This window comes from Athene noctua, chromosome 1, assembly GCF_965140245.1.
Source record: "Athene noctua chromosome 1, bAthNoc1.hap1.1, whole genome shotgun sequence".
NCBI classification, from domain to species: domain Eukaryota; kingdom Metazoa; phylum Chordata; class Aves; order Strigiformes; family Strigidae; genus Athene; species Athene noctua.
The window spans coordinates 258290930-258435108 of NC_134037.1; the positions used below are offsets into that span (position 1 = coordinate 258290930).

The 144179-nt window shown below is 40.1% G+C and overlaps 2 protein-coding genes across 17 annotated transcripts in view; one reads left to right on the top strand and one right to left on the bottom strand.

The window, feature by feature from the left end:
* Positions 1 to 3815: 3815 nt before the first annotated feature.
* Positions 3816 to 74569, bottom strand: PICALM (phosphatidylinositol binding clathrin assembly protein). 9 transcript variants are annotated; one of them, XM_074918166.1, is made up of 24 exons: positions 74266 to 74569; positions 45137 to 45279; positions 42853 to 42928; positions 41516 to 41618; positions 38328 to 38421; positions 37717 to 37828; positions 36309 to 36415; positions 35087 to 35128; positions 34297 to 34382; positions 32922 to 33045; positions 32440 to 32576; positions 30015 to 30115; positions 25048 to 25197; positions 23497 to 23580; positions 23070 to 23150; positions 20385 to 20492; positions 19337 to 19468; positions 19217 to 19247; positions 18302 to 18401; positions 16760 to 16783; positions 14704 to 14763; positions 12307 to 12411; positions 6159 to 6261; positions 3816 to 5186 (listed from the first exon to the last, which is right to left on the bottom strand). In XM_074918166.1, exons 1-23 carry the CDS (start codon positions 74393 to 74395, stop codon positions 6169 to 6171), a joined length of 2223 nt encoding a protein of 740 aa, XP_074774267.1. In that variant the 5' UTR covers positions 74396 to 74569; the 3' UTR covers positions 3816 to 5186; positions 6159 to 6168. The 9 variants fall into 9 exon arrangements, with proteins under 9 accessions (XP_074774267.1, XP_074774304.1, XP_074774295.1 ...); XM_074918203.1 differs by lacking the exon at positions 23497 to 23580 and having other exon boundaries at positions 23070 to 23129; XM_074918194.1 differs by lacking the exon at positions 23497 to 23580.
* Positions 74570 to 127057: 52488 nt separating this feature from the next.
* Positions 127058 to 144179, top strand: part of EED (embryonic ectoderm development) — an 18196-nt gene continuing 1074 nt past the window's right edge. The window contains exons 1-11 of one of the 8 annotated variants that reach the window (XM_074918250.1): positions 127058 to 127186; positions 130013 to 130165; positions 135495 to 135587; positions 137472 to 137537; positions 138248 to 138373; positions 138490 to 138571; positions 140150 to 140241; positions 141157 to 141290; positions 142328 to 142433; positions 143205 to 143363; positions 143812 to 143885. In XM_074918250.1, the coding sequence (XP_074774351.1) occupies positions 127058 to 127186; positions 130013 to 130165; positions 135495 to 135587; positions 137472 to 137537; positions 138248 to 138373; positions 138490 to 138571; positions 140150 to 140241; positions 141157 to 141290; positions 142328 to 142433; positions 143205 to 143363; positions 143812 to 143885 (1214 nt within the window). The remainder of the gene's footprint in view (positions 127187 to 130012; positions 130166 to 135494; positions 135588 to 137471; positions 137538 to 138247; positions 138374 to 138489; positions 138572 to 140149; positions 140242 to 141156; positions 141291 to 142327; positions 142434 to 143204; positions 143364 to 143811; positions 143886 to 144179) is intronic. The other 7 variants (XM_074918258.1, XM_074918265.1, XM_074918295.1 and 4 more) reach the window with 7 other exon arrangements.

The following is a 144179-nucleotide window of genomic DNA, read 5'->3' on the forward strand; positions in this document are numbered from 1 at the left end:
GCACAAGCCAGGAGCAACAGCCTGTAGCAAAACATATTTAGTGAAGTGTCCCAAATCCCCTTGATTTCTATAGGATTAGCATTAAGGCCAGTGTGAGGCTTTTATGCAGAGAAAGCTAGGTCTTCAGCATATGAGGCATCTGGGTTTGATAATTTTGCTTCTGGCAAAATCTCTCAGCAATGAACAACATGTTGTAAAACAGAGGGTTGATCCATCCACTTTCTGGCAGCACGGCTAATGCTTCCAACTCAAACAATGGGAGCCAGGGTTCACCACTCCAGTTAGGACAAAACTTAAATTCCCAGCGTTATGAAATACCTTTTCTTTACCGTGTTTTTGTTGTGCAAGACAACTACAGGACACTAGGTTACATGATGCAGGAAAGCTTCTGTGTGTCCCCACAACTATAATCCAAGCAAAGCCTTGGTTGAGCTGGAGTTATGTATTTAACTGGCACACAACTCAAAAGAAACTTGCAGTTCCAACAGGAAAAAAAAAAACCTCACAAGTGTTCACTGAAAATTCAGTTTAAGAAATATGATCATTACCCAAGTTGCATGTAAGTGTGTGGTAATAAAGGCTATTTTAATAGAACTGAAGTCCATTTGCTGGAACCGAGAAACATCAATCCGTCAAATGCCTAAAAAGCACAATGGCGTGGGGTGTCCTGCTAGCCTGGATCCACTCAAGTGATTAAAGGAGCTGCTTACCTCAGCACACTGCTGGTTTGAACCCTCTCTGAGCTATTTCCCTCTAGAGTCAAGCAATTGGATTATATTGCTTTATAGTCTGGCTGTGCAAGTCTGATCGCTCCCCAGCCTGAGCTGCGGGGAATGTAGGTTACTTAAAAACCAGACCCAAAGTTGAGAGGTTTGCAGCCCTCGATGCAGCTGGGTTATATAACAAGGCAATCTTTCCACAGGTTCAGACCTGTGTGTTTCGGGAAATGAGGGTAGGAGACTTGTTCTGCAGCATTTGTTCTTGTTTGGCTGCTTTCTGAGAGAGAAGTTATTAAACACTCTGCTTCTGTGGGCTAGGAGGAGTTTGCCAGAATAAGGTCAAGGCAGAAGCTAATGGACTGAAAAGTTACACTACAGTGACAAGCAGGGAACAGAGAATCTTATGGTATTAGCGTCTTAAGCCACTGATGTTTTGCAGCTGGATTTTCCTCTGAAAAAGACTTTCCCTTGAATTTTGAGTCCACTGTAGAAATAAGGATGTTTCTCTGTAACACGACGCTTCAGAGCTCATGTTCTGCAGACTACCACAAACACCGTGTTGTTCTAGGACAGGACAGGGTAAGGAGATGCCAACAACCGTTGCCGTCTGTGGCCCATCAAACATCTCCACTGAGCCATGGAAAACTGGGATTGGACACGGTGCTGGATCTTTCCCTCACTTTTAGTGATTGAAGTGCAGCAAGAGGCTAAAATTGTATCAAATAATACTTTTCTAGAAAAACAGTACTTGGGCAATGGCTGTAGCTCGCATGGGGAAGCTCAGCAGTTGCCACCATGAGCAAAGCAGAGAGGACAGGAGCTCTGCTCGCCTCCTGTACCACAGCTGCCGGGTACCCAGAGCAGTATCACAGAATCGTCTAGGTTGGAAAGGACCTTGAAGATCATCCAGTCCAACCATTAACCTCACACTGACAGTTCCCAACTACACCAGATCCCTCAGCGCTATGTCGACCCGACTCTTAAACCCCTCCAGGGATGGGGACTCCACCACCTCCCTGGGCAGCACATTCCAATGCCCAACAACCCCTTCTGCAAAGAAATGCTTCCTAATATCCAGTCTAAACCTTCCCTGGTGCAACCTGAGGCCATTCCCTCTTGTCCTATCGCTTATTACTTGGTTCAAGAGGCTCATCCCCAGAATATGCTGCATCCAACACATTTTCAGGACTGTTACCAGCTCACACAACACTAACTTTTAAGTTGATTGTTTGTTCCAAGGCTTTTTGATCTTTGCCTCAGGAAATTTCATCAGCAGAGAAACAAGAAAAGAAGTAAATGTGTTTTACTCACCCCACAGCCTGATTTATTATCCTGGGCAAGTCATGTCCCACAAGTGAAGTGGATATAGTATTTACTCAGCCTTCAGCTACAAAAGGGTGCAAGTGGGCAGCAGTGACGTTACACCTCCAGGGGAACCTGTGCAAGGTTCTCCTCTTCACCCATTCTGATCTACGCAGGACAAAGGGACTGACCAGCCAAGTCCTTTCATTCTCCAGTTTGAACATGGAAAACATCAGTAACTCAATGATTTTTCTGGTTGGGCAAATTCAGCAAAAGACATCAAAGACTCTTTCTGCTCTCTCCACTGCAATGGGAGTGAGTTGCAAGGGTCAAGCCAAAAGATCACCCGTAGGCCAAGGAAAAAGCTCTTACTCAGTTTACGTAGGCTCCCATTAACATTGCTTTTTCTTCTGTATTCAGCACATTTCTTCACTACCTCTCACATTATCTTGTCAATCTTCTGCTCCCACCAGCATTTCCTATCTTTCCCAGTGCTTTCTGGCACCTAAATTCTCATTTTTCTGCCACAATCTTTATCTCAATTATGTCATGGCCTTCAAGTTGCAATTCATTTATATCACTGCAAAATTTATACCAGGCTCTGAACACAGACACTTTTTGTCTAATCAAAGATGCAGGGTTTGACCCTGTCCCTCCTTCCTGCTGAAGGGCTGTCTGGCAGCTGGGACAGGCTGGGACTTATTCCAGGAGCCGGTTGAACGGACCATCTGATGTCATGTACAGTCACCCAAAGACAGTTTTTAAACATTTTCTGAGGTATTGTCAGGGTCAATTTACTGCACAGAACAGTTCAGTTTGTAGGTTTGAAACAAAGAACAGAAGCAGCAGGAGAATTTAGATTTGTCTTCAGATGGGGATTCTACATTTGGGCTTTTAGAAAACGTATGAAGTTACAAGCTGTTCAGATTTTTGTTCTGGCAAGAGTAACTGTCTCCAGAGGTAAACCCAGTTTTAATAATATAATACTCTAATTTAAAAATAAAGACAGCATGGTGATTGTGATGCACTAGTTTCCTTGACAAAACTCTAAAAGGAGCCACATTTAGACAATTCACATTTGATATTCCGAATACAAGCAAAATCTAGTTGTACAGTCCCCCATTGAAAGCCTCAGTTGTAAGAATGTAAAAGATTTAAGTGAACTGTATACAAAATCCCCAGATCTAGGTATGTACATTATATACTCTACAAATAACAGCTTCAGCTCTTTTTTTTTATTATTCTTCATGATTTTCAAAAGAAATTTTAGATCTCATTTAATGATGTACAGCCTTCAGGACAAGCCTCGGGTAGTTGAAAAGAGGAAAATTCCACTTCTGCCAAATCTCCCTGTGATGAAAACTAGTGTCTGACTGCAGATGGTCTCAGCAAAGTGCTCAAAGCTTCTTCAGCATCACCTTCTGCTGGAAGATTAGGGAAGATACCTAAATAATATGGGGGTATGTGTGTATATATTTATGCTTCTTGCTCACTTATAAACTATACCAGTTTATTGCCATGAATATTTTGAAGAAGTGTAAGATTGTGAAGTATATTAAGTAAGGAATCTGGCTCTTAACGAGACAACTCATTATTTCTAGTGGGTCTAAGGCTGCCTACTATGGCACCACGGGGAAGACGCTGTATAGATCACCTCATTCAGATTCATAGTGCTGCACCTCCTGTAATACAATATGCAGATATGAAATACATTTGGTATTTTATTAAGTAAACAAAGCAATTATCAGTGCACATTTTCAGCAGCAAAAAGAAAAGAAGCACCTCAGACGTTCATACCGTAACAAAAGTTCTGTGGAAGCTGCATTTTATTTGAAAATCCACCCATTTTTGCTAACATACATTTTAATATTTTAAACAAAAATAGAATCTGCAGAGACAATGCAGCAAGTATGCTTAATTCATGTACAGAATTGCTTTCATATCATCGACTATCCCTCTGAAGGCCCCACTCCACCCAGAAGTTATGATGTATTTACACAAAGCACCGATCAACAGTGCTACTTTAATTCTTCGTTAACTAAATACCCACTAGACATATGTAAGGAAGCTATTTTCCCTTTTTTTACTCTGAAAAGGTAAGTGATCATAAACATGGCACTAGCCAAATGAAAAGGCTTTTCACCCCCCCAACACACACCACCTCAATTTATTTTATTTTTTTACAGAAAAGAAGGAAAGTCTTAAGGTGAAAGCAATTCCTCACATTCATTTTGGAAAGGCCTTATAATGTCAAATGTAAAAATAATGACATGCCAAGCACAAAGCAATAAAGTTCCTTCCCAATGCACTAATGCTGAATTAAAAATGTAGTGCTTCTTCTAGTCAGTTAACTGTTCCCTTGCAAAATCCTAGGCACAGAATTGACTATAAGGATTAATGCATTTTACAGCTCTTCCCTAATTCCCATATATACTGAGAATTCATTAGATTCAGACCTTTAAAATATTTAGTGCTCTGTATGTCAGCTGAAAAGCATTCTGAATCAGATTCATTCTTTGTGGATAAAAATCAGACATACTGTATACACCCATACTCATTTTCATAAGGAGGTTTTTTTGATACAATATTAATGTTAAATTGATAATCATAAATAAATACAAACAATAATACATAAGGAATGTCTACTGCAAACTGAATATATAATTTTTAAAAAAAGTTAATTTCCATTACTGCTGTGCCTACGGTTTGTGAGGACTGAAGAAAAGGTAACTGCAGAATTAAGAGTTAGGATTTGACCCTCCCCTGCCCAAAGTCTTGTCTCGAGTTACGGTAAAGGACACGTCTCCATTCCAGACACCATTTCCAAACACCAATCTGAATTTCCAGATTAAAGGCTTCTCTTCGTACGTTACCGATTAGGGATTAGAAGCTGAAAGTATCGACGTGTTAGTCACCAGGACAAAAAATAGATCTTAAGTCTTAATTCATTGCAATTCTTGGCTTTTTATTGTATATTGATGTTTTCTTACAGAGATGTCCCAGGTTCCTTCATTGGTCTTCATCATTTCACTGCATCATTTAATGGAAGAGGAGAGTTTGAGAGACTGAAGTTCATTTTTTCCTGGAAGTGGGGGTTTACTGGTGAGCACATTTTTTTGGAAACGTTCCTTTCTCTTCCGTCTAACACAGTTACATAAACTGAATCTGGAAAGATTAAAAACCCTCGTGTTAACATCCACCAGAAGTAGGATTTCACCATAAACCTGTGTTTTCCTCAAAAATTTCTATTCTTCAAATGCCCAAGCTACCCCAAGATCAGAAGTTTTAAACAGAAATAAAAATTTTACAAAAATCAGGGCCAGAAAATAACCAAAAGCCATCAGGATGTTTTTTCCAACTACACCAGCCTTTGGAAGACCTCTTTGCATTAAGCTGGCTCGTCCAACAATAAAACCCTCTCCTTATCCATGCGATATTGTCACCAGTGGCCGTGTAACACAGATCAACATCACTATGAAGAGAACTCAAGGTCATTGTTCAGGCTGAACCAGAGGAAGTGCACAAAGAAGAGCAGAAGGCTGGGTGTAATAAACCCTAATCTTTCTTTGCACAAGGTATCCTTGAATACAGTTTCACACATTTTAGTATTTAATTCACAGCTGTCCCTGATTGGTAAAAGAACAGAACTCCTCCAGTGCACATCTGTACCAAAGTTTAACCCCTGCACCCGTGGAACGAGTAACTCCTCCTGCACAAAGCGAAGTCTTTGGCTGAGTAATCTGGTGAAGAGCACGAGCAGACTGCCAGCAGCAGTCAGGTGTTTGCTGCTAACCACGAACCCTAAACATTTTCCCGATGAAATGGTAAATAACAGGTACCAGTTCCTTCCCCCTGACTGGAGCCAAGAACCACGTGTGCTGGCTCTTGCAGTTTAGAAGGGAACTGTTAAACTTTATTTCCAATGGACTGAAGCAAAAATGACTTGATTGGGCCTATAAGCCATTTCAGTTAAGTACATTGAGTTTCCGAGTCACTTCCACAATGCTTCCAACTCAACATGACTTGTTTTTATTTTCTTCAGAAACAGTTCTAGTCATGTTAATAAAACTTGAATTAGAACTTTAATTTTGTTTTATATCACAAAAAACAGCATCTCCCCAGAATAATGGACAATACCTAAGTTGTTCTACAAGAAATCCTGGAGAGAGAGCTCTGCAAAGGGATCCTTTCCTGAGGCTCTGTGAGGACTCTGACTGGAAGGGCTGGATGCTGCAGACAGCTAGTAGGAAAGACGACAGAGAAAGGGAAAGAAAAAGAAAAAAGGTCTCAGAATGACAGAATATGAAAGCTGAACGTGTAATGAAAGGACAAGGGGAGGCTAAGAGGCAAACTTGGCAGAAATCAACTACTAGAACAAGGCGTTTGGTCATATGGAAAACAGAAAGCCTCTTCAATGGTTGGTGTAATGCAGAAACAAGCTGGACATGACCCTCCATAAAGGAAACTTCAATTGGCATTTGCCAAATAAGCAGATAACCTCGTACTTTCACAGCAGTTTTCTTCAAAAGAAGATACAAAACATTAAGCCTGGCACTCCTGTGGAACAGGTTAGCACTCTCCCCGCTTCACTGGCAAACTACACCCTGGCAGGGAGAGATGAGACTGAGGGTCTGGCCAGAGCATGGCAGCTTTCCAGGTGCCTTCTCCAGAAGAAACGGCTCTCAGCATCTTTTCCTCTCAAAATCAGATGTGTATAGAAAGAAGCTGGAGAGCTGACAATGGATAACTGTCAATGTGGGGCCTAGAAGGAGGACACGGGATAGTCCTGGGGGTAGAAAAAAATAAATAGATGGAGTTTGTCAACCACTGACGTTTTAGGTGAGACATTAAGATTGAGACCAGCAGTCTATACTAACAAAAATCAAATCCTACAGCCATGTATTTAAAGCACCACACTACAAATTCAGCCATATAAACACAATTTACTCTAATATTGGCATTCCAGCTGCTGCTGGTGGAAGGGACCAATAATCTGCTATTTGTGGAGGGGTTTTTTTAGCCCTTTTCCTTCTTTGTTGGTGCTTTCCCAGTTATAAATGGTGCTTTAATAAATTCTGTTTGCTCTCCTCCCTCAGAGCTTGCATGTTTTTGCAGTTACAGATAAAAGTCAGCTTTCCCCATTTCAGATTCCACCACTTTAACAGTTTACTCAGAGTCACTAATCACCAGTGCATATTTGCACTTCATACCCATTGCAAAAAGCATCGTATGAAGACGTGTTTTCTTTGGAAATACTGAATGCCTGCCAACCCACGCATGACAGGGAACACGCTTATGGGAACTGCTTGCAGAAGTGCCCAGCATGTAAATATTGTCATTGCAAATTTAAATTTTTCACGTTAATCTCTACCTCAGAAACCACGTGAGGAGGAGGAGGAGTTCTGTCAGGATCAGTACTCTCTATCTGGGTTGGAATCTTCATCTCCCTCCCAAAACCGCACTCCCAGTGGGGCACCCGGATCCAGTCCCCATAAACAGATTATGGAGGAGTCATGAGACAGAATGGGAAGTGCTTGAGAAGCAGCTTCAGGATGTCAGAAATTCCCCCTTTAAACTTGGTTCTTCCCTTTGGAAAGCCATAGCTCAATACACCCCACCGCTCTCCAGGATTTGAGCTAGACTAATGATCAAGTCCACCTGAGTCGTAACCTCGGCGAGGCAGGCCTGCTGCGACTGGATTGCATGAGGCATTCTGCTTCTTCAGTCAAGTGGCTTGAAGTGACAGATTAAAACTTCTGTTAAATTCAGTTGGCAAATCTCCAATTGGTATCAAGTCCAAAGTAATGTCCCAGTTTGAAAGCAGTGTGGAAGACTGGTAGGTTTAGAGCTCTGTCATTTGTGCGACATCAGCATGTAACCAGAAACAGAGGTGAAATTTCAGGAAGCCTTTTCGGGTTAAATACTGGGAAAAATCTTGACAATGCTACTTCTTAGATGCCACAGCCAAATTCAGACAAGATGGTACCTTACAGTAAAAACATATTTTAACTAGATACCTCTAATTATTAAAAAAGGCCTAAAAAACCCTGTGGAAAATATAGGTAGCCAGTTTCCTACATTGCAACTATCCAGAATACTGCTTATAAATGTATCTGAAAACCAGAACCTACTTTAGCAATTTCTAAGGAGAAGCATTTAAAACAGCAGCACTGGTCATCAGTTTCACTAATGTGTCTACAAGTGTGGATTCAGCCTCCCTACTGCCCGGTGCTCGTGTGATCTGAAATGCAGCATACTGTGCTGGATCAGACCCAAAGCTTAGGCTCCAACATCAGTCGTCACTTCTCACTTCTTCCAACAAAGACAAAAACTCCCTGGAGTCACAGTAACACAGAACAAGCCATCCACAAGCGAGAGTTGTGCTGATTCCCATCATTAGCTAGATACTGGTTTCTCATTAAATCTGTCAGGCTGTTTTAGCATATATATTAGGATTAATGTGCCAAAAGCAGCACCTGTAAAGTCTACTTTCTGGCATCTGTCCTGAACTTCATACCCTGTTCTTCCAGTTCCAGAAAAATCAAACCACAACTCAAACCCAATAACCTCCACAAAACCAGCTTCCTCATTTGCATATTTACCTATTCTTCAACATCACCAGGTGATCACTCCTACGACTTCTTCTGTACAATTCAGTGACGTTAACAACTGCAGTGTTACAATTCACTTAGATCCTGGCAGCACGCCGAGTAATTTCTTTATTCTATTTTAAATCTTAAAATTTTCACTACCCAGCTGCTTCCCTTCCTAAGGCTGTATCTTCTGGGGGTAATCAGACCAGAATATGTAACACTTGCAGGCATACCGCTGATTTGTCACTATTGTACCATTTTATATTAGCCAACACAATAATGTTTTTGGTGGTGGTGAACATTCAAGCACTGCTGCTGTGCACTGCGACACTCAGGTCTTACAAAGGGTACTTATATTCCAGTTAGCTGTACATCATTCAAATGTGGTTTGTCTGAAATTTTCTGCATTTGCTGTACTGTATCACATCTGCCATCACTCTGGCTACTCTTTAACCTTGTTTGGACCATTGATTCAGCTTGCCCTTCCCTCTCACACACGTTCTCCCCCTGCCCCCGCCAGCTACAATTTAATCAAACAACTATGACCATTCTCACTGTTCCGGGTGGCACAATGTAACATCTTGCAGTAAGGAAATCTGCTGGTTTAGAACAGCTTTCATCATGATTTCTCAAGCGTGAAATACCCTAATGCAAGATAAGGGATTTGAAAAAAAGAGGTACACACCAGTTTCTTTTAAAACTACAAGTATCTTCTGCACCTAGATTTTCAAAGAAGCAACTGTTCTAGTCTCATTATCAACTGTTTAAAATTATTTTGCCCTTAAAAAAATAAGACTACCCTTGCTTCTGATCACAACAGGTAGAAATAAAGTTACATGCATGTAAACAGAACACTTGAAAGCAAGGCGTAGAGGTGTAGAGGAAAAGTATTAAGACAAATCCTTAGGACTATCAAGTTAGGAACACCATCAAGTTATAAAGAAACTGGACCACATTGGGATGCTTATTTTACCAGTCTGTACAGAAAGCAGGAGGAGTTCCCAACACACAACTTGTCAATATAATTTTTCAGCAACTTTGCAACTGTCATTATGCTTTTAAGTACCTTCAAGTTTCTTTACTGCAGACAGCAGCCAAGATCTTTCAGCAGACTAGAGGTAAGTGATATAATCTGGTGCTTTACACGTAAACATGAAAAACAATTTAGTTTTTGGCAGTGATGTTACCATGGGCAAAATCTGTATTGGAATAATGGTGTTCAGAGTGATCCAGGTGGGATGTAGGTAATTTGAATAGTGTGCCTTCCAGATAACCATTATGTGTTAAGATTTGTTTACTTACCCCAAGAACACATTTTATTTCTTTATCTTCCTATTTCTATTTCTGGCACAACGGGAGTATTGACTAAATCTAAACAGACAAGTATGTTCTCCGACCCACCCCAAGACTGAGCATAGAGTAAATTTAGTGTAATAATATTGTAATTCCCCTCCGTGGCCAGACATTAGCAAACGCCACCTCTGTTGTACGTGGGGAAGCAGCTCTCACATGCAGCCTTTGTTTCATTTAAATTGCTTTATTTAGTCAGACTTCTGAAAACACCTGCAAGCAACACAGACTGTGTGTCTCAGGGAAAACCCTTCCCGGCCACACAGCAAATGCTGATTCAGAGGCTGCGTTTTCCATCAAATTAATTCTCACAGGAGCCAAACATGTTGTCAGAGAAGCACCATAAATACAGCCCTACACACCTCACTTGTGACCAATTGCTCTTTCTCCTGTTATGACAGCCAGCGGGGATTCAACCTAGACCAAGCCCCGCAATGTCAAATGAAGCTGAAAGGCTCACCTGGCTATTCAGACCTACCTACCCGTTTATAACTGAATTGGGCAGGTAGGCAAATTATTTTTTTTTTAAAGGGACATTTTGGGAATTGCAGAAAAAAAAGGTCTTATCCTTGAGGATCCTTTAACTTAAAGAAGCATCAAACCCACATTTTTTCCTATTGAAACAGTACAAAACTCACCTGAAAAATACCAAATCACTTGTCTTAAGTGACAGTGAATATGCAAAGCAGCTCTCAGAAGTCCAAAAGTCAGTCAATTGAAAATTGCATTTCTAAAGAAAGCTAAAAGCATCCCTTTCAAAGAAAGCCTTTAAAATAAAATTCAAAAAATCTCTCCACAAAGCTCTATTTTAAGGAAGATAATGAACACACTGCCCACTGTGAGCACACAGCACAGCCTCTCCTGCTAAAGGATCAGATTCAGGCCCTGAAAAAAGTTTGGGGCTTTCTCCTTCTAACCTACTGCTAAGTTCTTTTTCCCTCCACACTCCAGTCCCATAACATACCTATACTCCCCACGCATACACCAACATACACCTGAGTGAAGTTATACATGCATGTTTTTAAATAGTCACCTAAAACCAGAGCTTTTCATAGCAAGATCAAAATACAGCCCTGAGATATTACATTTTTCTAAATGAGTTAAGATGTACAGCGTGAACTTTGACAAAGAAACATTTGACTGGTAAGTAAAACCACATTGTTAATACTGGAGTTCCAATCTGCCACCTAAACTTGGCTCAGCCTCTAACTACAGTTCACAAACACAACAAAGTCTTAATAACTTCAGTATTTTCTGAAAATAATATGAAGGTGTTCAAGGTTGTCCTTCCCCCATCCCCTCCATTTATTTTAAAAATGTTTCTCTGCAAAACCTATCTTCAGGTGGCTATTGGGTTAAAAGAGTGGGTTCAGATAAACTTCCCAGCGTTTGCAAAACAAACAATAAAAGGTACTATTCAACTCCAGTATTGATAAAGTCGGTTGTTCTTAGTGTTCAGAGTAACCTTTCAGCACACTCTCTTGTTCCAGTATGTTAGGGAATGAATCTATACACAACATATCACAAGAAGCAGAAAAGCAGGCAATTTAAGGAACACTCCATTTAACATAACGCTGTACTGAACAAGGAAAGGCCTGACAGATTGGTATCGCTACTGAGCACCTCACTGTGCTGGAAATACTGCCTTCTGCTGAAACATGCAGGGATACAGAGACCTTTAGAGAACACAATGGTGAAAACTGCCACGAACATGCCATGTGCCTCCCCACAGAGTGGTTAGTACTAACAACCAGGTGTTGGGATGAAGTTTTACCAGGTTTGATACCATGTTCTTTTCAATCCCATCTATAACATACACAGACTGAAAAGCCTACATGCACCCTGTCTGTCTCCTGCTAAACGCTCTCATAAAAGCATGCAGCTTATCCTTAAAAAAAGAAGTTTACAGCTACTGCCAGGCTTGGTTACTTTATAATCTAATACTTCTAGTGGAACAGGTCAAAGAACAGTGCCACATATACTGCTGGAACAGCACAATCTCAAAGCCACACTTGGAGGTAAAGCAACAGAGAACACAAAAACTTTGTGGAAAAAGCCTGTCTTCAGCAAACAGCACAGACATTAACTATTCTTGTCCTTTGACTGGGGTGTTGAGGATAATCTCAGACACATTCCCAGAACAATGATGCCTTAAAACACTGTTCTCTCTGCTTCAGTAAAACAAACTTGATGCTGCCAACCTCGATATAAGAAGCAACCCTTACATGAACTACAGGCTTGTGCAATACACTTGTCCCACACAAGAATATATTAAAATACTTTTAAAGAAAGTGACCCAGCTATAATCTGTTCCTAGCACCAATGATTTTGAATATACACACCTGTGCTCCCGGTACAGGGCCAAAAGGGTTTGGTGGTCTCATGACTGGCTGACTGTATATTAAAGTTGGCTGTGTCATTACTGGTATGCCTCCCATCTGCGATGGCTAAGAAAATCCAGACAACATCAAATCACACATAGGATCAATACATAGCAAATATTTAAGGGGAGAAATTTAAATGGTAAATGGGTGAAAAGTCTTGGTTATATTTGATACATGCAATCGTGTAAGATCTTTCTACAATATTCTGAAAAAAGGTAATACTTAAGTGTAATAGGTCAAAGAACAGTGCCACATATACTTAGGAAAAAGTTGTAATAGCACAATCTCACTAGAAAGGAACATTAGAGCTGTTTCAAGGAATACTCTCAATAACAACTGAGCCCATTTAATCTCTTGCTGCAAAGATCCAATACAATAAAATACTTGTTTAAGCGCAAGCATTTGTGCTGGTCCCCTTGCTCCCAAAACCGAGGTGTGACAGCACTTCCCTGTCTGCCTTCGAAAGTACAAGAACATTTTTACAGCTATAAATGCAGAGCTGACAAGAGTTCAAGAAAAACTGAAAACTATAAGCATGATTAATGTTGTCATTATGCAATCAAAGTCTAAAGTGTGACTGGCTAAGCCAAATTAAGAATTTAACATATATGAATGGTCTTAGAAATGATTTTGTTGAAGTAGACACCCATCTCTAGTGCTGCTTTTGGCCCTCCCCTCAGGCTCAGGCTGATACCCAGCAGCAGTTCTACTGAAGCTATCTCCATGCCAAGCAGCTTCTTCTTGACTAATCCTGGTGGTACTCCCATCACACCAACTACCTGCCTGGGCAGTGACATGAACCCATTCAAAAAGCTTTCCCTGATGAAAACACCCCACAAAAAAACCCCCCCAAAAAACCCAAACTGCTGGCACAAGGAAGACACAGGAACCAGCAGTCAGGGAATTGTAAAGGTATTAATGAAACTGCCTGTCCCAGTATGTCCTCACCAAGGCAATGCCTGCTACTAGACTGCTGCTTAGAAACAGTCATGCTCAAAACTATGGTACCTACTACAGCTTTTAGGAAAAATTAAATGCAAGAGCTGTGAAATTGGCCAACATCCCAGAGATTCCTAGCAGTAAACACCCTGAGTAAAGTTTGACTGAGTCAGGAAGGTTTTCAGGATGTGTTACAAAGCTTACTCGGTCATTCTGTAATGGCCCACCTTGCCCAGCTGCTCAGGCGTTGCACGCTTTTGCACAAGGAACAGCAGCTCACGATAACAGAGCTAAGGCTCCTGTTAATTACAGTTTCCATTTTACATTGGCATTTAAACCCCGCAACGAAAGCTGCTTTATGAAACAAGCAAGATTACTTTCTATACACTATATATAGTTAACCATATGTATATAGTGCATAGGAAGTTATACATACAGTATAGTGTACATGTTACCTTCCCCAGCTGCTGAATCAAAATAACTAAGAAAATACTTCCAGTACAGTCAGTGCAAAGTTGCACAGATCAAGTTTGAATCAACACTAAAGATGGTTTAACCACAACTTTGCACAGAACATACTACAGTTGTTCATGGATGCAAAATAGGGAACATGATACCGTCCCAAGAGACCCTCAGGAACATAGCTGACCACTTTGCAGTTCACTTACTGAGCATATACAAATAACAAATCATTAATTTGATTATATGATTAAATATTTATCTTATTTTCATTATACTAATCTGTGAGTCCTTTAATAGAATAATTGTTCTAAGTTCTCCCCTTTTATTCACCCAGCAAAGCTGTCCTACATAAACACCATATCAATACAGAAGAGTAAAAGGCACATAATTTCAGAAATATTTTAGAATTTGAAACAAGATCAAAAATTTGAACAAGTTTTCAGAGCAACAAGCAGCAAGGTCAGGTTTATGTCAAAAGCCTTACAGTACTGCTGTGTCACCAAGAGATTCAATTCTCAGTTGACTCCAGGGCACATGGCAGTGTCACAGACTTGCAGTTTTGTAGCACTGATAATTAGATACACTCGATGAGGTTGGGAGCAAGTATTTAAGGAAGGTTTCACTTCACCGATGAAACATTCCTGTTGTGAATGTAGCTATCTATACTCATATGATACACTTATCTATACTCCATGATATACTCATAGCCCACCAAGAATGTCTTAATTATAAAAAGTTTATGAAAAACAAAATGAAGGAAGAAAAGGCAGTTGTAATTTTGAACAATAACCACTGAAGTAATTCAGAAAACCAGGACTTAAATTGGTGAAGAATAAACCGATATGAGCTGAAATGCAGTCTTCAGTAAAATGGTTCAGAAAAACAACTGCTACCAAGCTACAAGCAATGAAATGATATACAGCATCTGACTTGAGTGACAGGAGTTCCACTCACCATGCCATAGCCCATCATTCCCGTTGGCGTTGTGGCAGGATATGCCATTACAGGTGGTGCCTGGTGTGAAAAACAGTGGTGAACTGAGAGGAGAAGAGATCAGCTGCACACTGGTAAGACATTGCTTTCTAAGGGTCAACTGCAGCACTTAGCTTACTATGAATATAGCAAAGAATAAATAGGATTTGCAATCTTGTGTTAAGACTGTATCCAAATTATTTCAGATAGAATAGAATACCTAAGCTAAAGTTTCTAGGCAATCTCATTATGTATTTGCTTTTAATCTGTTACAATTCTGGCTGACTAAACTGCAAGCTACCATTCTCTCAGCATTCTGTTTGAAGAATACAGTATGAGACACAGAAGTTTGAGAGAAAAATATTCAGGAAGCAGAAGCATTTTTTTTTTAATCCTATGAAGTATATACTTATATTTCAGTATCAGAAGTAATGGTGCACGAGGAGTCTTAAGAGAGAATTTTAAAGACTGAAAGACCAAATGACCGTTGCTTCTGCTGACACTACAGGAGTTCTCTTCTGTCTAGCCAGGACATACACACTATGGGGATTTTCCTACCATGCTGCAATCTAAGTTCACCTCTAACATGAATATCCAACATGCGTTCCCTCTCACTCACCCACTTAGTACAGTGAATTTGAACAGGTTAAAATCCCTCTTAGCACCTTGCAATACATTTATATTACCCTTAACCTAATTTGACTTTTATGAAGTTACAGTAAGATTGCTGTCAACAGACAAAACCTGGGATGAAGCTATGTGTTGTAAACAACTTGGCAACATATACATAGAAAAACAGCTGATAACTCTTAGAAAAACGCATTAAAGACAGTTCTCCAGATCCTAACCATATTCTTTGTTCAACAGTTTCATTATCCACTTTCTAAATTATTAACTCTTACAAAGACAAAAAAAATGTTTTTTCCCCCTCTGATTATAAATGGATGCTTAGAAATATTCAGATATCTTGCTGTCTATCCATTCCACCTCCTTCTACCCTCTCCTTTAAGAAAAAACAGTCTCATTTTCATGCTATTGCTGTGGGGATTACCGTTCATGACAACTTAAATACTGTATGCATTTCTTAGTATACAGATTATTGAAAATAGGGAAGTGACAAAAAATTAATAATACTGAATTAGAGTAGATAAATTGTAACATCAGCAAAGATGCTTCTGAATTCAGTTTTAAGGTATCAGCTGCCTTTTCATAGATAGTAGCCAGTTTTAGTGGCATTTTAATTGCCATCAGATTTCCCTGATTGAGAATTAACTAGACCATGTACTATCCATATACTTCACACAGCTGACTAAACTATCCCGAAAATTACTTTTTTTTTTTTGCTGTGCTTATGTATCCACACACACAAACATGCTGACTAAATTGATTTTTGAGTGCTCAAGTATGGACCTACCATCCTTTAGTTAGAGTTACCCTGCAATAAAAACAGAATACAGGGAAAGACCAATATCACCATTGGCATAAAGAAAAAAAATACTTTGAAATGAAAGACTGCATTCCTCAGACAGCAAGCACAGGTTACTGCTTGCCCTTTGTAAACTGTCAGCATGGATTTTTATTTTTTCATATGAGCATTAATGACATATTGGTCTCTCCCCAACTAAAAAAAAAAATATTGAAATCATGGTCTACCGTAAACGTGGATAAAGTGCCAAGTATAACAGAAGCCCGTGAGGTTTCATGCAGTTATTCAAACACAAACATTTTTATCTTCATTCAAAGTTCACCAAGTGCATTAAAGGCAGCACAGACACACACCCCAGCTCTCCGGCAGCAAATGGTACAGTTTAAAGCAAGGAAAAATAATCTTGGTATTTCCCATGCCATCATTCGAGTCAAGAGCCTGCAGACCACCTATGAAGTTTGTGTATGCTAGGAAAAGCTCAATTTTTGGCACACCAGAGATTTTAAAATGAGAAATGTGTAAATAGCAAGAAGGTTATGAGATTCTGCAACAGCAGTGGTTAATATCAGCATGCCAGTCGATTGCAAAAAGGCTGTGGGTTGTTTCACTTACGTATTGTGGAAAATGCATGCCATTCTGTATTTCCCAGGGAGAACAATTACATAATGCAATAACACTGGATTAGAAGCAAATACTTACACAATGGAATATACACAGATAGCTTTTTAGTTCACAAATACATTAAATGTTTACCCCAACACATTCTTGTGATTCAAGTCATTTACTGAGACAGCATACACCTGTGACACTGTCATTGTTATTAGGATTGTAATTGTGTTGCACAGTCCATTTATTTGGTATATGCCTTTTTCCCAAAGACAAGAAAGCCTTATTTTCAAAAGCATATTTATTTAGCAAGCAGCAGCAACTCCACAATAAATAGACCAGCAGAGGAAGATAAACTTTTTTCCCCTCAATTATTTTTGTTTCAAGATTTTTATGTTAATAGAACAGTTTCACAGGAAGTGTCTCAACAGTATCTCTAAATAAAAGCTGTTAAGCGTAATGACTTATCGCAAGAAGATGTATATACATATATACAAGACATGAGTTATTAAACAGATTCAAGCACACAAGTAAACTCAAACCACCAGTCATTAAAGCAGGTGAGTAGTTACGGTTTCTTCAATATCTACACACCCTCCGGTAAGGTCCACAGACACTTCTCCCTACATAAACGTAGCAAGTTGATAAGGGAGACCCAGCAGGGAAGAAGGTGGTGGATCCAGAGGAACAAGCTCTCTCTTTCCAAATCCACAACGCTGCATTATTACACTGCAGATTCAACCTCCCCCAGTGAGTTCTAGTCAGATGCAATAAATCCTCAAGGGTGGCCTGTTACCTGTTCTGTCCATGCACACTTCTCCAGGTCACTGGTGAAAGGTTGAGTAGAATTCACACGCAAAAATGTTCTGTTAGCATTGTGAAAACTACTCAAACTCTCAACCTCAGGGGGTTTTTTTTGGCATGTAATTAAGAACCCCCACTCTACATTCTACCCCAAAATTCCTGCCAATACTACCTGCTACAGTAGACACTATGAAGTTGATCCCTAAAATTGATATGCATTAAAAACAAATTGCACACATCAGGGCAGGAAAGCAGTGGTTACCTACATTAAGAAAGCTATAGCCCACATCACTGCAGACACCTCTAAGTATCAAGAGGATTAATCTCTTGGCCCGTTCTCACACCAGAGCAGGCTGAGCTGTAGTGTTAGACATACTTGATGTATCAGCACACCTGAAGAACTGACTTTTTACACTTCCACTTTTCTATACTGCAAAGTGCTCCCCCCACACCACTGGGATCCAGTTTTGTATCAGTTGAGTGAAACACCAAGGCTGCTATCTTGCCATGAGAGAGGCTGGTCAAACACTACTGAAGTTTATGCTAAAGCTCCACATGTCACACCCCGAACTTTTTACTAGAACCATGCAGCTAAGAAGAACAAATCCAATCTCAAAGTGACCACTCCTTCAATTTTCTAGTACCTTTTACTTCAATTACAGATCACTCAAATTCCTCTGTTCTACATCTCCCTGCATATCTAACTTGCAGGGAACCAACTATTTAAAATGAGTATTTGCTTACCAATGTTGGAGCATTCCATGCAGTTGTAGGTGCAATCTTGGGTTGCCAGTTGGAACCACCTGTTAGTTTCTTTTCACCTGGCTGAGTCCAGTTTACATCACTTTAAATAAATTTTTTTTAAGAATTGTTAGAAAACATTGGATTTTGTTACAAAACACTCTCAACACTGTTTTCTCTTGGCAATGTGGCTTCTTTTGTCAGGAAAGAAACTCTTTTAGGAAAGGAGTTAATAAAAAGTCTTGTGACAGCTTAGCTAGGAAAATTAAGGTAAAATGTTCAACATGAGCCACCTCAGTTTTATCTAATCTGAGTCAAGTTCCCCAGCACAGGTAAATCAATCTAGCTGACTTTCCTTGGGTCAAGATAGTTTAGGTTAGGAGCAACTGCATTCTAGATTTCTGAATGATTTCAGAGTTGACACAGATGGTCCCAATAAGCCTGAAATTTGCTAATCACATGCTCAACTTTGCTGCTAGAGCCTATTCTAGAATATGCCATGCTTCAAAATTCACTTGTCTAAAGGTCAACCACAAGTCAGATGATGTAGTTACACAATCTTTAATACAGCTCTGCACACACTCAGGTCACACAAAGTATTTAAGGTGTGCTAAGATTACCTGCACCTACAAAGAAACATTTTGATGAACTCACTTCTTAAGTATATACAAAGCCTGAAAGGAAGCCATAACAGGAGGACATCTTGCCTGCTCTCACCACTGTCAGTACCATTCAGCCTACAGTCACCTTCCAACAGCTCTCACAGTTCATTATACCTCGTATGAGAAACAAAGTACAGTCCCAAATGCGCTCTGAAGGTTAATACTGTGTTGTTACACACAGGTTTGAACCTATACTCTCATGTAATTCTACTCTCAAGAAAATTAAAATGTTCAAGTCTTGATTAAGCATACTCACTTTTTAGTGGTTCCATTTCCAATGCCCAAATCTGTCACAAAGTAGAAAGACATACTATTGAAATCCTATTCGTTTATAAGAATTAAGGAAGTATTTATACGGTAGTGGTTCAATACTTACTGCCTACAAGATTGGCTAAAGATGAATCCAGGTCATCTGACACTAATTTGTTAGGTGGTACTTTGGCAACTGGAAGACTCTGGTTTTGAGAGGCCACTGTTGGTTTTAGGAGACCACCTAGTTCATCAAAGCCTTGGAATGATAAACATAAGAGAAGTGATTTGAATCACCGGCTTCTCAGGAATGTTGACATTCAATTAAATACATAGCAATTTCAACACAACAGCTAAAATACAAAATTTAACCTAGTGACACTACACTATACAAGAAGGATTAAACTTATTATGCCTTTTGATAAAGGAAGAAATACTACAGAAAGGACATTTCACTAGTTTAACCTACATGACCTCAATTTGACATGGAATGGATTCATGATGACTACAAAGCAATCAGAGTGTAAAACAAAATAAAGAATAAGTATCTAAAGTATGTCAATCTTATAAAAACAAATGTGTATTTGCTTTTAGTGAATAACTGGTTTATCCAAAAATAATCCAATATCAAGAGTTCAATCTCAAAAGACCAGAAAATATTTGCCTCCTAGATGTTCTAAAGAGAAGAAAGAGTACTACGACTACAACACAAACTAACTGTGTATGTTTTGATAATTTATCATTTTCTGAAATAATCTTAACATAAAAAGAGTAACAGGTAGGCAAAGAAGTGCTAAAAATGTGTCACACAGATACATGAAATTAAGATGCAACTTTAAATCTGTCAACCACACTCTACAAACAGAGACTTAATTTCAGTTGACAGCATGTAAAAGTGAAGGCTGCTCACTGTATGAAGTTTTAATGCACAAAAAAGTGAAGGAAATAAATAAACATTACAGCAGGGTACACACAGGAACAGTGTGTAAGGACAAATTATTCGATTAATAAAGAAAAACTGGACAAAGAATGCTGCTATTGACTTTTTAAAGTCAGCTTTCTTTTCTTCAGCTGGAATGCTTGTCACAGCAGTATGAGTAAATACAGAATAAGAGATTTATACCTCAAGAATAAAAAAAGTGAAAGGACATACATCTTCTATTTTAGTGTCTTACCACCAGAATCTAGGACAACATTAGAAGATTTGTTCCCAAAGACAGACTCAAAGTCAACATTAAGGCCTGCTGATGGCTGTGGTTGAGCAACAGGAGACGGAGTGAACCCTGTGGGGAAAAAGCAAGAAGTTGAATGTTTTTATACAGCATTTCCCATGAATCCATCTTCTTTAAGCAAGACGAACCAAATAATATGTAGATTAAGGACCACAGAAAGACTAGGAATCCCTCAAAGGTCCAGATTACACCCTGACACTGAGAAACATTTAAGAGAAAGAGCTGGAAGCAGTTTATTTGGAGTTTGTTTGAAGTTACTCCTCCAAAGAAGGCTTTTATCTCACAAACCAGACAGAGGGGCCATAAGACATTCCTCCTTCCTGCAGCTGCTAAATCTCTGGACTAACTATTCACATCTTCCTTATTCTTTTACCAAATACTTACAATAAAATTCTTGAGGAAATAATCACCATGCTTCTCCAGGGAAAGAAACTGGCTGGGTACAGAATCTGTTTCAAGATTACTTGCCTGAAGATTACTCCCTCCATGTTTCGTATTAGTTGTCTTACTTCTCATATACAGCTGGAGTAAGAGCCAAAGCATCCCACACTCTTAATACTAACGATTTTTACAGCACTTAGTTATTTTTGGACACACCTTTTGCAGGCAACCATGTTTTGCAGGTAATTTTCTAGTAATTATGGCAACGTCAGGGGAGTTAAAGCCAAGTTTCAACTCCTATTTCTGTCTGAACTTACTCCATTTGTCTCCTATGTATTTGTAAAGCAGTGTTCTCCAAACACGCAATTTTTTTCAATACTGTGAAAATTTATTGCAGTACAAAGCATTGTGTATGATGTTCAGCAGTACTGATAGTTCAGTAATATGAAAGTCAATACTGATTTGTTTCTAGAATTGTACTTTTTGATGTTATGTATGATTATGCACACAAGCGTGCATGTGCATCATCTTGATATTCGGGCAATTACAGAAATAATTTTTACTTTGTATGAAAAGGACCAAAGAAAATGCAATGCCAACTTGACAACTAGCTCTTCCCACTTCTAAAAGAAAATTTTGATGATATGGAGAAATAAAAGGATCACAAATACATCAGCAGTAAAACATTGTAGTGAGCACAAATAACTGACCAAGAATACTTCTTCAATTTCATTCAGCTTGCTGCGACAGCATCTCATTTCAATCTTAACATGCTCCTAAAATGTCACATTTCACCTAAAAAATGAATAACTATAGGAGACTATCCTTGAACATAAACTTCACAGAAATACGGATTACTTGTTCCTTCCCATTTGTCTTAAAGGAACATACAACTCATAACTCAAAAGCATCGATCTTTAAGAACTTGAGCAATGTGCTTTTCATTAAACCAAGGAAAACAGCATACTGCAAAACATGTGAAGCAGTAATGTGGAAAAAAGATAGGGAGTAAATAACAAAACAAAATGAGTATCTTTATGACAAGTATACTGTCAGGTATAACAAGCCATTTCAGAGACTCTGCATTGCAGATAGGAATTCTTTTGATGGGATGTCATGCAACTCTTAAAACCATGCCTGCACCAATAGAAAACCTGACTTACAACAGCTCATATTTTTCTTTAGAAAATGGCCTTAACTGAAACAAGCAGAGTTTCCTGCTCTTGCATTTTAGGAAGTTCCAAGTTGTATGAAGCTAACAAGATGAGACAAACCAGAAAACAAAACAATACACAGGACTACTCTGAGTCAGCCTCTGAAAAAGATTAAATCCTACACCCAGTATCAACCACCAGCCCAGGGCATTTTGTCTAACATGGATGTTTTGAAAGGTGCAAAGGTCAGTATTTTAAATGGAGTTCCTTGAGGGAATAAACCAACAAGACTTGATGGAAACTAATCAACCTGCTTTTTGGATATGGAACAAAGGGAACAGAGTCGTGAGTAGTAATCTAACCTTTCGTTGAATGAATTCAGCTAATTTCTATTCAAAGACACTAAACCAAAATGTGACTTTACGGTGCTTTTAAGAACTAACTCTTCCACAAACCGTTTACTGAAGGTATTCCTAAACCTTGCATTACAACAATGTTAACACTCCCTGTTCCACCTGGTTTAGACACATTATCAACTGTCATGGTCGACAGCCTGTTTGGCAACTTTCAGGATGGTATTCCAGAAGCAGCATCGGTACTGCTCACTATACAGCCATTACACAGCTGCACAAATGATTAGCCAGTAATTTAATGCAGCAAATACTTCTTTCTCATGCTATGTTGCAAAGCTTTGTACTAGTTTAGTGCACCGTTTAAGAGTAATATATAAACAAAAATGCCGTAAGCAGCAAAAACATCCCAATCCCTTCATTTTAAAAGCAATGAGGCAGAGTAAGATGAGAAAATACTTATAACATGCAAGTTTTTTGCGTGGTATGTAGCAACATGTAAACTACAAGAGATCCTGAAATGGGGAGATACTCATTTCATGTTTAGACTGAGTAAGCCTTAGTAAAGCACAAACTGAAAAAATACACACCATCTGTGACAACACACCTAGCACAAGCACATGAATAAAAGTTGGAGCCACTATAATAATGCAGTTCTGTAGCCAATAACATACCTACTACTTCTAGGTACACGCCACATTCAAATTTCTGTGTTTGTGGTAAGGCTGTATCCCATTACCTACCTCCAAATAGACCAGCTACAGAAGAAGGCTCATTGCGGAAATGAGAAGCGTTAGGGTAAGCTTGAGGACCACAAAAAGAATCTGATAAGGCGTGTCACACAAGAGAGAAAGCCAGGAAAGGAGAAGAGGGAGAGTTACAGAAAGAGAACCAAGATACACCATTTATCTGCTATTCAAAACTTGAATTTCAGGTCAGTCTATAAATCCACATATACTCTAATAACATAGAACTAATGGAATGAAATCAACACACATCAGACACATGATTAGAAACAAGTTTACATCGTCTATAACACAAAAGGGGAAAGCACAGTTTCAAACTTACAGCTATATTAGGTTAAATACTTTTTTTTTTTCCCCAGCAAATGCCATGTTTTACACCCTGAAAAGCAATTAGTGTAAAAGCTTCAAGGCATTTTTCTTATACCTGAAGTATAAGGATACAGCCCAATAGCAGATTCATATTTGGTTGCCACAAAGGGATTTAGTTCAGTAAATGGATTGTAATGATCTAAAGAACCAGAAAAAGTTATTTTAAATCCACATTCACATTATTGTAGCACCTTGCTTGTGGTACAGCTAAAATTGCACATTTACGTTTCACATATCGATCTGTCAGGAGGTCACACTTTGGTTCTAGGTATCTTTAGAGAATGAGACATTAGGAGAGAAGGCAGTGTATCAATGCCATCCATCTCCAATGACTTCAGGGCTGACAGGTGATGAACACTACACAAACCAGCGAGCGCCCCAAAAACCCATCAGGCTCCTTGTTCACAGCCCTGCACTGCTGTAATTTTGTGCATGACTGCAGAACAAATTACACAGAGGAAATCAATCTGATAGAATAACAACCTACTAAAAAAGGCTGTATTTCAAATGATCATTCTACATTCACATGAACCATACATTTTTGGAAGTGTAGGAAAGACCGATTAGAAGCCTAGGCCAGGTTACTACGCAGTAGTACCAGCCCAAAGTATTTGTACACTACTGCCTTAGCTAACTAATCCTCCTGGAGAGTTGTGAAGTTCACAGCAAGAGATCTTGTGCTTGATCCTGCATACTTTCTCTCTTTACTATCCCAAGATAAGCTAGGAAACTAGTTCTCTAAGGTGACAAAGTGTAGATGGTATGAATATCTCTAAAGAGATCCCTTTGTTTTATCTGTGTTAACAAGTATCAGAGATATCAGAGATCTCTGTTATAAAGAGTCTGGATTCTTCTGGGATCTATTCTAGTGGAGTTCAAACTGCAAAAAGAAAGCCTGTGGTATAGCACAACTGTCTTTAAACCTAGCTTTGCTTAAGAACAGAATTGACATGTAATTAATTGATTTTTAGTCCATGAAAGCTAACTTAATTCTTCATATTGAAAAGTAATTGAATTGCTATGTAGCTGCACCAACAGAAATCTTAGAAGGATTTCTCATTGTGACAGCCATGCTGAATCACCTCCAAAGCAAGATTTCAACAGTTTTAAAATGGCGAGTCATTAGTTTATTGCCTAGTAAGTAAACAGTGAGTAAAGCATGCACCAGAATGTGCATGGCTTCACCAGTTTTGTTAATAACACGACTTGGGAAAAAACACCCCAAAAAATTGGATTAAGTTCCCATGTTTAAAAAGAACATTCCAACCTGAGGAACCAAGCAGCAGCATTTGCTCTTCATTCTCAGGCATATGTAGTATTTTACCTTAAAATTCCTAATAAGAGACTTTGTGTAAAACTGTACTCAAACACCTGCTTTAACTATAACTAAGTTCCTTTACATCAGGTAGAATCCGATCTAGGTAGCCAAGCAAAGAGTTTAACACCATTTTCATGGCATAATTACTAAATCAAGTTTTAACATAGCACAAAATCAGCCCAAATGATCAGCTTTTAGTTTCTGAAAGGTCCCGCAAATATACTTTAGAAACTGAAATAATGTTATAATTTTTAGGAAATAGGAAATTATTTTAAAATGGTACTTTACCAACAAACATTTCATGTGTGGGTGTCCTACTGGTGAAAGTAGATACATCAGAAGACACAGACAGATGAGCAGCATCGTTAGTTTTTGTAAGGAAAGGATTTAGGTTTGGAATGGCATCATCAACACTATCAACAGTAGCAGAAAAAGGATCTGTTCAATTCCAGAGAGCAAGAGAAAGAAGAAAAGGGAGATTGATTTAGTTACATGCTGCTTCCTAAGTACTGAAGAGCAAGAGTTGAGTCCAGGGAGTATAGTTTTCTCCTGCCATCTCTAAACTTGGGATGACATAGCTAATTGTTTAATTGTCAAATGGTCCAGAATTATCTGTTCTCTGCTCAAGAAAAAGACTACAGGTGTCAGATAAAATTTTATTACTTTTTTTTTAAATTAATACCATCTTGGTCCTAAAGTATGCTTCTTACTGTGTTTTATACTGAAAATGTTATTCCTCTTGAAACACAATCACTTTTTGCTTCACTCAGTCATGTCCTGATACTTTCAACAAATTCTCTGGAGCAGAGACTGCCTCTTAGCATAACAGAGCCACAGGTGCTAAGCAAGGATTCAATGCAATACCATCCTGAGGATAGTTATAAAACCCCAAACAAACAAAATTAACAGAGCTGTACTTTTCCTCCTTCTTCAAACAGTGTTTACTTTTTTTACTGGGAATCATCCAATTTTCAAGAGCTATGAACACACCAAGGTAGCATACAGAACAAAAGCACATTCCCGACTACCTGAAGCATCAGAAGCAACAAGCTTGTGGATATGCCATTAGCTGCAAGCAAGCAAAAACCTTCTCTGCTTTGAAGGACAACAGCCAGTGAGCAGAGATGAGGAAAATGTTCCTTATTAAAAAACTGTCAAACTGCACTGGGGAATGAAGAAAACATGGATCTACGTGAGTCACTTCCCGAGGCATATAAGAGAGTTTCAAGGTTTCCTGAGGATGGATACTATTGCCAAGATAAAATACTCCTGTACTCCAGGATCCAACAGATACACAGGACAGGAAAGGCAGCTACAATACTCGCTGACAGAAGGAGCTGTGGTTTAACCGTCTGGCTTCAAAGCACATGAAACCCTTGATGGAAAACTCAAGAACTCACTAGTGAGATCAGCAAGAGTTGCACCTAGCACTATTTGTTTTATTACAGTGCCTAGAACTGCAACTTAATCTTCTAGGCAAAACCACTACAAAGAAATGTGTGAATAATTATAGGGGGGATTTCTTGAGTACTTCAGTTCTGGCCTTTTTTTAAAAAGACATCCCCAACTTAGTTACAGATTTATCCACAACTCTTGTAAATACTACTGTGATGTGTGCAGCAGCTTCAAAGCATAAGCTACTTTCCCTGAATCTCATCTCCTGATTCTAAACTATAAGTTTCACACAGCTTGATATCATGTAGATTTCAGTCACATTCAAGTCCTAAAAAAAATATGAAAAGTTAAAACCATAACTGCTTTATTCTTTGCAGGCATAATACACAGTTTGATTTCCCGCAAGCTCAAGATACCTCACTCAGTTACGACCTACTTCTCTCCCAAATTGCCTGGATAGGTTGCAAGAATGAGTGAAGTACCTTAAAAAGCCTTTTCCTAAATCACTGTCAGCAAAATGACAGTGTCAAACACTGAATAAAGGATAAGCAGAATAAGCTAGTAAGTATTTGCAATATGTAACAGCAACACAAAACTTTGTATTGTCTTATATATGTTTTAGTCATATTACCACCAAACACTTTGTGGATGTGCCAATCAGCCAGTCACCTGAAAGTTGCTTTCAGGTACTGCTTAAAACTAGACTGCTCTGAATGCTACTATAGAAGCTGTAGAACAGACCTGACAAGGAAATAGGTCAGATTATCTTTTAATCAGCTCCTGCTTGTTTTTTCTGTTGCCTCTTCATATTTTTCTGATTCTATCGGTTGTCCTTGTAATTGGAAAAAATCCTAACAGATAGGTCAAACATTATTTCCACATGGATACATCCATTTTGCTTCTGAAGTTTAGGCACAAATTGATAGCTGGCAAAGACAGACACAGCTGGAATGGTCCTGGAAGAATAAACAGCTCAGATAAAACAATATGAAAAAAGCTAAGAAGGACAAAAAGTTTTAAACTGTATTTGTCTGAAACTATTGTCTACTGGAATTATTTTTACACATGCACTCAACAGAAAAATTACTACATACTACTTTCTGTTCCCAAATCCCAAGGCTGTATATGGAGTTTCATGTGTTTTGACTAGTAAGACAATGCAATACAACTTTAGATTATCAAGATTCTCTCACAAGTGTCACCTGTTCTCAGACTCTTCATTCATCTGCCTCATTCTAATTCTAGCCAGTGTGTTCAATCTTGTCCAAGTCTCAAAACTTGGCAATGCTTGTGACAAAGGTAACTGAAAATTAATTGGGTTTAGGTAATTTATATCCTCGCATATTTAGATTTTTAAAATTACTGTCTCCCCCGACAGCAAAACCTCAGCCTTTCTAAAGCCCAATTTCATCCCTGAATACACACGGCATCTGTTTGTGTCAATGGAATCACTCTGCACCTTCAGGCTATCATTAGGCATTAGTGATTCAGGTGCTTTTAAGTATTTTGCAAACTTCTACCTTTAAGTTAACCAACTACAAGTATTTTACCTGAGAAACGATGACGAAGGGTTTTCGGTGACATCCCTTAATAGTTTGGAAAAAAAAAACCAACAAACCACCAACCAAACCACACAGTTACAGAACCCATTCTCTGGGGATTTTTAACCTTGCTAGCTTTAAGTTTTTTGGAAGCACAAGACAAAAGGCAGCCACTCAAATATAATGCCTTTGTAACAATTTATCCTTTTATTATGCCTAAGAGCTGCTGCACAAAATTTTTAACAGTAACTCTTCTCAAAGTCACCATATACACCAAATACAAACATCATGTCAGAAAATTACCTAAGGGAGGGATGCCGTGCAGTGGTTAGAGCACAGGACTGGAAATAGTTCAGGTTCCATTCTTGGCTCTGCCACTGACTTGCCGTATGACTTCAGACAAGTCAGTTAATTGCTCAGATTTCCCCATCTGCAAAATGTGGAAAGCACTTCTTATCTACCTCACCTGTGTGAAATGAGTGTTCATGTCTGTAAAAGCTGAAGAGATTTTTTTTTCTGATGAAAGATAGCACAAAAAATGGTGATCCCAGAATTTTAGCCTAAAATTTTAGCAGACAATCCTAAATCTTCACAGTTAATTAGATCTTAGAAGTATTTAGAAATGTGCCAATAGTAAGCAGATATATCAATGACAGTAACTGAAGATTCTTACCAGGAGTAACACAACATCAAACACACACAGACTTTCAGGCTCAATTTTCGGGTTAATAAAGAAATGCTAGATTGTGATGTGACCTTTGAGAGGAAGGTAATTTCGCCTTTTCTCTCTCACCCATGAAACAAATAGGACAAACTGAAACAGAAGATATTTTGCACAAAGCAAACAAAATGACCCAAAACATTTTTCTCCATTGCTAAACTCTAAGCCTATTAAACACTGAAATCTGTATGCATAACTTGATATGCTCCTCTCACTTCATTTTTCTCAAAAGATTCTCTGCTCAAAGCTAAAGGACAAGAAAGCTACTTTTACTTATTTTTGAAGTTACCACATATTAGTATTGCCTCTGTCAAAACTGTGTGTTATTTCCCTACAAACAAATGTGAGAAGGTACACAAAATGGAAAGTACAGAGCAAAAAGTAAACAGGAAAGTAGTACACATCACTGCTTATTATGAAGATATATTAGATAACTGGAAAGATGTTTAACAAAAGCTCATGAAAAGACATAGTGAAGTAACACTTCAGAACAGGATTATTTCAATGCCCACAAAACTTTCTGAAGCAGCAACTGCCCATTTTTCACATCATAAAAGAAAACATTTTTGCAAGCATCTGATTTATAAAAAAATAATCTGGAAATGGCCACATAGTTCAGAGGTCTACTATTTTATTAAGTGCCATTTATGTAGAAAACAAACATCTTTCTAGAAGATTTTTGTTTCTCCACCAGTATAACCAACAGTGCAAGGAGGCTATATGACCTACATCAGAAGTGTTCCGGAACACTGCAAAGCAGTAAAGAGAAAGTGGCTTTGAGTAAATGACTAAACACACTAACACTCAAACTAATCTGGAAGTACTATTCATGACTTCCTAGAACACTCTCGCTTGCCTCCTTGGTTCAAACACTTGCCTGTATCAGTAAGATAATCTAATATCTCATTCAATCCATTCCAGCAACTGGGCAGAATGACAATTCGGGTGTTCTGAAGTAAATTTCAGGGGGAAGAGTTGCTTACAAATTTTGTGCCTCCACTTAAAGAGATCCAATAACAGCTTTTTGTTACTCTGCTTTTGTAGTTAAATTAAATACAGCAAAGAATTTGTGAAGAGGTGCTTAATTTTGTTTTCAATAACTCTGGCTTTGATGCACAGTTGTCACAACTGCCTCCTTTCAGGCCTCATAGAAGTTCTGCTCTATTGTCATCTGCAAATTTGATTTAACATTAAACAAAATGTAAAATGTTTATTTAAAAAATTCTGTATTCAAGTTCCCATATATGCAACATGGGCTATCCAGCAGACATCTTCACAGAACTGACTTCTCAGAGCTAAGTTTCTGTAACCTGTTACATGATTCTTGAAGACAGCAGTTATGAAGCTGACAGAGCTGGTCAACAACTAAAGTGACTTTGCTACTAAGAATTCTCATATCAAAATTCTTTGTAATCACCACATACTGCTACATTATTTTAATCCATACCCAGATTTGACTTTCCACTCCCTTCATCCACTTGTAGCTTGTCTTTGCAAGATGTCTGTCTTTAAGGAAGAAACAGTCCACAGACTAGGGGAAACAATTACAGGAACATGGCCATGGCAATTAGAACCTTAATCTGATTCAGAATTCTTACCTCCCCAGGTACTTCCCACTGGTGGAGCAGCAGATATAGGATGTACAGACGGATGAAAAGTTGGCTGCAAATCAAGCAGATCATTTGGCAGCTTTGAAGTGCTACAAAGATAAATTAATACAACGGTTTGAACTACATCACAGTTTTCAAAACAAGGGAAATGCTATCAACTGTCAACAGCAAGGAAAGCTTTGTTACAAATTGGTTGTTATCAAACGGATAGAATGAAGCCGAAATCAGGAAGTCTGGTGAACTCCACATTTTCAGTTCTGTAGAAAAGTGTTAATGCAGCAAGCTAAGTTCTGTGTTATGCCAAGCGACTTTTGTCAAAGCTGTCAAAGACAGAAAGACAAGGAGTCATCTTCCAACCCAGGGCTAGAGCATGTTCTGTTCAGCAATCTTCAGCAGCTTTTAAAATAACCTTATGAAAGCCCTACAGTATGACAAAAGCAGACTGACAATGAACTGTAATGGGCTGCGCCACCAAAATATTACATCTAAATTCCACAACTCATATCTTTCCACTATCAATCACTGCTGAGAAACTGGCTTACCATCTATGAGCTATTAAAGAACTTTGGGGAAAGCAAAATGTAAGAAGCCTTGAAACACTTTATCACACACCAGTTGTGTGAATGAAAAACTCATTTAAATGCACATTTAGACTACTCAAAACCAAATTGAGACCCAAGAACATCACATGGAAATGAAGAGTGAAGTCTTAAATACTACTGCTGCAGTAATTTTGAGTGTCAAACAGAAACAGTAAAATTCATCCTCTTGCAGAGAGTTCGTTTAATACTTTAAATTAGTCTCAGGAATAAAAAAGAAAAAGAGTACTGGCGTTCACCCAGAACTTTTTAGCACATGAAATAAAGCACAATTTGCACGTATGGCTGTTACTATGGACAGAGGCTAAATCACTGTGGCATCCAAGCATCTTTTGAAAGGAGACCGGCACAAGAGTTTAAAGCCTAGTAGCGACATCCTAGATCTCTGTATATTCTCCTGCTGACTCAATCACTTGCATCATTCAGATTTTACTATTTCATTTCAACAGTGATTGAAGTCACATTTTGCCACTACTGCTCCTATTAAAAAGCAGCATGGTCTGGCATAGCCCTGTAATGTGAGCAGCAGAGCCAAGATAACATTCAAGGTAAAGCTTGTCCAAGTTAATGGTAGGGATTAATCAGACACATTGCATCTAACAGCAAGCAACTGAACTTATGACCCAACATATCCCCTTCACAGCAGCTCCTGCTGTAAAATCTGTTCTTTGCTCACAGCATTCATACTGCCAGCAACTGAATTTAAACATGAAGACGAAGTAGCATTTGGTTTTTTAAGAAGAAAATGCTCTTGTCTTCACTATGTAGCAATTCTGGCTGTTTGAAGAAGCTTTATCAGATGCTTCTGGTTTAGACCTCTTAAGAAACAAGATCAGATATTCATGTTACTAGTTCAAAGCATATGCTCATTTCAAATCTGCCTCTAAAAATCAATTCAAAATTTCTTTTTTTCAAGAAAGTCTTTCCATTACTAACACTGGCAGCTTCTCTAGTTCCTTATTTCCCACATACTTGGTATCAAGTAATTTCTCAGCTTTCTAATGGGGAAAGTAGGCTGTCAAAGTTCTGACTGCTTTAAAGAACGGGCGATTCTTATGTGAGCTCTAACAGAATAACTGAGCAATTCTTTATGTTTAGGATCACACTCAAAGCAAAAATATGCTGTCAAAGAGCTATTTCCTTCTATGCTGATAAAAGCACTGTACCTTCTGCTGCTTGATTTGACAGGTATTTTACAGAATGAAGATCACACACTTACTCATACCAACAGTTCCTGCTAGTCAAAGATCAGGATTAGCGTGCAGTGAGTACTCTTGCACTATCTTTGTAAGCCCTTGCAGACAGATATGTACCAGATAAAACTCAAGAAAGCAAAACCTGCCTCTTCTTTCAAACCCTATTTCAGGTTTTCCTTTTTCTGAAAATCTACCAAGAACACTGGTTATCACTCTGCTTTTAAAGATCTAGAAATGCAATATTAAGTTCAGTATCATCTTTATGACCTCCCAAACCAAATTTTTATTTGACTTTTCCCAAATTAACTTCTGAAGTGCTTTGGGGGACAAAAAAAAAAGTGAGTTTTACAGTTCCAACTGTCTGGCTCACTGACTAAGAACAGCTACAAAGGCTGTCAGCAGCTGGTTTGTATCAAACTATTCTGCAAATGAACAATGAAAACACTTATGTTATTTATGGCAATAGGTTATTTTCCCATCAACCTCACCCAAAATCTAATTTCTTATGACATGACTAACGTACACCCAACCAACCTTCACGCAATGCACAGTGCAGCAGTAGTTCAGAGGAAGCCCTAGCTCCAGTGCATCTCAGCGAAGCACCCCCATTAAGCATACCTGTTTGAAGAGCTAGGGGTAGAAAAAATATCAATGGCTGGTGTAGTCATTATGCTTCCTGCTGCAGTTGACACAGGAGAAGCTGCAGTTGTTAAAGAGGTATGAGGTTTCTTTGCAAGTTCTTTTAGACGTTGTTCCTGTTGGGAAAGTGAGCTGGCGTAAGAAATCCAGAAACAACATTTGTGTATACGACTTTGGAGATAAGTAAAGCAGGACTAAAGAATTATTTTTATTTATTCCACACACTTCTGTCACCTACTTAAAAGAGTCAGTGGTGCCATAAATCCTTCAGAAACTATCTTAACAAACCCTCCACAAGTTGTATGGTATATGTACATAAGATTCTACTTTCAGTACTTTGCCAACAGTACATGTTCAGTAATTAATAACTGTTTTTTCTTCTTTGCTCCTTTAAGAATCTTAGTAAGCTATCAGCAAGAACACAGGAAAAATGTTTTCAATTAAAAATTCTGTATGCCTACCTTTAAAGCTTTTAAGCGAGCCTGTTCTTCCTCTAACGCGGCTTGTTTTTCCCTTTCATCAACTTTTGTGAGGGACAGGCCAGTGCTTGCAAGGGAAGAGACTGCATTGGAAAGGGTGGTAGCCCTGAAGTAATTGGACAGCAAAAAAGTTGGCTGTTAATAGGTGACACGTGATAGGATCATCTAAAGAACACTTTGCTTGTATCCACCCAGTCTCCTTCTGAACTCTTTGTAACATTGGTTCTATCTTACACTGTACAACACGAAGTGATACGTTTACATAAGAAACACCGTATGAACTACAAAATGGAAACACCTAGAAATCATGCTATCTAATCTTAAACACTGGATTTTGATTTTTCCCCCTTTAATGCTTCCCCTCCAGAGTGCATCACAGAATTCATGTTTGAAGCCTTTGCTCTTTCCCTGTTTGCCTAAGATGGTATTTGTAGATACAGGAGAATCTCCAGTAATCTGGGCTCCAATTCAAATTATTATTAATTTAACAGGTTTAGTTAAGAAACTATCAAAGCACCTAGATTATCCCAGAGGAAAAGCTTGCAATTTATCATCATGTTTAAAAGTGTGCAAAAGACTTAAAAGAAATACGTAACTTATAAAGCAAGCTTAATCTATTTCAAAAGAAATATTCTGAGTAGCAGCTAACAAAATGGTGCTAAACCCCAATATTGTCACTACCATAAAAAAGAACATATAAAATATTACTGTCTTTTTTTTTGAACATGCAATAAAGAAATGCTATTTAATTTTGTAAGTCTTCCCACCAGTACTAAGCTTTTTAAAATTTAAACAATGAAGTTAGTTGCCTAGAAGACTTATCTAGATTGCACTTAGTGTTTGTGTTTTATAGCAAGCACTCAAAATCAGTGAATGCCTTTACCATATACATTATGGCTTTTATCCTCAATTGCTTTAAGAATACACTCTTAATATAAGTACTTTTGGAAACATTTCCTTTTTTTGACAAAAAAACAAGAATAAAGTTGAGATCCAAAAGTCTAAGGACATTAATAAATGTTGCATACCTTACAGAAGTTTAACCATTAACAAAAAATAAACATTTGCAGGAAGTAAATGAAAGACAACTTAGTTTCTCTTCAGAAGATCAATATTAGATGTTAAAATTATAATATCGGGACTCTACAGCAAGGAGCTACAAGCACTTGGATTTTAGTTCTCTTGACCTGAAAGAAGCTGTCTTAAGTACTCAGCAAAAAATATAACTTGCTGGTCTATCATTGCTAACACAATGTCTTCAACATAGCCTACACAAATCTTAGTTAATAATGAAATAAAAAATAATGGATTTAACATTCGATTCAAGAATTGTTTAAAAGGACAAGGGCATAAGCACCTGCTTGCAGCTGTGGAATCTTTGATTTTCTTTCCTTCTAGAGAAGCTAAATGTTGTTCCAAAGCATCAAGAAGGCTACTTGGTGCCTGCAAAGAGAGACATTCGGGAACAATTGAAGAATCTAAGGCAAAGCAAAATGACTTTCAGAGGATGAAACTGTAGGGCAACTGGTACAACAGCTCAGAATACTTATACCACATCTTGGCATCCTGTATGTATTTAACTACTTAAAATATCAGGTGATGTACTCCCCTCACTACATTACTCTGTCATAATGACTCACCAGTAGGTACTGAAATATGTCAAGAGATGTTAAAATTAACAGCTAGGAAACAGCAAGCAGACAAATTGGAAGCAGTCGGTATTTCAAAAGACACTAAGAAGGAAATCGTACCTGAAGTAATTTCTATGTGCAGACTCTGCAAGCCTTCCCAATGATTTAAATGGGCATACAGCTGACAACAGGCTTGCTAAAAAACACAGCTGCATAATGTCACGTAAAAGTTTCACTATGTGAACTCACAGATATAAACTGCGTCTTCAAGCATGATAGAACTAAGGTGGTCTTAAAATTCAATTAGAGTATGACAGAAGAGATCTGTAATATTTAATAGGATCACTGGATACAAAAGCCAGGCTCTGACAGAGGTTGGATTTAATAACAAACTTGGAAATAACCTGGTCACAATGTATGCAAGAAAGCACAAGTGAATGCCATAATGCCAAGTTTTTCTGATTATGCAACCCCAAAACAGACATGTACTGGCAAACACATAATAGGTTTATCTACCTGTGAGAGGTCTGGTATGTCTCCTCTGTCGATTCCAACTTGCTGTAATAAAAAAAATGAGCTTTAGAACCTGCTTGCTTTCCTTAAAGGCAGAGATGCTCAAAACCCAAACAACATTAAGATGAAGTCATGTAAAAAGCACAAACATTTTAAATCTCCACAGTCTGAACTCTATAATGGTTGCCTATTCTGTTAAACATATACAAATTTGAAGTAGGTGTGTTGAAGAGATATTTTAACAGATACGACCTTAGAAATAAAACAGAATAAGAATTCAGAATTTTAAGGCTAGAGAAGTTTGCCTATCCCATAATTTGTGGTAAATTCTCAGACCTACTGATACAGAGCATGTATTTGCTAAAGCAAAGCACCTCATAAGTTTTGTAAAGGAGCTGTTTTCTAAAATGCACATCAAACTGAAGATGTAACAATATATATCCTGCTGCAGAACAATAGAAAGATTAATACTCTCAACTTCAGATGTTATAGCTGAAGATAGCAGAAGGAAGTATCTCTGATAAAGATATTCTGTCAGGACAGACAGCAAGACAAGCTTTACAGCTTAATTTTTTGTCAAGAGAGATACAAATAATGAAGGAAAGCAACACGAGAACAGGAACACATCTCAACTGGGGAATTGCATAATATTAGGACAGCAATGCATCAATGGTTCATAAACAAGAATGCAGACTAAATTTTTTAAAAAACACAAAACAAAACATATTGCAAGGTAACTGCTTTTTCATCTATAAACACACCTACAGCCAAGGCATCTTTTAAAAAAAATAATCACAAGTTCATCTACTGGTCTCAATTTCTTATTTGTGAAGCTATAACTTCATTTAAAACTTATGGCAAAAATGTGGCTTTCATACTACAATACAGCTAGAACCATAGAAAGCAGAAGATCACCATGAAATTACTCGATTTGTTTAAAGCAAGGCTATTCAAAGAAAGCTCACAATTATTATGTAACTCAAGAAATATTAAAAAACATATTTATACACCCTCCTTAAGTAAAAGATAAACCAGTGTGTATTTTGTAGTCAGATTTTTCGATACAGTCCTCAAATGAACTAATCACCAAGGTCAAGACTGACAAGATGACCCTTGATGGGACTGCAATTAGGCTGGAAGGAAGAAATGTATCTGCTTTATGAGAAAATAAGCTCTTTATAAGCTGTTTCAAATAAAGGGCAAAGTTTGGCTGACTAAGGTTTACCTCTGCAACTTTAAGGAACTCTGAGATCCGTGTCATTCTAGTGAGGAACTTCTTATATATATCAAGGCCTTCTTTGCATTGGTTCTTTTTCATATCAAAGTATTTTTCTATAAACAGTAAGAACACTTGCATTAAGAAAACGAGCATTCTCCAAAGGATATACAAAGTAAAAGCATATAAAACAAGACAAACAGAAAATGCCTGCAGACCTGTTTTATTATGTTAACTGCAGAAGTCACTATGCCTAACTTGCACCAAATGACAAAAGCTCTGCTCAACATGAGCTAATGATCACATGCATGCAATTACACCTTACCTTGCAGGTACTAGATCTCACAAAAGCATAACCACCCTGAAGAGGACAATCAAGTTTATTAATAGGTCACCCAAAGAAATGTAAATGTATCCTCTTGCGGAGAAAAAAAAGCAATTTTACAATCTGGCAGTCAAACCTCTACTCTATTCCAGTGGCCACATATCACTCAAGATTTTGATATTCTCTGCCAGACTGATGGCTCTTGTTTTAGTGTAGTCTAAAATGAGGTGCAACCAATCACAGAATATCGGTGCTGAGAGGGTCCCACCCTCCTTGAAATAGCATTTTCAAGGCCTGTTTCTATGCTAAGTTTCACCCAAAACATGAGTGAACGCAACTACATACTAGTAGTTCTTACTGAGGGAAAAGTAGTAGACGGGGCTTCAGACAGGAAACATGTCTGTCATTTGCTGACTTATTCTGGATTCTGCTTTTCATTTTGCAAGCACTGGGTAATAACAGCAATCATGTAGCTTGATCCAATCATAGAATACAACGAAACCAAGCAAATCAATGGATTACTTTCAACTTAATTATTTTACCAAATTTAGGCTCCCCTGCATCTTCGGTGTGTGCAAGTGAAGGGGCCTGAAGCCTCAATTTCTAATTTCCCTTAAAATATAAGATACACTCTAGAAACGTAACCCAACCAACCATTAAAACCAACCAACATTAATGTTTTGATAGTCAAGCAATCACAGATGCTGTCACTGCAAATTTGTAACTGACCATAGCTTATTCCACTTAAAAGAAATAAAACCTGATCTTGTTTCTTAAAGAAAAAAAAAATATCATGGTTCAGGTTTACTGCACAGTTCAACAAGACAAAAAACCCAAACCAAAACAACACAGTGCAAGAGAAATAAAAGTGAATTGGCTTTGCTTTCAGAAGTTTACCCATCCCTGTATACAATGCAATGGAAAATGCAATTTGACAGAAAAACCTTGGAAATAAATCTGACTTGGAAATAACAGTAAAATTTTGACGTTTTACAGTAAGATTGTTTCAGCTTCTCAAAAAAGAGCAGCTCTTTATGACTTTACTGAGCTCCCTCCCCGAAGTTTAACATTGCAGAAAGCACTTATATTTACCCAAGAGGTTAATAATCCCTTCGTTATATGCCGCAAACAGTCTAATGGCATCTTTGAAGAGGAGCATGAAGGCAGCATTAATTACACCATTTGTAAGTTCATTGCTATTGACCTAGGAAGATGAAAAAAAAGTTAATTTAGCTGAATTGATCCCTTATTGGAAAACTTCTAGCTGAACTCCAGTACTCTATATCCCAAGGCATGTTTTCCGCTCATTTCACCAGCTATTAATGGAAAATAGCAGCATAGCATATAAACACAGGATCACAGCAGAGAATTAAATCAAATCATTTTGGCAGACATTTCTGTTAACTATTATTAATGTTAACTAACATAAGTTAAAGACAGAGGGCATATCAAATAATCAACTTCTAAATAAACAGTTCTTACACACAGTACACAATAAACAACACTAATTTAGCACAAAGCTTTCTCTCCAGTGAGCATCATAATTTTTTATTCTCATTTCTGAGGGATTTGTGTTCTTTAAGCTGTGCAGATAACATGGAACCAAGTTCAAGACCTTTAATCTTGACCTATTTTACAAGCTTGTGCATGTTTATTGAACAAAGTCAATAGTATGTTAGACATGTACATGCTGCTAAACTTACATTGAAGTCAAGAAGTGCATCCATTTGATTTTGTATAATCGGTACAGTTTTTAGGAGTTTTTCTGTGTTCATTGTTCTCATCACACCATCAGCCCTGTTGTGCAAAACAAAAGAAAATTCTTCACCTGAATTTTGAAAGCAATGGTTAGTGAGAAACAATGTGGAGAATAAAACAGGTCAGAGAAAACATTTAAATCACTGCCATTCAAATCAGGCATTTTGATAGTCAGGAAAGCTCTCTCTAGCCAATGAAACTAATAACTGCAGTGTACAAAAGCAATAACTTATTTGGACAAAACATGACTCCAAGATGAATTTTTGTTTAGAGGAAATGAAACTGATAGTGCTCAGAAATATAGCAGAGCTATATGCATCAGGTAACCACAAACCTGCTCTGAAGGTTATTTCTGAATCAAATTTTCACCTATGCTTTTTTTAATCACGTGATCATTATTTTCTGTCAGTTTGGATTATTTTCTTTTCAGCTAAAAGCAGGAAGAAAGAATAAACAAATGTGACAATATGTTTTCCAAGCTTTTTCAGAAAGATTAGAGACTACATGACACTTCATTTTAATGACTGGCTACCAATATTTGGTTGTTTATTAGTTGTCCAGATTAAACAGACTAAGACTAAAAGCATCCAAGAAGAGCAACAGCTGAGGAAGAGATTAAATCACCTCAGTGACAAGAAATAACTGCTTTCAGTTGCATCAGCATGCACACAGGAAACTAAATGTTCCTTGCAAAACGCAGATCTCTCAGGGCATCTGCACAGGAAAGCTGTGGATGTTCTCCAGGCTGGGAGGCAACGAGAAGCAAACTGCTTCCAGCTTTCTACCTGCACCATATATTCCCTAATAATAAACAGCAACTGCAATAAGCCTAATGTGGCAGGGCATGGGAGCAGAGTCTCAGAGGAAAAATGATCTATGAAAAAGGTAGATTGCTGCCACCAGAACAGTTATTCCTGCTGGCTTGCAGAAGGCTTCCCAGGCACATGCTGTGGGCTAAGTAATTCACCTCACTAGGCCTAAAACACCTGATTATAAAGCAACTGCATAACTCACTCATATCTGCAGCCACCTGACCACATGCAGATCCTATATGTGGAAAGGCTGCTGGTCTACAACTATCTCTAAAGGCCAAAAGAGCAAAAGGAGCCCAAGCAGTCCCCTTTTACTTTACCGTCACACTTCATAACAAAATGGACTCTACAGTATTAGCAAAGAGGTATAAGGGATTTGGACATTCTTCTCAGGCCAATTTCAAATGGCTTTGTAACACTACTGCAGTTACCTCATTTTAACAGTTTTAGGTTGAGATTTTTGTGAGTTAAGAATTAACTTTTAAGTTACCGTGTGTATGGATGATAAAGGATGCCCGCATGTAAGAATAAAATTATGTTTTTAAGCTTTAAAAAGCACAGAGATAATGGATAAAGATAGAAAGACTTTCACTGTGACCAGTACATCCTCTCCAGCCTTCCCAGTGAAGATCTCCAGATTAATTCCATAATTCACTATAACACATGATTTACCCAACTACTAAGAGCCCCGCAGTGTTATTTTACAGGTAAACAGGTACCTAGCCTCAAACAACTGATTTCTCTTAAAGGAGCTCACTTTTCAGGGGAAAATTTTAATTCCAGTAGGCAAACTCCACTGAGTATCATCTACTACAATGCTCTGTTAAAAGTATGAATTGCACAACCTTTATAAAGGTAGTAAACTTCATACACACATTTTGGGACAAGAACAGAGAAACATCAGGACAGACTGCAAGGTGTTTCACAAAACACCTGTCATTTAAACATTCTAGAGCTAGAAACACAAGCAAATTGCAAAGTCCCCCATACTACATGTGAGACAAAGTAACTTTGTGATCTATCATGGTACACTTGGCCAAAATCCCACTTTTTTGATATATACTTTTGTATTGGGTTTGTGTGGCAAGGTTTTGGCAGCAGGGGGCTACATGGGTGGCTCCTGTGAGAAGCTGCTAGAAGCTTCCCCCATGTCCAATGGAACCAATGCCACCGGCTCCAAGATGGACCCACCGCTGGCCAAGGCTGAGACCATCAGTGATGGTGGTAGCACCTCTGGGATAACATCTTTAAGAAGGGGGGGAAAAAACTGTTGTGCAACTTAAGCCAGAGAAATGAGTGAGAATATGTGAGAGAAAGAACCCTGCAGCCCCCCAGGTCAGTGCAGGAGGAGGGGCAGGAGGTGCTCCAGGCCCAGAGCAGAGGTTCCCCTGCAGGCCGTGGGGCAGCCCATGGGGAGGCAGCTGTGCCCGGCACCCATGGAGCTCCACGGGGGAGCAGAGACCCACCTGCAGCCCGGGGAGGAGCCCACGCTGCAGCAGGGGATGCCCGAGGGAGGCTGTGACCCCGTGGGGAGCCCACGCTGGAGCAGGCTCCTGGCAGGACCTGTGGCCCCGTGGGGGACCCACGCTGGAGCAGTTCATGAAGAGCTGCAGCCCATGGGAAAGACTCATGTCAGAGAAGTTCATGGAGGACTGTCTGCTGTGGGAGGGACCCCACCCTGGAGCAGGGGAAGAGTGTGAGGAAGGAACGGCAGAGACAGCATGTGATGAACTGATCTCAACTCCCATTCCCTGTCCCCCTGCACTGCTGGGGTGGGGTGAGGTAGAGAAATTGGGAGTGAAGTTGAGCCTGGGAAGAAGGGAGGGGTAAAGGGAAGGTGTTTTAAGATTTAGTCTTTATTTGTCATTATCCTACTCTGATTTGATTGGTAATGAATTAAACTAATTTTCTAAGTCTGTTTTGCCCATGATGGTAATTCTCACTGTCTTTATCTCAACCCATGAGTCTTTTGTTACATTTTCTCTCCCCTGCCCAGCTGAGGATGGGGAGTCATAAAGCAGCTTTGGTGGGCACCTGGCATCCAGCCAGGGTCAACCCACCACACCTTTGATTAATATAAAGAAATGAAAAATGGTATTCAAACCGTTAGCGTTTAAAGTAGTAAAATTACAATAATTGAAGTAAAATATTTTTGCAACATAACTGTGCAGTGGAGCCTTTGTTTGTCATGGGAGATATCCAACTGAGGAAAGCAGACATTACTGTCTGTGCTGAGTTGGAGCCAACATTGGTATTCTCCGCTTGAATTACAGGACATAAGACAAAACCTTAAAATAAGCACAAGAAAATACAGTCCTTACCCTCTTTTTACTTTTGTGAAGTCAAAAGCCACTTGTCTGTAGGAAACTGCCTTTTCATTCAGATACCTACTATACCGTCTGATAAACGTTGACATGTCATAACCTAAAATACAGGTTTCAGAAGCTTATTACTTATTCAATTAAAGATGTAGACCCTTACTCTAAATAAAGTGCAAGAAATCAATGCAAGACAGCTTCATTGTATTTTTGGTGATTTTGTATAGTTAATCTGTGTTACTAAGAACTGCATGCATCATCGTAGTTACCATGAAATTACACAATACTGCAAATATCTAGAAGACCTGACCTATGTGGAAGTCTACACTGTGCTTCCTAAGGAAATTACTTCTGAAAGCAAAACAAAGTATTTTTATGCAAGTTCTCTCATACTATGATAGAAGTTACTACCAAAAAGATTTAAATGATGCATTCACAAAGATGTTTGCATCAACTCCACAACAGATCCTCTCATTTACAACTGAATAAGAAAAATAAAAAAGGCATTGAAGGACATATTAAGACATGACAAATTCTTCTATGTTAAGACAGTGGTGATAGGAAATATTTTGATAACTGCCAGTCTAAGGATGCAGGCCAAGAAAAAGATCTGTTCATGATCTATACTGAGACCATGGAAGCTAAGACTCAATAAAATAATGCAATTTGCTAGGCCCTTGGTTATCACTGAGGAGCTTTCTGTCCCCAGGCAGCCACTCTGTGTGCCTGTTTCCATACAGCTGTGGCAAAAATTAGAAGCAGCTATACAAAAATAACACAGAGTAACAAAACACCTCAGGAGATGACAGCTACACTGTATGATCAGAATTGCACTGAACAGCAGCGTAACAGTTTGGAAGGGTATTTCAGTTGAAAAATTCCAGTTCTCAGAAAAACTTCTTTGCCCATAGAACTAGTCTCAAAAATAGATGAAATGATCTTCAAACAATTTCCCAAAAAGGTAATTATTTTTTTAGACACAGTTCTCTTCTCACTGACATGCTCTGATGTATGTATGATGCATTATTTGAAATTTAACTTACTAATTAAAATACACCTCTCCAATTGGAGAAATCTCTTCAGAAACAGGAGGAATACTAAGTCAGACCTGTTTAGCTAAGAAAGTTAGAAGCATCTATAAGCAAGCCTTTCCTAAACAGTACCACAAATTCCTGCAGCAGACAGCTTCTGCCATATCACAATAGCATTTTAAATTAAGAAATGCAGTCTGGGGTAAAACAGACAGAAAAATTACTTCTTAAATGACACAGAGATAGCAAGTTGTATTTACCGTCCCCCAGCATACTACTTACTAGCTTTTAGTTAAAAAGATGCCTTACCTTGCAATCCACTTTTGTCTAGGAAATTGCTCAAATTAAACAATGTGTTTCTGGACGCCAGATACTGGATAAAGCGCTAGATAAAAGGAAAAATTTGAATGCTTTTACTAATATTACCAATGAGCTGGAACTGAAGTAATAGTACTAGAACCTGGTTTTATCCAGCTTAGGAAATTCAGCTTTTATGCTTTAAGACTGATCTCAAATCTGGAAACTATTACAAAAACTCAGCTAAGTTTTCAAATGAAGCTAGTTACCTCTTATGTAAAAATCTGTGAATAAATCAAAGTCACAGATATTGCATGAAGGCTTCTGATGGAAAGACCTCGTTTATTTTAAGCCAGAATATGGAACCATAAACTTCTGAAAAAATCCCCCCAAACACATTCTCATTTTACATGTTCAAATTGTTTCACTAACTTCAATTTTATAACAATTTCATTTTACCAATTAGCCAAGGTATCTTTGGTCAGTACACAATCTTAATAGCACTTAAGCTTAAATATGAAAATAAGGTGATATAAAGATATGATTGATTTATAAGCAAACTAAATGGAATAAATAATAATGCTTATAATATTTTATATGGATTATTATGTTTAACAGTATTACACTTTGTACATCTGATTAGTTACATATATTTGAATTATATTTCACAAAAATGAATGACGTTTTTCATCTTGTAAAGACACCTTTCAGATCACTGACACCACATCTTATTTAGGGGGAAAAAATAACTGTCTTATGAACCACTCTACAGAGCACAACTACAAAAATAAACCAATCATTCACTTGTAATAACATTTTGACAGGGGGAAAAAATAGTTCTGATTAGTGTAATATCTACTGCTGAATTATTTTTATTAGCATAAATACATAGGTTACATAGAAAAAAGATTGGAGAAGTGTGAAAGCACTCAGTACTTAGCTATAAATGAATTAAGCAAAAGCTAGAGGACCAAAGGCTTTTCAGGTTTTTTACAAAGGGATTTACAGATTTTTCCATAAACCTCTAGACATTTTCATAAGCACTCGATTTCCATGTTCACTGTTCAAGTACTATTTCTATCTGTGAAAAGTTTCATCTTGAGCAACAAAACTCATTACTTCTGTAACATGTTTAGCACGCAAAATTTGTCTGCCAGTTTTATTCTTCAAATGGAAAGTATTTCAGACAGTGGTCCCAAGAAATACCGTTAATTACTACGAAGTGTATTGGTATCAGTTTAAAATTCATGTGACTCAAAGGGCAACAACAAAAGTGTATAGATTCTATTTTGGAAAGTTTCAATTATTCCAGTGATAATGCCTAAAGTCAACATGAGAAGTTTGCCCTCTTGTGGCTTACTTCAAAGTATAGATTTTTACCAAGACCAGAAATGCTCTGCAGCTGACCTGCAAGAGAAATGAGTATTTTTATTTTTTTTTAAACTTAAAAACCCTTCACGAAGCCAGTCAGGCAGAAGTAGATACACAACCTGCAAGAACTCCGAATGCAACCTGAAATGAAAAGTTTTGGTCCTCTCCACAAAATCCTACTTGCAGTTTTCTAAAGCTACCACTCTTAGTTCCAAAATTCGTATAGCATACATAATACAGTCTGTTTACAGTAAAACAAAGTGTTTACAAACACTTTCTAAGGAAGCCTTCCAAGTACAGTTTGGGTTTTCTTTTTTAAAATGCAGAAAATTCAAGCTGCTGCTATGCTTGGCATCTCAAAAAATAAGGCCCCATAGGAATTCAAGTTGTGGAACAAACCAAGCTTATTCATTTTTGTTTAAATTGGGGGTTTGTTTAATTGTTCTACAGTATCTGGTGTTATTTATATGCTCATACTCAAAGCCAGCTCACAAGCACACATTTACCTTCACTGCAAAAGGTTAGGGTGTGATGGTGGAAGTCCATTCAGAATTATCTGGGAGAAAAACCATCTGAATTAGCTAGAGCATGAATCTAAAAATGCTTCCATTTTTAGCTTTCAGAATCTTATTCAAGATAATTTCTGTTGGTTTTGTTTGGTTGGTTTTTTATTACTAGAATAACACCACAAAAAAAAAAAAGTATCTCCAGCATTCAGGACACTTACTTTTGATTCTAGAATTACAAACTTTACAGTAGAAACAAATTAGGTAGACAAGCATATAACCAGACCCATGTTCATGCAGAATTAGACATGAAAAGTTAAACATTTTCTTACAAAGATAATTAGTGGAAGCATTTAGCTGACATTTATAGGAATTAAGTGCTGTAACTGTTGTCAGACATAGCATTTTTTTTGTATTACCTCATTTCCATACACCATTAGATGATGGGTTGTGATGAGAGATTTGAAGACCACTACCCAGCTACTGTTGGTAGTTCTTTCAAACAAACTGTCTGCCAGTTGTGGGATGTTCACATTCATCTCATTTGTGCACTGGATTAAATCTGCAACACAGAAATTTTTATTGTTACAAATTCTGTGAAGAAAGATCAATAACATTAAAAAAATCAGTACACTTATTTTATATAGTAATATTTTCCATGAAAACTGAGGGTCTTTCCAGTAAAATAATTTCTTGAAAAGCACTGCAGTACTGGTCTACCAGAACCTCATAATACAAACTCCACTTTGCTCACTGCCAAGATTCCTGGTCAATTGCTTTTGCAGTTGCCTTAGAAGGTCTTGGAACAGAAATACCATAATGACTTACGCTGTCTCTGACTAACAACTCCCAGCTTTCAGACATCTAAAACATTAATAGCAAAATAATTCTTACATGCTACCATTTAATCAAGTTTTACTGGAACCCTATGACTAGAATTAATAGTAAACCTCAGGTTTCTGGCCTCTTAATGGACCACTAAACCCTTCTAGAGATTGGTTCAACGTGGGTAATAAAAGATTTAAATACTGCTTAGTCTTGACAATGCAATCAACACCTTCAAAAGGGCAGAGGAAATGTCAAGTGAAAAAATAAGCCTCTAGCTACAATGACAGAAGCTGACAGATGAATTTACTTACAAAGTGGGTTGTTAACAGAAAGATAGTTAGGAGCACAGCAAAACCCAAGGTTAGCTAGCTAAAACAAAGCTATCCAAATTTTGCTCAACCTGGACTTCCAGTAGACAAGATCTAATGACTATTCAAATACTTTTTTAAAAAGGTACCCTATCTTTCTTCTAGATTTGCTACTGTCACAACTGTATGAGCACAAGGAACGATGTGGTTATGAAACAATCAATATGTAATAATCCAGTAACTGATTTCCAAATGCCAATGAAGGAAGCAACGACTCAACGATGCTAGAGTAACAAATACAACAGGAGCAACTGTATTAACACCCAGCTGTGATATAACACATCTTTCTAGCATTTAATATGAAGCTTAAAGCAAGAGAATACTGATGACATTTTACTACTATTATTACTACCTCAAAAATAAAACAGTAATTTTCACTTAAACTGTGAGCCCTGACAGAAGTCACAGCTCAATATGGATCAAGACCTGAGTAAGCCTTATGCCTGCCTGTCTATGGGCTACTAAGACTCAATGGAAACATCCGTTTAATCTGAAGGGAAACATTTAACCTTTGAAGACAGTTTTATATCCTGCTATGAAGGGAAACGTTTAACTTTTGAAGACAGTGTTATATCCTGCTATGAACAATCACTCAAGAAGGACTCCTGGAAGACAGGACCCTCCTTCAGCCACAGAAGCAGGTAAGCATGGCTACCACAAACTCAGAACTAGTACGGTCAGAACTGAAAAACCTGTTGTTTACAAGTTTAAGTATTAAAGGAAGCAAGCAGGAAATGATTTCTACATTCGAAATGTAATGAGATGAAGAGATTAGCCATTCCTTTATCTACAAGTAAAAATGTGATGACTACAGGCATTTATGACCTCATTTTTAAGTCATGGTTATCTATTATTGGATGATGATTTGGGGCTGTTAAGACAATGCTAGGATATTACTCAGCAAGAGACATGCTCTGAATTGGATCATTAAAACCAAGCCCTGCAGCTTCTTGATCTTCAGGTCTTCCCACCTAAGTAATAACACGAGCTGTTTAGTGCAAGGCTATCTGGCAGGAGCCCACGTTAAATACAAAGGTATGTGCACCACAGGATGTCAAGTCATACACTTTGGTGTAAGAGGTGCAAACGCACATTAGAAAGTGAGAACTTCTAAAATGCAACATTTGCCAACAAGTTAACAGTAACAAAGAAGGAAGTGCCACTTGAAAATCCACTATCTAAAATTACTAAAAAATTTATATCCATTCTAGATGATATTTTGTGCCAGAAGAAATGTTTTCTGAAGCGTCACTGGACTTTCAAATGATGTTTTGATATCTGTTGCAGTGTATAAAAGAGAACAGGCTCTGTAACCCAGCAGAAAATCATCCCTCAGAGTTGGTGAGTGTTTCTGTGAAAAGCATAGGAATGAACTTGGGGCAGGGGGAGAGAAGGCAGGCACCTTAGGAAAGACTAGTAGCCAACTGGGATAGAACATAGGCAAGAACAGAAGTACAGCGGCAAGTCTAGCCTTGAATGGAAGGAAGTATATTTGCATATGCAAACAAGGAAAGGAGTCACTACAATACCACAGTTACTACAAACCAAGTTTAATGAAACATGAAGTTCCTTTCTCTACAAAATGCAGGTTGAACAACACAAATGTTTAATAATCTGGTATGTCCTGATAGCCAAAAATTACCTCTATCTAAAAGCTTCTTTGAAAGTATTCACATGAGCAATGCTAATTAGGTAAAGAAATATTTGTACAGTTAAGTTCTAATTAAATCAGCAATATTTGTGCTAAGCATAGCATAAACAGCATAGCACAGACACAGCAGAAGAGAAGACAGTACGCTGCATCCCACGTTCCTGCAATGCCTCTTCAGGAAGACTGTCACATACAGTGCTCTTGCTTATTTATCCTATTCCCACAGCCACCTTTCATTAAGGGAGAGGAACAAATATATCATTATTTTCACATCCTACACTTTATACAACTCATCTCACACCCACCTATGAAAATACTAGCTACATACTTTGAAATCTAAGTGCCCAAAGCAACACATCTCAAGACTGCTAGTTCCTGGGTATGGATGAGCAATGCAACAGAGGCAGGTATGTAACCAAAGGGCAAGGCACTAAGGGGAATAGCTTTAACCTTAGAAAAGAACAAAAAGAAACAAACAAACAAAAAGGAAACAAAAAAGGATAACCCTTGGTGAAAACATGAGGACTGTTTCGTCTTTGATCTTCTTGTGGTAGGAGAGGAGAAGGAGGATTGAATACCTGCCCCATCAATACTACAGAAAGGGAAGTCACTCTCCTGATTTTCTGCATTAATGCCCACACCACCTCACAGCCGAAAAAGAAACACTCCTGGGAAGTACAAACCACCTTCCCAACTCTGAAAGCTGCTACAACTTCCACAGCACAAGACACAGAGCATACAGATATTAAATAATAAACACTGATCACTGTTTCAAAGGCAGCAGCAGCTAGCAACAAGAATTTTAGCTAGCTGGGAGTTGTATGAGGGACAGGAATGAATGCACAGTCATATCCACGGATGTAGCTGGAAACAGCCCAGAGAAAGGCCATCAGGACAGCCAGGGCTTAGAGCACGATGCATGAGAAGCAATTGAAGCAGGTGGGTTTATTGCATCTGCAGAACAGAAAACTAAAAGCAGGGAGGGACAATATAAATGCTACCTTCACAGTCAGATGTTTCTTGGAGGTTCACAGCAAGAGGATGAGAGGCAGCAGTCATGCAGCAACAAGGGAAATTCTAATCAGACGAAGAAATTAAACATCTTCACAATTAACGTGGTCAGGCACCACAGCCTGTAAACCACCAGATTTTTTGAAGTCTGACATGGTTTAAGCAGGGGTTGATTAGAGGACCTTCTGAGGTCCCTTCCAACCTAAAATACTTTAAAATGTTATGTGCTGTCTATGGAACGAGAATGAGAAAATGGAGACAGGCAAAAACAGAGCAGTGACTTACAAAGTAAGTTAAAGTCCAAAAGAGGAGTTCAACAGGAGTATATTTCTAAAGATTTCAAAACCTCAGACCTATTTAAGTCATGTCTTATGTTTTGCAGAACTCCATTTACCTACCTACACTAAAATCATACACCAAATTTCAGCAGAGATGTCAAAACTAGATTTTTCTAGAAAACTGTTCTAGTTTGGTTTTAAATATGGTTTAGTTTCTTCTATTTTTGTTATAACAGTTAAATTGACCACCACTAAATTACTTTCACATAATTCAGTTCTCTGAGTTTATGGCTTTTTTCCAACAAAGCAAATATTTTGCAAGGAATCATAACAAAGGTCTAGTCTACAGATATTTCAGTAATATTGAAGATTTGCAACTGCACCTGTGCCAAAGCAATTCTATTGCCTAACCCTGCTGAAGTTAACTAGTACAAAATGTGCAGTAAAATAGTGTATAATACTCTGGCTAAGAAAAATAACATATTTGCACTCCCACCCAAGATACTGACAGTCTTAACAACTGTTCAGCCTTCGTTAGAGAAAAGAACTGCATCACAGAATGGTTTGAGTTGGAAGGGACCTTAAATATCATCTAGTTCCAACCCCCATGCCATCCACTAGCCCAGGTTGCCCCAAGCCCCGTCCAACCTGGCCTTGAACCCTTCCAGGGAGGGGGCAGCCACAGCTTCTCTGGGCAACCTGTGCCAAGGCCTCACCACCCTCACAGGGAAGAATTTCTTCCTTACACCCAGTTTGAATCTACCCTCTTCCAGTATAAAACTGTTACCCCTTGTCCTATCCCTACACTCCCTGATCAAGAGTTCCTCCTCATCTTCCCTGTAGCCCCCTTTAAGTACTGGGAGGCTGCTCTAAGGTCTCCTCAGAATCTTCTCCAGGCTGAACACCCCCAACTCTCTCAGCCTGTCCTCACAGGGGAGGTACTCCAGCCCCTGATCATCTTCGTGGCCTCCTCTGGACCCACTTGAGCAGGTCCACATCCTTCTTATTTTGGGGGCCCCTGTGCTGGACACAGCACTGCAGGGTGGGTCACACAAGTGGAGTAGAGGGGAAGAAACTCCTCCCCCAACCTGCTGGCCACACTTCTCTTGATGCAGCCCAAGATGGAGTTGGTTTTCTGGGCTGAAAGCACACATTGCTGGCTCATATTGATAAATGATTCATTGCTTTGCACAGTTGATACTTATTAGGTGAGAGAAGTATAAAGGTGAAGAGTACAGTAAAGTACAGCAAGACTGAAGTTTCATACCCAAAAAACAAGCAGCAATCACGTACACAAAGCAGCTACTACAAGGTTATGTTGAAGTACATCATCTACTCCACAGTAGGCATGTAGATATGGAATAGTCAACCCACGGTAAGTGATCATATGAGTCTTGACCCACGGCAAACACAAGGCAGTCAGGCTAAATAGTAAAGCATTAAAGGCATCTGCCACAAATTAGCCGAAAGAATGCAAGCGCTTTCAACATGTGCCTGTGACCAAACTCCTCCTGCAGAACTTCATCCTGCACTAAGCAGCCTCTTAAGACAAAACTATGAAAAACTGGATTACTTCCACACAAACAGAACCACCAGGTAACCTGAACAAGTTTTTATAATTTTTTTTCCCAGAATCTTACCTATATTAACTTGCAGTAATACTGTAAAAATTTGGGTTGAAAATAGCCCTCATTAACTCAGACTATCATTTGCAGTAACTTGACAAGTAGACTGAATATAAGCCAGAATTGCATACTTCGTGTACATGCAGTATCTGATTATTTCCAATGGTTTACCCATACCTCTCAGTTTGAGCAATGTTTCCATTCAGAAGTATCAACCTGAAAACATTTACAAGAATCTGATCTTCCAGGCCAGAAAGTGTGCCCCACATCCTTAGTTACTCCAAAATAGGTCAAGCAACTGTGACAGATTCCCATCTTGGTAGCTATTGCTTTTTCATCTAGAGTAAGCACACAATTGGTTATATTCTCCAACATGCTGATAGGGTTTTTTGGGGTTTTGGTTGGGTTTTTTTAATAATGAAAGAGACGGTATCAGTTCAGTAAGCAAGCAAGTGAACTACTGATCATCCAGCATTAGTAGGCACTGACAATGCCAAAAGTTAAACACAGCATACTTCAGAAAAAAAACCAAAACAAAACCCCGCAAAAAAAAAAACAACCAAAAACATAAAGCAAAAGTAGGGTAAATTACATCCCACTTATCTATTTATATTCCCTCAGATACAGATTAAGTTTTTTAACCACTCATATAGTAAGCTTTGGCCAAACACCAAAAGGCTTGAAAATGCTGAACCGCTTTGCCCAGTAAGTCACCTGCACAATCTTCTACATTTCTTTGAATCTGAATTAATGTCTGCTAAAACAACTAAACCGTAAGATTATGGTGCAAGATTCAGCAGTTGCACTTGCCCAGGACAAACTGCTGCAAAATAAGGGGTATTTTAACACTTATATGGAAATTACTTGGAAATAGAAATTATTCTAGACTACATACTGCCTTTAAGTTGGGAAGCTACTCTACAATGTGTGAGCATCTCCAAGGATTTCGCAATGAAGGAGATCATTACCTCAGTGATGATGAAAAAAACTAAGTGATAATATGGCAATATATAGTTCTTCTGGTTTGGCTACAGCTGGCCTAAAACAGGACCAAAAAAGATTCTTCATAATAAGACCAATTTGCTCCTCATTCACACATGTACATGTACACTGCAGTTTTATGAAGTTGACTGGAAAATGATTAGGAAACAAGAACCGAAATTCTGGGAAGCAGCTCATATACAATATTCAGGCTAATTACAACTAGAAAATAAAATAAATCACAGGTTCTGCCAGACAGTCAAGAAGTTTGCATTGTAAGAATTAGCCCAATTTATTTATTTTCAAAAAGATATTAAAAAACAGCTCAAAAATAAGAGCCCCACAAAACAAACATATCAATTTACTATTATTCCTGTTTCAAAGGATCCAGTTTTCACACTGCAGCTATCCAGTGTGTCAGCAGCTTTGCTTGGATGGCATGTTTTCTTCTGATTCCTGCTAGAGACACTACTGTTACAAAAACTCAGCATCCCCCATACCAGCTTCTTACAGGAGTCAAGCCTGTGTTTGACACCCACCCACAGTCACAGAAATTGGTGACACAAATGCAGCACTGCAACTTAGTGCAAGATTCAATATGGAAACAGTCATCTGAACAATAAAAGGGGCAAAACTTGCCTTAATGCATTTTTTAACTTCAGAAACCAACAAACACTAGAAGTACAAGGCATGATTAAAGACAGACATGTATACCTTCACCACATTAAACAAATATTTGATTTCTTCCAGGTCAATGTAAAATCAACATACAAAAGACACTAGGGATGATTAATCAAGTAACCCACATGTTAACAGCCTGAGCTTGTATATTCAGAATATGCACATACTTAGCTCCAGGTCCAACTGGAGAATCCAATTTATCCTGTAATCTTCCACAAACACACATTTACACAGCTATGCCCAATAACAAGTCCTATACAATCAACAGCTCTTTGAGCTTTTTTTTTTTTTTAAGATTATTAAAGTACCACCCTATTAAATTAAGCAAATAGCTAATTTCTTTGTACCATTACCTTGGGCAGATATGTTACTTATCTCTGCCCTACCACAAGGTATTGTCAAAGCTTAAAGGTCACTCTGAATAGACTACACACTGTTCAGATAGCATATGCTGCTCTATTTCAGATAAACTCAATGCCCAGACAAGGAAAATACTATGATAAAAGGGATGCACATATAATCACACACAAATTAAAACCTGCAACATAAAATTCTTAACACCCTACTCTCCCAGAATACTCATAATAATCTAAACACACTAAAATACAAACTACCAAAAGTTCAGCATTCCAGAAGTGATTACCCAAACTTCATAAAGTTGTCAGGAAGCTCTCATTTGCCCTAACACTTCATCTTTTCTTAACAGGATGAAAGCCAAAAATCATTAGAATTTAAATACATATTGATGGATCCAAAGTATAAGCTAAATATGCACCAGATCAGGTTTACCTAACTGATAAATTTATAACTGAAGCCAAAATACATAGTAGTTTCTTTTTTAAATATAAAAAGGAAATATGAAACATTTCTTGAATGAGTTGTTATTCTTGTGAACTTACATCCACATAGAGGAGTTCAGTAGAACACAATCCATTTAGCATATGGATTAGCTTTCAAACTGATGAGATAACATGCTAGTGACTGACATTCCACTTGCATGAGGGAACACTTGTGGCTAATCATTAATGGTGGAATATAAGACAGTGTCTGTAACTAAAATAATTCTACTCAAGAGTGTGCATTTCCTTATGACCAATCTTCTCCCCTTTCACCTATGGCCACACAAAAGGATTCTAGCAAAGTACTTGAGATGTAAAAAGCTATTCATACAGCATTATTTTTTTTCCTCTAGGGGAGCAGTTTCTCCACAAGACTGAATATTCAAAGCTGAAATATTTTCATTTTATTACACTTTTGAAAAATTATGTACAGTGGGGGAAATTCTTGTGTCTCTACTTAACAGCTGAAACAAAAATAAAATTTAACCCTCCCCATACATGTGCGTGCTCTGCCAAGACTCAAGTTCAATTCCCTTCTCTAACCGTCTAGATTTCAATCTATCTTATAACTCTCAAGCTATACCACTTTCTACTATGTTAGGGTCTCATTTCCTTATGTTAATACTTTCCACTGTAGAAAAATATTTGATCACTGAAACAAAGCAACAAATGTGAAGTGTTCCCTCATTTACTAAGCAATCTTAACTGAAATGCAAATGCTGAATATCAACACCTGTTACACAGTTCCACAGGTAAGGCACAACATCAAGCAGAGGATGGGAATGTCAGCAAACACATGACTGTTTCCCACATAACAACACACAGAGTGGCAGCAGCTAACACTGTCAACTGTCTTTAAAAGTTTGGTGAAAAATGTCACAGATGAGAAGCCAGCAAATTTGCACCAAATCGGTTAATGAACTGAAGTGATGCAGTTTATGCTGAAAGGAAGTTTGTCAATAGACAAAAAGTACTTTCCTTTGATTTTGTGTTAGGAATACAGTTAACAGCAAGCACTATGGTGGTATAAAGTTTATGGTACTATTTCCAAATATATTTATGGATTCAGGATTAACTTCTCTCCACCCCTAAACCAGTTAACATGACCCCATGTTCATTTTAAATAGTCCTGTCACAGGTTCTGGCAAGGCACATGCCTGCCACATCTTTCCTTTCCAAGGAGGACATGAGAAAATGTTACCCAATAGGGAAAATAGGTGCTATTGAGGAAAAAGCAAACAAACAGACACTCCAGTTAAGGTAATGGAACAGTTTATAGTAAATCTTGAATGAAGCAGAAACTGAATTTAGGCACACATTGCAGCAGCTGCAAAGTTTTCCAAGGTCAGTTTTTATTCTGGCATTTGCTGAACTAAAAATTTTAGCCTGGGTGGTTTGTATGAAGTTTAGCATGAAATATTAGAATTACATAGTCTCTCTATATTAGGTATTTTTTCTAGTTGCATTGTTTTCTTCTAATTTCCATAATAGATCATCTTCCTACCTTAAAGAGAAGGCAGGTCAAGGTAGGCCCTTGTTTTCAAATGTCCAATATAAAGTACCAAGGAGAAGAGTTTTTTCAACTGGCTGTTGATGACAGCAAGTATTTTGGATTATGGTGGTTATTTCTTATGAGATACAGAAGAAAATATTCTAATTTTACCCAGTTAAAACATTTAAAAAAAAAATCAAACTTGAACTTACTACACAAATACATTCCAGTTATATTTGAAAAGTTTATGAATTCTAGCAAAACCCCTTGAAAACATTTATGGAACATTATGTACTCTTCTTCAATATTTAAACACCAGAAGATTTAGCTGTGCCATGAAGGGATTTTGGACACTTATAAAAACACAAGAAATCAGAAATAGTAATATAAGAACAAAATACAGAGGTTGGCTGTAAAATCTAATATTAGAATCTACTTCTCCAGATAAAAAGTTCTGATGACTGTGAACCCTGACACATTTAAATCTGACTCTACACATTCTAACTGACATTTTAAAACCAGATAACACATGCATATGGTAAATTTCTAAATAATTTTCCACCTCTTCCATAAGTGATGTCCTTATCTAAATATGGAAAATAGGATTAGAAAGTTCCTGGATGTAAATAAATCACTTTCATCAGAGAACCAAACTAGTTGTCTAAAGCCAATAATCGAAGTAGGAACATGAATTCAAATACATAAAATTATCAATTTTAAAAAATTGATTTCTTTCTCAAAGAGATACATTTGGTAACTGCAAATGAAGTCTGTGCCAAAACAAAGAAACCTGAAATACCATAATTCAGTGATTAAGCTAGAGAGTGATGCTACATTTCAGTCTGAGCCAGTAAATGACATTTAATCTGATGGAAGAATATTATATAACCAGCATGTATTTGAAAACTGAGGGATACTTAAATGTTTTCACAATTACCAGAAAATACCTACATTTGCAGTTTAAAACAAAATATGCCATAAGCAGTATTTGTTCTAAATTTAGTTTTGTTTCTCTTCTGAATAAACCCATTTGTACCTAACTGTTTTATTAGAAGGAGTTTTCTACAGCAGATTTCCTAGTGACTTCACCCAAGTTGCCTTGAGAGGGGGACATGGAAATCTGGACCACACATTTCTTGTAATTAACAATAAAAATTCCAGTTGAAAATTCTTCCTCTGCATATCATGTTATTCTAAGAGCTAGATACACTAACTCAGGAAATAATTTGTGGAAGAGTTAAAGAAATCTGAGAAGACCCAATCTGCTCAAGGCTTTCCATGTTTAAAAAGGAATGTGATTTAATCTTAGTTATATTAGATAAGCAGGATAAAAAAGGCAGAAGGCAGGTTTAATATAATGTAGAATAACTTGTTCTACAGCCAATTTATATTTTCATTTCATCAAGCCACATCATCCCTAACCATCTAGATTTATTCTTATGGCAACTCTGAGTAACCTTTACTTCTTTTACCTTTGGGAACTATAAAAAATGATTTGAGATAGTTTCTGTGAAAAATAGAGTAAAAACAGGTTCAGCTGGACAACGAAGACTTCTCTGAGTAACATTAGTATTGTCTACCAAAACTCATCAGCAAAAAAAAATACCAATAAATGAAACAGTAAAATAAGTTAAAAATAAGGGAAGCGCAACTCAAAAACCAATAGGAAGTCACACTGACAAACAGGATTTATTTTTTATTTTTCATCTTAATTCCCACATACAGGTAATTGCCAAATTACCATTTAGATCCACCATTTGTAATGATTATTCAAATTTCTCCACAGTTACAAATACTGCAGAAATGACAAGTCTGGCTAAAGCTGCCTTTACAGACTTAATTTCTCAAGACATAGCAGCACATCACTTCCCAAATTACTTCTTACCTATAAACTTGCTGAGTACCCCCATCACACTTTAAAAGCTAACATTAAAATACTGCTAAATTTTGTCTGAACAGCTCTAGCCACGTATTGTAAATACAATATTCTGATTTCAAGCACATTTGTCTCATTCATTCAGAAACAGTTACAGGCACAATTACAGAAGCATAAGTGTAGCATGATGGCACATAAACAAGTTAGAGCAGTTTAGAAACTGAATATATCAACACCATGATCCTTCCTCTTATCTTCTCATCTAATCAGATACACTTCGCCTTGGAAAAAAAAAAAACAAACACAGTTTAGAGCTGTTCTGTTCATTCTGCAAGCATCATCATGTAACACTTTCAGACAAGAGAAGTTGCTGGTATTACGTTAAACTCAATTTCAGAAAATAACCAGAACTGCCAGATCATCATAGCAGAATAAAGTTGTACAGACTTAGGATCACCAACTTATAAGATAATTCATAGGACAGAACCTCTGGGTGTTTACTTTAATCCTATATATGAAATGGGTCTGTTTAGATCAACTAGGTTTGCTAAGCTCCATTCAGCTACTGCAGAGTTTTGACTAAACTCATAGGTTGTTGGAGCCTGGATCCCTCCAAGGAATGAGTTCTCAAAGACTTCGAGCTGTGGAACCAGTATCAGTGACAACTAGTTCTGTTCAGTTTTATGACTGTTCCTCTCCCTTTCAATATAAGAAAAAGGCTATCAAGCTCACAACTGAGCTGACTTGGAGCTAATGGATCTGGCTTATATGGCTACTGCTATGAGCTACCTCATTCCTCCATTACCCCCATATTTATACTCTTCAAGTTGAAGATAAGCCAGAGCTTACTTCACTTAGATCTTGATGCAAGTTTAACACATCACGTAATAAGAACAGGTCAGGAAGGTTACATGAACACTTAGTTAACAAGAACCATCAACAGGGAAGCAAGAGTGAGCCTTAAATTACACTTTCCTTCTGACTCACTCAACTAACTACCCTTTAAATTATTTCAAACACCAGCTACTTTATTTTCAAAGCCCCTTATAGCTTAGGTTCAGCCTATTACATCCAATCACTATCAAATCACAGAAATCAATGAAATTGGAAAAGAAACTCAGTTTACATACAATTCCCCTGCTTCATCTTAGACATAATCACCCACAGGATGCTTTCATGACAACTCACTAACACAAAAGATGGTGGTCCCATTCCCTGTCTCTAACTGCTAACAGCCACACACTTCCATTGCTCACGTTATGCCAGCACTGGTGTACTGCTCTCCAAACTGTATTAATTTCTCAGAAAACACAAACCCTAACTTAAGTAGGTAGGAGGACAGGGACAACACAGGGGAACACAAACTGCACAATTTTTCCACTGTCCTACAAGATTAAAAAGTGGTTCAAAGACCAAAACTCTCAAAAGTCACTACAGAAGAGGAGACGATGACATGCAGAAGAAGAGTAAGAGGAAAAAGGAAAGTGGACAAGTCCTCCCACTTCCAGCAACAAAAAAAAAAAAAGAGTGATTATATTACTCAACAATCCAACTACAGTCATCCACTGCTCTCCAAAGATGTCTGCTTTGGCCACAATTCCAAGTTTCCTTAGGTCTATCTTATATCCCAGAAGTCCGATGTTCAGGTGCAGATTAATAAAGGAACTTCCTCTTGTCCTTCTCAGTGGAAACACAATATCTGCCCCTGCGTATCAACACAACGGAAAAACACTGTTCCCTACTTTCTTTATAAAAGAAATATTTTTCTTTCAATGTTTTCTAACTTTCTAGTCTTATTAATTCAGTTGATCTCCTCTGTTCTCCACAGTTTCACTACTTTTTTCTCATACAGTGCACCAAGCTGGATACTGAAGCTCCCCAGCACTAAAGATAATGGAAACGACTTTCTGCCTCATTATACATTCTTCTGTAGACATACCGAAGGACGCCCGTCTTTCCTGCAGCCTCACAATGGTGGTTTATAATGAAAATGAAATGAGTCAAAGCTTTTTGCAGTGCGCTCATACTTTCAGATAATCCTTTTATACTTGACTTTGACACCTTCCTTACCCATTTAGAACTTTGCACTTACAAGCATTCATGGAGTACTATTCCAATTTATCAACATAACTGTCTTCTAAACTTGGTATGAAAAGCAGCTGCAAACTTCCAGCACAATGCTATTCTCTGTTAACCCAAGTTGTATTCCAATATACAGTTATCAATAAAAAGCGTCATTACAATCAGATATGGACATATTCTCCAGTTCAAATATCCTCCAATATGACTGCAAAGTGATGTAAGCAGTTCTCCCACGTACTACTTAATTTAACAGTTATGCAGAAAAACCACGCCAAAACCCATGCTTGTTACCTGCACTCATCAAGATCAGTTTTGTAAGGGGAGAGAACTATCTTTGTTAAAATCTTAAAATACTGATCAATACAAAAGTAGCAAAAAAATATTAGTTATCTTCCTAAAGATTAATTTTCCAGGTCTTCTCTTCTCCCTACAATTCCTTTTTTGTCTGCTGTTCTTCAGTATTCGCATTTTCTTAGAGACAAGATGCCAAAAATTTAAGAGATTATTTAAGATAGAATCAGAAATGTTATTTCAGAAAATGCTTACCAGGTCCTGCCAATTTGAATTCAGCTTACGTAAGTACATATGTATGCAAAGTTCCAAGTTATCAATATTGCATTACTCTTGAAAGGCCTTAAGTTCTTCCTCTAAACAAAACAACAACACTACTGCTTCAGCACCCTACGGCCAAGAAATATGCAAAACACGCTAAAACTACTCAAAACTTCTGCTCCACATTCAATTCCTGCAGTACCTTTTAAAAGCATTTTATAATGAAATCTAGCCCCAAATAAGTATTAGCTCCCACACATACACTGGCACATTATTTCTACAGAAAAGTATCTGTAAACTTAGAGCCTTGATCCTATCTTTACAAACATGCTTAATAATGAGCCTATGAATCATATGCTAAAGGTGATTCTTGATTATAAGATGAAAAATGCTTCTATCAGCCAACTAACATGACAATTCTTGCATAAGCAGCACATTCACAGTATTTAACCCATTGGTCTACTTAAACCAGGGAGAAACAAATAATCTTTTTCACTAATCAAACATTACTTTCAATGCATTCATGAATAAAATAAGGAATAGTTATTCGTTCAACATTAAGTTGGTATTTTCAGAGCGCATAACTGCAAACACCTGAGGATGCATCCACTTCTGGTTCTGATGAGCCAGAAAGCAGGTATACACCTTCAGGGTTCTGTATAAGCAGTGCTGTCTGAGAATACATTAGGACAGGTGGCTGGGCAGGCTTTGATTTTGAATGACAGCCATCCGATTCAATATGGAAATAAATATTTAAGTTGAATATATTAGAGTATAACATCAAATTACTATATTAAATATTATAATAAATATTTAAGTATCCAATATTTATACCGTGGATAGTCATACCCTGTGAATGAATAGAAGCACAATGAATCACATGACGTAAAACATTTCTGTTTTGAAGAAGACTGATTACTTTGACAATTGTATAGCTTTAATACTACTTTTATCTCCTACTGTAAACACGAAGCTATTTCAAGCAGTCCATATACGTGCGAGTTTATCCTATGATTTTACTTTAAGGTGCGCAGAGACCACATGTAAGCATGGTTTATAGACACCCGAGAGAGACCAGTGTGATGCCAAAGACATTAACCCCTCAGGTCTCTGCATCACCATATACACATTGAGTATGTTATCACACTGTTCTGTATCTTTCTGACAAGAACAGTGCCCAAGCCATCTGCCTCTACATACTGTACATTTTTAGTTATAGTATGCACTTATAGCCCTTTCCTTCTGCTCCAAAGGAACTTAATCTGTAAATACCCCATAGCTATTACACTTCCACGCAATAAAAAAAAGTTGTGCTAATAAACCCGTGCTAAAAAAAAAGACTTGTGAAACAAATGTACAAGCTGCTGTTGTACTGCCAATAGTATGCAACCAATCCTTGCAGATTGCTCTGGAGTACCTCCTAGACTCATGCAAAGTGCTAATAAATGTCCTCACCTGGCAGCTTGCTAGCAGTGGTACAGAAACATCACTGCAGCCCAGCCTACTGGAACAGAGAAACCATTCTATCAACAGCAGACACTACAGAAAAAAAAAATTCTCAGTGACCACAAGTCTACAGTTGTTTTGCAGTAAGGTGACTTCTATTTTTTCAAGGTGAGCCTTTAGCAGAACTAGGATTCACTTCAGTATCTAACCATCTCCAATCCCACAAAGAACTCCTGATCTCAACATATGGAGAGTAAGTCCCATAGTTGTTGATGCCATCATTTGTGATAAAAGCTAGATGGCTTGTCTTCAAAGCTTCTAGTCTCAGAGCTCACTTGGTCCACATGGAATTCAGATCAAACCTGTTAAAGTACACCCAAAGGCAGCCAAAGTACCTATGCTGCCTTCCAACATCTGTGACTCCTTTAATCCTGTGTTACAGCAAAACAGAGAAAACACACCTGAGCTGATGCACAGCGCATTTTATCAGCAAACACCTCCAGCTGAGTTGCTAAGTCTAAATATGTATCTTCTAAATATACAGAAGTACTCACACAAGTGTAATTTAGTTGTTTCTTAAATGTTTCATTTCCAAATTACTTTAGTATAAAAGATGCATCAGAAAGTAGTTTTGTCATAGTGGTGTACCATCACTCTACAGCATAGTGACACTGAAACCACCATGAAACATCAACACCAGCCTGACCTCCTGCCACCACATCTCACTGAACAAATTTTCAAGCCAAAAAATTCTCCTGATCTCTGTTATTTTAGAACTAATCACATACATGTAATTTACATTTTTTCCCTTTGAATGGCAGTGCTGCATCTTTAATGAGATGGTTTAACAGACAAAACCAAATATAAGAAATAACCAAAGCCATCTGATCAGAGGTATTCCTACTTCAATACTTGTCTCATTTCATTAGTTCAAAAGTCTTACTCTAGGAAAGTTGTTTGGGATATCTGTTATTCTCTCCTATTTTAAAATAAGACTTTGAAAATTTGATTTCCTTCTAAGGAGAATCTAATTCAGAGCAAGAATAGCACATTTTCCCTGCATGCCTTTGGGACCTGTCAGGAAACATGTATTTGACTTAAGGAGTTATGCCTCTGTATTTGCCTACCTCTGTCAGTGCTGAAACTGCAGATGCCAATATGTATATCCACCTCCGCACAGCAAAGTTCTCTGGTCAGACTATGACCTTCTCTAAATCAAAGGTTCTCCAGTTTCTGGAGAGCACTCATGCCAAAACACATCTTCTATGCAGCCTCCCAGACTTTAATGCCTGCAGCACGCTAAGCATACTGGTGTTCTCAGCAAACCGTAAACTATACAGCACAATAAATTCAATTTAATCATAAAAATATTGAAATGCATGGCAGGACATATTTCTTGGCAGATACCATCCTCTACAGTTTCACTTACAGTAAAGGGCTGTCCCATTAAGTAGTGGCAAAAAAAACTCCACAGACTTTTTTTTGGTGGAAATATACCTTCTTCTGTCAAGAGTTCATATTAGTTTTTTGTACTAAAGCAGCTGTACTGTCAAGAGATTCTAATCATGCAACAGCGTCTATTATAGGTCCTTTTGCCCCTGCAGTATATCGGTTAGAAACCGACATTGCACATTTAACTGCTTTTCACATATACTTACACAGAGTAGCAAAACTGGGAGTTTAATTTGATAAAGGGAAAAAATGCAGGAAGCTTTCACACCTAGCACCAAAGAAGATTAAGCCATATTCTAAATTGGTATGATTATTAAATCATGCTCTTCCAACATCATAAAGATGCAAAAATCACTAAGTAACTTGGTTTATTTTAACCTAAGGAAGTATCAAAAGCCCAGTACACAAACTTAATGCAAATGGTGCATTTTCTGGCACATAAGAAACTGAAGACAGACCAAATTATTTAGGTTTTTAAAAATTAGTACTATTTATTACAAGACAGTGCTATATGCTTTTTCTTATAAATAGCAAAATGCTCACATGTTTGAACAAAAATCCTCAGATAGTAGGCTGCAGCCCAGATTCTTAGTATGAATAAACTTTACACACATCATGCTACAATCCAGCTATGCAGTATTTCCTATTAAAAAATAATCTGTGTATTTTACTTTTCTGTTGATCTCAGGAAATACCTACAGCAGTGCCCTGTCAGATGATCATTTGTTGTTTTAGATGACTAAATAGAGCTTAACAGATCTTAACAAAAACGTAGCTCTGATTTCAGAGCTTATAAACCATAAGAAGTAGCCCAGCAAGTGGAAAAAGGGGAAAAGTGGGGAAAACGAGACAAAGTCAAGAAAATCACGCTGTTAATAAGTAACAAAACAGATTTCATGAGAGAGTTTTGCTGAGGAATACTTTATTTTTCCCTGTAGTTTCTATAACAGAACATAAGCTGGTCAACCCCACACTAGTAGCCCTCAGGATTTTACCATATGAGTTCTCACTCCGCTGACAATGAAACACTTAACAATAAAAATACTTGCCCAAAGCTCGCTGCAAAGCCTTCCTTACTAAATCTCGGTTAAAAGACCAAGGAGGAAAGCAATTTAAATTATTTGCCTATTATATCATTCAATGCATTTTCTTAAGGAAAAATAAATCCTGACAAATTATCTGAATCTGCAAAGCCACAAATCCTCAAACTTCAAATACTTATCAATTCAATAAAAATCAAACACCAACTTCCCCTAAGTGACTGGCAGAAAATCACACAAGACAGCACAGGTTAACACAGTTGGGTGCTTGGGCAAGTATCCTGGAGATCAAACAGGCTAAGTTTTGTACCCCCTCATGTTATACAAAACAGTTTGAATACACAATTTTGCATGTGCCAGATTTATCTTTCTTTATGTTGAAAAACTGAAAAATAGTCAACTTCATAACAAAGCACAGGGATTGAGATGATAGCATAAAGTCTGAAAGTAATTATACACATGAAACGGTGAAATTGTGTTGTTTTCCTTCTATTCCTTGCTCTTTTCCCTAAATCTCAAGTCATTTCTCTATGTGAAAGGCCATCTACATACCAGCCATCTCTATATGGCTTCAGTCTATTCCTAAGTGTCTTAATTTTTCCATTGAAAGCGTACTTCATTTTTCCCAGCAGGAACAGGAGAAAGCAGCGTAACAAAACACATGAAACACCTCCTTCCACGCTAAGGTATTTGGTGACGTGCAAAATTCTAGCAGTTTTGGTCAAAAACAGTGCCACTACTTTCTAAATTACCTTTTTTTTTTTTTTATAAAGAAACTAAAATTCAAGATACCTGGATCTAGAGTACTTCTTGCAGACTTAGATTAATGCAAGCTCCATCAATTCCATACCATTTATTTCACATTTTGCACTTAAAGTAGGTGAACTCGTTAAGAGATTTGTCACTGACAGCCACTTTCATACATTTTCTTTTAGCCAATACAGGATCAGATCTTTGACATGATCTGTTAGCAAACTGGATAAAACAGAACATTGCAGCTCAAAGACAAAAAGAAAAAAAAAAAATCACCTCTCCCCCATCAAAACACAGGTATCACCACAAAACTGTTTCAACTGACACTAATGCACTGTGAGTGTGCAGCTCTCCCATGAAAGGAGGCAGTAAGTAAAGGAACATCTAAAATCCTCCATGCTATTAATAGAAATGTTGGAAATGCCTGACTAATTTAGCTGTAACTTCCTTCTTCAATTTAGACTTACATCTCCCATGAGATATCTGGAGCTCCCTGACCAAACAAAACTCATCCTGACTCATCCCAAGTACAGCTTCAATGTACATTTGAATTGCATCCTTCTACAAGGGCACAACAGCTAAAGGATCAAAACCATCCTTTACAGCCCATGTCAAAGCTGCTCAGAGTAGAAGTTTTAAAATACCTTGTGATACAGGTTAGGGTAGAGCAATAATGGTCTTTCACGGAGTGAAAATGAAGTTGTATTTTTCCAGCACCATACGTTAAGCTTTACTGATTTTCAGTAGATAAAGCAAAGGACCTTACAAAGGGGAACCCACCCTCTTACAGCAATGCTGTTATGTCTAAGTTTCGTGAATCCAGAACAGCAATTTCCCTCATTCCCCAGTTTTAGAGATAGTTCCCAAGCATTTTATTAGTGACCATGTGGTTATCAAGTTTCACACATTTCAAAACAAACGTGGAGCTTCAAACTCTTAAGCCTGAAACTGGACTGGTAAGGGAAGTTGTACACAGAAAAAACTCCTCCGTATCCCACAGCTTTCAGACGGGAACTTCTGTATTTACCATGCACAAAGACATGTCCCTATCACAAACAGCCTCTAAGATAAACTAAAGCCAAGAGCAGAAGTAAATAACATCTGACTTTTAGTCCTCAGTAAAAGGGAGAAAGACTTCAGCCAGATTCTATCTTTAAAATGAAATTGTTTCATAAAGAAATGCTCTAACAATGCAAAATATAGTTATTCTGTTTACTTCAAAGTAAAATTCGTTCACTGGTTAAAACCTCAGAGAGCTAAAAAGAATACGGAGCTATAGTAAAACTAGGTGTTGTAACATCTTGTGTCAGCCCTACTGCATACCAAGAGGCTGATCACATTCCTGTCTACAAAGGGTCCTCATTAACACTTTAAAATAAGGACAAAAGTATCTCCTCTAATGCACTGTACTTACAGATAATTAAATCTGAAGAAAGTCTCCTCAAAATAACTGCGTATAAACAAAAAGCAAAAAACAATGAAACAGAAAATCAGACCCTGGAAACGCAAGAGCTTCCAATTTGTAACATGCAACTGCAAACATCAGAGGTTGAACTCACTGTGCTGTTACCTGGTATTTAAGACCTAAGACAAAAGCTTCCCTGGATTTCCACCCACTCAGATGCCAAATTCAGCACTGACACAAACATCACATATGCCATATTTTTAATGCAAAATAATCTGCTAGGAAGTTTACTTAATTTGTGTTTTAGCTTCAATTACATTTGAGAGGCTTAATGATGCTACTGCTGAGGCAAAACATTCCAATTGAACAGATCTGAAGGAAAGTTTGAGCTAGCTCTCTAACTATCAAGAACTTAAAAATAAATGTCTATATCCAGATCATCATTTTCTCCCAAAGCACAACATAATGTGCCAGTCCCTGTGTTTCAGACAGCTTAGAGCTAAGAGTTGTGCAACTTGAGTTTTTCCATCAGACAGCTAATCAAATGCAGCAACTTACTACGCATTTCATATCCTTATTATAAATAACTACAGCCTAGGAACGCAGAAGTGTTTATACTTGGTTTCCATCGACTTTTCTTTCATTCCTATGAATAAAATACCCTTCATGTATATTTCTGACACTCTGAATTTTATTCTGCAATGCTGTACTGTGATACTCATGACCAAAATGCAAGCACTTCAGGGAGAAATAACTCCTATTGAATTTAACACAGGTTATTAATATACTACCAAAAAAAATTAAAAGGATGATAAATCCAAATACAGAAATTTGAATAAAAACATTAGAGCATGTCTATATCAATGAAAGCAAAGTGACATGGACTGTCACCCTGAGAATTAATTCAAAATTAAAATCTACCTAAGGATTACAATATATTTCTAAATAGCAAACAAACTTGCTTTGTCAAGATTGAAAAAACCACAAGGATATTGCTTAGAAAGGGATTTTTTTCATGTTTATCTGCCACTACGATTTGAACAGTACTAGTTGAAGCTCATGATGAATAAAAAGTAATTGCAAGTAAACCATCTGAATTTCACCCCTAAAACTTACAAACGGACATAAGTTTAATATTTATATAAGTGCCCCCTTGTAAGACAGAAGAAAAGGATGAAGGCATTTCCTGAGTAAGCTAGATTTACATCAATACAGAAATGAAGAATTGCTTTATGAACTACAGCTGTATGCAGCTGCTATACATAATGAAGTAAATATTCTTAACAGAATGGGGTTTTTTTCAATGCAAGTTATTTTTAATCTCTTCATAAAAGTATATTTGCTGAATTACGAACACCTATGGTTTCCAGCAAATAGAAAAAGGTACAGACAATTAAACCAAATCCAATTACACCACCATCCTCCGTATAGTGGCTTAACCATCACAACAGTTAAAACAACTGTTAACATTTCACATCAAAAATGAGGTCAGGTCAAGAATACACAGAGTTGAGGATCAGAAAAAAAATCATAAAGTTTGAAATAGGTTGCAATGATGGCTGCCACTATGATGGCAACACTGGGGGGGAAGGGAAGGAGATAAATCAAATTAAAGTGTGACCCAACTTCCAATTAAGTATCAACTCATTTGTCAGCAAGAGCAGAGATATCAGCCAAATACACAACTACAAACAAATGTAGGTAAAATACCGATGTGATTTCTGAACATATGGGGAGAAGTGGGGGAAAGAGAGACACAACACTACGTAACAAAACTAAACTCAAAACAAAAAGCACACACCTGAAAAGCAAGAGACAGGTACAGAAACATTGCCATATCACATTACAGCTCATTATCCACCCCAGAAGAATCCAAACATTGCCAACAGCAAAGCAAGTTACAAGCAGCCTGTAACAATGCCTAAGAACATGAAGACACCTACTTCTACCTTTTGATAGCCAAGACACCCAACCTCCTGATTTGGCAGATACAACAAATCACAGAACTGCTCTGAGCTGATTTACTGACAGATTAAAGGCATAGAAAAAAATTAAAAAAAAAATAAATTAAAGCATGTTTACTCCTGTTTGTAACCACAGTTTAGTTTAAAACTTTGCATGTTATCCACTCTGGGTCTTGAAATCCAGTTGATTAATGTAACTTTAGAAACTTATGCCATGCAGCTGAATACCAGCTGATTGTTTTTTGGTTTGTTGGGGTGTTTTTGAAAACGAATTGAATGATACGAGTTTCATTATCACCTTTTTCAGTGGGATTTAAAAAAAAAAAATCACTATTTAAAAATAGCTTTTACAAGCTATTAATGTGGAAGATTTCCTAAGGATTCATAATTTGTGCTTTAAATTGTATTGAATTAACTATTAAAATAATCAACAAAAGTTACAAACTATAAAGATACTTTGTTGATGTCACAGTACATGGTTGGCAACTGGAATAGCTGAGCTACACCCTACTGCAAGTACCATATTTAGAGTAAATATGTGAAATACCAGAGCAGTTTCAACCCGTGCAAACTTATCACTTCCTACATAAGCAAAAGAATCACTGCTGCTAGAACGGCACGGCTGCTGGAGGGGATGGATGCTGTGCCTCAAGGACTGCTTGCTTGGAGGGAAGCAGTAAGGAAGGTTAAGTGAAGATTTCAATAGTGTCTTTTCAGGAGAAAGGGAAAAGAAGGGGTTGCTGTGGAGAGCTCTTCCTCGGTAAATTCACATAGGTTTGAGGGAAATTATAAAGGGGAGCTCAGAATGAGTATAAAACCCACCTTCAGTATTTCAAAGACCGTGTATATGCCATGACGAATTAAAATAAAATCACAGGATTTTCCTTTATGCCACCACTGTTCACTCCAGTAAATTTTCTTATACTTCACACTAGGAATTGACACTCCCCTAAGTTAAATTTTGGTGTAGATCTTGTTATTTTATATCCTCTGTTTTGAGGTAAAACTTACAAAAGCCTAATTTACTCATGCTTAATATTGCAAATGATCTAGATAAGCATTACTTTACTAAAGCTTCTTTAGCAAAATAGCACAGGAGATGTTTAGTCACAATCAGAAAATCCAGTGTATTTGTTAAGTCTTTATGAAATGCTTAACTTCATTAAATTATTTTCACACAGTTAAATACAGCTTAGTTCCCTAATTTCTTAAATCTCAATACCTGATTTGTCACATGTTACTCATAACTTCGATTTGCCATTAGTAGACTGTGAGTACCACAAGTTAGCACTGAATTTACTAACTTTATTTTGAGGTTCAGAAACTATCAGCTAATTGATAAAGCTCTGATGTAAAGGTAGGGGTGAAATACAAAGCACAACAGTATCTCTACTTCCCTTGAGTTTAGAAGGATACATAGTTAATAAAAGTTCATACCCCGCCTGCTCACTATCACATTTCACAGCGGAGAAAAACTGCTGGAAGAGCAAGAAAAATATCAAACCCAACAATTTTATATCAACAACAGTTTCTTTCCTTTCCACTTGGTTGCAGCTTTTTGACCAGTCATTTCTTACTTCTAATCTGGTGCAGACATAATCAGTAATAAAATCTCTCTCTTACCTAAGCCTTTGCAAGATAACATTCAGCTCCAAATTACAACTATTTCTGGCAGTAAGACTTCAACTAGCAGGTTAAACTCACAGACTAATGGACAAAACCCCCTCTTTGACACAAAGCAAAGTTTTCATCGTGGCAGTAGAAGAGTTTGCCAAAATACTCAGAAGTATGAACACATACCTGACATTATTGCTTTAAACTTGTATTATGAACTATTAGGAAATGTTTAGTAACTGTCCCACTAGAGGACTTCAAGATTTTATAAACAAGTCATTCACTTCAAGATACTTACTTTCTTCTAACATGCTTGAGGAACAGTTTCTGCACGGTTTACAGAAAATAAGAGTAGACATAATGTGACCAGCAGTAGACCAATGGGCTATTTTTAAAGAAGTAATTGATGTCTGAGAATTAATGAGTGAAAAGATTTTAAAGATATTGAGAAACTTAAATTTTAAGAAGGCTGCTAAAAATTAAGCTTTCAAATACAAAACATGTCTCCGCTTCAGAAAACATATTGCATTTTCCAGGGAGAACAAGATGTCAGTAACATTTTATAAGGGAACCTTCCCAGCATTCTACCATGATCAGTAGTAGTTTATTGATCATGTACTTTACATAAGGCAACATACACAAAGCAAAAAAGGGAAGCTTTAAATTCCATGTTGGATCAGTCATCTCTCTCGTATTATTATGCAAACTAGTGTTTACAAACCAAGTCACTAGGAGCTGTTTAAAACTTTCACATCCACAGATCAAAACCCGATTTTAGGATTAGGACCTAAAGACTGAAATAGATCACTAGGTGACAGGCTGAACTGCAAAAGAATGCCTCTTTCGAACATCACTTTTAGAAGATAAGAGATGACTGCACCATTAAAAAAGTTTTTAAAAAATCCAAAGAACCACAACTAGAGCTATAGCCCAAAGTTACATGACACCTGAATCACCACAGCTGATGGGAAACAATGGCAGTATGAAGATTCACAGTAAGCTGATTGCAGGTGTCCTAGAGCTTCTCCTCCTTAGTTCCTGCCTCTTACTTCATCCGAAGTAGAATACTGCTTCAGGCTAAGTAAAATAAAACAACAGCTGCAGAACTAAATGGCTATTCTTTCTGCAAATGAGCAGCTGTGGTAGAAAATTGGCCCTCTGGCAGTCTAGAGGAGCATGATAGTTCTCAGACTCTGCTAAAAGGCACAAACAAATATTCCAAAGGAGTTCCAGTAAAAACTTAGGAAAAGTTGGCTAGGGAAGAAATGATAAAGGAATCATGGAAGAACTTGGAGAAAAAAAAAATTAATACTTCAAAAGGAAGTTGTAATAATGCAATTATCTGTATTTGAAATAATTACAGTTACACAGAACAGTTCTAAGCAAAAATAACAATGGATTCCCTCCAGAAATTTAAGTCGACTATAAAATGGGAAGCAAACCCACAAGAAACTTCAGGTAATCCTGCCAAAGCCAGAAAAAAAATATCAATTTGGTGAAGTACTACAGTACCATAAAAGGAACATGGATAATCTATTTCTACTGGAGAACACAGTATAGTATCCACAGACATCAGGAGTTAACTCACATCACTGAAATAACCCAGTTATGCTTCAGTATGTAAAGACAGGCGAGCACTTAAAACACCTTTTTTTCCCAGGTTTATTACAAATCTCTTGTGAGATACAAAGAAAAGCAATGATCCTTGTCTCCCAGTTCCGCAAGATACCCTCTGAGTACAGTCTCATTTGGAAGCAGAAGCTGTGCTCAGCACAGACACAAAGCAAGTCTTTAGCTGGACTTTTATTTGTACTAGTAGCAGCCCCTAGACAAAACCAAGACAGCTGACACTAGGGACTTAGGGAAGTAAGTTCCCAACAAACTGAGTAAAGTTTACTTTAACTTACACAGCTTCTCACAAACATCTACCCCACACAGGGCAGGGTTCTGGTTTACCATCTTCCTTAAAAATACATATTTTTCTTCACAATAAGAAGTCAAGGAAGTTACACTCTGGCATAACTATAGAGAGATTTCCTGTTAAGAATGGATAATTACAGCATTGCAACTTCCTTCCAAGCCATCCATCCACATTCTCCTTTAAAGAGAGCTCCTCCATTAGCTACAAGCAGATAGGGTTACTGTGCCATACTCATTCAAGAACCCAACCCTAAATATGTTTCACATCAAAGCTGTTTCAACTACGCTCCACAACATGCATGCATACACAAACATTTTTACACTACTGAGATATCACAGCTCCATTGGTTTCACTGAACTGACCTAACGAAACCTCCTATGTGACATTAACTATGTATCTTTTGGTTTTCCTAATATTAATTATCCACCACACATACATATGCAGGCACACACCCCCCTCCCCATAAGAATCATGTAAAAAAAGAGTGAAACCTAACAAGATTTCCAGCACCATTTACATTCAAACAACCTAAAGCACTTGTTCTTAGCATCACTCTACAGCACTGAACAAAGGAACAGCTAAACAGGAAAGGGTTGTATAAATCTCAGTGTACAAGTTAAACCCACAAACCAGTTCTGAGCTACTGCTGCTCAGAGAGGTGTGAAAACTAGGTTTTCTGTAAAAGAAATTTCATGAACTACGCTTTGAGGGTTTCAAAATTATTAAACCTCTCCCATTACTGTAAAATAATCTACCATTACAAAAGCAGTGAATCCTTATCCCAGCTCTAAGACTGGACTTTCAAAACAGGAGAAAAAAACCCAAAACATATCGTGAGTGAAAGTATATGACCCTAAAATGACTGTTGCTACCCAGCATAAGCCATGTCCGCTTGCAAATTAGAATTCTTTTCTCCCTCAAACCAAACAAGTGGCTAAGCTTCCTAATGGGAGAGAAATAACGTTCTTTGAAGTAATTATATTTTTATCATCATGGGCTAAGAATGCCTTTTTACATTCTTCAGTTATTAAGGTAACAGTCGCTGAGGGAAATACAGAGGGAATATACAAACCCAGGATGCGGAGCACTTCAGTTTTGGAACGCCATAGACAGTCAAAGGCAAGGTAAGTAAGGATAGGAATATGCATGTGCACAGGTACCTATGCTGGATTTCCCCTCCATTTGTACGAGTTAACATGAGGCTGAACTACATAAACGTGTTCATGATGGCTCAAGCTTGATAAAGAAAGAATTTCAGAAACAGGACAGTCAGAGATATTGAGATCTATACATACCATAATAACAAGAATATGTGTCATGGTCACAGAAAATGCCACACAAATTAAGACTTCATTCCAGGACAGTATGAGAAAACTCAGCTTATCAACTCATCCAGGACGCAACCTTTAACAAGGCAAGTTGTAACTGTCATTATCACAACAAACACTAATTAGAAAAAAACACTTAAGATACATGTTGCCTATGAAGACTGGTACATTAATGATCATCCACAGTAAGATGTCAGTTCATAGGACTTACCTAGTAGTTAAACTGTTCATTGTAAAAGGAAGATAATGTGCAAATAATTCAGGTGGGGCTTGAGTCACAGCTTGTGAAAAAAAGCATTCATTTTTAAACATACAACCATAAACGGTACAAACAAAGAAAATTTTCATAATACAAAACTGTGTCATTTCCCGATGCCAGGAACAGAGACTCCTAACACACACATTAGGGGAAGCACACAAAAACTTATCTACCATGATCTATTTTAACCTCTAAAAAAATAGTGACTATTAGTAAAATTAATAAAAAACCCCAAGTTTTCTTTGCTCTGATAAAGGAATTGTCTGAGAAAGAAGCAGGAACCGGGACTTCTGACAATCTAGAGTAGACAAGGGAAATACATTAAAGGTCTTCTCATCCAGCAACTACCAGAGATAGCTTTCTGAGGAAGTTCAAGCCGCATTCCACAGCAGCATCCTATAGGTCTCAATTGGGATGACCCCTAGCAACCGTGTTCAGAACACCACCCCCTTTTACACACATGCCAGTCTGAAGAGCAGTTGTTTGGTCAGTTTGATATTCCTTTCCATAAAGCTTATACCATCAAATAATTCAGTAGCTAAATGTCTTCTTACTGAAACTGTACTTTTAGCACTACTTCAGGCTAAACCTGGTAGTTTTTTCTCCAGAAAGCCTCCCTTCTGTTGTGTGAAGTCCAGTAACACCACGAGTTCGTACATAAGTCATATGACAAGGTGTTTTCTCTACTTGAGACAAAGTTACTTAAAGCCCACAGATGTCCTCAGCCTTCTGACACCCCAGGCTGACCAAAAATAACAAAGCCACTCAGTTACACTACTTAGTCTTCAGGCAGGAGATGAAATGGAAGAGAGAATACCAGAAAGAAACTGAGGCAGCTGTCCTGAGGCTACCCTAAAAATATTATCACATCCCTCTCGGGTACTCACAGAACACGAATTTCTTAAATCTTTGTCAGACATGTTTGGGTGGAAAGAATAAATAACTACAGTACAATTAATCCTAGTACTATCATCTGGTCTTCTCATTCGGATGTAGAGCAACTCAGAAGGCACAAATTCAAGACACATGAAGACTCAACCTTCTCACAGACGTGGGTGGGAGGAAAGGAGAAAGCACGCATACAGAAGGCACAGCCACACGTATCTCTCTCCAAGTATCTTTCCTTACATACTGGGGGAAGTGAAGGGCAGCGGGGGGTCCTTAAGAAGGGTCCTTAAAAGGTCTGGAATAAATAGATGCAAGATAATCAGGTATCCAAGCCAAGAACATTCTCACTCCGGTGACCTTACAGCTTAGTGGGAGACACACTAATATGAACTCCACTGCTCATCATTCTCTTCATATTCACCTGGATGGAACAGAGTTGATAGAAAACCTTTCAAGCCTTCCTGCCTTGGATCTCTTTAATAGAAGCTGAAAAATGGCTAGTTCCTGTATGGGATGTTAAGCTCAGGTACTGAAGGTCTAAAGAAAATCTCAGGCCTATCTTCTCAAGTGAAGGAGACAGACTGCAAAGGAAAGACTAAGAACACCTTTACTGATAGAGATTAGCCCCTCTAGCACTCATTTCACATATTCTTCTACGTGGAAGGCTTACAAGAATGATAGAGAAGCGGGGGTTTTTTTTATAACTAGCTGGAAAAGAATTAAGATAACTGATCAGCTATTCCTTTTTAAAACTCCTGCACCTCCTCTACAGAATGGGGGAGTACTGCCCTAGCAAAACACAAATGAGATCAGTTAGCAAAGAAATTACTGCCCATTCCTCTGTTTGGCCTCCGTGGTTCTCCCTCTCCAAGGAAGGGGTACGGGGCAAGTCCTGTCCTTCAGAAGCTCACATTCTCCGGGGCACTGTGCATAGGGAAGGGCTAGTAAGGCCCTTTCTGGTGAGCAGATACACTGAACAGCCTCTCCCAAGCTCTCCATCGCCACGTCCCCGATCCTACGCTTCCCCGCGCCATGAGAATGTCCTACGCTGAAACACACAGAGCTCCTCCGCCTGGCGAGGCTTCACGCGAGGCCGGTGGGAAAGGAGGCAGCCCCACAGCCGGTACTCCGCTCCACAGGACCCCGGGGCAGAGGGGAGCCCGGCGGGACGCGCGGGGAGAGCCCTTCGGCCGCCATCCCTCCCCGGTACTCACAGTCCAGGTGTTTCTTCTTGGGCCCCATGACCTCGTGGGTCGTGGCCTTGCAGACGGTTTTCGAGACCGCCGAGCCGGTCACGCTGTGCTGCGCCGCCGTGATGCGGTCGGTGAGGCTTTGGCCGGACATGGCGGGCTGCTGGCGGCGCTGGAACCGAGAGCGGCTCCGCTCCCTCCTCAGGGGCCGGGACGGGAGGACTAGCCGGGGGATGGAGCTGCACGGACTCCTCACCCCGCCGTGCCGCAGGCGGCCCCCGCTCCGCCCTCAGGGACGGACCTGTCACCCGAGCAGGGACCCCTCCTCCTCCTCCCGCCCCCCTCCCCCAGCCGCCGTCCCCTCCCCCTGCGCGCCTTCCGCTCGGCCGGGGACAGGGGACACGGGCTGGGCGCCGCAGGAAAATGGCGGCGGCGGGCGCTCCTCCTCGGATCTTTCCGGGCCGCCCGCATCACGTGACCCGCCGGCGCCACGCCCACGCGACTCGCCCCGCCCCTCCTCGCTGGCGCGCCCCGCGCGAAGCCCCTGCGGGCCGCGAGGGCGGGATGTGACGTGGCGGCCGGGCGGGGCGGCCGCGGGGCCGGGGCCGGGGCTCCGCCGTCCCCTCCGCGCCCGCGGCCTCGGCGGGGGCCCGGCACAGCCCGGCGGAGCGGCGCGATGCCGGAGGGGGGCGGCGTCCCTTCCCCCGGGGCGCCTGTCGGTCGGTGGGTGCGTTCAGCCGCGCGGCTCTAAGCGCTGTGTAAAGTCTCGTCGAGCAAGTGGGGTCTCTCCCCCCTGAAGGAAGTTTTTGTCTTTCCCAGCTTGGAAAGTTTTGTGGAAGCTCCTTCAGTGACACCTTAGGCGATGAAAGTAAAGGGACGCTGTTCCCAGGCAGTGAGGAGTTCGGAGCGGTGTGGTTGCTGCGATCGTGCTTCTCCTCTAGAGTTATTTTCATTTGAAAGCCTGCCAAAATTTTCTGGAATGTACATCAGGGCAAGCATAAGAAATTGGGGGTTTCCAGGTCTTTCGTGATCAGCTTCACTCCTGTTTTGCTGCTCAGCTAATGCTTCTCAGAGCTCCTGGTCTTAGCTGGTGGTTCTATCCTTGGCTTGTTGGGATTTTGTACAAAGTTACCCAATATTTCTCTTCATAAAAGTTAGCTAACTGTTCCTTAACGTGCCTTCTGTAAGCCTGGTACATGTATGACCCAGTCACAGTGGCAGGCAATGAAGAACAGCTACTGGAGTCGTTGCATCTTCATTGTGCATTGCCAAAGTACAGTCACAGCCTCCCAGTTACCTGCAGCTTCCACTACTTGCTACAACAGGGCTCTTCTCCGCCTTCCCAAATGCACAGCAGCAAACAATACAGCAAAACCACAGGATTCCAGCAGACAAATGTTCTTCCTCTCCCAGAAGTGCCTCCTGAGGAGTCGTCTTGAAACTGTCCCTCATCTATGAGGCCATTGAAATACTTATTAGGCAACTTAAACAGAAGCAGTATACCAATGATACTCGGCTCTGTCTGCTTGACGGGATATATAAGTAGGATTATCTGTTTATAACGTGTAAGGAAAATCAGTGTCAGAGGAAGGACATCTGGTGAAAGCTGAACTGAAATAATGCCATTGTTGTGTGTGTGGAAGGACCGCTTGCACATGTAGAACTTGCTTCCTTCATAATGCCAGGCTCTTTGAAGATACTGTTGTGTTTGTATTTCTTGGCTCCTTCCGAACTGCTTCTGGAGTCCCAAATATCCATGCTGGGGAAATAAATCACTGACGTATACAACAGCAGACTCTGAGATAAGACAGCTTTAGCATAAAGCTTTGCACCATGAAAACACTGAGGCCGCTATAGGCTATTGATAACAGCAACACGTGTTGCTGTGAATACATCCAGCTTTTTGTATTGTTTCCAAATTACACTGTAAATCAGAGATGTAAATAATTTTTGACACTGCTGGTATTTTTTATGCTAACTTCAGCTAGGATGAGGATTTCAACACCCCACTTCAAGTTGCTATTTGGAGAAGTTCCATGGAATTGGCCTAAGTAGTTTAGGCTCCATACGTTCTTCTCTAATTATGCCCGACGTTTTCTCCAGGAACAGTGAAACTACCCAAACAGAGGAAACTTGCAACTCTAAGAGTTACTGAGACCAGATTTGGACAAAATATCTCATTCCTAAGGGGACAAAAACTGACCTTGGTCTTAGAGGTCCAAAGCTAAAAATAAATTTAGCCTTTTTACAGCTCTTCATACTCACAGAAACCTCACAATTTTACCCCATAGTTAAAATTTCTGCTCATTATTTTTGTTCATAAGCAGAAATGGGAGAGAGAAGTGATGGGAAAACATATTTTTGTAATTGTTGCTTGTTAATTGCTTGGAAGCCACTTGATACCATTACAGTGAGGAGCTTAAAGCACTGTGATAGATAATATCTGAGCACCTCCCAAAGATTTGGAAATTGAAATCAAAATATTATTTCTTTTCCTTTCCAACCTGAAGAAAACAAGTTTGATTAGTTTATAACTCATTTGTTTTTGTTTGTGTGCCTGGGTGTGCTTGATAATGAAAGGAGAAAGGAGTACATATCTGAAGAGAAACTAATGCAGAGAGAAGTCCTGTATTTAGTGAAGTGGCAAACCTAAACAACATTCTTTTTTCTTGTGAAAAGTTCTTCCAGAATCTGGCTCCAGCTCTTGCAAAAATGCTGTATCTTGCATTCACAAGCTCCCCAAAGTGTCAGTGTTTCACTGGCATCCAGCTATCCTGGCAGGACAGACAGGCTGACGGGGCTGTTTCAGCCCCTGTGTATTGTGTAGTGCTGAAAACCTTGCCTCAGCATGAGCTCTGTAATTTATTATGTATATCACTTTCTTGCAACAGTGTCATCGTTACCCTGTGTGGTGCTGCCACACTGTAATGCCTACAGTCTGACTGGGTGCTTTGGTGTTCACAGTGCTGCTGATGTCTGTGCTCTTCCTCCACGCTTTATACTCCTGCAAACGATTAGGAAAGCTCTGGGGTTGGTGAATGCTATTAATCAGTTGTAGCTTCAGATTTAAAACAGGTGTTTTGGCTGGATTTCAGGCCCATTAGTAATCAGCCCTTTTGGGGCACAAAATTGGTGAGGCACAAAACCAAGCACGTGCTAATAAACTGTAGCAGGCTCATTACCAAGGATTTGAGGGCATACGTGGAAACGGCAACAAAACCCCCCAGCAGCCATAATCTGGGAAGTGAAGTGGGCTGATGGAGAAGAATTGCAGAAGCAAAAAATTTGAAATAGGGCTGGACCGATGGAACTGTGGAAAGGAACAGTGAGAGGGACAGTGACAGGGCAAGGAGGTAATAGGGAGGAAAACCAGAGGCAGCAAGGCTGCCTGAGCACGGTTGGGAAACCCTCTTTCAGTGTTGTAGAAGCGATTTGGAAACATGTTACATTCCAGATGTATCCCATGACCCATTTCAAGGATCACCATAGTCTCATTTGCTGTCAAGAGTTATAGTATTTTCCCCAGCTTTTAATGAAGGGTGAATTTGATGTCAGCCCCAGGAATTCAGCATCTACTTGAGGTAAAGACATGAGATATAGAATAGACTGTAGGAAACAGAAAACACCAGCTCTTTGGCTTCCCAAATATACATTGCTGTCCTATAACATATGCTCATGTCCGTGGCTTTTTAGGACTGTATGGTTCATTTCTCGTGCACTTCTGGCAACGCAGACCTCCAGAGCAGCTGTACTGCTAGAACCAGGCCACTCACTCACTGCGTACAGCAATCTCAGGTTATTGATGGATTTCTGAGTAGCCTAATTTTGCCCAGCCTAGTAGAACTCTGCCAATTTAACTGCAGTATAATAATTTCAAAACCATTTTCAAAGGGTTTGGCAAAGATTTACCCAATGTTGATTTTCTATGAAAGACATTTAGAGTCATACTCCAGCTTGACTATAATAAGAATTCAATATAATTTGCGTCACCATAGCAACTTCATCAGAAATTTTATGGATAATAATTAATTTGTTCTTTTAACACCTCTAAGAAGATAAACATAAAGAAACATAAAGTTACGGTCAAAGTAACACTTGTTAGTGGCACAGTGAAATAAAGTAGCCAGGGTATGTGGTTGTCCTTACTCATCCATGCTGCCAGCAGGACCAGGCAGCCAGCAGAGGTTTGCAAAGTGGCCAGATTACATGTGGGGGGAGGAGGCAGCACAGCCACTGAAGACTGCTGGAATGTTGCAAAATAGCCACAACACACAGTGGAGTTGGGATACTTTTAAAATTGTTGCCCATTCCCACTACTCCAGATGTGCTTGTTTACACCTCCAGCATTCCTCTTGCCCACATGTAACATGGCAACCCACCAGATTTTACTTTTTCTTCTCTTCAAGGCCAGGTTGGACGGGGTTTGAGCAACCTGGTCTAGTGGAAGGTGTCCCTGCCCATGGCAGGGGGGTTGGAGCTAGTTGATCTCTAAGGTCCCTTCCAACTCAAACCATTCTGTGATTCTTTGATTCTCTTGTATCAATTTGTATGAATTCTGATCCTTCAAACTTTAAGTACTCAACTCTTTCCTAATGAATAATGAAAAAAATAATGAACATTATTCCATGCTCAGTTCATTCTTGCTTCAAATAGATCACCCTCTTCCATCTAAAGACACCCCTTGAGCCTATCCAAACTGTTCCTGCTGAAATCACCTATTGCTCTGCATTCCTCTTACAGCATCTGCTTTCCTTCTAGCTTCTCCCTGTCCTCACATCTAGTCCAAATATCATCCTTGCAGACAAAGCCAACTTCCTCAAATCCATGTTGAATCAGACATCTCTTTTTAAATTCTCTTGCCTCTTTCTGGAAATGGTGACAGCTTTGATGTTTCTTTTGTTCCTCTCACATTTCCTCTTTTGTGCCTCTCTATGTAAGACCAATATCCAACACCCTTTTTTCATATATAGTATTCTGAGCTCTCCAGCTTGCATCACCTTCTCATGCAGATTCAGTTAACTAGTAGTGATGTCCCTTGCTGTTCTGTTCCCCAAAAGGGAGATGACTTTGTCAAGGAAGAAAGCAGCTGTCCGAGAGCTAATGCAATTTTGACATGAGAAAAGCAGATAGAAGGGAGTAAAGAGAGTCAATACCGTTTCACGGGAGGGGAGCAATCAGAACTAATTACACTTCAATCATTTAGGAGTCGGGTATCTGGGTAGGAGATCCAATGCCATACGAGATCTAAGCAGAGGTGGAAAACAAATATGATGCTTCTGAATTCTGTTGTGTGTTATAACACCTTTCTCTCCTTGCCCTGACATGAAACTCGCACATTGCAAAATTGATCGTGTCATTAATTCTGTAAGCAAATGCCTTCAAACCCAGGATTACTACCTGACAAATGTGTGTAACAAATGTCTTTTCAAGTGTGAGATAGAGAGGAAACAAGCTCCCCTACATTTTGTTCACACTTTCCAGCGGATGTGTGGAACACTGACACCTCTGAAGAGTGGGAGGTATGCTGTGTCCCCTGTGTCTGCCATGCATTGCCCATCAGCAAGCATTCCTAATGCACTCCCGCTGCTCTTTTCTTCAGGGCTTTTTTTTACACATCCTTTCTCGGCAGCGGGCACTCTCACAGTAACTCACTCAGATGCTCCGAGGGGAAAAAACAAACCTTGCAACACAGCCTTACCAGCATGATAAGTGTACCAATATACTTCCCCAAAATTTCTGGAGACCATCTCTCATAGAGGAAAAACAAGTGGCCCAGTCCCAGCTAGTGTCACTGTCTCCATTCCTTGCCCCTAGTTTCATCTCAAAAGCCTAGGGCCTTGCTGCCAAATGCTTCTCCCCATCATTGCAGGCTGGCAGTGTTCCTGAAACTTGGCAGGAGATAGCAGCTGATAAGAATCCTTCTCTGGGCACTTTGGAGAGGGCACTGTCATTCATCTCACTCCCCTGCCAGTTCACAAGCACCAAGCCAGCAGGGCAAGTGCAGGAGGAACTGCATTCCTGCTGTAACTCAGAAGCAGCTCCTATCATTTTCTTCTGTCACGTTTGAGCCAAAAGCAAGCGTAACACTCTTCAGCCCCAAAGGAATATTTTTTAAGGAAAGTTATAAGCAAACAAAAATGCAGGGTATGAATGGAACAGCCACTTCAGCCTCCTGCCAAGCTATAATTGGTGCTTATGCTCACACTCTTGCACACACATACGTGCTGCAGAACTTAATAGATTCCCTCATTAATGTTGAGGCTCATGTGCTCATGCTCTATGTCTGGGAAAGCTTTACACCCACATGAATTTTGATGTGGAGCTGAAACAAAAATGTTGATGCTGGCAATGCCAACTATAGAGAGTAAATAGCTGAGTCCAGTCCTGCCAATGCTGACTTGAATGGAGCTTCTCACCCAGAAGAAAACCTATGTGTGAAAAGTGTTCTCAAGACCAGGTCTGTGCAGCAAAAGTAAATCCTGGTTCTCTTCCTCAAATGAATAAATCCATTTATGCCAATGAGATGGTTTCGAGCCTTGTATAGGTAGGTCTCACTCCCTGGTCTTTATGTGAGATCTGAATCTTGCCCGCTGCAGTGAGTCAGGCTATCAGTGTTTGGCTCTGTGCTTCAGGGGTCAGTGACTGCATTTACACGTGGGCAGACTTCATGCTGATTAAATCAAACTGCTGTACTGAAAAGGACATTAACTAAATGCCTCCCAACATTCTGATGATGCATAAGCTATTCTGAATCTTAAAATCAATAGAGGATTTGTCCTAATTTGTTCCAGTACACACAAGTACATAAATGAAGGTGCTTTCTGTTCAGTGAAAGGGAGGAAATGCATAAAAAAAAGAAATTAACTGGATATTTAAAACTGCTTTGTTTTTCAGCAAAGAATTACAAGTAATATTGGAGTGACTGTTCTCAGCATCTCTGTCACTCTGGATTTCCTAATTTCTCACAGCTCAAAAAGCAATACTTTTTGAGTAGCAGCGGTGAAGACTTGTCTTGATAATGTGCTTCAGCCACAGCCCCTGTCTAGAAAGTGATCAGATTATATGTTCTGCCTGTTTCCTCCACTGAGGCCAGTGATAGATGCAGGACAGATGTGAATGGCAGGGACACAGTGCTCCCTTCACAGCCATATGTCAGGCACCCACCTTTCTGCCAGCTCCGCAGCCTCAGGGAGATCCCCCAGTGGAGGGCCAAATGCAGGAGAATACACACTCACAGTTCTGCCTCAGGACGTGCCTTGTCTCCAACTCCCCACGCTTGCAGATGGGGTTGAGGTGCCAGAGAGAGGATGAGGTGATGCCCTGGGAACAAGCGCATTGCCAGCACTACGGCAGTGGACTGGGAGAGGGGCTACAATAAGGCTAAAATTCCCTTGGTGGCCTCCTGGTAAATCCATATCGGTTTAAAGCTACAAGTGAATCTGGCAACAAACTTCTGTGACTTCAGATCAGAAAACGCCTACTGTGTTGGAAGTTGTGTGATGTGGACCTTTCCAGCTGGCAGCTGGCTGCTGGCCAACAAATTCACTTTCCATGGATCACAAAATCACCGGAATTTTTACTGGTCATTTTTATCTGAATGCAGGAGTAGAGAATGGTAGACTATCTGTATCTCATTTCTAATGCATCCACCTACCCAGTTCTTCTTTGTGGGCCACTTCTTCTGTGTGCTTTTGCTAATCAATGAAGCCCTCCCTTGCCTTTTCATACAGTGTCCCTTTTCACTGGAAAGCCAGACATGTTGGCAGTGCTTGCTACCAGAGGAATAAAGAAGGAATAATGATCCAAAAGAAAGGATTATAGTCTCTCAAATTGCACTCGGATATTCTAAAGTCAAACACTAACCCTGCATGTGTTGGTATTCACTTTTAACATTCTCCAAGATCCTGTTCATTGCTAAAGACTTTGTGCATTTTAACAGCAGCTGAAACCTAGGAAGAACCACAAAAGCAAGACGCTGATGTACATTCTGTGCACCTGTGTTTTTTAGCCCTCACAATCTAAAAAACAGCAAAAGGTAGAGAGCAAAAATGGATATCAGATGCATTGAACTGATTCAGATTACATAACTCAGAGGAAATAGGAGAAGTAGTTTGTGCAACAGCTTGTTGACCTGAAAGATCAGATGCCTCAAAGAACATTTATCTAAGAACAGCTGTAAAGAAAACAGTAGTGTAGGCAGGTAAAACCACAGATCAGATACTTTGCAGGTCCATATTTCATCGCACGCAGTATGCTTTCAGAGGCCATATTCTGTTCCTACTGAATCTATGGCAAAATGCCCACTGACTTCAAACAGAATAGGTTTTGTCCCTGTAAGCTAAGAGTACGGCCAGCAATACCAAAGTAGTATAGAAATAAATTGCGTAGATGAGGAGGAGGGAGTTGGTACTGCAAATGTAGTGCCTGCCTTAATCTGAACGCTTTTCAAATTAACACTCTTGGGACATTATATCGAACAATTTTTTAGGTCCACAATATTTGAAAGCCTATTGGCTGGAGTGCTTAATGCTAATAAACATTATTTAGTAAATACTTTTTTAAATGGTTAAACAAAGTGTTCAGAAACATTAAAAGCATTCTTTTCAAAACAGAACTTTTTGGTATTGTAGCAAGTTTTGTTCAGTAAAGGTCTTTAAACCTTGGTAATGTTATTCTCTCTCTTTTACCTTCTTCTCTGTTCCATGACATTCTGTTTACTGAAGTTTATCCAAATCTGTATTCTTAAGCCTGATCCTGAAAGTGGATTTGATAAAGCTTTGTAATTGTTTGACATGTCGTAGCATTATGGCATGTATCTGAGTGTGGCTCTGTGCATGGACGTGAAAATGAATAGCAGAAAAAAAGCTACTGAACTTTTTGCACAATTAACTAATTTTGCATCAAAACAAGTGAAATTGCCAGCAGTCTATCTGTAGTATTTTAAAATCAGATAAAAATAGGATTGCTGTATTCTTTAATTAGCACAGCTGAAAGTTAGCCAAATCGGCTTCGGACACAGCAGGAGACGTACAGTTTGTCCTGATTTTGTGGGGAATGAAAAAATGTAACACTTGGCACATGAACTATGCTAACCAAAAATGTTATTAAAACATATTCAACTAAATCAAATATGGTGGTTTACCAGAGATTACTCCACATATTTTAACAGAACAGAAGAGCAGTTTTAAAGTTGTGGACTACCGAAAGAAACAAAATCTAGAGAAAGTGACTATCAGTGACATGAAAATTTTGAGGAAAACTACTTACATATTGATACCAGTAAGCTCCTTGTGCCAGACCCTGTCATTCTTACCCCCACAGAGTAACATCATCCCCTACAAATAGTTTTATTTATTTGGGAATCCAGTCTTTTATCATAAATGAAATTGCAAGGTGTTTCAACTGGAGTGAACATTTTCAAATGTTAAGATGTTAAAAGCCATCACTTTTTAATCTCTTTGTGCCCGGTTGCATAAAATGGGTTTCAATGAGGTTAGAGGTATAATATTAACATGGGATAAATTGTTTACTAAACAGGAACAAACATCAACTGAGTAAACAAATTATGAGTGCTTACAACATCTAGCCTAGATGTAGTCCCTCCCTGTGCATGACGGAACTGCAAGTGTCTTACTAAGCAGATACTTTCCTGTGCAAATTTAAGGGCAGGATTCTGTCATTATCAAATGCACATCCTTAAGAAAATATGCTCTCAAGAGTCTGAAAACCTTATGAAAAGTCCAATAAGAAAGCTTCTGATTAAATCAGATGTGGGCTTCAAAAAGGTAAAACCGATTCTTCCTGAAGCAGTAAGGACTGAATCCAGAGAAATTCCTTGAAGAGGGGCATTGCTACCCTGCCTGCAAATTTCTACTGCTTTAGCTTGCAATTTGAATTCCTGTCAGTAAGGCTATGAAGGATACTCAATAAATTAGTGCATGTGGCAGCCGCTTTCACCATTCACTTCTCCGTAGACAGCTCGGCTCAGTTTGGGAGCAACACTGTCCCCTATACTCGAGGGCTATGTGCAGACAGTTACCAAATTTACATTTCCTGGCCTTTTCTACCTTTAGAAATGCTTACTCTATTTTTTTTTTCAAGAACCTAGTTATGAAGATTGCCTCATTCCCAGATGTGCCATTTCACAGCCTTGAAAGGAACAGTTATCTGAAGAATTTTTCAAATTTGTATGACAGACCGTATCTCTTGGTGTTTCTCTAATCCAAATCATTTTGTTTCCTAGAAAGGACAGCTCATCGTTTCATAGGACTGACTTTCCCATGCACATACAGTTTGCCTGTTAAAAAACTATCCTTCAGAAACCACAGTAGAACATGAGCACTCTTAGGCAATAGTTCCCAAATTTGGGTTTCTGACCCTTCAGGAGGTTGTAGCAGTCCTGAGTGAGGTTGTGATTATTGCCAAAATCAAATCATTTAGATTGTTCTGGGGCTGTGAGCCAGAGTGAAGGGGAACTTGCAGTCAGAAGAGGAGTTACTCAAAAGCCAATTGGACCACATCTTTCTTTTGTACCGGCTTTCATTTTTGTGACTTTGATGATTATATACATCAGACTGTCTATAAGATGTATCTGATAGTCACAGTGGGTGAAGATTATTATAGCCCATCCATTTTACAGACAATAAACACCAAGACAGAAGGCACAAAGACAAGAAAGGCCCTGAAGACTAGAAGGTGAGACAGAAATCTTGCCTTTCCTCAAGTCAGAACCACTGATTCACTTTGCAGCACACTCCACACAGCTGTGACCTCTTCAAGTGAGAGACATTTGTCAGGCATCCTTCCTTGAAGACCCTTGGACCTCTTTTCTACCCCAACCCCGTACCCCATTGCTGGGAGGAGGTAGGATGACTCAGTCACCCCACAGGCTCTCTGTCGCTTCTCCCTGATACTTACTCTCGTCAAAAGCAAAATGCATCCAGGTTCTTTGGTAAACAAAGAGATGTGTGGAACCATTTTCCCCTTAGAGACTTGCTAAACATATCATGGGTAGATGGAGCATAGCTGTAAACAAAGATGTAGTTCCAGTGCTCTTGCAAAAAATTCTGGCTAGCACTGTCTCTTAAAAAAACAGTCTGGAGGAATGTAAACATGTGTTTGGCCAGTAAAGGAGTCGTTATATAAATGTTAATTATGAAGAGGATTTCCCATGAGTAACAGGGCTTTTGACACAACTTTGATCCCATGCAAGACATAAGTCTCAGGAGTCACATGCTCTGCCTTAGAACTGTGCTGACACTTCTCGGAGCCCCGTGAAGCTGCAAGGGCGTTTGCTGTAGCACAGGAACAGAAGCCTCAATGATTGAAACTGAAGCTTGCACAGCATCATGCTGAAGCAACCCTCTGTTTAACTAAAAAGTTCCATTGATCAGAACACGTGACTATCTAGCTATGATCCCTGGGTGGCCCGCGCATGACAAAATGCAGGAAAAAAAATTTTCTAATCAGCCTCCCAAACTCTCTCTTGTTCCCCATAAATCTACCTGAAACCAGCCGTAAGATCCATGTATCTCATTGATCAGCCCGCTGTTATCTTCTCCCCAGGTTTAAATGCCTTCCTTTAGTCTCCCCTCACCTCCTGCATCTTCCCAGAGGCCTTTGTCTTTCTTTGCAAGGCCAATACAAATCAGGCTACACCTACAGAACTCACTATAGCATCCCACTGAGCAGGTAGGTGTAGTAATGAGACGGATTGCTGAGCTAGAATACCTACAGTGCGTACTGCAACCCAGCTAGTTCGTTCCTTGTATGGAGTAAATGTACCCTTAGGTCTTCTCTGTCTCCTTCCTGGCATTTTTTCCATTTTGTTCTTGCTTCGTATGCCCTTCTCTTCCTTCCCTTTCCCCTCTTAACGTCCTTCCAAAACTGTTTATTTATTGGTCTTCTTGTGCCCCTAACCCTGATCGACACTGTGGTGCTCTCCTCTTAGAACACACTTTTTAAAGTAGGATGCATTGAAAGCTGTTTTTCCCTTAATGAACAGCAAACAAAACAGCTAATAAAAAAGAATGAAATAAAAGCCATACATCTGGCATAGCACAGGCTATGGAGTTGTTATATTTTTGTTGTTATGGGTGTGAGATTCTTCTCTTTGCTTTCAGCATTTTGAGCTGTTAGGATCTGACATTCATGCTTTTTTTCCTCCAAAGCCAGGAGGGATTCAGATTAAACTGACCTTTCCAAAGGGATGCTGAGATTTTCACATGGGTATAGCATGACTCCAGGCTCCCAAAATGATCATAAGAACTGGGGACAACCTTTGGCTTTTTTTGCTGTGAATAGTGAAGGGAATGACTCACCATGTCCAGAGTGAAGACTGTCCTCAGACCCATCGGGGTGAAGGCACCAGAGGACTAGTTTAACAATCTGCCTGTAGGCATTGCTGGTGGCTTAAGCAGATACTGTGATACTCCCCTCCTCCCACTACAGCCATCCCTTCCTCATGCACTGCCCTTGTGCATGCAGCATTTGCACTGCTGGGTGATGCACCCAACCAAGGAAATAATCTGGCCAAAAAATATCGCTGGCCTTTTTTTACAGAGTTACTTTTTCAGCTGGATCAGAGTTTCCTGATCCAATTTGTGATGTGGCTCTGAAGTGTGTCAGCACAGCGTAAAGGCGATGAGAAGGGAACATGCAGGCAAGAGTGGGAGTTCAGGGATATGAAAATTGTGCAAGTGGTCTTTGGCAGTCCAGTGACTGAACACTGAACCATGCTTTGGGACTGAAACCTTCTGTCTGCCTTGACTGTTAAACTCTTATTGCATGCGGTGCTCTATAAATAACGTCTTTTGAAAATATTGCAAGGCTATTTTAAAAGAGAAATACAGTTACTGAATTTCCACTGTGATTTATCTTCCAGCCCTCCTCCCTTCCCAGTCCCCTGTGGCTGATCATCTCATTTATGTATTTAACAAATGCGAAACAGAATACTCCACTGCTTTTCTCCTCGTTCTTAAATAAAATGGTGAGAATTCAGCCTTTCAAAATGACTAAAGCAAGGCAACAGGACTTCTGCTCAGGAGGAAAGACAAAGATCTCTATTTGAGGCTTTAGAGGGTTTCAAATAGCGAGAAAGAGTTGAAGCATTTAAAAACCAGAATTCTTAAGCGACCTTTTAATTGAAGGAGTGTTTTATATATCAGAATTTCTGCCCGTATTCAAGGGGCTGTATAGGACTTTTGTACTGGCATTGAAGAGAGTCTGTAGTCACAAGGTAAATGTAGGCTTTGACTTATTTAAGGTATTAATGTTGAAAATAGCATTTTTATTCCAAGCAATAAAATGTGAGTTACAGTTCTGAAGATGACAGAATTTGAAGCATATTTATTTGCAGTAAAATTCTGCCTCTGAAGGAGGAAATAATAATTGTTGATAATATTGATTCTGAAATGAAGCAAGCCAATGGTGTCAGAGGGCCAGCTTTTCCAAGAAGATGATTCTGTGAGTGCCATTGGTACCCACAGAGCAGGTGATAAATTTTGCATCCTTGATCTATGGCTCCTAGCCACATTACTTTTCTTCTAGTGATGTAATAACAAGGTCCAAAAGGGAGTCAAAGCCTCAACTGTATTTAATATTGACTCACAAGCTTTTGTGACAGGAGAGCATGATTTCCTGATGTGTTTGACACCTAGGAAAGAAGGATGACTGAGAGACCTATAAATCTCAAAGTCCTGTTTTAGACATAACAGAGCGAAGGAGAGAAAATTATGACAACATAGCATTTACGTGGTCAAAGTACTACAGTTGTAATAACAGCCCCAATATCTTTGTAAAGCTAAGGAGTAAACACTATTATCTCCATACAGAAGCTTGCCAAAGGTGATATGCCCTGGAATTTATTTTAAGTAAGATTAAACTCTTCAGTTCCTCTCTAGAAACTAATAAGCAGTTGCAAAGCAAGTCTGTAGCAGAAGTAAGAATAGATCCTGGGACTTGCTGGTTTTCAAGCCCACGCCACCTCACAACCATCAAAATTTCCTGTACAGGAGGTAGCTGGACGCTGTATTAAAAGCTGGGGTTTATTGTGTTGTTGCTCCAGAGTGGACCTGTTGTCTGGAATTTGGCTCGTGCAAATTGTCTTTCATTTGGCGTGTCCCTGAAAAGAAGTAATCCTTGTTTCCACTTCTGATGATAAACCACATGTTAAAACAAGCAGGTTTTTTTTTCTCGAATGCCAACCAGCAATTATTATACAATTTGTTATCAGATGAAAGTAAACATGACCTTAGCCCTCGGACAGTGCATCATAGCGCTATACCTTTCACATGGAAAGGCGGAGGAAGGGGGAGGAGAATACATATCCTGCTTTACTCACCAGATGTGACTGCAGGTATTTTAAAGCATAATTATGGAACCAGCTAAGCTCTTTGGCTTTCAGACTGATTGGGTGTCTCGCCTCCTCAGTCTATTTCTGGGTGCTGTAAATATTGCTGTTCATGTAGCAGGAAAGCAACTGAGCCGCAGCCTTGCGGGCTAATGACTCAAAAATGTGAGGACAGATAGAAGCCGTACCTATTTCTGAAGTCACTTGCTCAGCAAATCAGTACAAATCTATGCAGCCTTTATACCTTAGCAATAGTCCTCACTGCTTAGAGGTGATTTCACATGTGAGGCATCATGTTGTGACAAGTATCCTTCCCCCAACCTGTCCCTTTCTGTGTGTTACGAGGAGAGAGACCAGAGCCCAAACTTGCCACCTGTAGGAAGCCTTTGCCAAGAACAGAGGATACTTCATCAAGCTGTTCGCTCTGCTGTTGACATTTATAATTCTTTGCCTTTTACATTAAAGCCCAGCTTCTGGGATTGGGTGGTTATGTGAGAAACTCAACTTTTGTTTATTTCTTTGGAAGATTTCTAGTGTTCGGATCTGCAAAGAAAGGACTTATGAATTCAGGGCTTAGAAGTTACAAAGGAAAGGAAACCCCCCTCCACCATTGCTACCTATAGGAAATGTTGAGATTTTTAAGCAAATTTCATGGTAATGAAATCTGAGTCATGATGTTTTAAGATCTGGGCTGCTGATAGTGCCACATTTAATGTCCTTTGCATAGTCCCACAGGCTCATTCATATCTGGTTGTAGACCAAGCGCACAGTTCGTGCTGTTCCACACAACTGGTTTCTTGATACCTGCTTACATCTCAAAAGTCATGTCAGGTAGGCACTGCTTGCAAAGGAGGAGCTTTGGGCCAACGTGGATGGCATTTCCTACAGGTGGTGGCTTCTCTCCACTTTCCTCAATGCCATGTTTTCATCAGCATTAGGAATGAGTTCAGTATACAGCACTGCTCTTCTTAAAATGGCTCCTTCTGTAGGGCTTCAGCTCAGCATCACCCGGGCTCTGAAGGGGATCCCTTTTTCACATGCTGCTCACACTTTTCATTATAACATTTTGAGCAATTACAGCATGCTTTACAGACTAAGGGATCTCTCACAACACTCCTCAGAGGTCTGCAAACGTATTTTATTATCCTTCCTTTACTGACAGGGAAAGCAAGACATAGAGATTAAAGGTGATATTCTCTCCTTTGTTTCCATTCTTGGAAAAGAGACAAATTTATTAAAATCTGGCTGGAGGTGGAGAAGAAAAGTCAGGATGCCCACATCTGGGGCAAACTCCTACCCTTCCTTGGAGCCTGTTAAAAGCAGCTCTGCCACAGCTTTTGGAGGTCAGGTCTCTGTGAGGTCCTGTGCATGACAAAAGGAGGTAAGAGGGAGTTTTGTGATGGTATAAATTTTCCATCAGTCTGAGTTGAAGGTTGGAGTTTGTCACTGCAGAGACAGGAGGCAGCCAGTAAGCAACAGAGAGTTTATAAGGAGCCTGTACTTACAGGGGCAGCAAGGTGGCTGTAAGAAGTGACAGAGTTTCTTGCAAAGTTCACTGAATTTAAGTGGACCTTGAGAAGAGGAGCTGCTGGTAAAGGAGCAGGGAACAGACACCATGAGTGTCAGGATGGTGGAAGGTTTGATGTGACACCAGTGAACCATCCCTGCTCTTGCTGCAGCTGAAATGTTCATGGCTCACAGAGCAAAAGGCCAATCCATTAGGAAAGAGAAAATTAAGCTGATTAAATCAAGCAGAATTTGGAATGTATTTGCAAAGACTGTAACTCCCACTGAACGAGGTATGTAATCTAAGTACAGTGGGCCAAAACAGGGCTCTAACTTTATAGGAAGACTATTTCCTAGTGGGTGAATGTCATAGTGGTAGATAGGTATCTTCCCCTCACCTTTAGGACAAGGCATTCCCTGTGGGAGCTGATGGGATTCCCTGAAAGAATTATGAAATATATGTAAGATGAAGTAACTCCTATACTTAAAAATGATCTAAATGAATCTCCAAAATAGCTGGTATGTGGCAAAAAAAAATTGTGTTCTTGCACTTAATTTTATGCCACAGACTGGCCTTTCTCCATCCAGCTGTCTGTCTCAGTAATGACTCCAGTTTCCAGAAAAGGAAGGAGATGCCTTTATCCATCACCTGCTTAAAACTCAGTTCACCTACCACTGTCATTCCAGAGGAGCAGAGAGAAATATGTGGTTCCTCTGAACTCTGTAATTCTGTAATTTTGTTTGGGGTTTAGAAAATTGAGTGATAGATGTCTTCTAAATGTCACAGATAAGACGGATAGGTGTTCCCTCCCTAAATGACCATTTTCTTTTAAAGTCTCCCCATCTGTTTATTGTCTCTTATTGTTTCTGGCAGCCCTGTGGCCAGGATCCCTGACTTCTCATCACTACCAAAACTGTACTGGTAGCAGTGCCAAGCTCTGTTGGAAACACATACAAAGACAATCCAGTCATCGTTCATGTATGTCTGTGCCTTCGCTTCCTATATCCAGAGGAATCACTAGCCAAGATGTACAGACCTGAGAGTGAGATTTCTTCTCTTCGTGTTTTCTTGTTCATTGATCTTAGTTAGCATGGTATCCAGTCTCCCAGTATATATTCTGATCTGATCCTTCTGATCCCTATGAACATAAAATGGAAAATTCCCACTCAAGCAGTGAAATTTTTTACAATGAGGGTGATCAAGCACTGGAAGAGGTTGCCCAGGGAAGTTGAGGATGCCCCATCCCTGGAAGTGTTCAAGGTCAGGTTGGGCAGGGCTTTGAGCAACCTGATGTAGTGAAAAACATCCCTGCCCATGGCAGGGGGTGGACTAAATGTTCTTTAAAGGACCCTTCCAACCCAAACCATTCTATTATTCTATAGTTCCATGACACAAATATGTTCATAGAGCAGCTCAAGATGTTTCTCGACATGCCTTTTTTGCAAGGTGAGGCTTAGCACACATTTTGATCAAGTTTGCCAGGCTGTGTTCCCTCTTTCAGCTCCCCCAGAATTTCTTCCTGAGGCTGCACTTTTTCCTCACCTTTTTATTTAAACTTGTCCCAACTAAGACCCCACCATGTTGTGCAACCTGCTCACCCACCTCCTTCTGGCCTTGGCCAAGCCAGACAGTGGTGTTAACAGGAGGATTAAGCTTGGCTGATCCCCAGGACTGTGAGGCTTGTTTCCATTGGTCCTCCTGCTCCTGCACAGCATAGCACTGCACTTTCAGCAGACTACCAGAGTGGTGGTGCTGTTGGGCGTCCTTTGCTCTTTGTCCTACTCCAGTCCCTTACTTGTATACTTGTAAATTTTTAAATCTTGTGGCCATCTTTTTCCTTCTTTTCAGTCACTGTTCCCTCTAGTCATTTGGCTTCTCCTTTTCTTTGACTTCTTTCTTTCTTCAGCCCTCCTTAGTTTCTGAGGGAGGGCTTTGTAGCTGTTTCAGAGTTGGGATAATCCCAACAGGGACAAAAGGGAGAGTGGCCAAACCGTTGAATGAAGAGCCATCTCCTTTTGTTTGTTCCACACCTGGCCTCTCCTAGCTTCACCCAATGGCCTCATGCTCTTGCACTGGAAGAGACAGTGGAGAGTGGCTTAAAGAGCTTGTCTGTTCAGTGTCACGTAGGAACTGTAGGAAGGCTTTGACGAGCTGTCAGCCCTTGCCCGATTTAGGTTGGATATTCAGTGCAGAACAGTTCTCTTGTTGAGAGCACAACGATATGAAGTTTTTGTGGGATGCAGGAAGGGGGATAAAGACAATGTTCAAATAAAAGCCAGAGGTGGGGCTGATATGAAGACATTTTCTTTATCTCTGTGCTCTATTCTCAGCTTCATCCTTATTCTCTCCTCCACCTCTCTCCCATCAAGGCCAGACTGTCTGTCCAGTTCCTGCTGACACGGATGGAACGGTGGTGATACAGTGGTAGCAGAGTTTCAAACTCCTTACACAATTCCGTGTCAGATGCTTTCTCTGCAGATTTAAATGCACAGCTCTTACACCAAGCTACAGTCTACCTTCACATCCCTTATGCATGCATGTGTACCTTCTTTTCCTGAGTCAGGTTTACCAGCACGTTCTTGCTACGTTGTGCAGTTTATATCACACTGGACATCCCAGTAGATTTGTGGCTGCTGTGCATCACCAGAATAGGGCAGCCAACATGCACTGGGGCACCCATGCAGCTGAGAGAAAGAGAACTTACTTTTTATGGTAGTATCTGTACATGCAGCGCTTCATATGAAATAGCTACATATTTGTAATGGGCCAGTTTTATGCCATTTGAACAGCTGTCTAAACAAAAGCCCCCCCAACCTAAAGACTTAATTGTGGCTGCTATTACATTTGATATACACCTTCAGTCACTGTTGGAAACCTATTGCTTCTACAGCGACTGCTAATGACTGATGAGGTGCCCAAGATGAGCTATTCCCTGGGTCATATAACCCACACACTGCTACTGATCTTGTTAACGTAAGATATTGGCGAGTGCAGTTGAATATTCTGCCTTGAGATCTCCAAGATGCAGTTTTTAACAGATGCTAATCCTGAGCTACCAAAACCCCACAGGTACAGGAAAGGCAGATCATATTCTGCAAATTGTACACTGGGATCTAGCCAAGTACAAAAGAAACTAAACAAACGCCAGAGCCAGGCCTTTGAAAGTAAAACTGTGTGAAATATTTGCCTCTGTTAAAAACACTCCAACTGCCTTTTTTTTTTTTTAATTTTTTTTTTTTGTGTGTGTGTCAATCTTCCTGCAAAATCATTTGACCCTGTGGCCTTTTTTCCCCAACTTTGGACACAAAATGCACACTCTGGATGGCTGCCAAAATGGTGAGGTAGCTTCTCTTAGGTCACTTAAAGAGGACACCTGAAAATTTTCGGTTGGATTTTGTCGCACGATGAGAGGAATATAAGATTTTTCTGCTTTCCTAATGGTACAGCCTCTTGCAACACTACAAACTGTTTTCATAGCTTTTCTCAGAAGGGGCTGCGTTATGAGCTAGCCAGAAAAGTAAAGCCAAGCTGGTTATCTCACACAGCTTGCAACATTATGAAGAATCTGGTTCCCCTGTGGCTAAGATTTTCCAAAGATACTGATGATTTGAGTGCACTAATATCTTTAATATCTGAGTGGCCTCCTTGAAATATCTCAGAAAGCCTGTTTTGGGAAAAAAACCAGTTGTCCTCAGCTGTGAAACTGAGCCCTTTTCAGTTGTTACAATGTAAATGTTTAGTACCAAAAATCATAGATATTTCTGAAAATCTGGCAAAGTTAATCTTTGCCCTTACAGTTGCTACATACGTTTTTTAAAAGACCCTGCAAACCTGTCTGTATTATTAGAATCCACCTGCATTAATCCTGCACCCTCCTCAGACCTCTCTGATTTAGATGTGAATTTAAACAACCAAATGAGAGCCGATTTAATATAGAATATGGGAGTACTTCAGCAGAATTATCAGTGCTGGCTTTAGCCTGTTTTCTGAGGTAGACATGAGTTGGATCATCTTCCTTCTCCCATTAACTTCCTAGCTCCTCAGTATAGAGACTATAGAGACTTAGATTCTTCTCTGTTACCAATTTGAACAGGAAACGTTTAGTGCTGGTGAATAATTAGTATTTCCCATATGCAAATTTGCTTATTTGCTGCCCCTAACTTCTTGTTAAGGGAAGGGGTCATTTATTTTGCTTAAAGTTTTCCCTGGGAGCTATTCAAATTAACAAGATGCTGAGGGCTGTGCTGAGGAGGGTTTTTAATTTCCTCAGCTGGTACAGCTGGAAAATCCACGTTTATTTATTCTGTGCTCAGAAACTACTGGGACGGAGACATATATTTGCTATGTAAAATATATTGTTAGTTTCTCAGCATGTATCATCATGCTGGGTCACAGTTAAGAAGGTTAATGAAATGTTTAAAGTGAATTTTCACATAGCATTTTTTTAGTATTGTAATGGATAAACCACAAAGCCAAGAGCATGTTTATGTAGGGTACCTAATCGGTTGTTTTCATCCTATATAATGCATAGAGGGTATTATCAAGATGTTCTTACACCACTTGGATAAGATTATGCTCTTTACAAATACTCTTTTAAAGGCAAATTAGAAATTTCCTTGTAAGGTTGTATTACTGGACTAATAAGCAGTAGAACTGATGTCTCTCTGCATTTGTTTTCATTTATGATAGAGGCCAGACTGTCTGTAGTTTCTCTTGGGGTTCAGATTTTTAGAGGCACACCTGTGTCATACCTGTCAGTCCAAAAATCAGTGGAGTTCAAGGGGTCTGAGTCCATCGTGTATAATAAAAGACAGTATTTCTGACTAGTTTCCCTGCTCCAAGACATCCAGACCAAGGCATTATGTAATGGTGACTTTTGTCTCCATGTATTTCTTTGCAGAACTCCTCGAGCAATGGAATTTCTTGAATGCTGTCAAGTCAAACCCAGATGTGGACTGTTCCTGCTCAAGATGTCAGAAGTGAAACCAGCTTTCGGTAGCTTCCCATGCTGCAGCAAGAGAAGGATTAAAAACGAAGTTATTTGAACACCATGAAATTGCCCCCAAATGGAGCAGTAGATATGTTCACAAGGACTTTTTGCAAATAAACAAATAAAAATGTCACCAATTTCACATAGCGAGGCTTGAAAGAAACATGCCAAGATCAAATAGCAGCTGTACCCTCTGGAGCTGGAACTGAAACAATCTGATCCACTTTGTTTGCTACTTAACAAACAAGAAGATTGACTGATAAAAATGCTCCTAAGCCTTTCTAGCTCTGTGGTAGATACAAGATCACTCCGAAGTGGCTTTACAGGAGCAGGCTGTACTACTGGCAGAGCATGGTGACTGACTTTTTGTGAGCAGTGGGTTTGGGCATCTGCTGAACAGATCATAGAATCATAGAATGGTTTGGGTTGCAACAGACTTTTAAAAGTAATCTAGTCCAACCCCTCGCAACGAGCAGGGACATCTTCAACCAGATCAGGTTGCTCAGAGCCCCGTCCAACCTGACCTTGAATGTTTCCAGGGATGGGGCATCTACCGCCTCTCTGGGGACCTGTGCCTGTGTCTCACCACTCTCATTGTAAAAAACTGCAGGTGGGGTCTCATCAGAGCTGAGTACCGACATGAGGACCAGCACTACAAGCCAAAGACATAGTCTGAAAATACCCTGGGAGGCTAAATATCTGTTTTATTTCCATCCTGCATTTAGAAGCAGAAGCTGCTGCCTTCAGTGAACTTGTCATTAGCATGGATGAGAATGATATGGGGCAAGTCTCTGACCCCATTTCTGCTACTGTAAAACTGAAGTAATCCTGACTGTATGTGTGTGACCAAGGGTGATCACTTTTAGGCATTTAACTGTTTATTTAGTCCCTTCAGTAGAATCACTGATGTCAACAGCATCCAAGCATGGCCCCAGTTGGCCACTTATTAGATAAAGAAGACAAGATTGCAGTTTCAGGGAATTTGACACACACAGCACTAGTGATTTTCTCACAGTGGTGCAGTGCAGAAAGATAAATTGCCCCGGTTTTAACAATATAAGAACCAAGCTTCTCAGACAGAGATGGTTTCACTTGTTTATTTGTAGAGGCATCATAATCCATTTGTTTGGGAATTTGTTTGATTGTTGTTTATCTTTTAAAAAAATGGAAATCATCTTTGTCCTTTGTTTCAGCAGAGAATTTTTTAGCAGTTTCAGCTAAATAAATGTAAGGCATGGCATCTTGAACAGATACAGTTTTCTTCAGGGTATGTGACAGAAAATGGAGTTAATGGGTAGCAACAACAGAAATAAATGGAAATTCTATGCTCTAAACGGTGGACAAAATACTTCATCCTGTTAAGACTCATTTTTTGATTACTTTATATAAGGCTTTTGCAAGTTCTCCAATCTCTTTTCCAGGATAAATGCAAAACAGATAGATACAAACTCTTTTTATACCCTCTGCAGTCATCATAAAGAAACAAAGAATGACATCAGCCTTAAAAATATTCAGGTGACCTAGATTATCAGCTGAGAAACACGTTGCTAGGACCAAAAATTTGGCCAGCGAATTTGCAAATTCTGGTAATTCAGAATGGCAAATAACCCAGCCACATGCTAGTCAGAGCACTCAATATTTTTTAATGTTATAACTGGATAAGCACAAATCAGTGTGTGCCTCAGCAAAACTGGACGACAGGAATCCACCAGCTTAGAAGGAGGATTGCGTTACGCACGAAAGGAAAAAACCTGTTCAAGTAAATGGTTTCATTTGTATCTCACAGCAAATTAGATTCCTTCAAAATCTTCTCAAGGGAGTGTGGCATCGTGAAGCCTTTCATCAGGGGCCCCGGACTGGGCTCTGCTTCAAACTTCTTCAGAAGAACCGAACAAACATCCTCCTTCCACTGAGCCGGATGTTTTCTGAAGGTGGAACAAGGTATCCACTGTAACTCAAAAGGGAGGAAGGATCATGTAACACCAGGCGTAAATGTGGAGTTACCAGTTTTCGCAGGCTTTTTTATTATTATTACTTTTTGAAAACCAGGAAGCTTTTCCAAATCCCTGTTGGAGCTATGAAGTTCTCTGAGTTTCCTCTGCTTTGGGTGTACCGACATTCAAATCCCAGGCTCTCAAACACAGTCAATATGTGCCAGGCACCCTAGCAGAGAGGGTGGCTGGCCGAACATTTCACTGTTGTAACAGCCCTAGGACAAGCACAGAAATGGTGTATGTGGAAAAATATTTACCAGGAAGCACTTGATGTATTTTTAGATTCTCCTTTAAAGCAATTTAGTGGCTGGAAAGCAAGGGAGAGGAGAGCAAGTTCCCTGCACACTGCCAGTAACGTCTTCACAGCATCCAGCTTTGGAACCTGGTGCTGACCAGCTACACCTAAACTGCTTGGGAGTTGTCAGCAATTCAGATCAGGGTTGAAGCACCTTTCTTACGGCAGCATGAGAGCAGTGGTTCCTGCTGTTTTCTTCCCTTAACTCAATGTCCTGTTGTTGAGCAATAGAGCGAAAGTTGCTTCTATGAGCTTCCAACTTTTGATCACTCTTCAGAATTAAACAGGTTTGTATTCCTGTTGTGGAGTTCTCCAGGATGCTGGAACAAACCATGGAAAGGGTCTTTTTCTCTAGAAAACTGCATAAGTTTCAAGAAGGATCCTCTGTGACATTCGGTCACTTTAAAACAGGTCACATTCCTCTGGACTTTTCTGTCATTGCTTTAATGGTTTTGCATGTTTTGCCTGCGTATGAAAAAAATATTTAGATGGAGATGTTGTTTTAAGCATTCTGGAAAATTAGTATTTTCATTCAGGCCCAAGAAAAAGAAAGGCCTGATCAGCTCAAAGGATTAGTAAAAAGAGATTTTTGGTTTTTCCTCTCCTAGTGACTCACTTCTAGACTGCAAGTTGTAATGATTTCAAGACTGGCCAGCAGCACACTGAAAAATATTTCACACTTGCAGTCCCATCTCCCTACATGGGAATGTCTGTCCCAAACCTCATACTGCCTGGTATTTTCTGCGAGTTTGTGGGCATTTCCAAGAGAACAGACTAGAAAATGAATGGTGTGGAGATGGCCTACCGCTTTACCTGCAGAGTGTATGTCTCAAGGACAGAAAAAAGTCATTCTATAGTCCTTTGTGATTGATTTTTTGTATTGATAATGAAAATGGTTTTCCCTTTTACACAGTCAGGCTGTCTGTCTGAAAAACTCATGTTTACAGAATAATGTGTCTTTTTGGACATTATTAAAAACAAGGACTGCATAAACAGCAGCAATGGAAGCTTTAACATCTCTTGCATCTCACATGTCTTTTTCTGGAAGGCCAACCTTTCAGAGAGAGAAGATACTTTAATTAGTACACTAGTTGAATACTGACTTCTCTGTTGAGATGGTCCTGTTGATGATTCTGGAACACTGATAATGCTACCTATCTGCTAGGAATGAGACACAATTCTCTTTGTAGAAGCTAAAAAATATAATTAATTTTTTTCAGTAAGTGCCTACTTAGCACTGTGAATTACATTCCCAGAGGTAAGCAATTCTCTCCTGAGATATGATGAGTATCATAACTTGAAAATGTCTTTCTAGACCTGGATCATAATGCAGAGACACTGAAGTCAATATGAATCTTCCCACTGAATTCAGTGGGTGTTAGACTAGAACAAAACTGTGAAGTTCAGCACTTTGACTTTGGAAGAGTAACCAAGTGGAGCAGTAGATGGGTGAAAGGAAAGATGGGTTGAATAATAATCAATAATAACTGAGATTATTAGCAGTCAGTTAAGAGCTTGAGTCATTTCTGCAGAAGATGATGATCAAGGTTCCTACATGTGCACAAGACACAGGCTGCAGCAACAAAACGAAGCTGCAAAAAAAATAGAAGTGATGTCCTGAACAAAATTAGAGCACTTTCCCAAACAATCCCAATCATTAGCTTGAAGTCCTGTGTGGAACTGGTATGAAAAGGAGAGAACAAACCAAGAAGCACTGATAAAGAACAGACTATTGGCTCAGCTGGCTTCAGAAGATAATCACAAGCTTTCTGGAAGCCAATTTAAGTGCCATGCCAGAGCACAGTCTAATTTCTCTGTTAAGCCCTTTGCCAGGAAATAAACTATTTCATTCAAGAGGTTATTGCATTAAGCAGAAATGACTAAGGCCGAGATTCTGAGATGCAGTTCAATGCTGAATGTCACCTCACTTGACAAGCAGACATTAAATAGCAAGAAAGGCACTCAAAAAGTGAGCTTTTAATTCAGTTCTATTTTTAGCTGGGCCTTCTGCTTACCTCTACGTATCTTGTTTCCTATCAGAATGAGTTAAAGCTTCATGGAGTGTTAAGATGGAGGAAAGCTGAGCTGCTATGGTGCACGATTTTATTTACTGAGTAGGATTAAATGGAAGAGAAACCAGTGATGCTAGATGGGAAACAGGGTTCCCTTCTCTGCAGAGAGCAATGCCCAAGTGTGGTAGTAAGCAGAATCTATTGAAAAATGCAAAATACCAAATGTATTCACAAATACTTTAATGAGTTTGTTTTACTCTGGCTTCTGCAATCAGAAATATTTGCAAATAGCTGGATGACAACCAGATTTTTTTTTCAAAAGAATGCCATTTCATTGTTCTGCTTTAAAAATTTCCGTCATTCAATTAGGGAGCTGAAACAATGTCTTGGACAAAAATGACATGTTCACTGCAAAGCAAACAAAAAACAAACACAAGCCCAGTGGTTTTTTCCATTAAAATAGCTGTCTTTCTCCAGCTGGCTATTCCAGTATAAATCCTAATGGAAGCAAGGCACAGTGGTTTCTACCTCTGTAAACTCAAAGCTGATCTGGCCCAGGTACCTCCAAGTGAAGAACAGAGCACTTTTCCAGTCAAGACAAAGCCTTAAGCAATCAGTAAATGACATGAGTAATGAATAGTAAAGTATTGAAACAAATGATTCACAAATAAGCCATAGGCTGAGAATTATTAATTGATTTACTCACTGGATTTTGACTCACACCACATTGTAAAAGATTTCCTAACCAAAAAAGGTATCTTCTTTGTTGCGCGTTTTACCCAGAACTTTAATGTGCCTAGAAAGAGATGCATTGCTCTCAATTTTGAATTTTTTTTTTTTTTTAATGGAAATTGGATTGAAAAACCTTCCTTTGAATGAAACACGAGGCCTTGACCACTTTTTTATCATTACGACTATGGCACTTTTCACAGAAGTAGGGTGTTAACCTCTGAGACGTGGCCATGTTCCAACTCAGATGTTTTTCTTTCTTCCTGAATTTTCTCTGTAGTTTCAGTTGGATGACGTATTCCTCACTTCCCTTCCTTTGTGTAATCCTTGTGGCACAGAATGGGAAAGGCTGCTGTGTTTCCCACCACAGAGATTGCCTGCTATTGAAATGCAACTAGAGAGGGATATAGATAGATAGATAGATAGATAGATAGATAGATAGATAGATAGATATAAAAGGCAATTCTGCAGCATAATAAGGGACAAAAACTCCAGAGGAACAGATGATTTAGAGAGGGTCCATCTTTATGATACATAAAAGAAACCTCAGCAAATCAGAAAGGAGTCTGCTCTGGTGTCTACTTCTCTCTTTTACTATAAATCTTCTGCTTATGCCAGAGTATGAAAATCTTTAACACCTTCTCTCTACCACGATGCCTTGTCAGTAAGTGGTGCCTTTTGCAAGCAAAGACGTATTCCTCACATATTCCCACAGTACTGTTCTAAGGTGGAAGATTATTCTTTTTTATAGATGGGAATATGAGACATGGGCAAGTTAAAGGCCTTTCCAAAAAGCTCTCTGAAAGGTCTGGGCTGACATTTTGCCACTGCACCACAACCTCCCTCCCGACACAGCTACGTATCTGGACCTGGAAAGAGCTTGGTTGTTATTTTGCCAGCCCTCAACTTAGAAGCAATGGATGAAGAAACACTCAGGATACTTCTGAGAGTCTAAGAAGCCATTCAATAAAACCAGGGCAAATTCAGTTTTGATACTGCTAATATTTCATAGGAAATCCACCTCATCCCAAGACCTTATTTTTATAACCTTTCAGGACTTCTTTGTATACTATAAAGAGAGACATAGCCATAATTCCTTGAGGATAACTTCTAAATCTGCTTCAAAGACGTAGCAGGGCAATACCCCAGGATCTAAGTACTTCAAACTTTTGAACAACCCATATCTGACATTTGCAGCTTAGGCCCATCTCTGCTCTGAAGGTTAGAAAGCCATTCCCATTCCACCGGTGTGATTTTAATCTTAAAAGCAGTTCTCCTGGCAGGCTGTTCTGCCCTCAGCCGATTACGTAAAGTAAACTATTGACATATGCAGACCAGTTGAGGCCATTTTCTCCATTAAATTCAAACCTTGTTTTAAAAGTGCAGTTTTAACATGTTGTTCTTTCTGAAATATTCCACAATATGTGCTTTCACATTTGGTTATATAACATTACATTCTTTTACAATAATAAAGCTGAGTGTATTTTGGAATTGTTCACAGACTGAAGCAGTTTAGCAAATGGGACACATCCAGATGTGAAAACGTTCTGCGGCTTGGCTAGACATGTTACTAAACCTTTGACTCAGACGTCCAAATGATGCTCAGGATGAATTTAGATTTCCTTTCTGAAATGGACCTAGCGCTTTCCTAGTATGCACGAGGGGAATCAGGGGTTCCTATTTCTGATGCCAGGGTTCTGCAGTTTAACACAATTTAGCATATATTTAACCAAACGTTAATTCAGTAAGATGTTAAAACTGCTTATGAGCTTCATTTAGGTACTTACACAGTCTGCTAATGGCCTTGATACAGGAGAAGACATCATTAAATAATAATGCTGTATTGAAACTCATGTCTTCAAGCTTCAGACAAGGGACAGAGATGACTGGTAACGTGGAAAGAAAACACTGTTTGGTAGGTTTTCATGTATGGGCAGATTGCTATGATTTTTCCAAATTCATAGGTGGGTACTAAAACATAAGCAGCAAGGGAATCTGGTATTCTAACAGAATAAATAAAATCAAATAAATAAAATCATGTGTAAGCACATGGGGCTTTTCTGTTTCAAGAAGCTGATAGAGGAATGTGACATAGGCAGGGCTACTGCTGTGCAGCACCCTTTTGGGTGGAGATGGGCAGCCAACGTGCTGTGATATGGGATTTTTCCAGGGGACGCCTTTCCTATGAAGGCATTTTCAGGACCCTGTGGAACAGAAGGTAACTCAGGCCAAAGCTGTGGGCTGCATCTCCAAACAGACATTTCAGAGAATTTACATAGCTCTGCCAAGGGTGTGACATCATGGACATGAGTCTTGGCACAGAGGATCTCTTGCCCAGATACCATCCATTGTCTTCTCTGCATTATTATGTGTCGCCATCCCCGCTGCAGCTACATGACCTGCAAGTTCGATTGCTATCGCCTGCTGCTTCACCCTGGCCCTGTACTGTCATCAGAGCAAATTTAGGCTTATGACCTTACAGAACAGCTCCTGCAGGATTTACTTATATTGGTCCTGTATTGTCTCTGCACAAGGAGAGATTTGATGGACTTCAGGAATCTCATTACAGCCTCCACGTGCCACTCATTGCTCTGGTCCTTCACCGTATCAGCCACCTGACACTTGATTTATCTGCAGCCTGGGGAAGTTAGAGGACTAAAAGCTCTTCATTAGGATCAAATAATCTGCCTTAATTATCTTATTCCAATCTCAGATTCTGGTCTGAATCAGTCAGGACCTGCCCCATTAACAGCATTTCTGCTGTTATGAAACAATGGGTCTGTGTCAACCGCGTGCTGGTCTGGCTTTGTATCACCTTGAAATCAAAGCAGTCATCATGTCATCAGCCTGTAGAAACACAGTGGTGAGTTCATCCACAATAGTTATTTAAAATCTGCTGCTTTTTTTTTTTTTTTTTTTTTTTTTTTTCCCTTCTGAGCTGACTTTGATGGAAAACTCTGGCCTGGCTGCCTTTGAGTTTGTTATATTATGTTGTTTGTTGTTCTGCTTCCTGGTTATTATTGATATCCCATCATTATCCAAATACTTTCTAACCACAGGAATTAGTGCAACTACAATTTTTTATTTTTTATTTTTTTATTTCTCCCCTTTGCTCGTAACTTAAGAATCTTTATTTATTTGTAGAGGCCAAAAGTCACAGTGCTTTCATATTTTCCTGAATATAGGCACAATACAGTGATTTACCATGCAACCAAAGACTTTAGATTTATTACCTCAGAGCATTTATTGTTTTATTTATCCACACAATTCTTATTTATCCATTCAAAGGATTCATCCTGACACAATTCAGTTTATTGCAGTGGTGAGATTCTAACTCAAATGTTGAGCTTTGGTTTTCTTTATCAAAGTTACTATTCTAAAAACACGCTTACTTCCAAATACCCTTCATTCACAGCTGTGAGATAATTTTAAGACAACTCAAAATTGCAGGCCAAAACTGCTTTATTTACACATGTACCATGTACACAGAGCAGCCACCTGTCCTTGCCAGGAGTAAAAAAAAACATCTATTAATGCCTGTACTCAGCTTTGCAACGACAAAAGCTTTCTTTTCAAGGAAAAACTCTGGACATTTCATGCACTTATATGGCATTTTGTAGTCCTAGTACTTTAGAGCCAAAGGAAACGTACATGTCCAAGAGAGTTTGCTGGATACACAGACAGTATTCTTGGAACTGGGCTTAACTGCAATCATCAGGGAAATCACTTTGTTGCTTTCCTTACGTTAGTATAGCCAATGTGCAATGCAGCGCGAGCCTCCATCCAGAGCAGGAACTTTCCACTCTTTCTGAAGGCAACAATTTAGTGCATAATAGATCACACACATAACAGACTTCTGTTCTCTTTGCACTTTAGCTCTGGGAAGCCTCACACTCACATGTATATTAATCTACCAGGTCTATTCTGGAGACTTCCAGGTCTGCTCCAGATCTGCCTCAAGGCTTGAGAGTCATCTCACCTAACATTAGGCATGTGGAGCATAGATGTCTACGGCTAAACTATGCATTGGAAGTGCCTTTTGTAGTCAGTGGAGAGAAACAGGCATTGTCAGGGACCAAGGTTAGGGACCTTTTTATTCAGAACTAGTCTGTGTTAGATATTTGGCTTGGATGAGATGGATTTCACCCTAAAATCCACTTGATAGATCTCCACTGTCTATAAAGGAGCTTGGGTTGTTGGCTCAGATGTAGACATACATGTTATAGTGATGTCTGAGCACTACCCCTTCTGTCTGGAGTAAAATCTTATCCAAATTTGAGAGACATTTCAGCTTTCTCTACCCAAACCTGTTTATGACTTTTTCAGTCCCCGTATACTGTACCATGATCTTACTTGTCACTCAGACCTATACGCTGGATATCAGTTTTGACTCCTTTGACCTCTTCTGAATTCATTTAAATACAGTCTGCCTCAGTTGTTCAGTTCCTCTAGGATAAAGCCTTTTGTATGCATCTCACAGGCAAAAATTCTGTGCAAGCTTTAGGTCTTTTTCATGAGCAAGCTGTAGAAATTGTCTACAATCAAACTACTTAAGAGTATGAAACTCACTGATAACTTTACTTGGAATATGGATAACTCTATGCAGTTACTTTGTACAATCCATATATCATATGCATACCCACATCTATACTATTTTACTGGCTTCCCTTTCCGTGTTCATCAAACCTCAGCTGTATCTCCTCACCCCCAGAGGTCCACAGCTTTTCCTTCCTATCTATTCCTATCATCCGTATTGAGAGAGCAGCTCCTGCTTCTGTCTCATACTTGCTACGTTTTCGGAAAAAAATTGTTCCTATTAAATATCTATCAGCCCTGTTCATTGTTCTCCAGATTTCTCCTCGTAGCTCTCCTTGGCCCTGATGCCTAGAAAATACTTGGCAATACACATCGTCTTGCTGACTAATGCATAGTTCCCTCATTCTCCATATAGGTCTGTTGTTATCTTGTCCTGGATTTAGATTGTAAAGGTATATTCCCACCTATATAAAGTGCTGAGCTCAACTGCTCCTGAGCCACCGGAGTACAATGAGTAAATAATAACAATATCAGATAAACAAATTTTGAAAAATCAGGGGTAAGTAACTTTTCACAAAAACTTTTCTGTGGAGATTTCCACTGCCCTCTTTCATAAACACTAACACTGTGCTCCCTTTGTTACAAATTCTTCATTCTTCTGGTTTTGATTCTTTCATGCTTGTAGTCAAAAAACTTCAGCTAGGTCTTGAAGCCAACACAGTACTTCAAGCATGCACTTTTTTTTAAAAAAAAGAATTATTTTTTTGTTGGCTGTAAATTACCACATTTTAGAAAAAAAGATTACTACTTTTTTGAGTATGCCCAGGGGAGGCAGAAACCTTCCAGGCTGCAGCAGGTTTCTACCATCTGCTGCTCAGACAGAAAGGGTGACACTTCAATTGGGTATCGGTGAGACAAGGTGTATTGGTGATCATTTTATCAGAGCAGCTGGTATAGCTTGAAAAATAAGACAATTTTCCAAAATATAAGCCCTTCCTAAGTCCCACATATGTCCAAAACATAAGATATATAAAATGGTCTAACATATCTCATGCCATGGAAACAAGAAACAGAAAAAACACACAACGAAAGGTGTCATATACAGCCAAGCCCTGAGATACCACTACATTTGGTCTAGAAAGAACACAGTCAGTGCTATATCAATCATCTAAGGATTATTTTTACTGAAGGATGCTATTCTACTTCAGTAGATGGAGTTTTTGAAACAGGTATTTAAACATCTGATGAGGAATTACTTCAGAACAGAAAGCAAGCCTCCATTGATCATATGGAGTGGCTAACAAGTGCCATCCTAGACTGGAAACCACACAAAGCAGTTAAGGCTGTGATTACAGTCTTATGAGATAAATATCCTACTTTGAAAAAGTCCTTCTAGACCTCCTATCCTACACTCAAACAACCCTCATGTTTGAAACTAGGTGGTCATTTACACAGCTGCAGTTTCTTCAGGTATTTTGTTTTGTGTGGTGTCTCTGTTTTATCTCCAGTGAAATTTAGGTGAGGAGATAATAGGTGGAAGAACTAAACTACTGCACAGCAGTAATTAATAACGCAAATATCTTCGAGAGGCGAGAACTATGTGTTCACTGAATTTGTTTTTCCCAAATGTATGAAAACTGAGCACTGTCAGGAGGCAAATACAGTTATCAGGGAAGTCGCTCAGGTGCCTGTCACCATTAAAGATCTATCTGTGCCTGCTCTGGGTTAAAAGCACCTGTCAGTGCAGACTGGCTGAAGGGAGCTGCTCAGAAATGGCTGTAGATGGCTGTAGAATAGAAATCCTTACAGGCTCCATCTCAGTGCAGTCAGCATTCCCTCTGAACTCTGCCAAGCCTTTCGTAGGCACCTCAGCAGCGTTGCCTTGTCCTGCGTGCCCTGTGCCTCTGGACAGCTGTTTTCTTCTCTCCACCAAACGTTCCATATGTGTTGGGAAATGCTGTTGATCTGGCATGATGCCTGAAAGCTTTTGCAGATGGGCAAAAATATTTTCTTCCGATAAAGGGCTACAGATGCAAGAATATAAATTCTCAAGAAAAACAGAGGACAATACCTGGCGGAATGGAAATAACCCTCCTTTTCTCAAGGGCAGCAGATGTGCTTAATAGTTTTTCTAACTCCCTTTTCTGCTCAGCAGCAGCAGCTTGTGCTCTACTCATTATTTTGTCTGTGGAGAAGGAACTAATCTTCAGCTTGGTGTTTTGTCATCCACACAAGTAACTTTGAGGAGAGGCAGTGAACTTACCTAATGTTAGTCATTTGATTGCAGTGATTGCTGCTGCTTCAAATCTGTTGATCCTGACATTCCAGTAACATCTGCACATGACTTTTTCTATTTCAGTTCCAGGCACTGCCACTTTCCTTCTCTTCACCAACATCTTGATCTGATGCAGTGTCTGTGCAGCACTGAAATTAGTCACCTTTATGTAACACAGCACTGTTTCAAAAAGCAAATATTTTTCAATTTGTAGTTGAAAATTTCAGATGTTACTTAATAGGATCCACTCAACAGGGGTCTATTCACATCAGGTATGAATGTAGTCTGAGGGGAACTAAAAACCGTAATACTAAGCTCTGAGTTAGCCTATTATTTTTTTTTTTCTATTTCAGCCATAAGATTAATAGCCCTGGATTGTATGGCATCCCTTTACTACACTCTTAGCAAGACACATAGGACAGAAATCGCCCCATCCTAAAGTCTTAAACAGAGTAGATGAATGACGCTGCCTCCTCCACTGATTGCACATGGACCCCAAGAGGATTAGCTGAGACAGTCACCTCTGCTATGGATATGAGTCACAGGGAGCAATGAGTCCCATCTAAATTACCTGAAAATGCCTGAAAATACTTGAGTAACTGTGTTCCAGCACAGAGTATATATGCTGACAGTTGCTATGGGACAATTCTCTCTTTGTACTGCCAATGAATATAGTTTGCCCCTGTAACTCAAGCAGCCTGAGTAGTCAAGCAGATGGGTCAAGATTCACAATGGTTCTACGTGTGCAGTATTTGTTTCTTTCTTCATCCCTGAAAATCCCAAGAACAAGGGTACTAGTTGTTCAGCTATAACATATATGTTAGCATTACATCTTTATTTACATAATCACATGCTATTTTGCCCCATAGAACAGGAGGAAGGAATCAGGACAACCTTCCATATGGCATCTGCTTAGCTTTCCAACCTATATGCATGATGTTTTGTATAGGATATATAGGAAATGTAATGGTAAGCTGCCTGTGAATCCTCTTCATGGTGCAGTCAGGGAGCGAGGAGAATGGTAAAGGATGAGAAAACGGTGCAGAGAAATGAGGTTATTTTTTTAACATTGGTTCTTTTCACAAAGCATGCTGGGAAATGGTAGAGAATGGGAGAAAAAATTATCGGCAAAGACTAAGGTAGGAAGTTATGGGAGTGCAGAATAAATGGTAGCATGATTCAAAAACTGTGGATACTCACTGAAGAGCTTTAAAAGAGTTTAAGATTCAATGAAATGCCAATGAAACTATACAGTATGCTTGTGAGTGCTCACTCAGTGGTTTCGTGTTGAGAGGACAGGGGAATTCATGTTTATTTTGTGTCTGGGAACTCCAGTATTGGTCTCTGAAAAGGAGGATATGTGCTTCATTTAACCTTTCACTGCTTTCTTAGAAGTAAAACAGAGGCACTGTCAGTCTTATGGTTGCTCTAGTAACACATCCTGGCTGGACTTAGATCAAGATCCTCTAGCTCACACTCTCCTCCTGAATGTTTGTCTATATTGTGCAGACCAGCATGGTGTAGAGCATCCTCTAGTAAGTGCTGATCCATACTTGAAAGTTCGTATAGTAGAGATATTCCTGATCTCATCCACTGTCATTTTTCTAGAGAAGATGTCCTGCAGAAAGCAGAAGTAGAAAAATGCATCCCATATGAAAGTCATATTGGTAAAACAACTACTAGGTTTAAATCCAAAGTGTATTGTGTCCTCTCCAAAACCCTATTTTGGCCTTGGCAGTGGTAAGACTGGATAGCCTTGGAATACGTTTATGTGCTTAATTTATTATAGAATTTTTTATAGAATATAAAAGTATTGGACAAAGGGTTATATTGTGCTATAAGTGTTCTACCCATCAACGTGCAAAGTTAGAAAGCACATATTTTGCCTAGATGTGAATGTTCCCCAGTGCTACGTCCTCCCAGCTGAGAACTGAGAGTCCCTCTGCTAGTCAGTAAGGTAATACAAATTCAGTGTCACCTCTAGATCATTCCTGTGTAAGAAAAAAAGGAAAAGCTCTTCAAAGGGCTAAAAGTCTTTGAAACTTTTCCTCTGCAGAGCCCTCCAAGCGCTAACCATATCAAATTCCCTCCTTTACCTAGCAGCTAACTCCCCTCTCCTTGTTTCTGGCAGGAACATGTGGGCCACTGCCCTTGAGTCCTGTAAGTCTACTTTTAACTCTCACCCTGGGTCTCTGGGGTTTATTCTCTCAGTCCCAGCCACGTACCTTGCTGCCTTAGGCTCCACAGGCCAACAGCCCATCTGCCAGACAGAGTCTACAGACAGATGTTTTCTTCCAGGGGCAGCTGTTGGTGGAAGAACTGACCACTTCTGCCTGTGCCATCGTGTCTCCCCACCGAGGTTGCTAATCTTTCTTCCCTTTTAAAATACCAACTCCATGGGTTTCTTCTGGTGAAGAAGTAGGAAGGCTTCCTAAATCATTTGAGTAAAAAACAGCCAACTTGGCTTTGAAAGTTTAAATAACTAATTTTCATGATCTAAGTCACTTTGCCAGAGATGGGTTTAGAAGTGTTTACATGAACAACTCAGCTGACAGATATGAGGGGTCAGGAATCCATGGAAAAGAGGCAGCGAAGAACATTTGGGAGTGACAACTTCTTCCAGTGTCACAGCTGAATCTAGAGGAAGATACTGGGTCACAGACTAAAACTGCCTACTAGGCAGAAAGAATGTGGACAGCCGATGTACCCAGCTAGCAGTGAAGCCATGCTTCAGAGCCTGGGATACCAGTTAAGCTTCAGTTCAGAATGGAATGATAAACTAGAAAGAAGATGAAAATATGACAGAACCTTACACATCTTTTGAAAAGGAAATTTATGTCTCAGCCTTACACTGTAGTACTCTGAAATAATCCAAAAAAATAGTAAGAAAAGTATCAGGTGACAGAGAGCTGGACTTGAATGAGCCTTTATGTAAGTTCTTTACAAGGAATAACTAAGATATCTGAGAGAAGTAAAATACCATCACAGGCCAGAGACAGGAGAAATCAGTACTTACTCCACCCATGTTCATCACGGCCAAGAGTTAGCACTGAGTAGCCAAAAAGTTCAGAGTAGAAGCTGCAGTACTCAGCATGGCCTTGCCACGCTGCCACATGGCAGGAGACATCCCGGTCCTCACAGCTTGGTGCCCTGTCCTGCTACAGTACTTGCACTTTTGCTGTAATATCATGTTATACAGCCCTGGGAGTGATGGTGAGGGCAGTATCACACGTCATAAATGCCAGCAGCAATGCTGTCCCCAGATCTGTTTTGGCGAGAAGGATTAAATGAGAGAACAAATGCTCCTTCTACTTGCCATGACTCTCTGAAAGGAAGAGCATCATAAAACAGACATCAGTAAAGCATTTTCTACCCAAATTAAACTCTGTTGCTTACGTAATAAGAAAAACAACTTGTATTATTATCTGTAAAATTGCCATCTAGGGGCCACTTATATTATATTCCTTGTTTGGAGTGGTGTCCATGGATTTATTTATGACTGTTCATTACTGAGCTGGAAAAGAGGTAAGAAGTAGGGAGGCAAAACTTGCAGACTAGTCAGTATTATTTAAGGAAGGAGAGACCTGGACACAGAGCAAAGAGTTTCTGAAGGGATATTCTGGAATAATGTGCTCAGCTTGGCCACTGTGTCTAATAAAGAATATAGCTGAAAGAAAAAGGTTGAGAGATGGGTAGTAAAAATCACATAAGAATGGAAAATTATGGGTACTAAAGGAAAAATGCTGAAACTTAATTTTAGAAACGAGACAATGAGGGGAGACTGTGATGAAGTGCATGAAATGAATGCTTAAAAGAGGCACACTGGGATTCTTTCATTCATGTGCTTTTCACAAGAAGCCATTTGCTAAAACAGAATAGTACTGAGTGTGAAAGGAAGGTGGGAAATATTCTTTCAAACACTATACAACCTCCATTGACTTACAAGGTATTAGGTTGAGAGATAAGCTAGACTGAAGAAACTATTTTCGGAATTTTTCATTATTTTCTGAGCATTTTAATGAAAAATGTGAACATCCTCACTTAAAGAAACAGAGATCAAACTGTGGTATGGAAGAGATATAAACCCTAAAATTCTACATCTGTAAATGATACTGTTGGGGAGAAACCACGAACCGCAAGTGTTCATTCACCTGGTTTTATAGGATCTGGCCATCACCCAGGATATGATACTTAACAAAACAGATCACAGTTCAGATCCAGTGTGATAATTCCTGTGCAAGCACCAACACTTTGATGGGCATCCTGATTAAAGATGATGTCAGAAAAATTTAAACATCTATATTGAATCACCTTGTTTGGCTTTGAGTGTCAACAGAAGGAGGTAGTGGGATCTGCTTAAGCTCGATACGGTGTTTGTAATTTTTTTGTAAAAGACCTTCAGATCCTCCCTCTCACTACACTGACACTTGAAGTGTCTTGTGCTGTAGGTATCACATGGGAAAATGCATGTAATAAAACCTTTGTCCTCAGCTGTCTCTGAAATGGTACATTCGATATGAAAAAAGGCTCCCACTGAAGGCAGAATTTGCTGGGGGTTTTCCATTTCCTTCTTCTAGCCTTTTTGTCTTTGCAAACTCAGCACAATGTTAAACCCTTTGATGGGATGACTGCCTGTAACTACAGCTGAGAAGGTGCGGAAATGCTGTGTGTGTAATAACTGTGTGTATGCATTTAAAGTGAGCCGTACCTTTAATTGCTGTGAAATTGTAAAGCCAAGTACAATCTGGTTCTTGTACTGGACACACTTCTTGAACCTAGAAACAAAGCAGATAACTCTGGTTTGATTGTTTGTGGCAGCTGGCTATATTCCAACATCTATTTAAAAATGCAAGCCATGCCAATATGAGCCATAATAATTTCTGGGTTTATATTAGAAAACAGAGATATGTGAACAACTACCTGACAGGACGGTGCAGAGAGCTGGGGATGAGCCTCTTGAACCAAGTAACAAGCAATAGGGCAAGAGGGAATGGCCTCAAGTTGCACAAGGGAAGGTTTAGACTGGCTCTTAGGAAGCATTTCTTTCCAGCAGGGGTTGTTGGGCATTGGAATGGGCTGCCCAGGGAGGTGGTGGAGTCCCCATCCCTGGAGGGGTTGAAGAGTCGGGTCGACATAGTGCTGAGGGATCTGGTGGAGTTGGGAACTGTCAGTGTGAGGTTAATGGTTGGACTGGATGATCTTCAAGGTCTTTTCCAACCTAGATGATTCTGTGAATCATTTTCTTTACTCAAAAGCTTTTGAGACTTCTCCATCTGGAGGATGTGTCACCAGCTTTTGGTAAGGAATTTATTACTTCACAAATTGCTAGGAATCAGAACTGTAGTGCATGTGAAATGAACACGCACAAGGGGAAGACAGACGATTGTGACCAGCAGCCTGACGGCCAGTGCCCGTTTAGCTGCTGTGGAAATCTGTGTATGAGCATGAGTATCATTAAGATACTACATCTTCTTTAACTGTGAAATACCATTCCCTGGGTAAAACAAAACAAAGGCTAGATTAGGTAATCACCATTGTTACAAATCTTAAATCAAAACAAAGCGGCCTTTCTTTTCTTTTCCAGTATTTAAACACATTATTGTTGAGCCAAGAGCTAACAACACTGTTCTGCAGAAGCCTATGCATTATCCTGATGTGCAGCAGCTGAAGATTTAGTCAGGGTTGGTAACTGGGACCTTCTCCCTAAACCTCTGGCCTCCAGTTCAGGTCTTTAACAAAGTGGCTGCATTCCAGCAGGTATCTTCAGGGACCTCAAAAATATGATTTTCTTTGTAGTGTGTAGTCCATGATGTAGGCAGGGCTCCTCCAACAACAATTTGAAAATATCATCCTAATGTTACCACCTCCATGTGTCTTTATTTTCTTGAAACTTGACTTTGTAAATAAAATGGTCAGCTTTGAGGTGCTTTTAGCTCTACGGATGGATTGTGAGAATCATGTTGAACTGTGGCGTTTCGCTATGAGGTCAGAGAAACTTAGGGTTGTGACTCATGGTCACAGGCAGATTAAAAACGGCTGTAGGGGCTGACACCTATAATATGAACACAGATTTCAATGATGTCCTTCATTGCGCCAACACTGGAATTTGTCCAGTCCCTTGATGAGCTGGTTCTGGGCACCAAAGAAGGAGGAAACTACTTCACCGGGAAAAAAAGGGAAAGTTTCTGCTGATTTATTGCCTTGGAGTGGGTCATCAAGGGGCATATAAGCATGAGAGTTGGCACTAGGAACAGGGTGGGCTCACATAGCCAGGGACTGATCCGGGCTGCAGCAATTAGACTGGCTTAAATTGTCACAGAATTGTCACTGGAGATGGCCGACCACTGTGGGTCAGCGCCCCGCGGCTGTGGATGGAGAGCCTTTCCTGTGCTCAGCTGAGCTAGCTGCTTGTCCCCAGGCTCCTCCGCCCACCAAATGGTGCTGCTGCCCGAGATCTGCCAGCAGAGCTGCCCCGTTTGGTCACAGCGACTTGCCATTGAAGGAATTAAGCGAACCAAACCAGTTGGGACTGAAGTGGGCCAGGAGACAAGTCTGCCAGTGGACAAGGGACAGTGACCTCTAGAAGAGGGACAGGGCAAGAGGTGTGATGGGCTGGGTACACAGGGCACTCGCAGCAAGTACTCCTGTGGTCATGGCTGCTTATAATATGCATGCAGGTTTCTACCCTTAAAGAGCCTGTATGTTTTATCTTTAAAAAAAAAAAAATTTAAAAAAAGAGACAGAGTACTAGGTGGCTTGATAACAAAATGTATTCTTTCAGGGAAGAAATACCAGGTGTCTTTATTTTAGCGGAGAGAGACATAGCAAGAAGAGATGGTAAGAGCTGGAGCCAGGCAAATTTCACATGAGAAATAAGGCACAATTGTTCAACTGTGAGAGTGATTAACCAGTGGAACAGACTACCACGGGAAGCAGATTTTCCATTTCTTCAAGACTTCAGCTCAGTACTGGATGCCTTTGTGGAAAATACTTTTAATAAACATGAGATTTTGAGATCAACACTAAGTAAGTAAAATTTTGTTGTGCTTATTAAACAGGAGGTCAAGTTGGATGATGTAATAACCCTTCTATTCTTAAAAATCCACGAAGTGTAAAGGAAAGAGCTATAGAGCTCTACTATGGAACCAGTTAGGATACACATCCATACGCTTTCCTTGTTAGTGGCAATGTTTTGGATGGAATACTGCAGCTCCTGATGACCTGGTGTCCGGGACAGCATCCTACGCTGAGGTCAGTCCATCTCTGTCTGAAGCCCCTTAGCTATGATTACCTCCAATTCTACATTCTTTGTGTCTAATTCAGATTGTGTTATATAAATGCAGAACTACAAATTATGTGAAAAAGAAGTATGCTTTAATACCAAGTGAAAGGTAAGTAGAAAGAAACAAATGTAGTTAGATACAACAGATGCTGCATGTGAATGGAGGCTGAGTAACAAGCATTTCCTGCAGTCTTAAATCTGCAATTTTCTCAGCAAGTCATTTCAAAAGCTCTTTGAGTCCCTAGAAATCTCATTCTTTTTCCCCTGAAAATAATAAAGCAGCTCTTAAAAGAGCACTTTCCCTCAACAGGGTCCAAAGTCCATTAGGGAGGAAATCAGCATTACTATTTCCTTCAGTTTTATACATGGAAGTGAAAAAAGGGAGTTGTCCATAGCCAGTCAGAAACTAGTGAGAGTGATCCTTTGCACACACAAAGCTAGGTGCCTGCCTGCCACCCGCGTATTTACACGAAGCCACAACTAGGAATGTGTTATGTAGGCACACGGACTGTCTGTGCACTTGGCTACACAATTTAAAAGCAGGCCTTCAGTTTGAGGCTGAACTAAAAACATAAGAAGGCTATTTCTAACATTGCTTTACAGTATTACAACTCTGTTTTCTACCATGAAAGCCACAGCAAACAGCCACGTGTAGGCCATGGTGCACAGAAAGGATCTGAAGGTTCCACCGTTTTCACAGTCAAATTTTTTCTACCAGCTAACTTTATAAACCACTTCCCAGCAAAAAAACCAACATACTCACTGTGGAAACATTAACTCTTAAGTTTCCCAGGGATTATCAGAAATATGTAGCTACCCTGAGCTCAAATCTTGGCACTAAAGCTAAACAGGCCAGTGAGACTTTCCCCTGGTTCTGCTGCTATGTAAGCTGTTAGACTTTTTTATTCTCTACTAATCCCTGTTAGTTCTGTGCTTCCTTCTTGTCTGCCCTGCACCTGGAACCTGCCTGTATAAAAGAGAGGTCAAGAGGCCATTGGCCTCATTGGCCTTATATTGCATCAGTTATGCCAAATACATTCCTGACTGACGTTTCTCTAACCTTAAAGCCTTCATATACCATCCTCCACAGCAATCTATTTCTATTCATTATCTGTTCCTGTAGTTTCCTGTATGTAAATTGAATCTTCTTTACTGTAACTAAAGTCCATTGCTTCTATAGAAAATGAATTATTTCTTCTTTCCAATGGCCTTTCATTTCCTTCATATCTATTATCATCTCTCTTTTCAGATTTATGCTGTTTAGGGTAAGAAGTTCCAGTTTGTTCCATTTTTTCATTGCAGGCCATGGTTTCAATCCTCTCATCATGCCTGCTGGTTCTTCTCTGGACAGTCTCCAGCTGAGTCATATTGTTCTTGAAGTGTAGTGTCTTGAACTGGGTAAGCAGATGAGATTTTACCTGCAGTAGCTGACACTATTCACCTTTTTATCTGTTATAACCCCCTCAGCCTCCTTCCTGAAACCCAGTCCTTGCTTGTGTGTTCTCTGTCCCATGCTAGTGCAGTTGAACATTTCTGCCTAAGTGTAGTATCTTGAATTTATCGCCATTAAAAAGCTATTTTCAGACCCTTTTAGAAATATGTAAAGAGCTTTTGGAATTCTAATACTATACCCCAGTGTATTTTCAGTCCCTTCCCGCCTCTTTGTCATTTCCATGTGGAATGTGCCCATTTTCCATTCCAACAGCTGAATTATTAGTGAATAGATTGAAAAAGACTTAACGAGGGACAGTTCCACTTGCTGATGCTGCTGTTCTAATAAAGGATGGCAGCAAGGAACAGTACAAGGCAATTGCAACAGCTCTGTTTTAGTCTGGTAATACCCAACACAGATAGAGTCCAAGTTTGTCATCTCCAAACCTTTTAAGGTCTTCAAGTGGAAAAATGGCACAAAGCCATGCTGGGCTATGGTTTAACCTGTTATTTTTAAAAGCAGCATCAGCTTATGTATTCTCTTCCTTACCTTCCCTTTGGCACTTGTTCATACCCCTGCACAGCCTCTTCTGTCAGGCCAACACAATTATTTGTGTAGCCAAGTGGTAAACCAGGTTGGGGGAAAACTAACCCAGCACAAAGAGAAGTATAGTTCAAGGCTAGCTGCATGCCCTGAACAGGTCACTTGTGCCCACAAGAGGAAGAGGACAGAAAAGTGTGGCTGGAAGTGTATGCTTACAATGGGTTTAAGAAAAACTCAGCCCTTGCTGCTGCTTGGAGAAATAGCCCAGTGCACCCTTCTGCTCTTGTCTCCTCTCTGACGCTGGGTGTAGTACTTAAAATTGCTCTCTTCTTTTTGGGTTGTTTAGTCTTCAATCCGATTGGATCCCTGGTCTGGCTGACTGCGTATCTAAACAGGTGCTAATGTTGGCTCAAGACAGGCATTGAACATGAGAGAGAGATCCCTAAAAAACTAGTTTTGTGCCTGGCTTTGATCTAGCTAAAATGATGTTTTGGCCCAGAAAAGTTTCCTTTATTGTGCCTTGCACCAGCTCAGTGTGTGGCTGTGTGACTGACAGAAAGGACACGGCAAGTGCCAGCAGTGTGTCCTGGGGCTGTTGCACCGGTGTCTGAGGTGCCTTCTCTTCTGCATCACTAGAGGCACCTGCCGCTCCGTGCTGGCTCTGCACCCCCAGCTCTGTGTCCTCTCACCCCAGCTGCCTTGGCAATGCTTCCCAGAGCCTCTGGGCCAGGATCTTACCCTTGTTTTTCTCATGCTGTTGTTCTCCTGCTGTTATTCTCATGTCCTTGCACCTGCAAACCCCTGATAGTGTTCTTGGCAGGTTCTCATGGGAGGCCATTGCCACCAATGCGAGAATCACCCCTTCCCCCCCCCCCCCCCCCCCCTTTTCCTACCCTTTGGTTGTAGGTTTTGGTTTACATTACAGGGGGCACAAAGCTTAACGACCATCCCGCATCCAGCACCTGCAAGATAAGTGGTTACAGCCAGTAGCATTTGGGTGGCTCCCGATAAACATTATATCTTTACGATGGGAAAAGTGCCACAGGGGGCCCTGGAGAGGAGTCCGGGAGATGATGCTTTCTGGGGACCCTCCCCTCACTTTTTCCTCAGCCGCCCACTTAGAAGTTCTCCCTTTCCCTTCTCTTTCTCAACCTCTCTGTCTTTATTTCACTATTAAATTCAAGGTATGCCCTTGGCTATGAACCCCACTAATAAACCATTGTGCATGTGAACTTGTCCCCACACCCTGTGTGCGACAGGGGAAAGGCATCAAAGGCAGGAATCCCCCCGACAGCCCCCCTGCGTTAGACAACAACACAGTCTTAGACTAGTTTTGCATCATCCTACGGGTAAGAGTGCAGTTTCTCCCAGTTTAAATTAACCTAAACTGGGTTTGTCATCATGTGTAGCGGAGGGGAGGGAACGCATGGCTGAGGCAGGAGGGAGAGTGCCAGTGGAATGGCAGCTGCTCTGGACTAGAATAGAGTGAAACCATACTCTAAGTGGGAAGAAAAGCCATTAATTCCCAAGGCTTTCCTCTTTGTAGAGAGTTAACAAGTTTACACAAACTGGCTCAGGAGTAGAAAGCTGCCAGTCACCACAGAGACAGGTAGATCCTGGGGAGCAGCGTTCCTGGGAGGAGAAAGAGCAACAGCAAAGCCATAAGGAGACAGGACACAGGAGCGGCTCCAGCAGCTGCTGGTGTGGACAGTTGCCCCTTTAGCACTGGTAGCAAATCTGTACCTGCACCCTGTTACGAGGTTTCACAGTTACTTTGGATTTTTTCCAGTACAACTACTGAAAAATTAAACTGACATATGAGCTGAGAGAATAGCCCGTTTATTTAAATATAGATTAACCTCAGGTGTCAGACCATTTTTCCCAGCAAACAATTCCTGCACCATGCAGTTAAAGAAAGGCTGAATTAGGAAGAATAAGTATGTCTCTAAGGCATTTCTAAATCATCAGATTTTGTTGCAGCTAATCATTGCACTGACATTTTAGCACTTGGAGTAGCTTCTGAAGATGATGCCAACACAGTCATCATGGCTGTGTGTGTTTCAGTGGAAAATATTTTGGGCTAAGCAATAAGAAATAAACTAAGAAATTGGCTATTTCAATAGAAAAATATTTAAGGGAAAGTGTATTGTCATGGTAAATGACATAGAAAAACTAGGGTGGGGCATGGGAAAAAAAGCAAAAGTTACATACAAATAGAAAAAGGCAAAAGCTACATTTTGCAAAAAATCTCTCCATGTATTTTTTGCAATAGCTGCTCCTTTGGTGAGTGATGCTTAGACAGAGCAGACAGCGCGGTGCAAGGCCTCAGTCTGCACTGACTTCCCCACGGACTGGCTGTGTAACAGGGCTGTTTGGCTAAGAGGATTCTCTGGAGTAGAGTAGCCTGCCCTAGAGGCGCCAAGAGGCAAAGGAGACACAGGGCTTCCCTGGGTGGCCCTGACCTGTTGCACCTTTCCCAAGTTGAATGGAAATCTCTGTAGGGATCATCCTTGTAGTGGTTTCTGGGAAGATGTGGAGAAAATTCTAGGCAGGTAGTGGCACGTACTGCTGTTCACTATACAGACAAGGCAAGGGAAGTACAGTTTATCTGACAATTTGTTTCTTATACTAGCCATTCAGATTCCTTGATGCTATGGTGATAGATTTAGTTCTTTAATATTCCCACTTTCAGAAACAAGTTCTGGGATGGCCAAAAGAATCAGCCCTTAGCATTTAGATTTTAAATTGCTGCTGACACAGGCGTATCTACCACACCAGCAGCTGAACTCCTGCTGATGATGGAGGCTGTGTTGTTATTGGACTTTGTCATAGGGCCAGTGTGGGACTGCAGACGCCCCCCCCCCTATTTCTTCCATGAACTGGGGGCTGAGGTCCCTTTGTAAATACACTTCATATACTGTAAATGTGCCTTGATGGTTCAGTGAGAGCTCCTTCACACACAGAACAAACTATTCTGGAAGAAAGGTCACTTTAAACTAGACTAAAGGCTCGGTTCACATGAGCTGTGGGTCCACGAGGATTTATTTGATGACGATACTGGCTTAAGTAATTCTGGCTTTTTTCCTCCCACCTCCCTCTCTTCCCACCAACTGTTCATGTGCCACTCCCTGCACTGCGCCAGCAGAACTGTTTGTGTAGCTACATTGTGAACAAACAAGGGAACTGATCTAATACAACTAGGCAAAATGGAGAAATTGTTGTTTGTTTTCTTCTGCCAGATCATTTGACCTGTGTGATTCATTACACAGCTATATAAATCACTCCTTGGCAGAGAACAGGAGGGCAGGTGGAAGCAGAAGAAATTAGATGGATGGGGTGGGATGGGACTGCCTGAGCAGTGCTGTTGTGGACCACGACACCACAGACTAAGTTTAGGTTTTACTGATGCTAACTGCAGGTTGTTGCCCCTCTGTCACCACGGCAGCAGTGTTGTTACGGTAGTACAGACAGTCCTACACCTTGGGTCAAGCTCTTTCACCCCTGAAGACAAACCATGAACTCAAGTGGCACATGGGGAGATTTTAGGAGACTGCTGAGCTGTAGCTCACCATTACCATCAGGATGAGATCTTGTTTCTCAGCCATCTTTCACTCCTGGCTGCAGCTTCCAGCCTTCCTTTGTACCGGTTCTAGTGGTCAACAAGGAGTTTGCAGAAGTCTGGTCTTGTTCATTAGCTAAAGAGAAAAGATCAAGTTATTCTGTGCTTGATCAGTTTTCTCCTGGGTCAGTGAGCTGAACTGGCTCATTGATAGCCTTTTGAAAAGCAGAGCCCATGGAAAAGAAGTGCTGGAAAACCAGAACTAGGAATAGGGGGAAGGTTTGGAAAGGGGGTGGGTGAGATATCCTTCCTTCAGTAGTGTTCAGTTAGATCAACTCAGCTGTCTCATCTTCTGATTCAGATACACCTTCCATTTTTATGCAGGTTGTTAGCTCCAGCAGATGGATAAAATACATGATTTTTATCCATATCACTGTGAACTTCTGCAGCAAGATTTAAATGTGTGAGCTGTTCCTTGCTTTCAGAGCATGAGTCAGCTAAAGGTATGACCCATTAATCTTTCAATAGTGAGAGGGGAAAAAAGACTGCAGCCTTTTCTGGCTGTTGCATTTCCATTATGCAAAAGGGATGCTATAGGCTTCTGTATTCATGCTTTTCCATTGGTTTCTGAATTTGCTGTTTTCATAGGGCAAAAACTACAACGTTAGCTGTCAGACTTACAAACTCAACTGGTGTTCTGAAAATCCAGCTGTGTTTTCAGTTTCTTAACAAAAATACCAGTAAAACAGCCTCTGTAATTGGAGATTAACTGACAGGGCTCTTGACAACACATGAAGCAGAACAGAATCCACCTCAGTTGCCATGGCTATGTTTTCCCATCGAGCTAACATAATTTAAAAGATTACTTTTCCCTGTTAATTGAGCAATTCTGACCTATACACACATAGAAAAGAGTTAATAAGAAGGAACACTTTTTATACAGCAGGTCTTGGTATCGGGTAATTTAGGTGCAGGGCTATATGTACACAGGTAAAATAACTGTTACCTAAGGCAGCAAAATAGCAGGGGCAGCACAAAGGCCAGGGCCCCACCATACGTGCTGCAGCTCTAAAAAGTCAGACTCATAGCTGCTCCACCGAGTAATGGGAGAGGTTTGAGGGCAGGAGGTACTGCCTGCGGACCTCTCCAGACTCTTGCATGCTCCCTGTGGCAGTGGGAACAAGCAGCTTAGTTTTCTAGGGCTCTGCTCCTTGGTCTGTCTGCCTACTAGCTCTCTATTTCAAGTATCCTTTTTTCTCAGCATAGCACAGGCCCTTCATCTTTAAGATGGCAAAATCCAGTGTACCTACACAGATGAGGAACACTGAGCTAACTCTAAGTCTCTTTAAACCACCCCTATTTTTTACATTCTTTCTTACGTGTCCTCTACTGCCTACTCTTGAAGAAAAAAGTACTGGTCCACCTGGACCAGCTGACTGCCAAAATCACCACCAGAAGAATGCAGGAGGGTGGAGGTCCTTCTGTTTTATATATAGACTACCTGAAGCATATCAAGGAAGAAAGATGCCAGGGGAGATGTCTTGCTGGACCTGTTGCAAACAAGAAAACTTGTCAAGCATGTGAAGGTGCAGTCTTGGCTGCAGTGAACACAAGACTGTACAGCTGAATATCCTGAGAGGAATGAGCAAGGCAAGTAGTAGAATCACAACCCTGGACTTCTGAAAAGCAGATTTCGGCTTACTCAGGAATCTTTGTGGCAGGATCCAATGGGAGACCACCCTAGAGGGCATGGGGCCCAGGGCAGCTGGTTGATCATGAAGGAGTACCTCCTCTAAGAAAAAAAGCAGTCCATTCTGATGTACAGGAAACCAAGCAAGTGTGGCAGGAAGCCAGCATAGATGTGCAAGGGACCCCCAGCTGAGCTCCAACACAAAATGGAAATGTACAGAAAGTGGAAGCACAGATGGGCTGCCCAGGAGGAATACAGAGACATTGTTTGAGCATGCAGGGCTGGTGTTAGGAAAGCCAAAGCTCAGCTAGAGTTGAAACCAGACAGGGAAGTGAAGGTTAACAGGAAAGGCTTCTGTAGGTACACTGGCAGCAAAAGGAAGGCTGAGGAAAATATGGGTCTGCTGCTCCACAGAGCAAGGGGCACAGTGATAAAGGACATGAAAAAGGTTGAGGTACTCCTTGCTTTTTTTGCCATGGTTTTCACTGAGAGGTCTGTCCTTAGGCTTCCCGTGTGAAGTTCAGCAAGGACAAGTGTCAGGTCTTGCACCTGGGAAAACCTTATCCAGGAGTGCAGCACAGGCTGGGATCTACCTGGCTGGGGAGCAGCTCGGTGGAAAGGGACCTGGGGGCCTTGGGGAGAACAAGCTCAGTATGAGGGAACAGTGTGCTGCAGAGCCAAAGAAAGCCAACAGGATGCTGGGCTGCATCAGCAAGGGCATCACAGCAGAGAGAAAGAAGTTGTTACCCCCCCTACTGAGTGCTTGTCAGGCCACACCTGGAATACTGTGCTGTTTTGGTCCCTGCTATGCAAAAAAGCTGTGGAGAGGCTGGAGAGGGTCCAAAGGAGAGACACAAAGATGAACAAGGGACTGGGCAGCCTGTCATGTGAGGAAAGGCTGAGAGAACTGGGTTTGTTCAGCCTTGAGAAGGCTTAGGGGAGACCTTATCACCGTGTTCCAGTGTTTAAAGGGTGGCTACAAAGAAGTTGCAGACTCCCTTTTTACAAGGAGTCACATGGAAAAATCAAGGGGGAATGGGTACAGGTTACTTCTAGGGAGGTTCAGCCAGTATGTATTTACCAGGTCAAATTGATTGCTTTCCATAATGAGATGACTGGCTCTGTGGACAAAAGGGGAGCTGTAGACATTTTAAAATTTTTCCAAAGCTTTTCACATGTTTTCCTATAGTATTCTTACAGTCAAATCTGGCTGTATAAGTGGACTACAAGGCAGGTGGAAAGTTGGCTTGGCTCAAAGAGTGATCAGTGATACAAAGTGACCAGGGACAGTACTGTTGAATGTCTTTTACTGATGACCTGGATGATGTGATGGGACAATCACAGCAAACTGGTGGACAATACTAAACTGGAGGCAAATGACTGATAAACTGGAGGGTGGGGCTTTTATGCAGAGTGTCCTAGATGGGTTGGAGGAATGGATTCACGGGAACTTCATGCAATTCAACAAAGGTAAATGAGAAGTCCTGCACTGGGGGAGAAATAGCTTTATGCAACAGTAAAGGTTAGAGGTCAACAAAGGGGCCTGATGGAAAAGGCTCAGAGGTCCTGGTGTACAGCAAATGGAACATGAGCCAGTGGAGTGCCTCTGCAGCAGAGGTTAACCACATACTGGGCTGGTATTAGCAAGAGTGCAGCCAGTTAAGAGAAGTGGTTCTTCCCCCCTATTGGGCACTTGTGAGACCACATCTTACAAGTGTCCAGTTTTGAGCTCACCAGTACTAGAAACTCAGCCTTAAGCATTCAGCCTTAAGAATTTTTAAGCGTTCAGACTTAAGAGGAAGCTAAGGAAGGAGCTTATTTCTGTCCATGGCTGCCTAACAGGAGGATGTGGAGAAAAGAGATGCACAAAGAAAGGATGAAAGGCAACGATGTGGGAAAAGAGAGACAAAGCATGGGAATTTCTGACTCATTACAAGGGAGAAAAAAGATTACTATGAGGGCAGTCAAACACTAAAACCAGAAGACCACAGTGGCTGAAAAATCTTTTGCCTTGAAGGTATTCAAAACTGGACTCAATGAGGCCTTGAGTAACTGGCTTTAACTGGACCTGCTTTGAGCAGGGGTTAGAGATGATGAGCTTTGGAGGTCCCTTCCGATCTATATGATGCCATGATTCTGTGAAGAAGTGTGCCTTGAAGAGAATGAATGCGTGACGTTGATTTACTTTCAACACACATAGATAAAAGTATTTCAGTGTCCCTGAATGATTCAGAAATACGCTAAAACCAGCTCATCTCTTAAGACCCCATGTCCTCAAGGCATTCCAGAAATTTTTTTTTTTTACATTTACTGTTGCAATCCTATGAGGACTCACAAAATCCTCCTGTATATATCAAATCTAGCACTCCCAAGTACCCACCTTGTGCTTTTAAAATACCTTGAAAGTGATTGTTCTCCCATTTCCCTCTATACACTATGTCAAGGGCCTTATTACTTCTTAGACAATATATGTATGGTATTTATATAGAAGTATCACACTAATTAAACAAATAATGAACTATAATTTTTTTTTCTTCATAATACCCCCCTGGCATGTAAGTAATGCTTCTCCCATAACACAGATGGGAAACTGAGGTACAGAAAGCATGGAGGCCTTCCCAAGCAAATCTCAGCAGAGCACAAATTGAAGCAAATTCTCTGAACTTTCAAGCTTGTGTTTAACCACACAACTAATTATTTAAATAGAAGCTTGATGAAGTGTACTATGGCTTCTGGAAACTTCCCTGGTGTACTGGCCATTCATGTCTTCTGAGAAAGCAAAAAAAGTCGAGGGGTTTAGACTAAGAGCTGTCGAGAGAGGCCAGCAGGACTGTCACCTGGTGAAGGAAGTCCTCTAACATCCAGAAGATAAGAGAAGCCATAGACCAGTTTGGGCCCAGTACCTTGGTGATGGAGACTGACCTGGTTGATTCTGGATGTGGGTGGGGAACCTTCCTGCATGCAGACCAAGAAGCACAGGCTAGCTGAGGCTTTCACTCTCCTTATGTTTTGGATGAGCCAGTGAAATGTGGTGGAGTTGAACGCATAGCTGGCCATCTGGAGGATGTCAGCTGACAGCTGCAAAATGAAGGGGAACTGTCTTTCTCCAGTAGCTCAAGGGCACCCATGGGGAGAAGTTAAAAACCCTCACCACTGAAAACTTTGTGCCTGCCCTTCTTTCAACAGATTTGCAGCACAGTTGTGATTTAGTCTTAATTAAGATGCTAGTCTAAAAACATCCTGTCATATTTTAAAAACAAGCCTGTTCTTTCTTTCTATATTTTCCCACAAACACTTTTATCACAACCTTGATCTTACAGCATGAACTCAAGCACAGCTTTTACTAATTGTAAGCTACAATGTTTTGCTATATATTATGTCAGTCTCACCTCAGTGCCTGGCAAGATCATGGAGTGGAATCTCCTGGAAACTATGCTGGGGCACATGAAAAATAAGGAGGGGATTGGTGACAGCCAACATGGCTTCACTAAGGGCAAATCATGCCTCATAAATTTGGTGGCCTTCTACAATGGGTTTACAGCATTGGTGGATAAGGGAAGAACAACTGACATCATCTACCTGGACTTGTGCAAAGCATTTGACACTGTCCCACATGACATCCTTGTCTCTAAACTGGAGAGACACAGATTTGATGGATGGACCACTCGGTGCATAAGGAATTGGCTGGATGGTCACACTCAAGAGTTGTGGTCAACAGCTCGATGTCCAAGTGGAGACCAAAGTGCTGTTCCTCAGGGGTCAGTGTTGGGATAAGGTCCTGTTTAACATCTTTGTTGGTGACATGGTCAGTGGGACTGAGCGCACCCTCAGTGAGTTTGCTGACAACACCAAGCTGTGTGGAGCAGCGACAGGCTGGAGGGAAGGGATGTGCCATCCAGAGGGACCTGGACAGGCTGGAGAGGTGGGAAAGTGCAAACCTCATGAAGTTCAACAAGGCCAAGTGCAAGGTCCTGCGCATGGGTCGGGGCAATCCCAAACACAAATACAGGCTGGGCGAGGAGTGGATTGAGAGCAATCCTATGGAGAAAGACTTGGGAGTGTTAGTTGACAAGAAGCTCAACATAACTCGGCAAAGTGTGTTTGAAGTCCAGAAAGCCAACTGTACCCTGGGCTGAATCAAGAGAAGTGTGCCCAGCAGGTTGAGGGAGGAGATTCTCCCCTTCTACTCTGCTCTGGCGAGACCGCCCCCTGCAGTCCTGTGTCCAGCTCTGGGGGCACCAACATCAGAAGGACCGACCTGCTTGAGCGGGTCCAGAGGAGGCCACAAAGATGATCAGGGGCTGGAGCCCCCCTGTGAGGACAGGCTGAGAGAGTTAGGGGGGTTCAGCCTGGAGAAGAGAAGGTTCTGGGGAGACCTTAGAGCGGCCTCCCAGTACTTAAAGGGGGCTACAAGAAAGGTGGGGAGGGACTTTTGATCAGGGAGTGTAGGGACAGGACAAGGGGTAACAGTTTTATACTGAAAGAGGGTAGACTCAAACTGAGTGTAAGGAAGAAATTCTTTCCTGTGAGGGGGGTGAGGCACTGGCACAGGTTGCCCAGAGAAGCTGTGGCTGCCCCCTCCCTGGAAGGGTTCAAGGCCAGGTTGGACGGGGCTTTGGGCAACCTGGGCTAGTGGAAGGTGTCCCTGCCTATGACAGGGGGTTGGAACTGGATCATCTTTAAAATCCCTTCCAATTCAAACCATTCTGTGATTTTATGTAATGCTTCATTGGGGCCTACAGTTCTGCAGATGAAAAGAAAGACTGTTTATTGCTAAAAACATGCACCATTTTAAGCATATCTTTTCCTCTCTATTGCTGAAGGTTATGCAACATTAAATTTTACATACAGGGCAAGGCTCACTTCTGTCATTACACTCAAAGCAATCGTTTTTTGAGCCTAGAATGTCTCCCTCAGGGAGGAAAGACTTGTTTCCAGGTAAGACATTATGGCTGTGGGCAAATTACTTTTCCCCTTCGGTATAAGCTTTTTTACTGTTCATAATTATGATGACTCTGGGACCTGTGGATTCTGAAATAAATAAATAAAAATCTGGCAACTGCAGTTATTTCGTTTATAGCTGTAGTAGGAACTTGCCCTGGAGTACAGGAGCAGACAGCAGAGGAGAGCCTGTCTTCCCTCTCCAGAAACACAGTTTTCAGACTAAATTACTTTTGCAGAGCAAGAGAACAAAAAGCCCTTGAGGCACAAGAAACGGCACTGGACAACTGCACGAAGATGGACAGAGGGACCCGTTAACACCCGTGCCGACTGGGACTGCTTGTTTCTACCTTCCACACGTGTCCGGCCGGCCCTGCCCCAGACACCCGCGCTACAGGCAGCGATATAAAGCGCCGCTACGCTTCCGCGCTGCTAAGCCGGGCTAAAGTAACGCCCGGCTCCGCCGAGACGAGCAGGCACAGCACCGTCCCTCGGGCAGCGGCCCCCGGAGGCGCCGCCAGCCCCTCAGGCGCCGCCGGGCGCGGGAAGAGCCCTTTTTCAGCAGTGTGGCGGCTCGCCGCTCCCCGACCGGCGAACGGCGCGCGGCGGTGCTTTACGGCAAGCGTTTCGACCTCCCCGTCCGCGCTTTGCGGCTGCGTGGCGGGGTGGGGGGCGGGGAAGATGTCTGAGCGGGGAGAAGCCCCGGCGGCAGCGGCAGCGGCGGGAGTGGGGGGTGAGATGCCGGCGAAGAAGCAGAAGCTGAGCAGCGACGAGAACAGCAATCCCGGGGACCTGTCCGGCGACGAGAACGTGAGGACGGGCCGGGAAAGAAGGAGGGGGGCGGTGAGGCGGGAGCGCGCGCGCGCGCGGCGGCCGCGGAGCCTCGCGGCGGGGGCGGGGGGGGGAGCGCGGAGGTGAGGGGGGCCCCCGCCCGCCCGCCCGCCCCACGGGCCCTGCTGCGAGGGGACCTCCCGGCCGGCCCCCTCGGCTCTCCCGCGGCCCGAGATCCCCGTCCGACCCCACCGGGGCTCGTCCCGGGCGGGAGAGGGGCTGGGGGCGAAGGGGAGGCGAGGAGGGTGTCAGCCCGCCCGCCTCGGCTCGGCCCGGCCCGGCGGCAGCCCCCGGAGGTAGACGGGCCGTTGGAGGGAGGCCCCGGTGGGAGACAGCAGGGAGAGACCCTCACTTTTTCCTCCACGTGGGTGAGGGAGAATTTGAGGCCCAAACTCTTAAGCGGGCTCTGTCTCGAAGTCTGCTTCAAAATGTCAGACTTACTTTTTTTTTTTTTTTTTTCCTGCAAACCAGCAAAATTTTCCATCTTTCTTGCAGTTTTTGTGTCGCGTGTCTTCACCGTCTTGTTGCAGAGTAACAAGCAGCATAAATTTATCTGTGCAGCTCTTTGGTATATGAGGGATAGGGGTTAGTGCTCATAAACTCCTGTCAGCATAAGAGGCAGCAGGGGCTGAGGACTGTAATCTCTAAATTAGGCTAAAATCTAGTGTTCAGAACGAAAGTAATGTCATTGATATAGAATAGCTTTGAGCATGAAAGATAAACTTAATCTAAGGTGTCTAGCAGTCATTTTACATAGTTATTGAGTGGTGGATGCTATTTGGATGTTAACTTTATTAAGTGTGGAGTTTTTTCTGTTCAGAGCTCTTAGCCAGAAAGTGAGGGATCTGAATCTCATCCCCCACAAGCTGTGGAAGTGCTGCTTGTGAGGTGACGGGCAGGTTCGAGGCGCTCCTCACCACTGCTGTGGAGTTCTTTTACTGCTCTGCAACATTTGTGAGTTCAAGTGTAATTTGGTGTCAATGGCATTCAGGTTTGCTTTGTTGTGGACTGTCAGTGACCACAGATGTGGGCTGTCTAGTTATCGAAAATGTGACCTGTCTTGGTGGTGAAAGGACTCCCTTTTCAGGAGTTGATTACTGGACTCTGCTACTCCTGAAAGATGGGGATTCTATTTAAAAGTTGGCATAATAGCATCAATTTGGAGAAAGGGTGTATTTTGTTCCACGGGTATCCTGGTGCAAGTTCATTGGTTATGTTGTAGTTGCAGATACCCAGTGTAGTTGTGTGATACCAGGTACCTGGTGTTCTTACACTGACTATATCTGACTAGATAGTCCAGAGAAAATGTCAGCCTTGTGAAGTATTACAGCTCTGGCTAGCAAGTGCGCTTGGGAGATGAGAATTTGGCAAGCTTGGAAAATTCTTAGGGTAAAGGACAAGAAACTGGAAAACGTAAAAATTGTTAAACTTGTTTATGTGTATTAGGGGAGGGTTGACTCTCGTAGGGGTGCAACGTAATAGGAGTCACTTCACATTTGGGCAGTTCAGTTTACAGGCCTGTGTGTTGTCTTTTCCTCCTTTTTCTTCTATGTCCTGATTTTCAGAGTTGTTGGGCAAACAAAGACTCAGCTCTGCTGGGTTCTGCTGATAGAGATATGAAACTGGGACAAATAAATGTTTCATGGGAATTGGTGTATTAAAGTTTATAGCTGACCTTATTCCTTGCTCCTAGTGGAGTTCCTGTTGCAGCTTCATGTTACACTTAATCTCGTCCAGTGACAGGCTGTTGTCTGCCTCTGTCTCCCTTAGTTCAGATCTAGAAATCACATGGCCTTGGGATGAGTTGTTTTTCCCCCCTGCTACTCTGATGGAAAGTGAACAGACTACCTTGCCAGGGGGAAGAAAAAAGTTGATTTTTAACAAGCTGAACTTCCTATTGGAAGCACAGGGCTGCCAGCTACGATGCAGGTGAGGTTGAAGTGTGCAGTGATGGGTGATGCAGGGAATAGAAATGCCCTTTTGAGTAGTGTCTTTCAGTCAGACAGCATATGAAATTGTAGTTTCTGTTAATTGTCCAAAGCTGATCTGAAACTGCTCAGTTACTGGGTGGGTTGTTTTGCACACTTTTTTTTTTTCAGTTGTCCCCATACTTACCTTAGCTCTGGCTGCTGACAGTTGGAGGGCCAGTTGATTTAGTTAGCTGATCAGACTGCAAGCTAATTTTATTTTTCATTTTGTTGTTTTTTTTTTTTTTTTACTTAGCTCTTAGTTAAAGGAAGTATATGTAGGAAAGAGCAAGAGTTAGAGGTGGGACTTCCTCTTCTAGTGGCAGTGATGACTTATTGCAGAGCTGTGCTGTGTCTGATGCGGCTGAGGGTGTCCAGAAGTCTCTGAGAATGGATAGATTCTTGGTATCTAAGAATGGATTGATAAGATAAGATTGGCTAAGCATAATGTTTTTACACAAACAGCCTCTTCCTTCAGTACTTCAAAAGTACTCCTTTCATCTATGTCAGATGTTTTCTAGGGAAAGAAACCACTTTATCTTTAGACCTTTTCTTAAGAGCAACTACCAGTATTCTGAGGAAACTTCACTAGGATCACAGTTCACGTCTGTCCCTCTTGGATTAGTCCTCATGTGACTCATGTTCTGTTTCTAGGGAGGAACGCTATTATGTTAGTAATAGATTTAAATACATGAATCTAAATAACACCAAGTCCTAGGAGATCTGCTCATATGGAAGAGAAGAAAGAGTGAAAAGGGCAAGTGCTGCATAATTAGTTCGAATTATATGGCAGTTAATGATATCTTTATTACATTCTATATAATTTGAATGTTTTCAGGATGATGCCGTTAGTATTGAAAGTGGTACTAACACCGAGCGCCCTGATACACCAACAAACACTCCTAATGCACCTGGAAGGAAAAGCTGGGGGAAAGGAAAATGGAAGTCAAAGAAGTGCAAATATTCCTTCAAATGTGTAAATAGCCTAAAGGTAGGTATGTGTAAGCTTCAGCATGGGAGTGCTGGGTACCTTTGGTGGCAGTAATTAGCATTGACTGTGAGACAATGTCAAGACAGATATTTTTAAATATCTGTGTACAATTATATTCCATGCTTATTTGAAGAAAGTACCCTTATTATTTGGAATGGCTAAAGCTTTGAAGAAAAAGAAGACTGAGAAATAGGAAACAGTAGGTAGTGCTGCAGTTCACCCATTTTTTTGTACAGCTTTGCAAAGTTACGTGTGATATAACTGTGTATTTCATTGAAGCTATGGTTGCTTCAGATAAAGACAAGAAACTGGATAAACAAATGAAAATAAAACAAAACCTGTGACAACTTGATGCAAAGTACAGAACCTGTAGAGTTTTTTTCTTCCTGTTGAAATGTGGCTTTTTTTAAAAAAAAAAAAAAAAAAAGACCCAGCAATCTTGGAGTAACTTTTTCCTCACACTTAGCAGATCAGGTGTTTTCTGTCCTTTGGCAATTGTCATAAATGCTATATAGTGCAATTCAGTTAATTTATCATGAGTGTTGTGATTATTTGTTTGCACCTGGTCTATTTATCTTCCCACATAATACCTGATGGTATTAAGGGATGTGGATTCATGGTCTTTATTCCCTGTTCTTGTGTTTTAGGGTAGTATTGTTTTCTTCCGCACTGGTGACAGACTATGGTGAACTGAATGAATTTTCTCTTTGTTCTTTTACGCTGTCAGGATGTTGTTCTTTCATTCCCCAGCCTTGTGTGGGATATTTATGTGGCAGAAGCTGTAAATATGCCATCTGATTTGATTTTTACAAGATCTCTAAATAAAGAAAATACTGCGTCTGGAACAAGATGGGAGTCTTGTTAAACTTTATATTTAGTTAACAAGGGAATGTGTGCAGCTCCATAGTGGCTCTTTGCTGCAGAATTGCTTTTAAGAGGTTTTTGTTGTTCCCCCGCACTTAACTGTTGAGCTGTGCTGATGTAGCTGTTTCTCAACTTTGGCTTCAGACTGCCTCGCTGAAATGCTGGGGTAGCTGAGTGGGAGGGGATGAGAGGTTTGGAGCATGGAAACCTCCTAAATGAGCTTTGCCGCTGGAGAAATTGTGATGTGAAGCTATACTGGCTAAAGTATCTGGGAAACGAGTTGATGTTAATGTGTTTTTTGAAGTATAAAAATTATCTCTAGTCCTTTCAGGGTGTAGGAGGAAGGGAAGTTCTTTCATTTTCACCTAGGTAGGCAGCTGTTCCTGTGATTCGCATGAACTGCCCCCGCAGATAGTGCTTTTTGTGGCTTCAAGTCATACTTCAAACACAGGCGTGGGCCTTTCAGCACCCAAACATTTAACAAGTTCTGAGTTTTGCTAAGCATATTTGTTTTCTATCTGCAGACCAAATATTCCAAAGGGGTTAGTACTTTTCAGGTGTCTCCTGGGAAAACAGAAGATTCCCTCATCCCGGTTTCAACCCAGGCCTCGCTATAGGGTGACCCAAAAGACCACCCTATGAAGTTAAGCAATCCCTGACTTCTGTGGATTTAGATCAGGGCCTGGGAACAGATTCCTGTGCAAGTGGAATCAAGCTGTGAAGGGATAAATGTAGCGTTTCAGCTAAGTGGGTTGTTTTTATTATCTTCTTTTTCCCATTTCTCTTTGAACTGAAGTTAATGCGAATAATAATAAACATGCATGTTAATACAAAGAGTAGGTAGCAGCCAAATTTGGTAACTCCTTCTTAATTCATGTTTGAGGAAGCCTCTCCTTTGTTTTTTTCAGTTCTTCCATACTAATTTGCAGATAGTATGGAGATAAACTCTAACAGTTGAATGTTGTATATGGGTTCAGAAAGACACTTGTGACTCTTTGGATATCCCATAGTTTATGTATCTTTGAACTATACTGTAAGGTGCGTGTACTGCAATTAGTGAAGAGTCAACATGATTTAAAGGCACAGAAATTAATATTCTTTAGGGATGTATACATTACATGTTCTTTCACTTTCCTACTCTTGTTTTTCCCTCTCAGTTTGCTTTTTACTTCTTTTCCGTGGGGAAACAAAGAAATATGTCCATAACCATCTGCTTTGAATGTTAAATGGTTGTGATTCAGCCTGAAAACCAGTGCTTGCTAAAAATGCTTTTTAAATACTACTGTGGAAGTTATTTTGGGTGAAAGTTAAGCATCAGGAAAACAAAAATATAACTTGGAAAATGACAGGAAATAAAAAACTGCCTTTTTTTTCCTTTTAGCAGTACTAAGTTACTGTAAGGTGTACTGAGAAATCTTTGCTGTCTGTGGGCTGAATGGAAATGTAGTTTATAAATAAGCCTATACAGCTAACAGACACATGTCCTCACATACATCCATATAAGTTTTGCTTATAGATCTTCCAGCAAAGAATTGTGTATATTCTGCTTTGATCTGCTTCCATTAAAATGGTGCTATTGTTTGCCCTGCCCTTTGCTTTTGCTGAGGGTGTAGCTCAGTGGTTGTTAGCAGTCTGGTGTCGTCTCTCAGCTTCTACTTGCTGTTCCTTGAGCTGGGAATCAGTGACCAACCACATGCTGGATTCTAGCTTGCTGTGTAAAGGAGAGGTAACTAAAACCACTGCCAGTAATGGCTTGTTTCCACTTCAGGAAACTGGAAATGCATGTGTGGTCAGTTGGCTCCTCGCTGGTAGTGGCATATTAAAATGGATTCATGTAGTTACAGGTGATTACTTTTTGCGTTGGCATAGCATTTATTTCACTGCCTTCAGTCTAAAAATGGGTCTAGTCTTACTCTCTGACTGAACCTGAGTTGGTGTTGAGTGAATAAGAGCAGAGCTAACCATTGATTATTATTCATTTGCTTTTGTAACAATTGTAGGTCTGTTTTCTCCTCTGCCTTCTTTCTCTGGTTCATGAAGAACCTGAGTACACTGGGTTTTGTGCCCTTTATTCATACCAAGGTCAGGACAGCATTTCACAATTCTACTTTTGGACCAGCATGTGGGTCACTCTTCTGTCTGTACAAACCAGTGGTCAGATTTCTGTGACATACTTGGCATCTCAGGATAACCATAATGTGCAGCACCTAAAAGTGTAATGTCTTTAAAAATCTGCTTCATTGTTTAGCACTTGGGACAAAAATTACAGTGGACATGTATTATCAAAATAGCTATGTGCTGTCTCTGACCAGTAAGCATGACGGTGGTTTAAATGAGGTGAGCATAACTTCTTCAGATACCCTAGTGACTTCGTGCAAGAGCCTCTGCCTTACTCCTTATCTGTTAAACACCAGAAAAGCTCCAATATGTATGGTTGGGCTCTTGGAGGTTGTAGCACTCAATGTGAGGAATGTAGCACAGATGGTACAGGTAGCCTAAAGGCATTTGTCTTGCAGAGTAATTTTTCCAGGGAAATAGATTGTCTATGAAAAAGCTGACTAAATGCTTCAGGTATGTACTCAAATACAGAAATATAGAAATACTATAGCTCTCTGTTGTATCTCTCCACTTATTACATATTGCCATGGTCAGGATCCTACCTAGAAAATCACAAACTTATCACAACTTAGGCTGGAAAAAATATCCTATCTTGAGAGGGAAAAACATCCTCCTCTTCACTCTTCCCATTTCACTAAATTTATCAGAAAGGGTGCACATGACAGAGAACAAGGTTATTCCGGAAAAACAAATGCAAACCCGACTAATCTATCTCTGTAATAAAGCAGTAAGAATCCGTGCATTTTACCTCTGGTATCTTCATGCAGTGAGTCAAAAGCCCTCTGTATTCACCAGCATGAACTCTTTCACGCAAAAATTCAAAACCGACTAATTATCAGGGGGTGATCTTTGTAAACTATTCTGTATTTGACCTCTTAGCCATTCTTTTGAAGGAAGACTTAAATACACTCAAAAAATAAGCCTAGAAAATAAGATTCATTACTTTATTGGACACTAAAAATCACAGCCTTGTCTGTGCAGTTTTATGGCATAGAATTTTCCTCATTCTTCATCTCTAATTAAACTATAATGCTTTACAGATGCTGAATACCTGCTTTTTTCTTCTGTCCTGGGGTCACTAATAACCTTTTCCCTTTGCTAGTATCCCATATCCCTCATCACATAAAGCCACTAGTCTGTTCTTTCATGTTATGATGAGTAATACTTCCAGTTAAACTTTGTGCAGTTCTTTTAAACGTGTATTGAGCTTTGAAAGTTGTTACCTCTCTTTAAGAATTGCAGGAGGGCCTTCATCTCTGAAAGATTTTATCCCTTCTCTTTCCAGCTCTTCTAGCTATTTCTGTTAATGACAGATACTGCCTTTCTCAGTAAATAATGCTCTTTTAAATTATTCCGGACTTCCTTACCTTTCTTTTTCTGACTAGTGTCAGACTTCCCACCCATACCCCCTCCTCAGGTTTATTCTTTGGTTCTTGGCTAGGCCAGAGCTTCCAGGCTAATATTTCTGGTGTTGTCTCTGAAGCACTGCCATTTGAAGGCTGCTTAGCAGCCGTCATGAGACACTTCCTTCCTGCCTGCACTGTCCCAGACAGTCCCCTGTGGGGAGGCACTTTAATGAACATTATTCTTACTGAAAACATCCTGTCAGGACAGGCCAAAATACTGTTATCAATTATTAACAAGCACCACCATATTCATAAACATATCTGCTTCTTTTCATTCTCTGTTAAACTGTTGTAAGCTGCATAAAAATAATACTTGGCATTTCTCTGGTAACTGTGAAGGCAATCTGAAAACACTTTGTAGATGTGAACTTTGCAGCAGCATTGTGGCATGCTGGGGAGAGTTCGTCATGTCTGTGATAAGTTGCAAAACCTAACTGCTGTAATAGTGAAATGTGGCCCTTTTTTACCTTTATACCAGTGTAATTCTTCTCTGTCCTCATAATTCTTCTCTGTCTAGTTGTACATTCTTGTGTGAAGTAATTATAACAGTATAAAAATGCATATAGATGTGGCCTTAGATGCAGAGGTTGCCTTGTTGAAATTTGCAAAACAAAGTAGTAGCATTGGAAATATAACTCAGGAGTTCTGCCAGCTTCTGGCCATAACTGAGACAACAGTTCTTCACTTTTTAAAACTTGCTGGGGAGGAAAACGGGGGTCTGTCAGAATATTCCTTTAACCTTCCCTATGACAGCAAAGTTAAAATGCGATTTTACAAAACTGTTCTTTTTAACTGTTCGCTGCCTGAAATTATACTGGATGTGAACCCAGTAGTTTGAGGAGGAAAACATATCAAGCTGTTTACCATCACAGCTGAATTTCACAGAAATATGCTTGTGGGTTTTATCTTTTTTTGTCTCTAATCTTACTTTACATCTACAGGAGGACCATGGTCAGCCTTTGTTTGGAGTACAGTTTAACTGGCACAGTAAAGAAGGTGATCCTCTCGTTTTTGCCACTGTAGGCAGCAACAGAGTGAGTAATGTGTTTTTAACCATAAGCCCTTCCGTGTGGTTCTGCCTGCATTCTTTTTTTTTTTTTTTTTTTTTTTTTTTTAGCCAAACCCTTTACCTGTGTTTGGTGCAGACACAAGATACTTCATACAGAAAGTTTTATTTCTGAGGTTTGTGGCATCTGTTATCTGGGAGAGTTGCATCCTCTGGACTGTTTTATGAAGTCATGTGTTAGCTATTTGGGAATTAGCCTATATAGTAAAGAAAAAAAATCCTTCAGTAATATAAACGTGGGATAAGGAAGAGAGGTGCATAAATGTATCTTCTCACTAAAATTACTCTTCACAGATGTTATTGTTTCCAAAAGGTCATATGTTCTAAAATGGGATGTGAAGTGCCTGCAGTGATGCCAGTCAGCTCAGTAACTAAATTCATGTCCTGTGTGGAGTGAATTTATAGGCTTTTTCTGAACAAGGGTCTATGTCATTTCAGTCTTGAAAATAACTCCTGAAGTGCATTCTATGCAAGTGGTGTGAATAAACAAGAAGCCTTTCATTTCCAGGTTTATTCCACCTGGCAGTTACTAAAAGTGCTAAACTAAGATTAAACAAAGTATGAATGGCTCATTAAAAGACCAAGTCATATTAGAGATGGTGTGTTAAGTTGACTGTGGCTGGATGCCAGGTGCCCACCAAAGCTGCTCTCTCACTCCCTTCCTCAGCTGGTCAGGGGAGAGAAAATATAACAAAGGCTCCTGGGTCGACATAAGGATGGGGAGAGGTCACTCAGCCATTACCATCACAGCCAAAACAGACTCAACCTGGGGAAATTAGTTTAATTTATTACTAATCTAATCAGAGTAGGATAATGAGAAATAAAATGCAAATCTTAAAACCACATTCTCCTCAGGCTCAACTTCACTACCAGTTTCTTGACCTCCTCCCCCTGAGTGGCACTGGGGGATGGGGAATGGGAGTTGAGGTCAGTTCATCACACGTTTTCTCTGCTGCTCCTTCCTCCTCATGCTCTTGCCCTGCTCCAGCGTGGGGTCCCTCCCACAGCAGACAGTCCTCCAAGAACTTCTCCAACGTGAGTCCTTCCTAGGGGCTGCAGCTCTTGATGAACTGCTCCAGCGTGGGCTCCCCACGGGGTCACAGCCTCCTCCGGGCATCCCCTGCTGCAGCGTGGGCTCCTCCCCGGGCTGCAGGTGGGTCTCTGCTCCCCCGTGGAGCTCCATGGGTGCCGGGCACAGCTGCCTCCCCATGGGCTGCCCCACGGCCTGCAGGGGAACCTCTGCTCTGGGCCTGGAGCACCTCCTGCCCCTCCTCCTGCACTGACCTGGGGGGCTGCAGGGTTGTTCCTCTCACCTGTTCTCACTCCTCTCTGCTGCTGCTGTTATGTAGCAGTTTTTTTCCCCTTCTTTAATGTGTTATCCTAGTGGTGCTATTGCTGTCACTGATGGTCTCAACCCTGGCCAGTGGTGAGTCCGTCTTGGAGCCGGCTGGCATTGGCTCTTTCGGATACAGGAGAATCCTCTAGCAGCTTCTCACAGGAGCCACCCCTGTAGCCCCCTGCTACCAAAACCTTGCCACACAAACCTAATAGGGATGGCTGTAGTAACTGATTCCAAATAGAGTTTAATCTTACTAAGACAGTGCAGATAATAGATACATATATCTGGGAAGGACTGCTGACAAGTCCCAGAGTGGTGCTTCACTGAAACTGCTGTGAGCATTCTTTTACCAAACCATTTCCACTTGTTGGAAACAAACAGGTGATGGATGAGCTCTAAGCCATAAAGAGTACCTCTCCCCATCAGGAAGTGAATATACAGGTGCATGTGATTTGCTTTTGAAATATATGACAGATAAGCAGCAATCTCTCCCACTTTTCTTTTTTTCTCCAGGTTACTTTATATGAATGTCATTCCCAAGGTGAAATCCGTCTGTTGCAGTCCTACGTGGATGCTGATGTATCCTTTTAAGTTAAAAAGCCACTTGTTTGCCTCCTGTTCATCAAAAATGAAGAGGCTTTGTAGGAAAAAGCATATGAAGGTTTTGTCTGTGATTTAATACTTTGCTCATGTGACACATTCCTTATGTTAGGTCCAAGTCTTACTTCTTTCCCACATCCTAGAGTCCCTTCTATTGAAAAAAAAATTAAAAACGCAGACTCATGGACCATGCTTTATTAAAATATTTGAAAACTGATTCTCCACCAGTTTAATCTTCCCAACACTAATATTTGTGTAATGTTTCATATTCACTGCCTTACAGTAGTCTCAGTTTCTCGGTAAATTGGAACTGGGTTTAAAGCCTAAGAATCATGTTTCATGCTCTGAAGTGGTAATAATTTGTGTTGATCGTTTGCAGTACACAAGTCAGTAACTTGTGAACTCTGTCTTGATTCATCCTCCTTTTATTCCAAATCTTTGGATGTTTTGGAGAAAGAGGTTGAAAAGTGATGCTGAGAGAGAGAACATGCATGTTATGAACAGAAGTGAGGAAACTGGCATCTATAGAAAAGGTGATGTTGCTTGTATTTGCATATATACATAATCAAATATGTAACTTTATCTTATTGCCTCCAGCAGAGACTCCTGGGCACTTGCATAAAATAGCAACAAGTTTACTTAAAAAATCACATTGTTTCTTCTGTGTTCCTTAATGTGAGACCACGTAGGCAGATGAAAATTTCTATACCTGTGCGTGGACATACGATAGCAATACAAGCCATCCTCTTCTGGCTGTGGCAGGGTCCAGGGGTATTATTAGGATAATTAACCCTATTACAATGCAGTGTATAAAGGTGAGTGCTCCAGACTTTGAGTTACAGCTTGTGTTTCAGTAAGGCATGAAACTTATGTCTTCTAAATACATAAACATGAGGGGAAATGATAACTTGGTCTCTGAATTCTATCCCAGCACTACGTGGGCCATGGAAATGCAATCAATGAACTGAAATTCCATCCAAGAGATCCAAATCTCCTTTTATCTGTAAGCAAAGGTGAGGAAAAAAACCTCTTTTGTTTTTGTATAAATCAGGATACTTTGGATTGGATTTTGGTCTTGACAATGGCCAAAACCTTAATGATTTTTTTATGAATGGCACTGAACAAGTTTACCTTGAAATTCAAGAGCAAATCTTGCTCTTTTGTGGCTATATATCTTGTACATATTATATCCATGGCCTACAATAAACATAACTCCACCTGTGGTGCAAAGGGATTGCGAACAGTGCTGCTTTTAGGAAAGAAGGAACATGAGCATCGGGGTTGCTCTTCCCTTTCCAACAGTCGAGTTAATTTTTTTTTTCAGTTGTTGAATCATGTTGCCATCTAGTGGGGATGTCTTAATGTCACAGACAGCATTTACCACCGTGTTCATGGCGAAAATTTCGATTCTCTGTTGCTCAGGAGCAGTTCTAACTTTAATTGGACTTTGTGTAAAAAGCATATTAGTGAAGGGAGAAGTGAGGTTTTGGTATGGTGTCTCGTGGGTTTGTCCAGAACATCTCAGGAGTCACAACTTCCTAATCTTGACTGTTCTGTGAAGTAAGGGCATGCTTGATCTGCAAGAGCAAGCCTTTAGGAATGCTCAAGTTGGAAACATTCACATAAGGGGACTTTTGTCTTTAGTGTATTTGGTTTTGCCAGTGAAGCTACAAGAGAATAGGAGTTGGGAACCTCTCTGATTTTTGCAGCTGTCAAGTTTGTGCTGTGGGTCTGTAACACTGAATTTCTTGAGTTCTGTATATTTTTTAAGGTTTTGTCTTAAATAACATTTTGACATCAGCCATAGTACTACAAGTTTTAATGTGCAATCTCTGGACCAGGTACTATCTTCGAGAAGGCATGAGGCAGGAGAGTACTGGGGTCTCAAAACTGCTTGGCTAAGAGATGAGTAGAAAAAGAGAATACTTGGGACTGTGTGGCCTTCCAGCTGGTGTTGCTGTTCAGTGCAGTGTACTTGTGGAATCCATGAGGGAAAGGCACTAGAGGCTCCCATTTCCAACTGAGAAACACAGTAGAGGTTCTTCATTAGAAATTGTTAAAACTTACTTTAAACAAGTGGATTGGTCTCATTGACTTAGGAATACATATTGTTTATAGAAACAAGTTCTTCCATCCCTACAGTCTGTGGTTAATAAAGAATAATATTTTAAAGGTTAAAAACCAGAAAATCAAAGCTTCTCTGAAGGCTAATGTAAGAATGGCTGAAAGGAATTGTAGCATTTTTTGATACATAAAATTGTTTTTGAGATGAGACTGAATAAAACCATACTTGTCCAAGATCAGACTCTTCTTTTTTGGATGGTCTAAAGATCCAAGTATATTTTTGCTAGAAGCTGTCCCTTGGGTTGGGGGGTGGACACACTTTCTCAATTTCAGAATTAGTCCTAACAATAGTTTAGTTGTAATGGCAATTTTAGTTAATGCAGTTCCGTTGTTTCTTACAATTGAAGAAGAATTAAGTGCCGTTTTGATGTTTACATGAACACCTGTTATTGAAAGTAGTTAAGCTGAATTATATTATTCATATGTACATATAAAAAGCAGCATGTAATTTTATTTGTTCTTTATAGATCATGCATTGAGACTGTGGAACATCCAGACAGACACGCTGGTTGCAATATTTGGAGGAGTAGAAGGGCACAGGGATGAGGTGTTAAGTGCAGTAAGTGGAAGACTGTGGGGCAGTGACTTAGATTTACAAAGGGTAGTAAGCCTACAATATGCAAATTTTATCCTCTTGTGCACTGTTTTGATATTATACCTACATAAAAAAAACCCAAACCTGAAGTGCATAATTACTGTTTTAAGGGGATAGACGAGTTTAAATTTAAGGTGGTTTGATTGGGCCACCTCTCAATATACAGGACAGGTGTTCGCTTTCTGTGTAGCTAGTTTTCTCACAGTGCAGCCTAGAAGTAAACAAAACAGAGTTCAGTGGGGCTAGAAAGAGTAAAAAGTTTTCATGATGGTCCCACTTTTGAAGTTCTTGAGGTCTTATCAAGCCAAAGCAGCAAGAACAAATAAGCCTTGAGAGACATTATAGTGAAGGAAATAAGTTATTTCAGGTGAGTTATGCTGCTTTTCAGTGGCTGTGAACAGACACTGGTACCCAGCAGTTGTCAGCTAGAATAGTTGACTTCTAATACGCTGCTCTAAAGAGCTGTTTCCATTCCTGTTGTGTGACCTGAAAGGTGAGGGGTGCATCTATATGAAACCTGACTTTGTATTATTCTCTTGTGGTTCTAAATAGTCATCACCCTGGAATTCTGCCAGAGTTGCTCCATAAAATGAAACCTAGGGAATTTATTGAGGGAGGAGCACTAGCAGTAGTTTCATTGTCTGTCAGTGCTGTTGAATATACCTCTCGTTCTTGAGAGAGAGTAAATATAATTATTAAGATACTGTGGTGCTTTGCAGTGAGCAGGATTAAGTTATTAGTATTTTTCTGTTTGAAATACACAGTTTTACTGCATTCTCTAAGCCAAAAATGCTGTTTTGATGGAAATGATGGAATAAAATCTGAGTTGTTATAATGCATCTTAGGCTGGGGGTCCTCAAAATTATTTCATATACATAGGATTATGATCTTCTTGGTGAAAAAATCATGTCCTGTGGGATGGATCACTCTCTAAAACTCTGGAGAATTAATTCCAAGAGAATGATAAATGCTATCAAAGAGTCTTATGAGTACAACCCAAATAAAACCAACAGGTATGTAGCCTTCATCTTCTTGACTGTCTCTGCAAAACATGAATATTCTCATCAGTGGCCCAGGTTAATTCCTATCCAGGTTGGAGTTTTGGGGGACAGTGAGTGACTGGGGGATTGTGCTGGATACCGAATCTCTAGAAGATGTGTCTTCTTGATGGTTGCTTCAGTAGAATTTTTATTGAATCCAGATTTAAAGTCCTGACACTTGTATTTTTTAATTACTATCTTAATTATTTCTTATCTGCTTTGCTAGAAAATACCTGGAATTCTTATCTCCTTCTTAGTTAAAAGGTTTTATTTCACTCTGTTTCAAGATGTCAATTACTAATTATTTTATCTGTTAGTGGACTTTGGGGCAGGGACAAAGCTGTTCATGTAGTAATAACCTTAATTTTCATAATTCTCTGATCTGACCTCAGATATGAGTAAATTGTCAATAAACATAGCAATTAGATACACAATAGATAAATCCTCCTCTATGAAGTTCCTCAACTTTTTAATCTTAACTTCCAATTAAACCACTGAGAGAACTGAAGAGTCTAAAACACACTGAACATGTTCAGCAATGAGACTAGCTGTGAAAATACTCTCGCTTTTTTTGGTAATGTTACCAAATATTAAATGATGCTTTTTTAGCGTGCTTTTTTTCAAAATGATGATTTTTTTTTTTAATAGTGTGCATTTCTATTTAACAATTTGGATGTTGCAGAAGCAGCATCAGGAAGACTGAGCTTTAATTCTTCAAGTATATGGCAACAGGAGCTGTATTCAGTATCTGAAGGAGTGGCTTTGGTTAGCATTGTTTCTGCAGTCTTTTTCACAGGAGACTAGTTATTTCATTAGGAATGAGGGTGAAAACAGGGACTGTTCCCATTATTATTTAAAAAAAAGCATAAAAAATCTACTTTGTTATAAAACTGTTAAAATGAAAAAAAGGCTTGTCCTTTTAACGTTGAGACGTGTTAAAACTGGCTGTTAAAAATTAGACTTGTGCTTCTGTGTTTCTCTGAACCTTCACCTGGCAATTTTCTTCATAGGCCTTTTATTTCCCAGAAAATTCACTTTCCTGACTTTTCTACAAGAGACATACATAGAAACTATGTTGACTGTGTACGATGGTTGGGAGATCTAATTCTTTCCAAGGTAATGTTGCAGGTTTTTATCTGCTTGTTTTGAGGATCTTAAACAGTAGAAGTTTTACTAATGTTTGGGTCTTAGGTTAAATTATTATGCCGTATCAAATGATGTTATGGAGCGTATATTGTGAATTTCGTCAACTGTCAGGGTGTGTGGATAAGCAGCTTGTACTTAAAAAGTAAAATTATTACTACAGCTGTACCTCTGCTAAAAGCACAGGGATAGCAGCTAACCAGAATCTGCATGGAAGGTACAGAAAGAGAATGTAAAGGTACTGATAAGGGGTCCTGCTGCTAAAGGGAGAAATGAGGGTTCCCATAATGGAGTAACTTGGTTTAATGTGCTGTGTCCAGTAGTAACATCTGCTTGCAGATCTTAAACTAGGTGATCCAACTGCCTCATTGCCAGAAAGTGATGCTTGCACGGTCCTGTTGGTTGAAGGAGTTGGGTGAACAGTCCTCAAAAGGTTAATTTAAACTGCTCATTGAAGTGTGTTTGAGCACATCTGTCTGCCTTCCTCTGAAGTGGGTGAGGGAGGGCTCCTGCAGCCCTGTTATCTGGCAGAGCTGTGAGGGCAGCAGCTCCCAGTGATGGGCAGGGATGTATTGTTGGTGATGTGGCTGTGATCTAAGGGCAGAGGTGAGATTTTCTGTTGTACTTCTTTGAATGTCATTGGGGAAGCCATGAGACAAAATGTTTGGTTATATTTGTAGTTAGACTGAATGTGCAGTATAAATTGTAAATATAGGTGACTTTGTTTTCATTGTTTCCCCCCAGTCTTGTGAAAATGCCATTGTGTGCTGGAAACCTGGGAAAATGGAAGATGATATCGATAAAATCAAGCCTAGTGAGTCAAACGTAACCATCCTTGGGAGATTCGATTACAGCCAGTGTGATATATGGTACATGAGGTTTTCAATGGATTTCTGGCAGAAGGTATGTGTGAGCTTGGGCTTTGCTGTAGTTGAAGGTCCGTAACTTTTCACTGATTCCATACTTACGGGCATAGAAAGTCTTGGTTCGTGTGATGTGATGTGTGAGAAACAGAATGATTTGCTGCAAGGGGCTTTATAGGAAAATGGTGGAGCCCTGGATTTCTCATTCTGGGTTCTGCCTGGTGGAAAAAATTCCACCAAATAAATATTTATTTTCCATCCAGGGTATGTTTACTGATATCTTACTTCCCCATCTGCAGAGATCGGTAATAAAATGGACAAAAGGAGGCAAATTTTACAGCATTTCTAGCCCTTCCAGCAGACTCATTAAGTCATTCATGTTCAAACATTCACACACAATTTATCAGCTATAGAGCTTTTATAAAATTCTGGCTTCCATTCTTTTGAGTTAGTATTTTAAATCTTTTATATCCTCTGCTCTTTTAAAGATGCTTGCTCTGGGCAATCAGGTCGGCAAACTTTATGTCTGGGATTTAGAAATAGAGGATCCTCATAAAGCCAAGTAAGTACTTCTTTAAAAAATTTTATTTTTGTTAGGGAGTTGGGGAACTTTACTGAAGGAAAGGAACTATAGAAATTCTTGAACAGTAGTAGTCACTTTCCATTTTAGCTACTAGGTAGATAAACATTCTGAGCCCTTGAAAGTTAACATTAATTATTTTTTACTGATTTATTATTTTTTTACTGATTATTTATATTACAGTATTGCAAAGAGACCCCAATCAGATTGTGCTGGGTACCATATGTAGATACAGTAAAAGACAATTTGTTCCTCAAAGTGTTTACAAGCTAATTA

What these genes read in the sequence shown, in the direction of transcription:
- PICALM (XM_074918166.1), bottom strand. Translation starts at nt 74,395, where the DNA reads ATGTCCGGCCAAAGCCTCACCGACCGCATCACGGCGGCGCAGCACAGC. An exon ending in AGGGATTATTAACCTCTTGG is followed by an intron (nt 36,416 to 37,716) that starts GTAAATATAAGT and finishes TACTGTTTATAG; the next exon opens with AAAAATACTTTGATATGAAA. An exon ending in CATGGAATGCTCCAACATTG is followed by an intron (nt 16,784 to 18,301) that starts GTAAGCAAATAC and finishes TGGGAAATACAG; the next exon opens with AATGGCATGCATTTTCCACA.